The 121,896-nt window shown below is 39.8% G+C and overlaps 2 protein-coding genes across 2 annotated transcripts; one reads left to right on the top strand and one right to left on the bottom strand.

The window, feature by feature from the left end:
- Positions 1-658: 658 nt before the first annotated feature.
- LOC140247595 (cadherin-6) lies at positions 659-104,756 on the bottom strand. Its single transcript, XM_072327251.1, has 12 exons — positions 104,575-104,756; positions 51,001-51,356; positions 28,111-28,405; positions 26,379-26,498; positions 24,459-24,626; positions 22,780-22,967; positions 21,058-21,311; positions 14,596-14,732; positions 9,642-9,763; positions 8,712-8,829; positions 8,373-8,624; positions 659-4,536 (listed from the first exon to the last, which is right to left on the bottom strand). The coding sequence occupies exons 2-12, from the start codon at positions 51,226-51,228 to the stop codon at positions 4,046-4,048; spliced, it is 2,373 nt and encodes a 790-aa protein (XP_072183352.1). The 5' UTR covers positions 51,229-51,356; positions 104,575-104,756; the 3' UTR covers positions 659-4,045.
- Positions 85,499-89,386, top strand: LOC140249148 (uncharacterized). Its single transcript, XM_072330483.1, has 2 exons — positions 85,499-87,856; positions 88,619-89,386. The coding sequence occupies exons 1-2, from the start codon at positions 85,942-85,944 to the stop codon at positions 88,675-88,677; spliced, it is 1,974 nt and encodes a 657-aa protein (XP_072186584.1). The 5' UTR covers positions 85,499-85,941; the 3' UTR covers positions 88,678-89,386.
- Positions 104,757-121,896: the final 17,140 nt, after the last annotated feature.

The raw sequence follows: 121,896 nt of genomic DNA, 5'->3' as shown, positions 1-121,896 counted from the left end.
AGCTCACGGCAAGTTTCTGTCTTGGCTCTCCTCCATAGGCTGGTCTACTAAGGGAGATGTCCTGGCACAACTGTTTGGCAGCATATCTAGATGCATCTGGTTTGCTGTATCTCCCCATACCGTTGCTGCTGTGGGATAGACTGATTCTTAACCTGAAACAATCATTATTCTAAGTAAAAATCCATTTTATGAACAGTAGCTGATTTGGGAGTTGGGGTGGAATAGCTTATACTAGAAACCATAGTCTATTTCAAGCTTAGAGATGTTATTGTTCTGCGACAGCAAGGCTGGAAACATCCCCCACGTAAGCAGGCATCTATTTTATGTTAACTCCACTGAGTTCCTTGGTAGCTTTCAATAGCTCCCCTGTTGTTAAAACAGACACTTTTCCAAGTGAAAAGCCAACTTCATTTCTCATCTCTGCCTGGCTTAACTAAATTTGCTTGTGATGTTTATTCTCTTCAAATGGGTGTGGTTCTAAGAAAAGCAGGCTTAAAACAGCCTTGAAACTCATTTCATAGCCCCTGATCTAACACTTGCTGATCTATAAATGACAACTCTAGCACCGTGTGAAAGTACTGTTAAATACTGATTTTTATCATCTAGCACACCAACATGCAACAAGGTGCAAAGAAACACTACTGCAAAGTTTTGTATTCACTGCAATATGGCACTTTCAATATTTAATATGCAGTACTGATTTTATAAATTGCACTTCGTGGTACTGCCAAGCAGGAGGAAAAGACAGAATTGAATTCTTCTTGTTGAGAGAGATGCTAAGTCTGTCTAAGTCACAGGGAAAAAAAATAGACTTTAAGACCTAAATGCATAATAAAGAATTTGGATGTGAGTTTGCCTTGAGTTTTTCTAGGAGAATCCATTTGCTATCGAGACAGCAATACTGTGGTGACATTACATAATTTTATATATTATACATTTACACAACAGGCATGAGCAGCCTCTCTATTATATATTGGGATGCTCATTGGGCAGGATAGAGCCAGCTTTCAACAGGAAAAGGGAAAAGAGCAAAAAAGGGAGGAGAGGGAAAAAGAAAACAACAAAACTTGAGATTGAACTGTCACTAACAATCACCAGATCAGAACAAGTCACAAGACTTGGTGGAGGTGCATGGTCCTTCTATCGTGTTAGCTCCCTCAAGAACTGACACAGGTCCCACTCCCATCCCAGCTGCAGGCTGGCTGCTTACTTCTTGGGCTGCCTTCAGCCATCTGACAGCAGCCCCTTCTAAACAGTGAGTAGAGGCTGGTTAGTGGGACCAAATACCTATGAACCCACAGGCCACATGGCTTGGCAGCCATCTTTGCTGTCCCCAATGGTCTGAGGAGGGTCAGGATTCACTGACAGCTCTCAGCATCAAACTCTACTCTGAGCTTATGTGATTTGCTGCAGGCAGCCCCATGCAGAGATGGGCAAGGAGCAGGTATGTGGCAAAAAGGTCCCGTGAAGGATACAGCATCTGCAGCAACTGTATGAGGAGAGTGGCTCACACTGAGGAACCTGTGGCAGGTGCTGCTGAGATCCTGCTTCTCCTCCCATGTCTGAAGGGAACCAGGCGGTTCCTCTCCTGTGCCAGAACCAGATTTTGGATAGGTTGCCTATTGGATGCTCTGATTTCCAGGAGGCCACAAAGGGATAGGCTTTCAAAGGCATTTATAATCTTGAATTGTGGAGGAGAACTAAGAACATGAGAAGGGCCTACCTATGTTACTGCCATCGTGTGGGCACACCAGGCTCAGCCCCACCGTGTGCTGGAGCTGGCACCTAACCCACAACAGACTGGGAGCTCAGCTCCTCCTGAAATCTTGGACTTGTCTGCTCTTGAAAACTCATCTGAGATACAATGCTGGGCACCTACAAAGCATCAGTTGCCTTTCCCTAAACCTGCAGACATGTAGTGCTTCTCACTGCGGAAGTGTCCTTTCCCAGCACTACTGGACACTGCAGAGCAACTCGCTCCTTCTCTGAGCTGTTGTGGGCCCACAAAACCAGAATTTCTGTCATCATGCTTGGATGTGTCTAAAACTCTGGAATCTTACCACTCTCTTTATTTTTTTCTCTGAAAGTAATGAATTCCAGGGATTAATTTTTAATCCCTTTTAATTTTCTGTCTATTAACTTTTTTCCCTTGTCTATTTATTTTTAGAGTAAATTGGAGCTGTTTAAGTTTTCAAATTGATTCACTAAAGATTTTAGGGGGGAGGAGGAAGGAAATAGATCCATGCCTGTAATTCTAGTGTTAAATACTGTTTCAAAATTAAGTACATGAGATCAGTTATTTATGAGGTATATTAAAAAATAAATAAATAAAAAAAATTCCTTCTTCCCTCAGCGCTCTGCTTTAGGCCATGTCCCTGTTTTGGGACCCAGGGGGGCTTTCAGCTCCTGGAACTGGATATGTCTGATGGCTACCCCTTTGGGTTATTTTTCCATCTAACCTCCTAGATGACTGGATTTAAAGAACAGCCACAGTACAGGCTTGACAAACCAACAGAAAGAGTGAATAGTGCACAAGCTGTAGAGGAAATTGTTCTGGCTTGAGACTATGACATCTCCCCGCGCTCCCACCGCTGGACAAAAAATTACTTAGCTTGGCAAAGCAGATAAGCACACCCACTGAGAGACCTGTGATTAAAATGTCACCTTCTGGTGAAGTCTTTAACAACACTGGCTGAGTAGTTTATTAAAAGAAAAAAACAAACAAACACCAAAGTTATATACCCTGCTTTTTTTTCAGGCCACTAGAATGACAATTGATTTTTGCTTACTTGTGCATTCAGGGCTTGAATCAGAAGGGGGAAGGAAAAAATAAAAATAAAAAATAATAAAAAAAGAAAAAGAGCATAGGAAATTACTTCCTCTGTCAGAATGCCAGCATTTTCCATCTGTAAAGCATTTTCCAAGTGACTTATCTAATTCTTGCAACATCCTGATGAGGTAGGCGTTATTTCCCTACTTTACAGACAGCAAAACTGGGCAGTCAGTGAGAAGCCACCCTGGGCAGCCACCAGGGGAGCTCAGGATGTAGAAGTTCTCCTTCCTCCTTCGCAGTTTCTTGTTTTGACTCGGTGGTGATGACCCTGGGGCTACAACAGCCCTCCTACACTTGGGAACAGGCAGAAGTAGAAAAGCCTGAGTCCTGCCTCCCCAGCACAGTCACCTTCACCACTGATGTTCATGTGGAAGCTACTGAAAGTACAAAGAAAAGCACAGTTACTTTCTGTTCCTTCCTCCAAGTCATGGTCTAATAAGGAGTCTAGGTTCCTAGAAGCCATCTAAGAACAAGATACCGGGGCTACTGACCGCACACACATGCATGCACTCACATCTCTCCAGCAATGCTAGGTCAGAAGAATATATACATAGCAGTCAATGAACTATATATATGTGTGTTAATACAATTCAGTGCATTGGGGGCAATGGCAAGTTCTGAAAAAACACTTAGATTTAAGTGACCATGAGGCCTCTCTAACCTCCTCATGAGCAAAATGTGTTGGATGTTTTTTTCTCATCTGACTCTACTTTGTATAATAAACCTTCATTCCATCACCACTACTTTTTGACTATAATACATAGGTTAAACTAGGGTACCTCATTACATTGGGATGTGCAATACACAATCAACAGAGCAGTCGTTTGAGCTGAATAATCTGAATACAAGTAAAAAGAGCAAGTGAGCTTAAACAGTAATATACTCCGATTTACAATATAAGCAGAACAAGTAAAAATATTGCTCCCCGTCTGTTCTTTTTTTTTCCCCCTCCACCACTACTGTGCCTGTAAGGTTGGCTTGATAAACTTGGATGCCCTAAAAAATAAGAACTTTGCCTCTTGGAAGCTCATAAAATGATACTAGAAAAAAGTTTTCTGACAGCTGATCCACACAGACTGCAGTCATTAGACAACTGGAACCGTTCGAACAGAGAACCCTTTCACAGAGCTGTGGAGAAATAGAAAGAAATAGCCACTTCACGTATCTCAATGCTGTTTCTGAAAATGAGGGAGGGAAAAAAAAGGCAACATATTAAGAGTCTTTGTCACTGTCCATTGAGCCATACATATCCGCCAACTTTTTAAACCGCGGCCCCCAGTCACTGAGGTAATCATAGTCCTGGTCTCCGTCTGTAGTCACCGACTCCAAGGAGCTGAGGGACTCTGCCACAGAACCATTACCTTCGTATGCGTAGGTTGCTAACGAGTCATACGGGGGGGCTGCTGGGTCTGTATCATTCTCCTTTAACCTTTGGTTAATGAAATCTCTGACATCCGTATTATCTCTGGTTGTTGCAGTCCGCCGTGGCATAAAAAGCGTTTCTGGAACAATGTCTCTGCGTAATTTATTATCATCTATGGCTTCGGGATTCCTCAGCGTGCCGATATCAAATGCCTGGGTGTCTTCCTCTCCACCACCTTCATCATTATAACTGACAATGTTGTCTCTGATGTCTTCTTTGGAAATAATCAGAGGCTCTTTTTTCCTTTGCCGTCTCAGTGCTGCAAACAACACCACTGTAACTGGAAAGAAAAACAAGGGAGAGGAAGAAAAAAGTTAATCCCCCAACTCCATTAAAACCCAGATGAAGTGCTGAGCTAGGGCTTAAATTCTAAGTTTGAAAAGATGTTTTGCAAAACTGCAAATGTGCATGTCAGGTTTTGAGACTATGCTTCTTCTGCTTGTGAGCGCTGTGAGAGATGTTGTGGCATGAGTGTGCAGCAGACAAAGGAGATGTCAAGCTGGTAAGAAGCTGAGTGGCGTCTTCTTGTCAGCAGGCCTATTTTTACCCAGAATTATATAGCAACTCTGTTGCTTGGAGAACAGAGGTAGTTCCACGAGAGCTGGGAAGGGAGAAACACCTGCACCAAAACATGTTATATATATGTTATATACCTTGAACATCTGCAATAAGACGAAACTTGTGCGAAGGACAAGACTAGTGTCTGCTGGGCTTTACAAAAGGTTAGTAAAGCTGTACTTCAAGTCCTTCCTTCTCTGGAATAGTTTAGGATATGGCATGGATTCTCAACTCACTCCAAGTCCAAGTTTATTTTATTTTATGGCATGCTTTTACAATGGATACCGTGTTTTAAAGTATATAGCTTGCCTTATAAAGTATATAACTTAAAGCCTGTGACATGTAAGATACTGCCATATGGCAATGGCTTTATTAAATCTGCCAGAGGATTATGTTTCTCAAAAGGTATTTTATACTTCTCATTCTAATGTGGGTGTATAGATATAATTTATTCAGAAGGCAGGAATTCCTTCAAAGGCCCTGGTCCAAACCTAAATAATTTTACTCAGAAATGATCCCTGGAGAAGTATGCATGGAGGGTAGGAGCTGATGTGTTCAACATTTTCTTTCTTTTAGAAGCTAATTTCAGATTTCTTAGCTGGATTCTACTTTGAGATGGTAAATGACCAAATATTTACAAATGAACAGCAGCAAGGAGCAGGGATGTATTATGCTTGGTAGTCTGAAGTCCACAGTGCCCAATATTTCATCTCTGCTGTGCAAACTTGGAGAAAAAAAAAGACAGATCTTGCTGCCTTATAGTTCTTTCAGAGCAAAGCAAAACAAATCAGAAAATGCCTAAGCTCATTGATATGAGACGATAAGGCAGATCAAAGTTATCTTTCATGTCAGCTGCATTTCTAAAACTGTATTTCTAAAATGGTGTGTGAGTCAAAGCACAGTAACAGACTTCTTACTTTTTATTTTTTTCCCAGTCCCTTCCTTGATTGTAACCCTGTTAAGAGCAATGGCAAGGACTGAGGACATCCTCAGAAAAAAAATGTTAGTCTATTGAACATTAGAGTCTCTTGACAGACAAAAATCTGCTTTTTTGTTGTCCTTGTTTGTTTGTGGGTTGTTGTTGTTGCTTGGTTTTGTTTTTTTTTTATTTGTTTTTATTGATGGGCTTCCATGGAGAAGGGCTTGTAGCTAGATGCTATCTGTGTGTGTCCTGAAGCATTACTTTTTCTCTCTTTTTGATTGCAGAGAGATTACAACACACTAGTTTGAAGTAGGGAAATATGGGAAATATGCTAATTCTTACTGTATATTTACCATAGGAACAGTGTGAGTAAGAAAGAGTATCTGTTAATAGGAATCAAATAAGTAAGGTGGAGAAACTGAAAGAGGAAGAATGGCTCAGATGGCAAAAACTTTGGGTTCATGTCCTAGTGATGATTTATTTCTGGTGTCACATAAATACCCTAGTTTGAGCGACGCTTACTTATGTGGCCGTGCTATAAGGGAGAACTCTTGTCCTTATGAACATAAGGTGATGTGTGATACTATAAAAGAGGGCTAGGAAAAGGAAACAGAGATAGCTGGAGCAAATTTTGGAGAACTTGAGAAATAGAGTCAATTTTGAATGTGCTTCTGCTATAAGCTGGTCAAAATTATCTGACAAAGCACAGGACTGATAGTTTTTACATGGAAGAGTTTCTAAAGTATTTCATTAACAACAAAAAATGTGTTATACAGAATATTCTAGCATGATACTTAATAATTATGTCACATCTCTGATACTTGGATTTTCTTACTTTGCACTGAATGTGTAGACAAAAACATCCCACCGAATGAAAATAATAAAACAAAGAGAAAGCAACTCATCATTAGATGTTATACGCTAAACAACACCTTTACATACATGTCTGTTTTTAGCAATATCTGTGGGCTCCTGATAAGCCACTAGACCTACTCAATCTGAAAATAAACCTAACACTCTACAGGCACTTTTTGTTGCTACTAAACTTTAAGATGTGGTTCAGGTCTGCCCAGAGTATTGTTTTTCACTCAGTAGTGATTGCACATGCAAACCTTGCAACCAGCCTGAAAATAGAAAATTATATAGCTGAGTTAATTGAAAATCTGCTTATGGTGCATGGTGGCGTGAGCAGTAATTGACATAAAGTGCTGCTTAGCACACAGAATCAATTATTTTCGATTGACATAAAACAGGAAATCGTTTAATGTCAGATTGATATTAATGAGCACAGTTGTATTAACTAGTGCAAGACTATCTGCAGCATTAGATTGATTTCTTTTTCTGGAAAGGAACTTGATACAAAGTGAGCTCAACACTTAAAGGCCATGATATCATGTTTTGAAAAATAAATTTAATGGCAAAATGAGGTTCAGATTGTTTTTGTAGGAATCTTTTTCTGAAGAGATGATAGCACTTATATGGGCAAGCCATGATTATATTGTTGAAGTCTGAGTGTCACTATCTGGTCTTTGAGTCATCACTGAAGGGAGAAATCGTTTGTCAACAGTAATGCTCATGGTGATGAGCATATGGTGATGAGCATGTCTGAGGAAGATACATGCGTAGTGAAAACAAGTGGAATCACTAGGGAATATCTTCTCCCCTGCTTGACCCTAGTGATATGACATTGGTCTGATTCCCTTCTTTTCTGGTCAAATGCTAATCATCCCCCTGAGGACTGACTGTGGTGTGTTGTACAGTTCTCCACAGATTAACAGATTATATCTAATGGTTGATGGACACATCTCAATTTTGCTGAACAAAAGGAGTGGAATCTCCCTGAGAGGAATGTGAGAGATGTTGCAAATTTGCCTTATTTTTCAAATAATAATAATAATAATAACAAAATCTGACCACCTGTAAATGCTGTAGCCAGAGATCTGCATGTCCTTGAGATGTTAGAATGCTTTACTAGCCACCTCATTTCAGCATCCTTTTCCAGTGGAACAGAAGCATAAGTGTGACTTGTTTGCCCCTAGGTTGGACATGGGAACATAATTGTTTAAAACTAAGTTATCTGGACCCCTTCTGAGATCAACAGGAAGAGACAGACTCGCTATGCAGAATCTGGATAGTCTCATCTACCTCAAATACCAGTAAGGGGATGGGGGATGGGATGGTCAGCTTTCTGGAGGTGCCTGTTTCTTTCCGTTGTGCAAAGGGTGTAGCCCTGCTGTCTCATCTTGCTTGGATGTGTCTAGCTTTTAGACAGCTGAGATTAGGTAGGATGTATTCCGTACACCGTATCACCAGCATCCCTCAGAGAAGGAAATACAATAATATAAATGTCAGATAAGACATGGATGCTTCTACTTTGTTCTTTTTCTAGCCTTGGTATAACCACTTGCAGCAATAGAAAATACGCCACTGACATCTGATACCGACCACTTTGATCTGAGAGTTTTACCCCCTTGTACCATTTCTTTTGAGGTGAGCCTTTTGAATTTCTTAATTGTTCTGAAAGTATTAAGGAGAGATACTTTCCATTTTTTTTGGTGTTTTTGTGTGTGTGTGTGTTTGAAATGCTCAAAACCAATTCAACCATCTAAAGAACAAAATATCTCCGAGCCACTTACCAAGTAATATAATGATACAGAGAAGAATGGCAATAAGAGCCCCAGTGCTAAGACCAGTAGGATGAATCAAGGCTTCCGCATTACAGGACAGCATCTTTCCTCGATGGTCGCAAGCACATACCCGAATAGTCACCGTTTCAGTGCTGCTCTGGATAGGGTAGTCATTGTCTGATATTACCACTGGCAAAAGGTAGGTACTCATTTCATGCCGGTTATATCTGGTTTTTCGAGTGAAAATCCCCGCTGTGTTGTCTGGAATCATAAAGCACACATTTTATCTTCACCTGAGGACTGAAAGCAAGAGTGAGATAAATAAGAAAAGTCCTTCTAGAAATTCACCTCTGTTGTCCTGGAGTGTAAAGTTTGAGCTGCTGGCTGCCTCTGGAGCTATGGAGAATGAAAACTGGTGTCCACTGTAAGAGTCATCTTTATCAACAGCGCTCAACGTTTGTATCAGCTGAAACAATAAGAACAACATTATCTTCAGTGTAAGTGGACCTTATGCTTATTTATGATTTTACTGTTCTTTTTTGTTGTTGTTTTTTTTTTTTGTTTGTTTCTTTTTGTTTTTTTCTCCTGCTTTAATGTAGCTGATGCTGCAATTGTAAGCATAACAAAAGCAATGCATGTGCTACTGATGCTGCTTTAGATCACCATGCTATTGTACTATTAGCCATATTGTACCATTAGTCAATAACATAGTGAATTTGAAAGTTGGCAGGAAAATCACATAGACTTTGAGAGCAGATTTGGGTTGATGCCACTCCAGCTGGGCAGAAAGCTTTGCATGTGACAGGCAGCAGAAATGAAAGATGAGGCAGTCCAGTCTGGCTATATATTCATCTAACCAAATCCCACGTCACTAGAATTGTTTGGCTCACTTTACCAAATTATGTGCTACTTTGAACCACTTAGTAATAGCACTGATAGAGTGAGAGTTATCTGGCAGAAAATAATTATCACACAGACAGGAACTGTAATAGTTTTTGAAGGAGACTGTGGAGGTGCCTGAATATAACAGAAAACCACAGAGGGAAAATGCATCAGAGATAACAAGGCACAGTACAGAAAACAAGTGTAAAACATAGTATCGTATTAGCTGCAAGAATACTAAGTTGTAATCAGATGCTGTGCAGCCACTGTTTAGTTTAATTTTGCCAAACTAACACTCTGATGCAATGCAAGGTGTACCTCTTGATGAGGTGGTGCAAGAGAAGTAGCAAACTCAATTCATTTTGAATATTTTCTTATTACAAGCACACAACACACCTGTTCTGCTTTTGCATTTTCACAGACAAAGGTCTCATAAAACATGGCAAACTCTGGAGCGTTGTCGTTTACATCCAAAACCTTAATGAACACTGGGACACGGCTGCTTTGTTTTGGGTTGTCTGAAATGATAAAACCAGAAAAAACAGAGATTTTATTTAGCCCAGCTACTGACCCATTGTAGAAGAAAAGGACAGATTTAGGGGCTCAGTGCCTTCTTTCCTTTCTTGAACATTATTTTCTGCTAATTCCTGGGGAAATACATTATGAGATTAATTCAGTAAAACTGGGCTGTATTATCATACTCTGATTCTGTGTTAACATTACAGCTAATATTGGGTAGGAGTTCAAGATTTGCCAGTTCCTTTGGACATTCCGAACATGATTACATATGCATGTATAATATCTGTAAAAACATAATTCCAGAATTAAATGAAATCTATTTATTATCCTTCTTGATGGGAACTATGTTCCCAGAACATACTCCTTTCCTTAACTCCGAAACAGGAAGGCTGCATATTCATGAAGAGAGATAGGGTTGCGGGTTTTTTCCTCTCCACCTATAAGAGGCAATATTCCTTTCCCTGCAAATCTCTCAGAGTTCCTTAAGCTACCATGATTACCATTACTATACATAAGTAATAACCACTGCTGTGATCACAGGCATTTTCTAATCTTCTGTGGATTGATTTGGCTAATATTCTAGAGTTGATTTTAAAATGTATCAGCTGAAGAACACCAGCACTATATAAAATCCGCAGATTCCTGTATGTAATCTTTTCTTTGGACTTAGTAGGATCAAGAGATTGAATTTGAAGAGGATATTACTGGGCATAAAGTACTGATAAAAACGTTGTTATCCTCATAGACGAAAGTGAAAATGATTGGAAGTGCAGCACATTGTGCAGACCATTCCTTTTCCTGTCGGACTACAAAGGAGACAGATCTTCATCAAAAAGATACTCAAAGTACGAAAGGAAGGAACAGGTAGCAACCTTGTCTGAGAGGCATGAAGGAAGAAACAGGTAAGACTATCAGTCAAAAGGACACATCATAGTTACCATCAGCTCCTAAATGGTACAAGACCCACCCCCGAACAAATCTATCATCACTAATCAAGAGTAAACCAAGAGACATTTCCAGAATTGATCAGTATCCCATGTCCTCCATATGATACAAAAAATGATCCAGGACAGCTCACCTAGACATACCCACTGTAGTAACTGGGAGAGTGTGGGAGTGCGAGAATGAAATCTATGAGGGAATGAGTGGGACTGAAACGACATTTATTTAAAATAAACACCCACCTCCTCCCATTCATGAGGACTCGCACTGAGTCTTGCTACATTCATTTCCAACCCATATAAATATAGTTTATTAATGCATTTTAGTCTATGATCCTAGTTTAAAAAAACAACAACAAAAAAACAACACACACAAAAAAACAAAAACAAAAACAAAAAAACAAAACAAAACAAAACCCAAAACCCACAGTGGAATAAAATATAGATCTATGAGTTTGCGTGCTTCTACAAACATTCATTATAGTAGCTTGTTGAGTTAAGCTTTAATAAAAGCCCTATTGCTGTATTTATCAAACTTTTATAAATTTGAAAACGCATTCTCCAAAATTGGCACCGTATATTCGTATTACAGAGCTCAGTCATTTGGACAAAATACTGCACTTTAAAGCTCTGCAGTCCCATTGAAGTTAATATGATTCCATTAGGCATAAAACACTTTCTAATATAAACCACAGGGCTAAATTCATTCAATGTATAAAATATCTATGTACAATATAGACTAGGCTGAATTTTATGCTAAAATACATCAATACAAAGGTTGAATTTTTATAATAGGCAGAAATCAAATTACTCATTTGACTTTGCAAGGCTACTTGCAAGACTGTTTATAAGGGCATACCTTTCTAAAAAATGCATTCAAATATATTGTCAAATGTGTTTCCATTCCTCCCCAAAATTACAGTTGTTTTCTTTCCTGCTTTTTTGATCTATTAACTACATATTTTCATTTTATTTCAAGATGCTTAAGGCCCTTACAATTTCAAATGAGAGCAGAAGGAATAGAAGCTATATAGAAACCAACATATTCAATGGACAGGGGCCTTTTCTTTGATTTCGTGGAAATACGAGTTGAAATATGTTTATACACCATAAAAACCTTTTTGTCTTCTTTCAAATTATTTTTTGCAAAGGAATTGGAGTAATTTGTGTGTGTGCGTGTGTTATCCTTTAATTACTACTGAGCTCCTTCTCCAAAGAAAAGGTTCCACCATATGAAACACACAGCTCTGCTTAAAATCTCTCTCTATAGTAGTATGTTTCATGTTTACCTGTCAGCTGCTAAACATGTATTTTTCTGATTGCTGCTCCAATGTCCTACCAACATTGATTTACCTTTAAGTGTTAAGTAAAGGATATTTATTTTAAAACACCCTCAGAACTGTCTCTGGTGAGCTGTGATTCTGCAGCTGTGAGACAGGAGTGCTGTGTACTGAGCTTCATTATCAGTTTGCTTCAGACTGTGGCAGTTGTAGCGATCCTGTGTTTCATGAGGTAATTGTTTGCAACATTCAGAGCATAATTCTCAGGACTGCTGAGCAACTCCAGCTCACACAAATACAAACAGGAGAACGTTAAAAAAATGCAGCTATCTACACTTGCTGATGATTTTAGAAAATTCAAGGCAAAACAACTGTATTTCCATTTGTTTTTTACCATAAACAAACTTGTTATGACTTAAGTCATAAACACCCTGAGAGGTGTTTATGACTTAAGTACTACTTCTCGGAAAGGGTAGTCAGGCACTGGAATGCACTGCCCAGGGAGGTGGTGGAGTCACCGACCATGGGGGTGTTCAAGAAACATTTGGATGTTGTGTTGAGGGATATGATTTAGCTGAGTATTGGTGATGGTTGGACATATTTTAGGTCTTTTCCAACCTTGATAATTCTGTGATTCTGTGATTCTGTGACTTTACCACTTTTTTACATCCATCTCTTTGTGTGTGTCACACCTGTAACTTTCATGGACACTTCCTTTAGATTACTTCTTTAGTAATCTAAATTAGTGATGTTGTGTTACTGAGAGTAACAGAATGTTAATGTTAGCAGAATGGGATTTAGCAAGCCTTGCTAGAAATGTCTAGTTTTAACCAGGACCATTAAGCAGTGGTGTTTTCCAGTTCAGTCTCTTGAGTCTAAAATTAGTGTGGTAGCCTGGATCAGACCAAGGCTTGTTTGTTGAGTAGCTGCTTTTCTGCCAAGAAAATTGCCTTTGGAAGGAATCTACCCTAGGTATGCCAAATTTGGTCTAGGCTCAGAGATGCAGCCTGCAACATTTCAGACTAAAGAGGAATTGTAATTAAGACAGAAACTTGTTTTAGACTCAAAAGGTTTAGCTGAGAGCATTTGGCCCAGTAGAGGCTCTCCCCTAAGAGAAGGAGGCAAGGACTGATATGAGTATTTCATGTAGACACTAACTTGGTTTTCAGATACTATAAAGTCTGCTGTAGTGCATGTTATTTCAGCTCCAATGGGATCAAAGTAAGTGTGCTTCTTGGCATTCTTTCCTTTTTAAATGTTTATATTTTCCCTCCTCTCCTACCCGGGAGCACAGTCTCTAGTGTACAGCTCTTGACCCTAGACCACTCCTTCAAAGACTTAAAAGAAACACAAACATCTGGCTAACAGTCAGCTAGAAGTCAGTATTTGGATTGCAGAAACCAAATACCTGGCATAAAAAGTTGCAAGCTTTCAAGAGAGAAATCTGTTTACAAAACCATCATTCCTGTAGGCCCTAGTGCACTGGTCTTATGTGCACAAGGCCATCTATTTGCCTCACTAGTATCACATACAACAGATTTCAGCTTCAAAAAACCAAACCAAACCAAACAAAAACCCCTACAGAATAAGGAAAACTGGAGTCAAGTACCTGTTAGTTGCGTTCTTCTCAGCATTCAGCAGCTGAGTGAGCCATACACACACATACTCAAAATGAGAAAGTAGAACTTGTATTTCTCTCAGATCACGTTTTTTTGGTTTTGTTTTGGTTTGGTTTGTTTTTTGTTTTTTGTTTTTTTTTTGTTTTGGTTTGGGGTTTTTTTTGTTTGTTTGTTTGTTTTGTTTTGTTTTGTTTTGTTTGAAATGCCATTTAGCCTCTGGGACAGTTTTAGAACTGATACTACTAGAACTATCTACCATTCTGTCATGCTTCACTGTCATAGGCACTGGGAGTCTGCAAAGGTGAATGGAAATGTATCCTGTAATATATCTTATGTTTATAGGTGGTGCATTAAAACAAAGAAGCTTACTTATTAAAGTTACCTAGCATGCATGGCTTTATCTAGATCCCTAGCATGTCAGTTCATAAAATAAACATGACTACTGTTACCACAAAATTACTTTTTCTGACCAGTCCTGAAGTAAGCAACAGACAGTTTTGTAACTAGGGGTTCTGAATTTAAAACAAAACAAAGACAAAACCCTACAGAAGTTAGAAATTTAAATAATAAAAAGCTTATTAAGACTTGGGCACCTAGCTCAGCCCAGCCACCTCATCCCTACTTGAAAATATCCTGTCATTCAGTCTGGATCAGAACAAAGTCCTTCAAGGAATGCCTTGAATGTTCAACTTTAAGCCAGTTTATTAGCTGCATACTACTGTTTGGAGCTCATTGAGTAATTGCGGTAATTACTGATCAGAAAACACAGAATTCTTGCTTTCTTCCCTTCTCAGCTGTTACCTCTTCATGCACTGCATCCCCAGTAGACATAAAACTGCAGACCATTTTTTTCATAGTTTCTGTTTCTTCATTAGTATTGAGCAGCCTATCCATATAACCTGACATCTGTCCAGCCGTGCTTTCCACACTCTCAGTTAGAAGGCTAAGTTCATTACATCAGGGACAGCAGTGGTATTTAGGTTTGACTTACTGATCTCTGCTGCTATTACTGTAATGTTGTGCCATAGCAATGTTTCCCGGTCAAGAGTTTTTGAAGTAAATATCGAACCATTTCCTGAGTTGATGTTGAATACTCTGTCCATATCAGTGTGTCGATCTACAGAATACCTGCAAATGCAGAGAGAGAGGTTAGAAGATTGTTTTCTGTTTATTTTCTATGTACTTAAACCATTTGCTATGACTAGACATCAAACACCCATTAAATGGGGTTGCCTTTTGTTTTCAGTGCAGGCTTCGGTGTCTTTATATATTCATACAAAGAGCTGGTTCTGAGCTTTTAGATAATGACACATTGGAGGTTTGATTTAGAAGGTCGGGCATTGTCATTGAATGAATGGATTACTGTGGAATTTACATACCTCTGAGAATCATCAAAGCTTTGTTTTTAGTGAGAAATGTGAAGTCTGTGTCCTGAAAGATATGATTTTTATTTATTTATTTATTTATTTATTTATTTTAGGCTGATTTGGTTTTCCCATTATCAAACCCTTTTTTAATGGCTTTATATGCCAACTGTTCCAAATAATCCCTGATAGGAAGTTTGACAGCCAGGACGCATTTCAGCCTTTCACTTCCCAGGGTTAAAAAAGACTGCCCTCAAAATAACAAGTTGGTGTAGAACAGAGATTCATTATTCCATAATGTATATCATGTAGAGGTTTCCTGTAATTCATTAGAACTAACATGCTCAGCCCTACTTGATGGTATCCAAATGTGAAAACAAATGCTAACAAGCTCTGGAGCTCATAGTCTAAATACCGGAGCAATTTTTCAATCTGATCTCTTTCTTTTCCTGCTGACCTGAATCCAACTGTAAAAGCAGAACTCTCCAGTTCATAGGAGAGTGTTCAACTGTCCTAATCCAAATGTTGCCACCTCCTTTTATCTTTTGTGAAGAAAAAAAAATCATGTAAATGATGGAGATTTTGACAGAAATGTGTTTCTAACGTTTCTAAAACAAGTATGAAATTGTATTATTCTGCTCCTGTTGCAAGTTGAATGTGTGCCGGTGTACAATCCAGAACAGAACGTTTTAAAGCCCATTGTCCTTGCTTTGTCTCCACATCAGTGGAGTGAAGGAAGCTACTGCTATGTTTAAGCAAAGATAAAACTGAGATACAGCTGAACTAGAATGCAATCAGATGAAAACTGGGCCAGGAGAATGACTGGCAGAGTTCATTTTCACTATAGAATTGAGGGGAATGCAGAGGCTGAAGAAAAAATTTCACTCCCTTCTCTGCTCTAGGAACAGCTCCGTGATATGTCCTTTATTCTGCAGATTTTGCAGGGCCTGTGCAGTTTCTTAACTTCTGAGAATGATCTCACACACAGATAGGAACAGATAGAAGAGCTCAGCTGAAAAGTGATTCTAAGAAAGGTTTAAATTGAAAACACTAACCTACTAATTATTTTGTAACTTCATGGTTTCTCTTTTCAAGTGAAAAAAATGGGATATGATATCCACAGCAAGTTAAAGTAGTCTTATTCTAAAATGAGAATTTAGTGAAAAGTACCTTCCCAAAATTGTAGAAAGCATTAATTATTTTGAATACATTACTTTTCTTTTTACATGTGCAATTTCTATGGAAACAACCAAATGAAATTCAAAGGTACTCAGAGAGCAAAATAGTTTGGTAGTATTTGCATAGGCGTGCTCTACTATGCCTGTCAGTTGATTTAGTCCTTGTTCCTCACTGTCAGTTGACTAACAATACAAAAATTTTAGCTGTGCGAAGTCAACTTTGGTGTCACTAGCCTAGTTTCTCAGTGCACCATTATAACATTACTGACAGCTTGAACAAAGTATGTGCGAAGGTATGGAATAGGCAGCACTGAGTGACGGGACAGCTCCAGCAAGCCATGTATTTTTGTCCAAATGTAAATATTACACGTGAATTTCTTGACTTAGCTGAAATGTTTGATGGAAACAAGTTTATACCGAGCAGTTTGACTCTTGTATATTTTGACAAAGTAAGTATTTGATATGGTAAACATTTCATTTTAACTTTCATTCATTCTGGCTTTTATATGATATTATGTTGGTATTTTGTGAATTCAGTCATTTTTCAGACATTCTGCAGCTCATTTCCATATCTTTCAGCTGAAATACTTCAGTATTTCCACTTCACAGTGCATCTAGATTTTTCATTCTTGTTTCAAATGAAAATACCAGGAATTTCTGTAGATTAGCTATTCTGGCCAACTCTAATAGTATGTTTCAGGCTCTTATTCAGCAAGATATTTAAGAAAGCATCTAGCTTTAGGCATGAGTTGTTCTTTTTTTCTTCAATTATGCCTTCACACATGCTTCATATTCTGAATGGACTTAACATATCTTACAACCTTAGCATATTTTAATGCCTTGACATATTGTAATCACTATCATTACTTTCTAAGATTGCCCAGATTCAATCGCATCTGTGATACAGTATCTGAGTGAAATGAAAGAAAATGTTCTGGAGCTTTATACATTGAAGACTTCTTTGAAACATTAAGAATTTAAAAATGCAAATCCGAGTAAAACTGAGTGTATGTTCAGTTGTTTGTGCAGAGAAAAGTTAAGCCCAGGAAAAATAAATAAATAAATAAATAAGCAGAGAACAGCTTCTTAATGAAATGTTAATTTTATTTCTTCATATTCAAGGGAAAATACAAACAAGGTCAATGCAGTTAAAGCATATTCTAATTATATCATTAACCCTGGACTAGAAAGATGATTTTAATAAGCCAGACTGTCAGTTCTGTTTCTCAGTTTGTATAATCCAGTCTCTTTTGGTCGAGAACTGTTAATTATGCGGAACTAGTGGTGATTCTGACTTATGGATCATAACACAGTAAGAATTGAGCAGACAACATCAAACTCATTTCTACATTTATTTAATGAAATTATTGGTGCGTATTTGTCATATTTCATGACCTCATCACTTTCAAACCTTGAGGAATTGACAAGCTAGGAAGTTAAAAGGTATCTATATATATTCCATCCTCTCCTTGTACATAACAGGAAGAAGGGGCGAGTGAAAGAGTGAATCTAGCACATGCAAATATGCTGTCATTAAAATATACAAACAAAATTAAGCCTCGCATTTGTTTGTAGATCTAGGAAACTTTTGTAAATCAAATCACAGCAGGGAGACAGCTCCAGTGACTGATGAACTTCATTATGACTGTAAGGAGTTAGTATAGAAAAAAAGCCTCGACTAGCAATTTACAGAGATCTGATGTACAATACAGAAATGCCAGTTGCAGCTCTTTTTTCTTATTTGTTTTGGTTTTTTTCAGTATGCAGTGGTTCATAACATCGTTTCTCTTTAGAACAAGGAAAAACAGAATGCAGAACCTTTCATGGCACAGACAGACAGTGGAATATTAATCAGGAGTGTATGAACAATGCTATGCGTGGATGGTTATTTAAACATATAGCCAAACATTTATTGGTGTATTTTTATATTTCCTTAATGTTACATAGCAGAAAAGCTAATTTATAAGAGCAGGACTGATGCTTTACTGATACACAGGTCATAGGCAACGATGTACTCTTATAACCGGGGCAGATATCCGCTTCGTATTTGGATATTGCTTCATTGTCTCCTGACGCCCAGCAGCTTGCTGTGTAATGCAACCGCAAGTCAGGAAGATTTGTGGGTCAGGAAGGGATGTGTGTGTGAATTTTTCATAATGCATTTTCATAATGATATTGTGAAGGTTTCCTTTAATGGAAGATCAAAGGGGCTTTCATCTAACAGAGTTAGGACTCAGTTTGTTTAAAAAGAGAAATCTTCACTAAAGTAGAGGAGAAAATGAAAGGTTTTCATTGTAATATCAAGTATCTAAAGATTTTATTTTTAACTGTCAAGGAGAATTGACAAGCAAGTGACAAGCCATATATATACAGTCTAATTGCATCTTCCCTGAAGCTCAGAGAGAAAATCAAATTTAGAATCTCGATTGCATGATGGAAAAAAATCACCCTGTCAAAACAACACAGACTCAACCTCTGACCCTAAATTCTAGGAAATATCCAAGGCATTAGCACCATAAAATTACGACAGTTGCTCCAAAAGTAATGCCGCCTATTTTATTATGTTGGCCCACAGCATCAGATGTGAATGTGGTATGTCAGTAGAGGCTGAACCTTCCCATCAGGATTCTTTTATATTTTGTTGCCATGTGACAGATGGCAGCAGAGGGGCTATCTGACACAAAAGTGCATATGAAACAAAGGTGTGTTTTTGAATTCCTCCATGAGGAAAAGATTGCAGTCATTGACATTCATCAGTATTTGCTGAATATTTATGGAGGCCAAACAGTAAGCACAGTGAGGCAGTGGGTGGTGCATTTCAGCAATGGAGACAGCAACAGTGAGTCATCTCCACTGGTGCGGATTTTTATGAATGCAGCATGCAGGCTTTTGTTCATTGCTGGTGAAAATGCGTAGATGATCGTGGTCACTGTGTGGAAAAATAGTGTTTTGTAGCTGAGAATGTGCTCTATCAAATAGTGTTATTATGCTCTTTTTATCTGTTCTATTTTCCAAATAAATAAGAAGCATTACTTTCAGAGCAACCTACATGCATTTATTGTAAGATAACATCTCACAGGCTGCTGCTCTCTCCTTTCCCTCCTACTGATTTTCCTGTTTATTGTTTCTGTGTTTACTTCTGTTACTCTAAACTTCCTTATTTTTATTTTTCTTCTCTTTTCTCTCTTACTGTTTCAAATTATTACTGCATAGAGATCGTACATAGAGATGCTGTTAAGCATCACTTTTGACATTTATACTCAAATTTGTTCAGTAATTATACTTTCATATGTAGAGTACCTGTACAGTACTTAGTAACTGCCCTTTGGATGATAAATAAATTTTAGCACACACATTCAATTAATAGAAAAGAGCCAATAGGCAACACGCAACATAAGCGTAACCCCTATTCACTGTAAATCACTTAAAAATTAAGAGGTGGTGGTAGTGTGAAATTCAAGTGGTTATAGTTATCACAACAGGGGAGCAGAGGGAATCAGAGAAGCATTCCCCTCATTCTCTAGTGCCATTAGACATGAAAAAGTATGTTTATATGAGGATGGGAAGGGTTTTGCCTGGGTCTCACCTCAAGCAATTTTTCATCTTCATGTTAGCGTACCCATGAAGACATGCTATAGATGGTATTCATTCTTTCCCTGAAATTCACCACAGCAATCAAAACATCATGTTGCCCTTCAAGTCACTATGCTTTCTCTTCTAATCCAGGACTTCCTATGATTGTTGCATGCCAATGATATAAATAAAAGCAAACCTTAATTAAAATAAAAAGGCTTAGTCTTGAACAAGAATTCATGTCCAGGGCGAGGCATTCAAATAGATTGGGTTTGTGACAGAAAGTTTCTTCTAGGAAATGAAGATAGTAGTATTTACCTATCTCACTGGATGAGCTGAGAGCTTAAAACTTACTCATGCTTCGTAAGCACTCTAAGACATCTTGATGAAAGATAGCTGTCTGCAGATGTACAAAGTATTGACGGATTGGATTTTTATTAAACCTGTATTGTTCTATCTTTGATCTAAATACACTATTGCATTTCCAACATGCCTAACCCAGAGACATGCTAAAAATTGACCTGGATTTAATATTGCTGTATTTTTCATTTCCTCCTCTTACTGCCTTGTCAGCAGCAATGAACTCTAATTAAAACACATGGATATTTAGAAGTTCCTTCATATTCTATCTAATATGATCTATGTACTTCAGTACTCCAGTTTTCAGATGTACTGAAACAGTTGACCTTTTAATTTACAAAAACAACAACATCAAAAAAGAAGGCTTAGGTTTAGCTACACCAACCTTAGCATTTACTCTATTTCCTCTAAGACTTATTAACTGAGTCATAGCAACTGTAATTTATGAAGTCTATGAGCCTGAATTTTTATTACTAAACTTATGCTGATGTAAGTGAGAACAGTCTGTGTGTGAAGCAAGTGCTTTTAAGGTATTTCTAATTGTGGTATTTAGAAGGTAAATGTGACCTCTGTTAAGCAAATTTGAATGGATGGGAGAAGAGTGAGCTGCTGAATCACTACCCTTTCATATCGCCAAAAGGATGCACAACACTGCACTGGAAAACGTTGGAGGTGGAAGCACTACTAGCATCATCATAGTATTCTTTCCCAGTAAACTATTCCATGGTAAAACTAACAACAACCATTGTTTACTAGAAAGGCTATGATATAATTCAAGATGCAAAGGCCATGCAAACACCATCACATATACGTAGATAAGCTCAAGTAAGAGATCGTTTACCATCTATGCTACTCCATATATAAGCATACCGAAACTATTTCATTCTCAAAAGGGATTTCTTTGTATGTACTCACATGAAAAAAAAGCAAAATCAAAGCCTTAAAAGAATACAGAGTGAGCTGAAAGTCTGTGCTTACTTGACAGGGTTCTTGGCAGCGTCTGGATCCTGCGCTGTTACTGTTCCTATTACACTGTTTATTGGAACATCTTCTTTCACTTCAATTATATATGCTGGTCTGCTGAACACAGGGGGTTCGTCTACATCTTCTACTTGAATTCTGATAGTGGCTGAATCCTTGAATGGCCCCAAGTAGAGGAATCGAGGATCCACGTGAGTATTGGTGGCTTCCACCTTCAGAATATACAAGTTTTTATTTTCAAAATCCAGTGCCTGGGAAGAGAAACAAACGAACAAACAAACAGACAAAAAACCTTGAGAAGTCTGTGGGGATAGCTATGGTGAGCAGCCTGAGTATCTAAATGAACTGGGGGATGGAAACCTGTGCTAGGTTACAGGAGCCTGAACTGGAATTAACATGCCAGAAGAGGGAAGAAAGTTGGGGCTCTTTGCCACTGATGGGAAGTTCTAGGAAAAAAAAAAACAACACAACAACAACAAAAATACTTTTGCAGGGAATTCTGTGCCAAAAACTTCTAAACTCAAATTAATGGTACCTTCTCAGATAGCATCAACTCTTTTTATCCTGTTGGTTTTGAAATTTTGTTGTCTTCCAGGCTCTCCATCTCTTGACCTTAAGTACCATACACTAAAGGGGGATTCTCTAGGAGCTCCTTTCTAACATGTTGACATTCCATTACTCAAATGAATCACTGTCTTATTTGGTGTCAGAAGACATTCAGGATCACCCATGGAAAACATTACTTTATGATAGGCTATGACCATATCACACATTGATAAAATGTGAAGAAGGTTTTAGGAACCATTTCTTACATTCCTTAGAATAATGTGAGGAGAGACTACTTATCCCACTTCTCCATTAGGCTGTAGAAGATTCACAGCTTCAGCCACCAAGAGACAGAAATGCAAACAGAGCTAGACTGATATCATAATCAGCCCCTTAAAGGCATCTCTTAAAAAACAAGTAATGACAGGTGTCGTACTGATATCAAAAGCAAGTGCACGTTCAGAAAATCTACTCAATGTCTATTCAGTGATGACTGAACTTGAACTGATGGAGGATGATATCTGTAACCTTATCAAGCTTTCCTGATAGCCCACTCTAAACAATATTTCTCAAACCTTTTCTGACAGCCAACGTGCAGCCTAGAAGATGATGTCCATTGTGATCCAACACAGCACTATTTTGTTTTGTTTTGTTTCTGAAGGAAAAGCATGCTGATGGGTTTTTAATTACGTCTTTATAGCATGGGAAAAAATAAATTTGTCTTTGTATTTTGATATATTATAGCTATACGACCCAATACCTTTTGATAGTGCAGAGTAGGCTGTGTGACACTGTATATTTCTGTGGTGCTAACACAGCACATTTCTAAGAAGTGAACAACTCCTGTATGCATGACAGAGACAAAGTCACAGTTGGGTAGCACCTTCAATTGTCCTGTAGAAACATTCAGACAGAATTTTCTCACTTTTATCCTACTCCACAGGTTATGTAATCTCTCAGATCTCTCAAATCACGTGTGTTATTTTTGTAAAGGAGAAAGCATCCTAATTGTATTAAAAAAAAATTATGTAGGTAATGTTGTAGACAGTCCTATTAGGTGGCATCCAATTTAATAAGCAATATGTTGCACTAAAAATGGAAAACAAATGTGGTAGATACAATTTTTTTTTCTGGTATTCCTGACGTTAGTATGAAGTGTGTTAGTATGTGTACCTTCTTGACAGTTAGAATTCCTTCCTGTGTGTCCTTGTCTGTGGTAATTCCAAACATGTCATATCCATCCCCCTCAGTGATGCTGTATTCAATCTCTGCATTTTCATCCACATCTGCATCATTAGCTTTAATCCTGCCAATTGGTGAGTCAGGTGGCGTAGACTCAGGAGCTCTGAATTGGTAGGTGCCTACAGCAGACAGAAGAGGAAGCTTTTGTCAGTCAGACTCATGGTATTTTGGATGCTAACTCTAAGCCTGCTGTCCTGTTCGTCATGAACAGAGCGTTACTGGGTGACTTTGTCTTCATACTTTCCTGGTGCAAAAGCATTCAGACTCTGCCTTACTTTCATAGGGATAAAAGTAACTTCTTCTACCTTTTTTTTTTCTAGTGTGAAGGGATATTTTTCCCTGCATATATGCAGCTTTAGCAACATACTTTCCTAGATACTACCAGTCTGTATTAACAGTGTCAAAACATCATATGAAAAATGTTTTGGGGTCAAAAGACAAATAAAATATTAAGACCTGCCAGAGGCCAATGCAGTTTAGTATCACTAAAAGCCCACTAAAAGCAAATCCAGCTCAAATGCCTATTACTAATATGCTGCACTGAATTTCTCCCCTGAGAAAAAACTACTTGGGGAATGTTGCTATTATGAGTCTGTATCTTTGGCTTTTATATTGAAGACACTCATGTCCGGAGATGTATAATTAACTCATTGGAGGAAGAGTGCTATATTTCCTCTTAACTTGTTTTAATTTAAATGGAAACGTTTTGCCCACAGCTAAGAACAGACTCTGAACTTAAATGACAAGTTGCTTCCAATAACATTCCCAGTGACTTAACCGCCAAAGCTTGCTGATTTGTCTGATAGTATCTGCAATTATTTTCTTGAACAGCTGCTCTTGACTTTGACACACACTGACACTCTGATACACACATGCACACAGAGCCGTGGTAAGATGAAGCAAAAATAAAGGAAAAGGAGAGAGAAAGAAACGTGAATGAAAGCTGGATCACGTTGAATCACTTATGGCAATGAACAATCATTAATACAAATGGCTTTCTAAGAGATCTGACTCAACTGTTTTCTTTAAATACTACACAGCTATCTAAATTATCTGAGGCAAGAGGAGGAGAATAGGTTGAATATCTGGTATATTTCTATATGTGTCTTTGTTTCTGTTTGCAATGAATATAGGATAACCCATTGAGGTAAATGGTTCATAGGTAAAAACACTCATTTTGGTAGAGTTGCTCTGCGGATCATTTTACATTCTTAAATAAATACTTCAAAAGTTAAACATGTTAAACTAGAACAGACTCCTTAAAATGTAGTTGACCACAAGGTCTATTATAAAAACAATATTGATCAGAAAATACAGATTGTATCAGTCAAAGCTATTTAATGGGTGGCAAAAAATAGAAACTGCTTCTCTTTGTTAATTCACTTCTCAGAGTATCTATTACAGCTGTAGTAAAAATATTAAAGGTAAGATTCCCAATGATTGTAATTAACCTTAGCATGTTGCTACTTCTTACTTGTGTATTTCCTTTTTCTTTAAGTGAAGTCATACTCTGTAAATTCATGACAGCAGAAGCTTGACTACGAAAACAAACAAAAAACTTAAATCTTGTTCACTGTATTGTAAAGACATAGAATATAAACATTCCATACTCTGGGGGAACCGAGGAGGATTGTCATTTACGTCGGTCAGTGTGATGTTCACAGTGGTGGTTCCTGATAATCCGCCCATCTGGCCTCCCATGTCTTTAGCCTGGATGACCACTTGATATTGCTCCCTGTTTTCACGGTCCATGTTTAACAAAGCAGTTTTAATAATACCTAAAATGTGAAAATTAAAGAAGTAAAATTCACAAGGAATGTACTGACTTTGATGAAAATCCTCATTTAAAAAAAAACCCACAGCCTAAAGAACAAAGCAATCTCTGTGTAATGAGTAAACTTTGCCCAGTACAAATATTTACTGTTATGAGATGGCACATTAAATTACAGACCTGTCATATCATATCTCATGCTGCTGCCTATATGACAGACACAATAGTAGTGGCATCCCCAGAAAGATGTTCTATCTGTGAGCAGTGTTATTTTACATAACTATTTACACCCTTTCAGTTCCATGCTAAAGTCTCTTGCTGAACTAAATTCAGCAGTACAACATTAAAGAGGCAGTGTGGCAACATTAAAATGGGAGAAGTTAATTAAAAAAATTGTAAGCATACAAGCATGCCCAAGTATATATATTTCTATTTCTACATTGATTGAAATAATTTTGTTAGACTGTTCCTTCTTAAAAGGTACAAAGTCATTTTTAAGCTCAACTCCTATTGAATTTCAGTCATTTAGATTTACCATGAAGCAAAATGTTTGTGTTCTGACTGGGTGTCTTGAGGCTAAGAACTGACTCCTTTGTAGACAAAAGGGATGAAATCCAAGCACTGAAATCCATGGGAAAATTCATAACAGCTTCAACAATGACTTATTTGACTCTTGGAGTTTTGCAATTGATTTCCATGGCAGCATGATCAAGTCTGTGGTTTACCTTGCTTCCCTTCCATTCCTCATACAACCCTCTTGCTAAAAGGGTATTACTGCTGAACTCCTGGGTGCATTATCCATATTATAGCTCTGAGAACAAATATATCTCATCTCTATCTTGAACAAGTCTCTAAATTTAGATAAGAAACAGTTCTAAACCCTCACTAATTGTCTGGAATACCATTCTTTTCTGTAAGGATGTTGAGGAGAACTCTATCTTCCAGCAACCTATCACAATGGATATTCCTATTTAAGGAGCTTCTTCAAATCTTGTAGAAGTTTGACGTTAAGTCCTGAGAGTATCTGTATAATGGGTTAGTGTAGTGGTACAGCAGATCTGGTCAGTCAGAATTCACACGTTTTACACACACAGGCTCCAAAGCAGTCTGTTATTCAGCCCATAAAAAATTCTAGTCACTGTATATAATTTAAATATATTCCAAGAAGAGAACTCAGAACTTTGAGATTCTATTTGTGATCTGCCAGTGTAGCTCAACAGCCAATTTTACCTCTTCTATCATTATTCTTAATTAAGATTTCTTTCATAAAATTAGCATTAAAGTGATATGTTGCAGATGTACAGAAATTATAATTACTTTAAACAAGTTTTGAAGAAGCAGAAGGAGGAAAAGAAAAAGAAAAAAAAAAAGCAAACCCTCAGTCTTAATTTAGCCATTATGAAGATATATGAGGATTAAGCACTTCTTTTGCACACCCACCTGTTTCTTGTTTTCTTCTAAAAGCCAACCTATTTGGTTTAATTTAAGCATCTATGGCAGTCTCTGTAGCACTGCTTGTTAAAAGTGATTGAAAACGGGTTCGCATTCAGTACTAATTGTATTTATTAGATTTTGCTTGTGAGATTAAAATAATGTAGGTGTCATGTTTACAGATGTATCGCTCTATTAAGTTTGTCAGATTTTGCACTGAATAAGATATAATCTCTTTGAAATTTTTGTCTAATATGTCCTAGCTTGGCTTAACATGTCATTTTAAATTGCAGACATTGTCACAGAATGACAGACAAGGTCTTCTGACCTGTCTCAGATTCTACGGAGAAATATGGTTGTCCCTGGAGAATGCTGTAGACAACTTTAGCGCTGTTTCCATATGTAGGATCATCAGCATCAGTTGCAGTGACTTGCACAACAAAGGTACCTGCAATAATAAATTACAGAAAGTAAAAAAATACCATTTTTTTTTTCTTCCTTCCTTTCTATCTTTCTTTCTTTCTTTCTTTTTTTTTTTTCTTTTTTCTTTTTTTTTTTTTCTTTTTTTCCTTGCTTCTGAGACAACTTACAATGTAGAAAAGCACAGCTGAGGTTCAAGTCAAACATGTAGCAAAAGGTAAAGTCTTATTTGGTAGGAGTTATTCTGCTTATAAAAGACAGTGTTTCTAAACCAATATAATGACTGGCTTTTTCTCAGTTCACTAAACTGCAGTTATCAAGTAGATACATAAATCCTTTATCACAGGTCTTAGGAACAAATCAGAAACCCAACTTTCATTAGATATCGAAGGTGTTTAGAGTTTAAATCTAGATCAAGGATATACTTTCACAAATTTACTCATGCTTGCAAAAGGGTAAACTAAAATTTACAGACAGAACAATGTTAGACTTTAAAGTGTTTGACATCAGAATGTAAATCTGTTTTTTTATATATCTTTTAGAGAAAGAAATGTCTTTGAATCCTAGTCAAAGTGTTAACAAACATGATAAGTGAGCTTAAGTTTTAGGATTTAAAGCAGATTTGTGAATAAAGTGTTCGCTTCACATACTAAAATGTGAATATTAGTTTCTGTCTTCAACAGTTGAGGTTACATCTGTGTGACAAGTCCCATGAATGAGAAGAGAGAGTATGCCCTAAAGTCTTTATTTTCACATTGCTTGAGCTTTATTTTAATCTCATTCTTGACTGTGATTAATTAATGTTTCTGTCTCCGGGTATTTTTTCAGCTTATAACTGTGCTTCTTGCCATTCAGCCATCCATTTTTCTCTGATAAAAAAATCAAAATGACATCCCTAAGAATCAGAGAGAAAAATTCAAAACCTATGAACTTCTCTGAAAAAGATCCAACCATAAGTCATATTTCAAGGAATTGTCTCTCTCCTCATTTATTTATTTATTTATTATTCATTCTGATGGCTTGACATCTTTGAAACAAATGGAAAGATTTAAATGGACATCAGTGGACTTTGTAGCTCAGTTTTGTTGCCTAGAAAAAGCAACAAAATTAATAGGAAAGTAATGACATATCTAAGAATTAAGGATGAGTTGACTTGGCTCACAGTTTTCTTTCCTGAAATGTGTACACTCACTTCTGCATCTCCCCTTTTTCCCTTTTTTTTAACCTTCTTGAACTAAACAACATTAGCTGGATAGCTGGTGCTGACCAACGTAGGTGACCATATCTTAACATACTATTACACTGCAACTAAATTACGTTACCAATGTATGTTTAACTCTCAGAAGGTGTCCTGTAACAGAGGTCAGCTCACCTTACTTTCACTGTGAGCTAAACAAGAATGCATTAACTTGCTTTTTCTGTGGCACAACAGAGGAAGAGTATTTTACTCATCTGATACTTACATTTTCAGCAAACCATTGTCACTAATTTCACTGGAGACAGATTTTTTTAATGGCTGAGTTACTTCTACTCATCGCAAACAGCAGATGTCTGCATTCATTACCTTTCAGTTTTGGTCCCTTAATAAAATCCACAGAAAGAATTCACATTAGATACAGAAATTAACTGTTAGCACTTACCAACATCTGACATTTCTGGAATGCTGGCATTGTAAACATCCTTTGTAAACATTGGCTCATTGTCATTGATATCATGGATCTTGATGATGAACTCAGATTCTGGTTCCACTGGTCTTCCAGTTCTTCGATTTATAGCCTGGGCACGAAGTATGTATACAGGCTTTTCTTCTCTGTCTAGTCTCTTCGTGGCTTGGATGTCACCAGTGTTTTCATTGATAATGAAGAGGTCTCCTGCTCCATCTCCAGAAAGGATGTACTTAAGTGATCCATCTCCTTTATCCTGGTCTGAATGAAGCTGGTGATGAAATGAGAATAATCAAGAAGGGGGGGAAACAAATAACTGGGACACAATTCTACATATTTCATCTCATTATCATGATGCAGACTTTACTATTGTTAATACCTAGCTATATCTTCTTTATATCTATATAGCTGTACCTAGCTATAATCTTCTTTTAGGAAATCAGATGATACCTCAGTAGGAGTCTTGAATGGATGGAGTGTTATCTTGAAGTTGGATTTGAAGTTGTTTTCAGTATTATTAAAAACAATTCTGGGGAGACCTAGGAACTGAAGTTGCAGATGACTTTGCAAAGCTGAGCATATATCAATGAAATCTAAATACTAGAGGTTTAAGTATTATTCTGTGAATATATAGGAGAGTAATCTCCAACAGTTGGAAAATCTGCAGAATCATGATTTGTAGTAGTGAAAGAATGAAAAAGTAGCCAGGGCAGTCACTTCACGAGTTCAAATTCTGTGCACTGTTCTATCATGACTCTGGGCTATATACAAATAAGAGTGAAAATACACAAATACACAAATGTAGCAAATAAGAAGCAGAGGCTGCTCATGTACAAGGCCATTCCAGCAGTGGTAATGAAGATATCAGTCACCTTATCCAAAGGGACATTGACCAAACTAAAACAAAGTGAGTGCAGGGGAAAGTAGAGAAAGATAGTAGTTAGCATACAGCACATGAACTTTCCCAGGAGACTTCCCTGGCAATTGAAAGTCTGCTTAATGCACATACAAGGTACAACAGATTAAATTCTACTCTGATTGCTGCTCCTTTGGTAAGGACATATTTAAATGACTTCTATGTTTGGGGAATCAGTGACAAAATTCATAGAAGAAAAGTAGCAGATTCCTGCAAATTTTTGATTTCATAGCAAAGACATGTTTATGAGCTGGAAGAGATGAATTTTCTCAACCTACTCTGCTTCTCTTTCTGCATGCAAATATAAAATATATATGTTGCTGAATGTGCGGTGAAGTACTTAGCATTGCTGGATAGAATGCTTTGTAGAAGAGAAAGATTTGCATGCTGAAAGAGTATAGAGTACTATGATCTTCACAGGCTTTACCAGTGCTTGCTTGTTTCCCAGGCACACTGGAAGGGCAGCCTCCAGTTTGACTGTATGGTCAGTGTTTTGGGTTTCCTCCAACCTTCTATCCAGACCAGGGCAATGCTGGAAGCCTAATGACAGCAACCTGGTGGCATGGTACTCCCCCATGAGACCCCCATGCCTGTGGTCCCTACAGAAAGCATGATCATTGCAACAAGTGCATCTCATAAGGGTAAAACTCTTTGTTTTTATATAAAAAAAACATGTTTTTATATAATGTTTTTAATAAATGTTTTTTGTATATAAATGTTTTTAATATAAAGTATAAAATTAAAAAAATATATATTAAATAGAACAAAACATATGAACTATAGTACAGGAAATCATTACCAGACATGCCAAGGTGCAATTCCTTAAGGGAGAAAATGGGCCTTCAAAGTAATTTTGCACAAAGCCTTCCTCTTGAAAATAAGAATATTAATAGCTAGCTTGTATGCAATGTTTTTATCAGGAGATTTCAAAACACTTCACAAAAGCATTACATTACATTTGCTTTATTTTTTTGAATAGCAAAGTGAAAAAACTTGGAGTTCCCAAGAAGGCGGTCTTGGAACCTGGAATACAGTTCAGATCTCCTGAGTCCCAGTGAATTGGCCATCAAACCTACAGAAATGATATGATTTACCAGATATAGCCTAAGCCTCTGAAGAATATCTGTTAGATCTCCTTGTTAAGAAGTCAGACTAGAAGTCTATTGTGGAAAGTAATTGTAATTGGATATTTGAGTACAATTTTCTCAAAGGCAACTTGAAAAAAAAAAAAAAAAAAAAAAAAGCATAAAAATAATTCTTATTTAAAAATATGTATTTTATTATTATTATTTTTTTTTTTTTAATGAGTGTTTCACATCCAGATATTCAATTTTTGTTTGCCTTGGAAGCCTCTTTAATTTTGTCTGTATCATGGTGGGAGAAAAACAGCCCTTGGTAACAGACTATCATTAATTCACATGAATCATGGAACAGTGCTGTTGTGAGACTTGCTATAGGCTGAACTCCCAAACTCATTTTTATCACCATTTTAATTAAAACTGGTTTCAAGAAATAAGGTAGCAAAAAAGGTCAAGCTACAAAGAGTGTTGGAACCGCTGGGAATTGTCTTCCCTAGTATTCTTTAAAGAGTACAGAATACCTAAAGAGCTAAAAAGGAAAACTTGTGTGATTTTTCAGTCAGTTTTTTATGAAATTTCCACGTTTCCCCCACAGATGACCTATCAGTGTAAGACAGACTGTGATTCTTGTATATCAAGACAATGTATATCTCAGTGTACTGACTCACTAGTGTTGAAAATGAAGTGATTTTCATCAAAGGTTCAATCTCTAGCTTTTCAGCAAAAGCAGTAACTCCTGAAAATAAACACTTCCTATCACAATGTTCTTTCCAGACCTAATATTCTAATACCTTCAGCTTAATCACTTTCCTAAGACATTATAGAACAGACTGAGTGTTCAGCTGGCCAGAAAATAAATGGCTTCTCTATTTAAGAGTCAGATCTGGGGGAGGTTATGTCCCATGTATGTTATGTAGAGCTAAGGCTGTCTGAGTGTCTACTCAATCAGTCCCAACAGTGACCTTCCAGTGTGCCACCATGTGTGGACTCAAGAACATATTTCATAAAAATTCTTCATAAAAGTATGATTATAATACTTGATTTAAGTAAATAAAGATATTTAGTTAACCACTGGGCATCAGGGTTGTTTTGTTTTGTTTTCTTTTTTATCGTGTGTGTGTTTCTGTGGGACAGGACAAAATCATAGCACCAGCATGAACTGCTTAATAGCTAGTCCAAAGTAATTTGAGTTTTGTTCCTTTCTTTTTCATAATAATAATAACAATAATGCATTGTGTGAGCTATGTGAAGTGAGAGATTGCTACTCTAACTATGTTGGGGAAAAAGAAAAAAAAAAAAAAAAAAAAAAAAGGAATAAAATCTAAAGGAGGAAAAAATGGTGCAAGTTTAGACCAAAAGAAGGGCCTGGAGGAGAGACGCACTTAAAAATGCAGCTGATCCTTTGTATATAGAACTTAATACAACTGTTATGAAGATAAAATAGGTAGTGGAAACAATCCCACTTTCCTTTGAAGATGACAGAATTTTCACTACCCAAACCCTTCATTTCACAGGAAGTTTGCTGTAATGAAATATGCATAGAAAGTATATTGCAAGTGCTTTCAGCAGGACAGATACAAGACATCATAGCTTCAATCTTTGTATTAACTCATGTTGCAAAAGTGTGTCCATTATCCCTGCATAAAGTTGTTCATGGGCCAGATAAATGGACCATGGCAGGTAGTCATGAGATAGAATAAAATATCGTGGGATGCAATATTCATGTCAGCTGAGTTGTATTACATTACTGCTCCTCAATACAAATTTACTGTGGCCAAACATTTTAAGACTCTACTTAAAGTTAGACTTTTATTTCTGGAGGAACTCGGTTTTACTCAAAAGCATTCATCTAATTTGGTGACTGAACTGAGCAATACCCCAAAGGTAAGCAAAATTGAGAAATAGTAAGTTGCAATAAAAAGCAAATGCTTCTGCAATTGAACTACATTAATATTATAGTAAATTGATTCACTCAGAATCTTCTCTGGACACTTTTGTGAAATCACCTATCAATCACTGGCTAAAGCTGAAGATGAATGACAAATTAAAGATTTTATTATGCCCAAGGCACACTTTCACTCATTTTATTTTAATGCCACTGTTACATGAACCATCTTCTTTGCTTTTAATGATTTACAGTAAGATAAAAACCATCCAGTCTTTTTCTCTCTTCTCCCCTCGGGAATATTCTGGCTCAAGACATTCAGACATGGTTGCCTGAAAGTAGGTAGGGCCTAATTGCTCTGATAAGAAATATACAGCTGTTTAAAAAGACTGCAGGACTGCAGCGTTAGCTACCTGTATATGACATTGTACTCATTGTCACCTACATAATTCATTTAAAAGGAGAACTTTTTATTTATTAAAAGGAGCCACAATCTGAAGCAGCCCTGCTCTCCCCAGTGTCACTGACAGAAGCCCCCCAGAAGCATCAAGGGCAGCGACAGAGGTGTCTTCTCAGCTTGGAGAGGTATGTGAAAGCTGTGCTCAAAGTGTTTGTGCTGTGAACATCTTTTTTCTTCTTGTTCATCTCCAACACAAGGTATTGCTTAACTTTAAAGGAGCTCCAGAAAAAATTTACCAGGGTTTCAAAAGTTGAATGAGGCCTACGCTACATAAATAGGAATTATTTCAGTGAAATGAGGGGAAAAAATTAAGGGTGACTTTCATGTAATTTTGTAAAAAGATTATAAATTGAAATGGCATGAAAGCGGCAGATCAAACCGACATTAAGTAGTATAATTCATTAGTGTTTGGTATTCTATGCTAAGAGAGCTGTACTCTAAAATGTCGGAGTATGCACGAAAGAAGTAGTGTTGGCGTGTTTCAGTGCTGGTGAGGGCCAGGGGCTCCCTGTTTGGGCCAGGAGGCACCAGGTAGGCAGGGCCCCACCAAGATCAGGGCAACAGGGGCACCAAGCATCTCCCTGGGGCCGAGGCTGTGCTGTGGACCTGCTGGTGGTATCTCTAGGCAGGGGCCATGGCCTGTCAGGGCAGAGTTGTGAGAGAACGGAGCCCAGCTGTGCTGCAGTCTTGCTGCAGTTGGTGTGTGAACCTGGGCAGGGGTGGGTGGAGCTGGAAGGGCCCATTACAAACCATGTTTAATTTACCTTGATATGAAACTGTATGAAACTGCAGTACTAAAACTTTATAATGAAAATGAGACCTCCTGTATTATAATAGGTTAAAATTAAGCTCTGATTTTTTATTTTATTTTTTTTTATTGTGTGTGTGTGTGTTATAATGGAATACATTAGACAGAGGCAGCTTTCCAGCACACATATTTGTAATGAGGTTTTACTGAGAATGTACTTTTATAGCTGCGGTAATTAAATTCCAGAAAAAAATTAAAAAATAAAATAAAATTTAAATTACAGGCCATGGATACTCTCCAGAATGAAATAACATTCCTCCTCTACCTCGCTCTGTAAAACTGATTTAAACAGCATAGTTAATCTCATTCATGAAATGGCTTTAGGTTGTGTAAGACAGCTGTAAATTGCAGTTTAGCTCCCACTAATGTCGTATTGCTGGTTATGATAACTGGAAATTCGGTGGGTAAGGTGGTTTCCATCCATCCTACAAATCAAGTTCCCATTCCTGCTGTGAATACAACCCCCTGCTCCCTCAATCTGAAAGCAGTCCCTGAACCTCTACAATGACACAAGCCAATTGACCTTGGGATATACATACTAAACCATCAACCTATAATTATCCAGAAATAAGCTGCCTCGTGTCTTATTGTTTGCTTGTATTTATAAAAGGAACTTGCTATTCTGGGACTGCTGTAGCCACGTTTTTGTTTCCTAGCACCATAATGAAATAGAGACCAATTACTGAAGTGGCAAGTGGGCAGTTGGTATGTAGTTAACATAAAGAATCAGTGTCTTACACTTGGCAGTATTCATAGCAATGATTTCACTCCAAATTGAATAGATCGAAGCAGCGAAGCTCTGTCAAGTAATGAACAAATTCAATCATGTGTATTGCTTGAGGTCACACAGTGTGATGGTACAGTAAAACACTAAAAATACTATGAAGTTATAATATTGCACAATTTCTCTTTCAGAGTAATAACTTTCTTGTACTCTTTCTTATCTATCCCTATAAAATAAACACTCTTGATTGATTAACACAATATCATCAAATAATCATCTCTAAAGCTTTTGGTGAACTTAATGACTCAGAGTTAAAAGGAAAAAGACATTTTTTGGTCATTAGGTAATAAGTACTTATATATATATTGCTGAAACTTAAGTAGAGACTTTATTTGCTTCTTAAAATACTCCCCAAACACTATTTGTACTTCATATACCTATATACTCTGTCATGTATTACTGGGGCAAATACTTACAGAAATAATTTATTTCAAGCCATTAAAGAGCCCTTCTTCTACCCCACAAGATCCACTAGAAGATCCAGTATCACCAGAAATGACAAATTTACTATGGATGTATATGCCATGTTCTTATGGCCTCAATTATGGAAAGCACCATCTCCTTCCCTGGTCCACATAACCTCTCTATCTGACTCACCCCTAATGCAAAATTACCACTGCATGGTATTTTATAGTGCTCTATCAATGTCTTCAAAAGCTCTTGACTGGAAAATGCTAAGCTCCTTCTCATGTCCCCTAAATCCTGGCTGGAAAAGAGACAGAATGTGCTGAGGTCAGTGGTGGCTTGGTTTATATGCATATTTGTAGCACAGCCAGCTGAACAGTCATGGCAAAATGTAGGTTTCTTTACCTTATGCAGCTGCTATTCTTCCAAACTGTAATGAAATGAGTGTTTTCAACACCTTTATTCCTCTATAAAATTTAATTAGAAGTGGTTAATGGACTTAAAAATCAATTAGAGAAGGCCAGCAGACAGGGTACAGAGCATTGAGCCTAGTTATCTGCTCAGATCACATACTTGGAAGGTTAATGTAAGATATAGGTACCTACACTTCCTCTGGTTTGTTACTTCAAAAATTTAACTCAAATTTCTGGTAAAAATGGGAGGACTCTAAAAAAGCATTCAGAAGAGAATGGGAAAAAGGTGCTACAGTACTTCCAAATTTTCTTAGTGTTTAGACAAACTAGAATTGATTCCTTTCTATTCTTATGTAAAGCAATTTGAAAATCATATGAAGATTTATACTCAAAAATTTAAGTCTCAAAATAGGAGTTTGTTGTTTCCATAGAAAGTAAACAAACAGCAACAACAAAAAGTATAGACAAGATGAAAAGAAAAATGCAAAGAGACGCTACTAAAGCACAGCGCCATAATTCCAAACGTACAGCTGCCAGAAACAGCAATTCCACACAGGGGCTTTTATTCTAACCATTATGACAGGTGCTTATAAATTAGATACCCTCTTTTTTACATCTCCCCACTAAGCAAAAATCTGCTTATCTAAGCAATCAGCAATCTTCATTGTTCATCACTTTCTTGACCTTACACGTTATAGTTTGCAGAGTACTTGAATTTGTTTACTTTGGTGATTAGTTTACTGTAGTTACTGTAGTTAATAGTGTAAATGTAAATATGGTTCAGTATGACTGATTCCCGAGTATTTGAATTTAAGACAGTTTTAATTTCTCACACCGAGATTGTTTTTCTATTTCAAGAACCTCCTCCCACTTGCTTATATTTTTCCTCTTCCAACATCTATGGATGATAATTATATATACTCTCAGTGTTTTTCTTTGCAAGGCTGCCAGCCTACACGCACTCTTCCGGTGTGAAATGGTTACTTTTCAATCCTCAAATAGAACCCCATTTAAAATGCTAGTCTCCTGGTTTTAGTTAGTAGATTGAAAGTGCTTGAGTTTAGTAGATTCCAAAAGGAGCCAATGAAGAAAAGGCCAGATGTGATGTTCCTAGTAGTTCCTAGTAGTTTTTCTGTGATTGGTCCATTTCAGTTGGCCTTCCTTCTGTATGAATACATGCAGGTCTTGAACAGCAATGTTAATATTTTCCTATATCTTTTAGAAATAAGTAGATGCATTTGTCACTTCTGTTGCCATGTTTAAGGAGCTTCCTGACATCCGAGGATTGACATTAATGCTTTTCTCCTTTTCTTACTGTTTCTAACATATGACCATTCATTGTGTATGGATTTTCTGTTTGTTTGTTTTGTTACTCCTATTTTATTCCTATCCTTTTTCTTTTCCATCTTTCCTCCTGAAAGATATTCTGGAAACGGTTGTAGCAGAAATGCTAAGTCATGGTTTGAAACAGTGATTGAGCACCTGGTAGGAAGGCAGGGCCAACCCAGGGGAGCTCAGGCGCAAGCAATGTGCCTGAGTGACCAGAAGGAGTGGAGCCAGGATGCACCCCTTCCCAGACCTCATTGAAGGATTGGTTGTGGAGGTGAGGGTATTTCATTGTAGATCCCTGTCTACATAGGGTATTTAAGGGTAAGCAGGTTTTTGTTTGTTTGTGTTTGTTTGTTTCTCTCTTGTTTCTGTGTTCATGGATGCTGTATTTGAGCAAATCTTCACTTGTTGTTACCTTAGCTACTCTGCTGTCATTATTGCATTTTCCATTGCATAACAATAGTAAGGGATATGATAGAGTACTGAAATGAAGCATATAAATATTGAAGTTGTAATATCTTAATGACACAGAGAATTGAACAGTTACTAAGGATAAATGAAATTTATGTGAATGTTTGTTTGTTTAGAGTTATTGGGATTTTTCTTTTATCTGCAAGGGGTTCCAGGAAATAGAGTGGAAAGGGCTCTGAAATAAGAATTTAACATTTGACCAGGGTCAGGAGAGAAAGCGTTCTTGTATTTGACATCTCTAGGCTCATGTTCTCCATGTAGGCTGGAAGGCTCTTTTTATTCTTTTGTGAGGGTTACAGGTGAGGCTGCATGGCCTTAAGTAGACTTTGACAATAACTTGTCTGATATTGTGATCCTGGGGATGAGGGACAGGTTGCCCAAAGAGTAGCCAGGAACCTGCTGTCCTATTTAAAATGCTTAAATCTAAGAATAAACACCCGTACTCTAGTGACTCACACCTTTGTTACACACCTTTCAAAATCACAAATGGTTTTCTATCCTGAAGTGCAAATATGCAGCCACAGCTAATCAGCTTTGCAAAAAATCAATTGAGAAGTGTCAATCCTTTCAATGTTGCCAAGGGCCTATCAACTCTTATCCCTCTTGGGTTCCACAACTGCTGTTGCTCTTCAATTTGATTAAATAGGGACAATGACACAAGAGCTTTTTGTCCTGAACTGTAGTACATCAAGCTGGAAAGGTCCCTTATTTTGTTGCTCCCTTTCTCTAGGGGTAACTTGCTATCAGATCTTAAGGATTATTGAGCAAAACTGCAAGCTAGGTAAAGGTGTCTCCAAGTTCTCTTGGGCTGAAAGGTGCTCAGCCCTTCTTTGATAATGTAGTCTTATTTGTCCCTTTTGCTATTATCTCTAAGCACAATTATAACAGGAATTTACTAAGTTACAACAGACAAATAGGTCCTTAATTTATAAAACACAATAGATTTCTATGTCGTGTCTGATCATCTCTATGCTTAACGGGTGCTTGACTTGCACTTTCTTTTATCAAAATTCTTGTTTTTTGTTTGAACTACTACATAACCACAAGAAAGAGACCCAGTCTCACTTTGCAGGTATTAAAGAACTGAAAGCCATTATACCTCTGAGCACTGATTTCTCTCACTTAAAAAGAACATGCATATGTTGTAAAATGATTTCTACAGCTTTACTTACCATTTGGTACATCAAGCTATTCCCTGAAAGATTATGGAGACCTATTCAGCTAGACTGTGGTGGTCATAACAAAATAGCATTGGACTGACTTATAGAATTATCCTCACAAAAGTTTGGAGATTTGTTTTTTTTTAATTCATTTCAAAATTCTTTATGAACAGACAAAGCTGTTTAAACAATTTGCTGTTCAGTTCATCTATTTCAGCAGCTGGCATTTCTCTGTCATAGTGACCACCGCTCTTTTTTTCTTTGTTTTTAAACTGTTTGTTAGAAGCAGTACCTGGGAGACAGGAGGACTAGTTTATTGAAGTCACTGACTGAAAGGCGTAATGGACTTAGCCAAACTAGACTTGTCATAACATAGCTGAGGTACTAAGAATACTCTCTTGCATGTAAATCTGAGCCGAAGATTAGGAGAGATTAAAAATTGTTTTATTAACTGATGCGTACACTTCAGTGGTCAGGAATGAAAATTCAATCCGTTGAAGCTTTGAAAGCCATAAAGAGGTGTACAAGTCATCTTATTTCAGGATACAGATTATCATTACTCCATGTTTCCTACCATAACTGGATTGTCAGTCATTGGTTTCAAATATGAGTCTTAAAGACTAAATGAAAAGATGAGTTTGACGCATAACTAATGACTTCCTTGGTATAAAAAAAAAACACCATACAAATGACTGAAGCTCATTTAAGTGCACCTCTTTGAAAAAGCACAAGATATGCAATGGAAATGCATGCTTGTATTTGGAAATGCAGGACTTACTGGTTTGAATATTGTCTCTCTCAAAGTCTTACTGGCTTATCTTATATCAGTATTTGATGCTTCTACATTCTTCTTGCAGTAAAATGCGGGTCATTAACTATGTTCGATTCAGTATATAATTATAATAATGTGATTTGAATCTTAGGTGTAACTTGTTCTGTGCTAGCTTGTGGAAATACCAAAGATTAAGTCTAATAAAGAAAGGAAAATGCTGTAATGCTAGAAAATATCATTGCTCTCAGGTGTTTATTTTCTACCTGCTGAAGGTTTCTGTCACCATATTAACTAAAGAATGGGATAGATGCACTCTGGGCTGATTATATTAGCTCAGTAACACCTGGAGTTATTCTAAACTTATGGCTTTTTACTGAAATAAATATGTGTTTCTATCAGGTAAGCTGTGGAGTTACGGAAAGTTAAATGCCTAACTTGTAATGACTTTCAGCAGGAGTGCAATGAGTCCCTAAAGAAAAGCATGCTTCCCTGGAAATCTTTTCCCTAAGTCCTCATTTTTCAATGGGAATTGTGAAAACTATTCAAGAGCACCTACTTTCCTCAGAGTTTTTTTGAAAGTCAGAACAAAATTGTTCCCTTATCCCATACGTCCTTGTATATCTCAGATAGTTATGTGCACAGGAACAGACAACACAGCTAGTGTGCCTTTTTAAGTTTATTTAACATACTAACTGTGTTCCATTTTGCAAGAAAAGATGTTTACTGAGTCAAGAAGCTAGTACAGATGTATTGTTTTAAAAATTACATGGGAAAAAGGTATTATATTAGTTTGTACGTACATGCAGCCACTTAATGGCAGAATACTTTCATAGGGCCATCTACATATCTTTGAGGGTTTCCAATTGACTTTAATGGGACTTCTATCATGTACTGCATTACTCAGTCAAAAAAAAGGAACTCAAATAATAGTAGTTGACAGCAGATACTTGCTGAGATTAGGAGTTTTTTGGTTGTTCTTGTTTTGTTGTTTTCCTTTCCCCCCCCCAGAAAAACAACCACATGCACTTTTGTAACTAATAGATCGTCTTAGCATACATTCCTTAATCTTCAATTTGCCTGATTAGTATAGTTAATGAAATCAATCTGTGTTATATATCCAGCTTTAATTGCCTTCATTATCTTAGGAAATTTACCCAGGGTCAGTTGCTTCTCTAGCAGAGATCCAAATTTTCCATTTCACTGAAAAGCTTTTTTCTTGGACTTATAAACTTTAAATAAATAAAAAATAAATAAATCTCCTAAATCATTGCTGAACACAGCAACTTAAATTTAATATTACATCAGTGTTGTTCTTTCTCTATAGATATAATGCAGATTCAGAAAGTTAAATGAAGAAATGCATTTTAATTCTGTAAAAACCTCTATTCCTTGAGTGGGAGGAGGGGTGGAGAAGATATTACTTAATGGTGAACTAGGAGGAAAAAAAAATTGCTTGGCCTAATATCCAGAAATGTTTTTACTGGGATACGGTTGAATAAAACATCAGGCTTCTTCAGTAAGTAACAGCTTTTTTCTGTTCCCTGATGGATGTGCTTGAAAGCAAATGCTCATCCTTTGCTTACTGACAAAGGTGATCCCTTGATATTCTGAGCTGCACTTGATGCTGACAATCAAATCCAGAGGTATGTGTATGAATTTTATATGCTATATAAAAGTGTGTGGTAGGGTGGAAAGTAGGGATTGGAGAAGTGAGGCTATAGAGAAACATTCAAACAAATGAGGAGCCTTATTCTGATTTAAATCAATGTTTAACAAGAATGAAAGAAATCCATACCCACAGGTTTAGTCAAGTCTTTAATCTGTTTGCATACCTGGCTCATCTAGTACTGTAACTCAGAAAGTGAGGAAAGGAAAAATATCCCTGCACTGTCATCTTTAGCAACTTTATTTCTAAAAGTTTGTGTTTCATAAAGAGATAACTAGAGAACTGTGTGAGGCAATAGTTACAATTGAAAAGGCCGCATGTATTAAGTCTTAACCGTGTTCTCCCTGGACGGCTGCTCAGCTAGAAATTTCTTTCTAAGAAAACTTGGCCAAGGCTGCCGTTTTTCATTCAGAAGAGCCCAAAATATCAGCCTGGATATGAAGGGATGGCTCACATGGCTCAAATGGTGAGATAAACAGAACTTCAGGAAAGCAGGGAGGTGGATTAGCAGAAGATCAACTCAGGGAGATGGAGCTTTGCTTTGGGACAGGTGACAAATCAGTCAAGAGCTTGCAGATAAAGAACAGATCAACATGAGTGATACTGTGGTAGGTATTCACTACAGACTGCCTGCTCAAGGAAATGAAGTACTTGAAGCCTTTGTTAGATGGAGGAAGGAAGCTGTACATTTGAAGGCTATGGTACTCGTGAAGGACATCAGTCATTCTGATGTCTGCTGGAAGAGCAATATGGCTGTATGCAAGCAACCCAGGTTTCTACAATGTGTCACAAGAAAATTTCACACAAGTGATTGATGAGTTGACCAAAGGGTGTATTATGTTGGATGGATGTGAATGTAAAATTTACCCTCAGGTCTCAAAGGTCCCTGAGCCTAGCAGCAAATTCTAGTGAAGTGAAGCATTATTCACAGCAGACAAAACAAACAAGCAAACAAAAGCACTATAAAAATGTAGGTTTTTTTTGTTTGTTTAACGATTTGGATGAACTCAGGTACATACTCAGAGTGGGATGCATGTAAAAAATAAAAATAAGAAATGGCGAGGAAATGCTTTCTTGCTATGGTATTTGGCAAGTGACCGAGGAAGGTTCCTAATTTCTGAGAATAGGAAAAGCTGCAGGCATTTTAAAGAAGGACAAGAAGGATCTGGGAACTAGAGACTGGCCTCAGTCCCAAGGTGTGGAGCAAATCCACTTGGAAGGTAAATCTAGGCACACAAAGAAAGCCAAGGTGATGGAAGCAAATAATATGGATGGCAAATTGCTTAACCAACCTGACTGCCTTGATATAAAATCTGAATAGACAAATTGGTGAGATATGAACTACAAAAATGGATGATAAAATGTGGGGAAATTCCATGGATGGACAAACTCAATGAGTTATGATCTGTGGTTAGAAACTGCACTGGTGGTTGATTACTTGTCATGTCCCTCAGGAGATGATAATGGGTGTTAATACTGCTTAATATCTTTATTAATTATTTTAATGATGGAATGCACTCTCAACAATGTTTTTAAGTCATTAAAAAAAAAAAGGGGGGGGGGGGGTGGTTTGCATAGAGGGCTTTCATTATTGGGAAGGTAGATGTCAGCAGCTTGGAGAAATGGACTCATGATGTTCAGCACTCACAAATATAAGTTCCCACATCTGTGCTGGAATACAGCCTAGATAAAGAAATAGTTTTGCACTGAAAGATCTGGATGTTTCATTTCAATAAGCTGAAAATGTCCTTGCTGAGAAAAAAGCCAACTGAACTAAACTTCTTTTAGCAATAGTGGCTTACTGTCAGAGGGCATAGATCATTCTCCTCTATTCAAAGCCTGTGAGAATGGAAGTGGAGCAGTGCATTTAGTTTTGTCCCTCCTCTGTAAAAGAAAGAAGTTGACATACAGCAGTGAGTCTACTAAAGGGTCACCAGAAGGACTAGGGGGCTGGAACATATGATGAATGCAGAGAGGAGAAAAATGTTTTTGTTTAGGTTTCAGAAGAGAAGGTCTTGTTGTTGTTTACAGCTACCTAATGACAAAGAGTAGATAAAGACAGATAAGACTGTGAAAAGATGAAAGGTAATAGTTAGAAATTGCAACAGGGGTAATTCTGGTTAGATATTTGAAGGAAAAAAAAAAAAATAATCAAAGGAGAGGTGGTTAAGCACTGAGCGAGCTGCCCAAGAAGGTGTGGAGTTTCTGTACTTGGAGACAGACAAAACTTGATTGAGGCCTGAGCAATGTGCTCTTAAATGGACCTGCTTTGAGCAGAGGGGTCAACCAGATGCCTCTGAGAATTTCTTCCATCCTAAATTATTCTGTGGTTCTATCTGTCAGAAGTAATATTCAGTGCAGGACAGTTCAAGATTCAACACTGCCTGTCTAGGACTGAGGGTTAATTTTGACTGAAGAGGCTGGAAATATTTTGGTGTGAATGCTTTTTGTCATTATTCTCCAAATGTTTATCTAGTGTTTGTGGAATACTATATATATATTTCTTGAGAACGTATGATGGTTATGGTCAACTCAGTATAAATAATCAAAAAGGAGTTTTCCAGAAAATACTTTCTGGAGGTAAAATCATAAATATTTGCATGTTGTGGGTCAGTCATGGTGAATTGTGTAGATCCTGACAGGCTGTGTTACCTGAAAGTAGCACAAGGCTCACACTTGTATTAATTCTCTGGCTGAAACCCCCTTGGAGGTTGTTATTCCCTGTGTCTACTGGAAATTCTCTGAGGAATTTTAGCAGTTATAAGTTGTATTAACTCTCCTTTAAGCAACTGACCTGAAATGTGTAAAACCACAGAAAGAGCATGGGGCTGGAAAGAATCTATGAATGCTCTGACACCTCTGTTTGCATGGCCTTTAAATCTAGTGCCTGAGTCAGCTTGATTGTAGGGTCTGCTATGTAGAAGCATGTCATGGATCCGTAGATACAGTTATACTCTTCGGTTGTCTTTTAGGGAGAATTTGACCTCTTGTTCATGATAATATAGTACAAACATGTAATTTACATGTTACATGACTTTCGTTGATGTGGCCTGCTGACATGAAGATGCAGTATGCACAAAGCTAACAAACACACTAGGAAAAAAAATAAAATAGAATGATAGTAATGAAGCAGCACAGAGCAGTAAAACCTTCATTGCTGCAGATGATTAACAGTGAAACAATGTTTCACAAAGAAGAAATAGTGCTGGGTGAACAGCATATCTATACAAAAAGGCCACTCCAGCTACTTTTGTATAGTCCTGCTCCATTCAACATGGCAGACTTCAGCTGGGGATAGAAGGGCTGCAGTTGAGTGATGTATCTCCCAACTTTGAAAAGAAAACACTAGGAATGATAGTTTCAGAATAAACTTTTAGAGAAGGGGAAAAACATATCAGCAGTGTACAGTTTAGCTCCCAGTTCACCTAGCATTTTATTTCTCTACAAATTTTGTTCTCTCTCTATATATGTGTATATATATAGTGATATTAGAAAAAGTAATAAAGAAATTATATTTTTTTCCTTTCTCTCTTCCTTCCAGAGGGCAGTTCTTACCTTTCCTTCATCTGCTACCTCAGGCTTTCACGATGAGTACAAGCTTCACTGAACCCTGAAGCATTTGCAAGTGCATGCTAAGGTTTGCTTCACCCCATTAATGGTGAAAGCAAGCCACAGTCTGCATTAGCACATACAGATCAGTGGTAGCTATTCGCATCACAACACATTTTCAGTTTGTGTTTTGAAATGCTGTGCTGACTGGCCACAGCTCTCAATCTGCTGCTGCCCCACTGTGAACCTACATTCACCAGTGAGAGAAACAGCAGCAAAAGCAAGGGGAGTCACAGAGGATAAGTTTCATTTAATAAAAAGATTTCTGTAAGCTTTACAGATTAATATTTTTGATAAGCCAACTGTAAATAGCAAATGTTGGAATAACAATGGTTCTTTGTCCTGAGCCTGATAGTGGGATTTTTTTTCTGGCTGTTGCGAGCCTGCAAGTTCTATATTTGCAACACTGCAGCTTTATAGGGAAGGTTTGTCTTTGCTGTACAAACAAATAGGAAAATGGTAATCACAGCTCCAAATTTAAGTAACCCCAAATAAACCATGAACTTCACCTGTAGTTTTTCCCTGGGAATAAAAATAAGTGTGTTAAGCTATTTTTGTATAGCTATAAGTCTAAGGGCACACAGTCCAAGTAGACAGGCAGATTGCTGACAAAGGGAGAACAAGATGATCTGTGGAAAGATGTGGCCCAAAATGTAAGCACTGGTATGAGTGGGCTGATAGTATATAGCAATAAAAACTGTGTAGTTCAGGGCACAAAAGAAAAAAAAAAAAAAAAAAGAAAGAAAAAAAAAGAAAAAAGAAAAGCAAGAATTTTTCATTTCATTTCTCAAGCCAGAGGGATTTACTGTCTTGGGACTTTCAGAATTTTCTTGCCTTGACTTTTCTAGGTAGAATGGGATGAAGAAGAGGAGGAGGTTATGTTCCATTGCATTGTAAGTATCCATCATGTACCATAAAGGAGGAGATGTGGAATGTTAGAGACAGGCGGTTGTAAGGCTCTAATATTGTGTAATATATTTGGGTGCAAGGATGATGCCAAGTAGATTCACAGTTATGAGAATCATAAACATTAAACATGCTTTGTTTCCAGCCTTTCATTTTCTGAATGTCATTCTTGCCCATCCCACCCATTTCTCATTATCTCCTTTTTTAGCCTCCATATGATGATTTAAAATCTGCAGCCTGTTTCTGGATTTGTGTCCTGGGCCTTTAACCTCTCAGCGGTCCCTTGTTTCAGTTATCTCTATTCCACAGAGACCAACAGTATAGAGGGTTTCTATCAGCGTCAGTAAATCTTTCAAAGAGGAATATAAGACAAGTGTGTATATGTGTGTGCAATTCAGTATAAGAATGAAGGGCAGTTGGGAAAGTCAAGTGGTAGAACATAAAATATGAATGATGGATGAGGAATAAAGGCAGTGCACACATGCCATGGCATTTGTTCTACTTTTTAGAAGAATGACATACATTCAGCCTATTGAAGCAATAGGCAGGTGGAAGCTAAGAACTGAGCTTTTAATTTTTTTTTTCCATTATTATTTTATTTAATTGTGGTTTAGAAAGTTCTGATTTTTAGCTCTGATCATGCCATTTAACCTCCCCATACATCAATTTTCTCTTCTATAAAAGGCTTCTGCTAAAGCTTCTATTACCAACATGTTAAACGTATCGTTGCAATTAACTAATGTTGGTACTCATAAAGGACCCTATGACTTCCTTGCCAGTAGCAAGGGCAGGAGTGTCACAAACAGTCCAGAAAAGCTCTATTCTCTGCTAAGAGAAAAGTGGCACTATAGCATATTGCTGATAGCTTTCCAAGGACTCTGGCACTCTCACACAGGTGGAGGGAGTCTGCATCTGGAAAGGTACAAGGCTTCACTTTTCCTCCGTCTGTATGGAGATGGGTCTGGTGTCATCTGAGGGGTACATCATGGAGTCACGTTTTTTGTGCACACTTGGCTATGAAAGAAGAATGCTGAGGAATTGCCAGGGATACGGGTCCAGCCCAGAGGCCTGTGTATACTGTGGGTAGTGCTACAGTTAGTTTGACTGAAGCTACTGAAAAATGACCGATGGTGCTCCTCAGTTTTGCTGTGAGCCACTCCAGGACCAGAAATTGCTCAGGACAAAGTCATTGCAAGACATAACATCTGGGTCTTGAGTTGCATTTCTCTTGGAAAATCAGAAAGTAGACTCTATTCCTAAACAAATGGTATTCTTAATGTCAAAAGAAATTGAAAGCTATTTTGAGTAGATTCATTGAAGAAGTCACAGATGTAACTTTTACTTTCAGGCTTCATGAAGATAGCAAATGGTCACTGTGTTTTGAATAGAAAACTGAAGGCATCATGCAGCTATCACAGCAATAGTTACAAGGCGAAGAAAACAAACAATATTTGCCAGTAGAACTGTATAAGGAATGCTAAAAGTCCAGATGCAAGCAGTTATTTCAGTTTGACTTTACACTTCTTGACTTTTTTGGAAAACAAAAGTTTTGGTGATAAGTACAGAGTACTAGAGTATGAAAGATCTGAGAGAAAGGGAAAGTTTTTCTGGCACTGTCATCCAATTAAGATGTCATAACTTTTTGCATTAGAGTATGCAACCCATTGCTGATCAAAATGTTGAAAATCTGTGGACTATATTACAGGACAGCAGTCTTCCTTTTTTTAATGGCCCCTCATGTCACAGCTGTACATTTCTCTCTCACAATGTGACTTGGTCCCACTTCTTGCAATGGTTTTGAGATATTCTGCATTTTTGATTTTATTCTGGTGATGCTTGCCTTCAAAACAGTTGTAGCCATAAGTAAAGTCAGGGAAAAGGAAGCAAACTATTACTGGAAACATATTGCAGTACCATTCAGTTTATCTTCTCCCTAAAAGCAGGATTGATGGTACCTAAACCATTCCTTACAGAGGGTGAGGAATGTTTTTGTTTTTTAACACAAAGCGGAAGGAGCCTAGCCTTTGCCTAGGTGCAGTATCCTTTCTGCTTTGCCAAGACACATAGCAGCAGAACTTTGACTTTTATCTTCCTTGAAAAACTGAGTTGTCAGCAGAGGATGATTGTTTATGATGGGTGGTACAGGTAGAAACATCAGATAGCTTCCAGGCAAGCATACAGCTTGAATTATTTGAACATCAGTAAGACACATAAAAAATAGGGAGTATGTCTGGAAGTTTCCTTTCAGTCAGACAGACAGCGTGACAAAACCATTCTGCCTATTGTTATCAGGAAAGCAAGTTGCTCCTTTCTACTGCAGGCTGCCAGAAGCTGTTTCCAGGTTAATGAGTGAGATTTAAAGAACTTTCTTTAGTGTAAATGAAAGAGGCATCCTATCCCTTTATATAACAGTGACTTGTAGGTTTGTGCTCTGACAAGACCGCTCAGTGATGGATGCTAGTACATGGATTTCATGCAGCCAATGGGATAGCTGTGTAAAGACATCAGATGCATACAAATGGTAACTGCACCTTTGAGTCTACTATTGTAATGACAGCTTTTTTTTCACTCCATAGCTCAGAAATATCTCAAGACCTCTGAGAAATACAGCATATATTTCTATATACAGCTGCAGTACCACTTCATTTTTTACCAGTGACTTAGAGAAGCATTCACCCCAACCTTTTAAAATTTTACTAAACAACCATTGGTACAAGTAGATATTTTCTTAAAAAACCTAATTCAAATGTTGCAGATTTTTCTGGATAGTAGTATTGGGAACTTCTCTATTTTGATACTCTTGTAATCCTTTTATTTTATTTTGGGGTTGAGTCTCTGCCAAGTACCATAATTTCTGAACCAGAAGAAAAGATATCTTCAGGTTAAAATGTCACTGTGCCCATCAATCACACTTCAGTGAATCACTATAGCTCACAAGTTATTCAGCAATGCAATGAATAATTCCAGTCTAGAACTTTTATACCAGTTCTTTATATTACTGAATCTAACCAAGACTAGAGGGCATGCATTCCTATTCTTTTTCAAAGGATTTATTTTGTGAATATACAGGAATGAAACTCAGGAATAGAATAAGATGATAAAATGTTGGATCTGATGTCAGTGCCACAGTGTAGAATCAACTTGTGTTGATAACACTGAGAGATTCGTGGCAGATTCTTGTCCAAGACACAGTAAAATATTTGACTTGATAGTAAAAGCTGTAGTAAACAAAACTGAAGGACCTGTTCCTAATAGTTCATGGTGCCTATGGCTACCAGAAAAGGACTACTTTGTTTTATATGTGTTCAGGTGTGCTTAGACAATTATCTCCTAAAGGATGGAAGCACTTGGGTTTGCTGGAGATAAAGTACACAGAGCGTATAGTATTGTAGTGCTCTGGCCCATGACTCATGATGCTTCACTGTTGCCTTCAGTACTGCCCTGAGCTCTACTGCTGTTTGATATCTTCAGAGAGATTACCTTTTTTTATTATTATTATTATCTCAAACCTGAATATGTTCTTCTTTGCTTTTTCTCCTCTTCTTGACAAAGCTATTATGATACAAATGTGATTTCTGTAGCATAAACAGCTACAGGTTTTTATGACTGTAATACGGGCAGTTATAAAAACAATGCTGTTAGAATACTTTACAGCCAACTTGTGATGGCTAATCTTTTGATACAGGTGTTTGAATTAAACATGTTAACAGTGAACAGAAAAGACACAAGCAAAAGCAGGCTAAAATATTTTTTCTTTTTCTGAAGTTTTTTTTTTTTTTTATGATTATAGTGTTAATGCCCACCAGCTTCAACTACTAAACACAAAAAGCAAAAAAGCTAGATACGACTGCCTCTGCAGTAAAAGGAAAGCACAATTCCCCTTTATGTGCATATATTGCTTTTGTTTTCAAAGATTTTCCTATGCACGTCTCCTTATGATATAAGGGAATAAAAAGAAGATAACAAAAAACTCTTATTGTTTTCAGTTTATATTTAAGGTTAACATTTTGTCCTCTGAGACAAAATATGCTTCATAAACATGTTCATTATCCTCATTTGCCCACTCCAATCAAGTTTAATTGCTCAGCTAAATTGCCTGGTTACCTCAATTTGGAGACATTCAGCTGTTTCTATCATTTATCCTCACACCAATATTCAACTTTCTCTAATAATAAATGGCTGCTGTTCCATGCCTTTTGGCTAATTGTTAAATTACAAGGGTGTGAGCAGTTCTGGCATTTGAAAGACGTGTGAAAGGCCACTTGTGAACAGCCCAGGGACACAGAATCAATGACATTTATACATGATGTGTCATTTCTGTGCTTTGTAACAGTAAATGTATTAAAGTACAAATAGACAGGAGAATAACTTAAAAATAACAACCGCGTTGTGTGTTTTATTTTTCTTTCTGTGACTTCACTTCGAACTTTCTTGGTTTATTTTTTTGGTTCTTTTTTTGGTCCAACTACATCATTTTTAACTGTCTCACTGCAAACACATCCTGAAGGAATGTTTGCTCCCCTAACAATCCCTCTATAGTCAATAGCTTCTACTTGAATTCTGCAGTGTGGAGAATGGGAGACTTGGGACTGAGAAGGTTTAATGTCAGAATCTGCAGTGAAAATGACAGGCTGCAGAAATAGCTCCTTACCTCGACCCACACAAGTATTCTGTAAAACAACAGAGTGTGTGGAGATCTGCTGTCTTCCAATTTGTGTTCTTTCTTTTTCCATACTTCTTGTCTGTTTGATTTGTTTGGATTTTGTTTGGTTTGATTTTCTTTCACTCTCTCATCTTCTGTTTTTACCATGTTCTCTTTAGGTAACCTTATTTTCCTGAATTCTTTTCCCTACCCCTGTTTGATTTCTGTTTCCCTTTCTCGATCTTGATTCCTCTTTGTAAAGTTTCCTGTCCACCCACCTCTGTCTTTCTAGTTCTCCTCTCTTACTATTCTCTGGCTTTTTTTCTTACCCTCTTATCTTCCCTTCTGCTTCTCTCTGAGGACTCTCTGCCTTTGGCATTTTCCTGTAGATTGGGTTCGGTGGTACTCTTCATGAATGCTGATTATCTTGGTTGGAGCTCTATGAGTATTACACCAGCTGAGTAGCTCTTCATTTGAATCATGCCTTGAAGCCATTTAGTAGGAAAGGAGTGTCACATCCAACTTTGAGTGACAGCTGATTGGCAGGCAAGAAAAGCAGTCACCATCTCTCATGGGAATGCTCAGAAGCTTGTAGAGGGAGATAAAATGTCAAACCACTGTGATCTGCAGCCTCTGCTGAGAGGCCTGGAAGATCAAGCTAGATCAGACGCAATTCCATTTGAGTTTGGAAAATTAAGCTATATTGGTTTTATTTTGAATGCCATCATCAGTAGCGTAACTTCTGCATTCTGCAAGAGAGACTCCTATAGATTATGACACCTTGGGCAGTGTAGGCTACCTCTAAATAAACCACAAATACTCTTCAGTTTACCTGAGGATTGCTACCTACATAGGCCTGATGCTCAGGGAGGTGAATGTTCTCAGAATTGAGGCGTAATTTTTATTTTTTTACGGACCCTTTTCTAACTGTTGGCATGCTTTGAGTTTAGAACTTTTAACCTGATAGTTACTTAGCACATAAGCAGAATGTTCTTCAACTCTTTGTAATAGTATGGCTTGTGTATTACGGTCATGTCACAGAGTCTTAGTGATGCCACAAAACCTCATCATAAAATGGCTGCAGCCATTTGTGCAGTGGAGAATAAGCAATGAAATGGTTGCCTTCTGTGGGATAAAGAGAATCCTCACAAAAACATAAGCACTGTGAATCCTAGGTACCTTGGACTAAACCCTCTTCAAGTATATATAGTTTGACTCTATACAGTTAAAGAATGTGAAGGAAAACACAAATTTCAAAGATAAAAACTGGGCTAAACTATAATTGAGCTGCATCATATCCATTAAATAATTTTAAAAACCAGAAGCTTTTAAAGATTTGGGCATGACTGACCACGGGACTTGCAAGTTAAACTAGGAACTCCTTGTAGTTGATTACAATTTGAATCTGAAATATACTGACTTTTCTACTGAATTACTCCTCAGCTGAAGCAGGGCAGACAGGAATGAGAACTGAGAACTGTAGTAGGCATCATTCTTACCTACTTGCTTTTGCTGGCTATTTAACTCTTCTAAAATCCAAACATAGCTAAAGGAATCTTACCTTTCCAACATATTGATAGTCAGTTCCTGTATATTCCTCCAACAAAAAGAACTGATTCCACATCCAACTTCTTTTGGAACGACTGAGGTCTCTCCTGTTGTTTCCAGACAATACCAAAACCTTTTCCTTCTCTGGAAAGCCACTAGTCCTTTTGGACAGCAAAGTTAAGAAACTTTGGTGGGGCTGGCCAGCCCAAAACAGCAACCAGAAACAATGGTAAGTTCTCATCACGGCAACAAGAGAAGATCTAAATAGCAACTGTTTTTCTTGTTTTCAAGCTAACCTATTTTACTGCGTCAAATCCAATCTCATGCCGTCTTCACTCTTTAAGTAGTCTTTGCAGTCTCAGAGGATCTCTGAAAAGAAAAGTAGTAGTGTCGTAAGTATTTTCAAAGCTATTAACAATCATCATTACAGCAAGTAGTAAATCCAAAAATTAGAAGAGCAATAAAACATTAGAAGAGATTGTTGAAGAACTGTTCCTGGTTCAAAACATTGCAAGCGGTCCTTTAAATAACTGGAGTGAATCTATATTGAGTAGAAGGAGGTAGTCCTGGTGTGTTTTGATGTTGTTGGTGTCTTTTTTCCTTCACCTCCATTTACTTTCATTCATGAACTAAAGCAAAAAAAATGTATTTACACTTTTACAGCCTAGGCTTTGCTGTGTAGCTGATTAATTTCTGACTGGGGATCTTGATGTGGTTACTTTATTATGCTGAAGAAGGATTAGCAAGAGTGCATACTGTCACCTCAAGGACATTCAGTTGCTATTGTTCTGGGCTACCGAGCCTGAAATTTCCAGGATTTTACCTTCAAATTTACCTTCAAGGAATGTTCCAGTTAACTTCATTTAGGAAGTATCAAGTAAAAGGTTAGTGAAATAAATATATGTATTTGCCAGTATCTCCCGTGTTCTTGACCTCTTTGATACTGTGAACCTAAGTGGAAGTGCTTGCTTTCTTTGCTCCCTGCTACCTGAGTGATGTGCTGAGTTTTGAAACTTTAAATGAATAGTTACGTATGTAAATATTTTTATTAATTAATTTAAAAGTATAGCAGTCATCTAGTTAATCTCTGCCTCTGGGCTCCTACTAGCTACTGCTTCCTATTTTTAATACCAACTATCTGTACACCTGCAAAGTAATTATGAAAATGATCCCTATATATCTGAAGATTGCATGATTTTCATCATGGAAAACACCATGCATTCAGTACTACAGCTTGGTGTTGTCAGTTCTTCTGTTTTAAAGAAACTGAAAGCTTTTATTAAGTAAGAAGAAATGATATGAGGAACCAAATGCCTAGTGAACAGCGTTGGAACAGTTTGTTATCTCTAGGAATTAGAATTAGTTGACAGAAAAAATTCCACATATATATTCCTATATATAGGAATATTTTTCATAAACGTTTTGTTCATTATTTTCTTAGTTCAAACAGATCCACTCTTTATTTGCTTGATTTTCATTTTGTTTTGCACAGATGCTCTTTGGAGAAGTTATTTTTCTCTTCAATATTCTTATCAGAAGCTATAAATCATTCTGAACCAGCTCAGAATTCAACAAGGCAGCTCTCAGTGTTTGTAAATAAAATTGTTGAATGGTAACCTGACTTTATACTAAATCCAAAAGAGATTTTATTTTATTTTCTAGACATTTCATGCATCACTATTTGGATTGTACTGTACATCAAAGATAATTTTTCCCCCCTATAATTTATGTTGGTTTTTTTTAAGGTGTAGATCAGACAGAATTTAACCTCAGAGGTACACTGATGCAGTTAGAACATTTCCGATGCCTCCTGTTAGCCACTCTTCTGGTTGTCACTGTTCTTAGTAATAAATTGTATAAAATAACCTCAAGTCTCTTGTAGTTCCTCTTAGTAAATCATTTTCCATTAAAAAAAAAAAAAAAGAAAAAAAAGAAAAAAAAAAAAAAAAACACTTTTAGATGGATGGTAGGTAATGGAAAAGGGCTGTTCAAGCTATTTTGTTTTACAGCTTCACTAGGTAAAGTACCATAAAAAGGTAGCTTCTGGGTGAGGAGGAGCCAGTTTTTTAACATTAAGAGGAAGAGTGGAAAAGGTACGATTAATTCTGAAGTGGTGTTGTTTCCTCTGGAGAAAAGGGAAAGTTCCTAGTTAGATCTCATTAACACCAGTAATCCTTCGGTAGGCAAAAACACCTCCATCTTGCAAGGAGTTGTGGGAGATGTGCCCACATAAATATTTGAGCATTGCGAGGCAGAATCAGAACCACAGGTTTACACCCATCTGAAAATACGCACGTTCAGGAGTCACAGTAAGAACAGACCCGCTGCCCACAGCAAGATGGCCTTTACAGGAGACGGGAGGGGGGAAAGTGTGAGAGGAACAGAAAAAGCTAAATGTGAATAGACTTGAAGTATCTGGCAGATTCAGGCACCAGGCAAGAGAGAGCTGAGGTGGCTTTGGCTTTCTTCATTTTTTGATGGCATGGTATCTTCTTCCTATGCCCTTCTGACTTGCTCAGGCTCTTGTTTAAGGCTCTGCCAACATCCCTCCTTGTAACCCCTCAGCTCTGAGTTTCTGCACTCTGATAAGATACAAAATGGGAAATGATGTCACACACAGGTACTTCTGACTCCCACACTATTGCCCATCTCCTCCATAGGGAGGCTGCTGGCTGCCTGGGTGAGTTAATGAGTGCTGTGGGCAGCTCCAGCCCTAGCAAGCTGCATACCTATTGTAAAGCTAGCTTGGAGTGAAGATGGGAAAAGACGGGAGAATTAATTTCTGGCTGTGTGCATGTGGCTCACCTTGCTGGGAGGAAGAGTCTGAGATGGGGAGTACAGTGTATGAGTAAACCTATTATTTTACTCTTAGTGAAGTCTGTATGGCATAAGGGAGTGAAAATCATCACTCCGCAGGCTCCACCAGCGCTCATCTCATTGCCCCCACAGCCAGATCCCACAGTGAGCTTGTGTACCTCTGCTCCTATGCTTAATGTTTCCTGAGCAGTGCTGCCTGGAGCAGAACTACCTGACAGGATTTGTGCCAGCCTCTTAAAGGATCAGTCCTTCAAATGCCAATTGCCAGGAAACAATTATTCCTACAGGGGAATTTTCTGCACTCGAAGTCAGCTATATTTCACAGCTCTGATGTCATGGGAGAGATTTTATAGTGGCTCATGCTGAAATATAGCTCATGAGAATGATATCATAGCTGTGAAATATAGCCTTTTATTCTTCTTTGTAGAGAAGTGTCCAAAAAGCTGAAATAGGGGCATGATCCCATAATGTCCCTCTTGACTGGGTGGTCTCCATGCAGAAGCTGAACAGCTAAGCCCTAGCAAATCCTGTGTGCATGGCAGGAGAGCAGACGAGTTTTAACAGACCTTGGCTTGAGTGTGCAGTCGAGAATTGTACCAACCAAAGCCCAGGGTGTCTTTGCCCTGTAGGTGCTGGTAACTGTATGGGTCATAATAATAAATTCAGTGAAGTGAATAAAAAGAATGGGAGCAATATACTCTGAGGTGAGTCTTTTTAGTAAAGAGTTAGCTCCTTGTCTCTTAAATGACATTTTATGCTTTTGTTTCAATGTCTCACACTGCAGAGAGATCCCTGCAATATAGCAGCTCCTCTCTTACAATTGTTGTGCTTACTCCTTTCTTTAATTTGAAAATAAGTCCTCCACCAGGGATGCTTTTTCCTGTAATTGGAAGAGTGCAAATATAATTGACAGGTTGTTTCCCTTTGTCCCCCACCAAGGGATGGGGGCTAAAATTTGTGTTTTCTTCACATCATACAAAGACAGGCATTAAGACAGAAAGAGTACTTTAAACATTTCACTTTTCTCAACCCTCAGCTGGTCAGCTGGTTGGGGAACGCACTGTGTTAATCAACTGAAATGTCAAGAGTGAAAAACGATTTCACTGTACAACATTCTCAGACAACTGGCTTAGCTCTGTCAGCTCAAATACACATCAAATCTGGGATTTTTATGGGAGAGGAAGGAATCTGCACACCCAAGCTTAAAAAATAATAAAAATTCCAGTCTAACTTTAGGTATGATGATAGTTAACATAAAAGCAGTGTCACTTGCAGTGAAATAACTGTCTTCAGTGTGACAAGCTGCAGATTTAAAGTTTATGTTCACGCCTCTTTGAAGGATCAAACCTCAGACAACTGCTTAATCACTATAAATATCAACTTACTTAAAAATTATTTCCCCTAGGTGATGATGTTCATAGTCAACTTTTCTGTTCACCCTTTCCCCCAGTATCTCGTTAATGTAGATGTCTTCATGTCACTGATGTGAGAATTCAGTGCAATTTTGCACTCTTCCTGAGAAATACTTCATTACTTCAACTATAAATCAATGAGAAAACGTATCCATTGGGGTTTCTTTGATGCATCAGGGAGCACTGTCCTGGAGATGGCTTTCCAGCACAGTGACAACCACCAGGTGCAGGTTCTTGACACAAGGAAAACTAGAGGTATCCATCTCCACTCTCACTCAGTGTAGTAGGTTGTGTTGCTCTTTGTAGGTGGTAGTTCAATACCAGACCAGCAAAGAGCCTTCCCTTCAGAGGCATCAGTAAGGAGAAAGAAAACATTTTTTCATTCCCTTCCATTCATTCCCATAGTATCTCCCCCTCAATAAACTCTCAAAGGAATATGATTAGTAAATTGTCATTGAACCAAGACTTGAAAATTACTTCTTTTCAGATTCCATGCATTCAGTTACGTGTCATACACACACACACACATATATATATATGTCAGGCATTGTGGGCTGCTGATGATTAGATGTTAAGTATCCTTTTAATGTGTCAATAATCACGAGTATATAAAATTTCTGACATAGCCATTATTCAGACAAGTGCTAGTGCAATAGATCTTTTATTTCTTATTCACCTAAGTATAGTTTCATTGTTTGAGGGTTAGGTACAAAGCTTCAGACATTAGGAATAAGGTCCATTAGTCCATATGATTTAACACTGATTGTAGTCAAGAACTAATAATTTACTGCTGTTCTCGCACGAAGGGTGAGTGAGGAGTTCTAAGTTAATAGGTGATGTGACACAGTGACTGAGGGAACTGAGTATGGAGAACGATACAGATATGCTCTGCAAGAGTTAATTGCCGATGTGAATATTCAGACAAGATTTATTTATTTATTCATTCAGTTCTTTATGGTGTGTGTGGTTGCGGGGTGCTGAGGAGAAGCTGTATCTGTCCTCATTGATATTCAGTTACTGGGGGGAAAATAAACACAAAGGCAGAAAATAGACCTGCTGTTTAATTCAAGTAGTATTACACAATGAGCACTCTGGCATATGTGCCTCTACTGGCACAAAATCAAACTTGTTTTATGGTTGCGGTGAAAAAGTGTAGACTAATCCTCTGGCTTCATCAACAACTGTGTCGTGTCTACCAGTGATATGAAGCGTCTAACAGTACTCTGATGCTGACATCAGGTACAAGTGTTTAATTTGTCAGAGTTTCCAGAGAGAGGAGAAGGAATCAACGTTTCATTGTCAAAGCCTGAGGAATGAAGGGCGGGGAAAACATTAATGGAGGGGAAGAAGAATGGACAGATATTGATTCCTCCTAGTTTTGCTGTGTAAGCTGCTCTTTGGAAGGAGGCATGCTAGGTGAGGATCTGGTGATTATTTATTTAGATTTTACCTTGTTGCAAAGCCATGTCAAAGAAGCAATGTCCCATTCCATAAAACAATCTGAACAACCCAGAAGAGCCAGGACCTCAAAATGTCCTTGGGGCTGTCCTCACAATGACAAAGTATACAGTTCTGCTACCCCGCAGGAAAGATTGCCACAAGAGGATTAAGGCTGTAAGGAAAATCTGCAAAAAATTACTTTCTCATCATGGGGGGAAAGGTTAAAGTAGCAATCACTACACAAAGAAAAGACAGTATTCCATCTAACCTAAAAAAAAATAAAGACTTCCAAATTTATCATATTCATTTATTTTCAATGTCGTATTCATATATTCAAATATATTGATACATTTTCATATATAGTAAAGAATTCCTTGCTGGATATTTTCAGTAATAGCTAAATTTCATGTACTCAAAAGCTGTAATGCTGAAGATTTGTTCATAATTGACTTGGACTTAAAAAGAAGTTGAGTTTGAGCTTATTTTACAATTATGTTTCTCTTATGACCAGTAAGATCTGAAAGTCTCAAGTGTAAATTAGCTTTTACTGCTCTGAAATACAAGTTCCCTTTTCCCTTCATTCTCCATGAGGCATTCCTTTGCAAATATCACTCATAAACAGAAAAAAAGGCTTTTTTTTTCTTTTCTTTTTTTTTTTTCCAGACTAAAGATAGCCGATGAAATTTAATCTTCTGACGTTCACTTTTTCTTTTTAATATCTTTGTTATATAAACATCATCTCTAGTGATCACTTCTAAATACACCTCTGAAATTCCAAACAGAACAGAGCCAAGAGAGAATTCAAACTGAAAGATGCATGGTTTTAAACCTTAGGTTCTTTCTGAAGACATGGAGTACACGATGTAATTGCAGCCAGCAGTGGTTGATTATAGTGTCTTTGAAAGCTATTTTTTATTCAGTTCTCTCAGCAGGAAAAAAGCTCCAGAACTATAAAAATAACAGAAAGCAGCAGAAATGTTAAGATAACTACTACCTGAATCCTGTACTGGGATCTATTAACATGGCACTTTGGCATAATGTGATTGCTTTAATCCCAGTGAACCAGAATGCACGCAAATATCAGCCTTCACAAGAGCACAAACCTACAAAACAGACAAAATGAGAGGTAAATCTCTCGTTAGTGCCTCAGTGGTGGTGGCTACAGGTGACTGTATGTCTTTATAAGATTATCCAGTAGCTGGTGAGTGGACTGATAATGTGGTTTGTCTGCTTTCAGATAGTTTGATTTTTTTTACCTGCCCTTTGAAAAGAGCCTCAGTTTCATCTTGTTTCAGAAATGCCAAATCTATGTTATTTAGAAATACTGGAAGCATACCTTTCATCCAATGTGCATAAACAAACAAAAAACAAGACAAGAATGTCACAGAAATCTTACTTCTTCCATTGTATGGATGCAATAAGCGACTAATCTGTGATCACTCAAGAATATAAAAGTCCTGCAGCTGAGTCGGGGTAATTACTAATATCAGTACAGACTAAAGATCAATTCACTGAGAAGCCCTGCAGAGATAGACCAAGGGGTTACTGGTGGATGAAATATCAGACCTGAACTGGCAACGAGCGCTTTCAGCTCAGAGAGTCAATTGTCCCATGGGCTGAATAAAAAGGAGCTTTCCTATCAAGGTGAGGGAGGTGATTTTCTCCCTGTGCATTGCCCTCATGAGGCACCACGTGGAGAACTGTGCCCAGGTTGTTGGAGTGGGTTCAGAGAAGAACATAAAAATGATCAGAGGGCTGGAGCATCTCACCTGTGAAGACAGTCTAAGGGAGCTGGGGTTGTTCAGCATAAAGAAGATAAAGCTCAGGGGACACCTCATCGGGGCCTTTCAATATGTAATCGTAAGCCTGATTTTCCCTATTTTTTTTTTATTTATTTTTTTTTCCTCAGGATAGGGAATTAGCAGATTCTTTAAAGCAGGAGTTCTATAAAAGATAATGCCACTCTACCTCGTGTACTGAAATATGATTCCTGAAAAGGAGCACAGTTCTCCTACCCAGAGAGGAAAGCTATTGGGTGCCTAAGTTGTAGTGTTCTGTCTCTTCATTGAAAAGAAAAGCGGTATCATTTGAATACCTCTCCTGTTTCTTCCTAGATTCTGGTAGTTGAAAGTCTCATAGACAAGTTCTGAGATGATGACTATGAAGGCATTTCTTAATGAAATGCTAAAGCTATTTAAAACAAGACTCTATTCTTATAAGATTATGGGATGCTATCACCAAACAATCGTTATGAAAGGAACTGTTTGGAACTTTCAGAGTGCATTAAAGAAATCTTGGTCAGCTTCTCCCTGAAAATCACAATTTCCTTAATGTAGATGAGATGTGCTGTTTTGCTTTTTCCATCTCTATTCAAACTACCATTAGGCACCTACCCCCTGGCCACCAGAGGCATCTGATGTCATGTATATGCATAAACAATGCAGAAGAATAGATTCTTTCTGTGCTGATCAGCAACTCCTCAAAGCAGCAAGTCTGACGTACTCTCCAAATACAAGAAAAAAGCCTGGGTTTGCAGCTTTTTTTTTTTGTAGCACTGCAGTTCTCCCTGAAGTATTGCAGTGTGACAATGAAGGCAGAAGCTGTACTGCCATACGCCTAGCCAGGAGTAGAAGAAAGCTGGAGATAGCACATTTTCAGCAGGCACCAGCATATCATTCTATCAAAGACTCACTGTTTTGGCAGTAGTAATTAGACAGTTCCAAGACAGACATAAATGGAAGAAAATTCTTTGAAAAGAATATTTTGGTTGTGCTTTGGGCAGTGTAAATCATTGTAAAACACAGTCTTAATCCCTGAAGTCTTATTTGTTTCCTACAGAGGAGGTTGATAGACAGATATCAAAATTATTATAGTAAATAGTATAATTAAGGGCAAACAGGTAAACAAGATTTCACCTGATTCTAATCTAGGCATAATAGAGTTTGCATTTGTGAAAAAAAAGATTATTATTCTTTATTTTAAATATGCAGCCATATGTAAAGTTATATCTCTAGGAAAGCCACAATCCCACATTTGACTCCTGCTGCCTTTTTTTTCAGTGACCCTAATCTCTTCTGCTTGCTATTTGCAGTTCTCTCTTACAAGGACTTTTCTCACCACCCCCACTGCTAGCATGCCCCATTACATCTGTGGGAGAACAAAGCACTTGTCTTTTCTAAGGAGTTTTCCATCCACCAGCTGCTATTTCCTTCTTTCTATCTGCTAGAGGCTGGATGTTTTCTATGTTTTTCTGTACATTTTGACAGTAACATATGGTAACTTCCCACTCTGAACTTAGGTGAAAACAATTAGTAGATGAGACATAATGTACTGAACCTGGGAAGGGTAGAAATAGCTAAACTTTACTTAGTATTTGATAATCAAGAGTTTTCTTATTTCTCATGGAGTTTCATGGCTATTTACCACTAAGAAATGATGCAGACTGCTACCAATCAGAAATCTCTGTAATGCTCAGCATGTTGTGGGCAAGCGAGCTCCATTTATGCAAATACACTCCAACGGGAGCAATTAAGAGGGAAATAGAGGAATGCCCATTAAGACTCATTTCATTACAAATGTGCTATTAAAAGAACTGTAGATTAGTAGGTCATGTCTCTTTTTTGATGAAAGAGTATTTTATTTCTTTGATCATGATAGTAACAGGCTGCACTAAAAGGCAATGCTTCTTTAAAAGCCTCTTAATGTTGCCCCTATTAACTGCACAGCTTAAGAAGCTGTAGCAAAAGCCAGGAGAACTAATGCAGGTTTGCAGACTTTCCTTCTCTCACATCTCTTAATCCTGGTTGGGATCTTACTAAGGAGCTAGAAGATCTCAAGGAGAGCTAGATGAGATGACAGAAAGTGGAAATACCCACTGAAAGTCCCCCTGAGCTCTCCTCACGGTCAACAAAAAGAAGCTGCAGCACGTAGGAACACTAAGCTATTTCTGAGTGACTTCAGAGATATTAGGACTCAGTAATCACTGCTAAATGGGAATGAGGTACACTTGCTGTTCGTACAGGGTAAATAAATACCATACTAGTAAAGCAAGCATACTCTAGTAGTCTTGCCACTAAGACTCAGTTATCTAAACAAGTTGATCTTTTCTCCTAGAACAGATTCAAGCCAGAACCATCTACCCTCTACAGCCAACATGTATGGAAATCTGCCTATGACTTCAGGTGAGGATAACTTCACAGCTTCAGTAAGTGTTTCCAACCATGGTGACTCATTACTTAACTGAGGTTTTGTGAATACTGAGTGATGGTTCTGAAACTCTTGAAGTTTCATGAATAGGAAACATGCATACTTGCTTTTCAAATCACTAATCTGAGAGGTGGCTTTCTTCTCTGAAAGGAACCTTTTAATAAGTTTTTGCTAGTAATGTTATGTTTCTTAGAATATGAAAATGTATAAAAGAATAACATTACTTGTGACTGAATAGCTTCTGAAGTATTTAATAATGCCACTTCTGTCACTAGTTCTTTGAAAAACCTTAATGAGTTGTTTAATTGGGAATATGCAAGAAATTTGAATCGTTTCTATTTTTTTTTCCCCTCCTGGTGCATACAGCTGTGTGTATGTACATCATTAACAAATACTATGCAGGTGATTTACTCCTTTTCTTGTATTGTTGAGATATTCTTCTCTGGGTGTAGAACCCAGTGAGGAAGTTCCTTTCAGTGATATGATAAGATTCTCCTTAGTGCATTGTTTCTTAAAAGTGATGAAATCTAAGAAAGATTCTGATCTGCCTTGAAATAATCAGTGTTTGCAGTACTGTTGAATTCCTTCCAATTGTATATAGAATCTCTTTGGAGAAGAAGCAGAGTACATATTTTTGGAAGCAAGGTTTCTAATGCAATTACTGAGGGCATCCCCGTGCGCAATGGAGGCTTCAATGTGGTGCTTCATTTCTGATTCCCTTCCAGCCAGGCTCCTTGTTACTGTTTTCCAGAGAGGGAAGTTGGGAGTCATGCTGTAGCTCTTAAGTACATTGTTAATACTAAACAACTACATGATCACATATGCAGTGAACCATGGATTAGAAACTTCTAGAACAGCTCTTATGTGTTAGACAACTGAAGGAGCTACTTCTATATATATAAATATAAATATAGTGATACAGGTATTGGTTTTGGTCTGAGACTTGGAGGAATATTACTCTGTGTAAACTACTGAGGAGTCTGACTTTGGCTATAGTTGCTCAGTGAAGCTTTGTTTTAGATTCTGAAGTAATCCCATGGAGTAGCCAGGATTGGTGATAATGATGATAAGGAAAGCAAGCAGTTTGGGAGGAGCAGAATTAAGTGAATCCATTTCTGCATAACTTATATTTTCATGCTTGTAAACAGATGTCTCTGCTTAAAAAAACAAAGAGATACTTACCTGGATAAGAGAGACTACCTTCTTATTGTGAAATTTCTTTTAATCTTAAAGGTATTCCCTTGGGTAGAGAGTGCTGAGGATAAGCAATTCCAGTAAGAAATGAAAGCTGACCAACTGAGGCGTCAGTACAGCCTCTCTGACACTACTCTTTTTATGAGAGAGGAGCAAGTCTGTTGTTTATCTACTAATGGAAAGACTACTCTTATGTGTTTAAAATATTTTCTTGAGACAAAACTAAACTTCTCTGAAACTCTTATAGAAAACAGTATACAGAAACAACCAGCTTTGGTCTTGTTGAAACTGATGAGAAGTTTGTGTTATTAGAGCTAGTGTGTCTCCTTTCTTTTTTTTCTTTTCCTTAAATGTTTCTTAGTTCTACAGTTATTTCTTTCAACAGCTTTTATTCTCACTTTTTTTTTATTAGAATTAAATAATATCCTACCCCAAAATCTTAAATATTGCATGTACTTTAGTGCAACATGACTGTTGTCAACTGTGGCTGCTTCTTTCTGGAGAGATGAAAGCCTCCTTCCTGTCAAGGTCGCTTAGCTTTGATCCTAAAGTTCTCCCACTTTCTGCTTCCCTGTTTCCTTCTCACCTTTAATTATAGGCAAACTGATGTAAGCTGAAAATTGTCAAACTGCCCTGGAGGCGAACATGAGTGTTTATTCACCTATTTGAGATACTTGCATAATCTCAATTACCAAGGAGTTCGATCACTTAGGAATCTTTATTGCGTTTATCCTCAGAGTCATTTTGTGAGAACTGCAAAGCTATCATTTCTGAATATGGAAACAGAATAAATGTAAAGACCAGACCTTCAAAGGCGTTTAGAAGCCTGACTCTTACTGCAACCAGGTCAATGGAACGTAAGCCTCTTATCGTATGACATTTTAGCACTTCTTTAAAAGCATAAGTTATTATGGCTACCGTAAAATCTGGGTGATCATCAGCAACTGAACATGAATAAGCTCAAGAATGCACATATTATCTTTCTCATTTTTCTGTAAGGTTTCACATATTTCTGCTCAAGTCTTGGCAAAGTAGTTTTTAGTATTTTTTTCACACATATAAGCCACAAGGCACTTACTCCTTATTATATTTCTTATTTGCTGGATGAATACAGTTTCAAAACAAAATCAAAATTACACCAGCAGTTTATTACCTCCATCTACATATTATCTGTTGAATTGATTGTCTTGTGATGAGATGATGTCTTTTCAGTTACATAAGCAATCCACAGAGTATCGGTTTTAAAGCAGAAATTAGATTCTCTCTCCCACTTTAAGCCCTTGCAACTTAGCAACAATGCAGGTGTGAGGCACACACAGGCAATACAGGGGAAGATTACCCTGGAGTTATCTGCCTCTGTTCCCTCTCCATAATCAGTACCCCTTTCTTCTGATTTACTGCAGGTTATTTTGCACTGCAGGTTCTAAGAGGACTTATTTTGAGTGTGGGCACTTACAAAGCAGTGGGGATTATTCAAGGTTCAGTCTTATGAAAAAATATGGTATTTCATTAAGTGGGCAATCTGAGATTTATGATTTTAGATTTCTATTCCTTTCTGCTTATTAATGCCCAAAGTTTGTTGAAAGTGTGATATACTGTCATTTAGTATCATCTTCCAAGTGTTGAACTTACGTGTGTATATATATACAGTACACAGCACACAAATGCAGATGTATATCTAAACTGGTAAAGGCTTTAGTTACCTGTGGGGAATTAACTTTGATTCCAGTGCTGAATAGCTAAAGCATTTCTGTGGTGTTTGGATCCAGAATAGGATGGAGACTTAAAACCATAAGCTTCTGTTCCTTGAAATCAAGCATGGCTCTGTCAGATGTGAAGGAAGCTGAGCAATGTCAGCTTGAAGGAAAAGCTCTGGTGCTTTGAGAAATAAAATCCAACACTTTGATGGCAGTTAATTCGACTGTAACTGGGGAAAAGATCAGCTAAGTAGAGTTTTACTGACAAAAGCATTTACGGAACAGGTAATTGCTATGTATGCCTGTTTGGAAGAAAGTGCATATGCACCAGCGGTGCCAATGTGAACACAGCTTCTGCAGCCCTGTGTCTCAGGAAACACGATGCTGCCATTTCTACCTGCAAACTGCAGATTTTGGCTTAATTTAACAGAGGCTGCTTCAGGTCTGAAGCACATTATGGCTTGCTTTAACTGAACCTGCAGTAAATCAACAGGTAAGTAATGTCACCTTCCTGCGTTAGCTTAACCCTGTGAGACTGAATGGTTTTACCTTAAAGAAATTACTGTAAGTGAGCTTGTGGACCAATTAAAAATTAGCAATAGACTGTCAGAAAACCTCAAGCAGACCTAAGAAATTCTCACTGCCAACAGTATGCTCCTAAAGGAGAAAACTTAGGACATAACTTGCTTGTACTACTTGGAAGAAATGTGAGGATAACAAGACAGAAAGGTGTAAGTACCAGGAAGCTGGTGACGAGCCAACTTTTGTATTATTAATGAGAATTAGTAATTAAGTAATACGGACAAAAAAAGTCAGTATAAATGTAACAGGACTATGAATAAGTGTTTATTTCATTTTGATTTTACTATTGAAACATTAATCAGGCTAACAATGAATTCTAATTGTTGGCTCTGCAGATAAGGTGTGTTCCCTTGTGCCCATAATGAGACTTTGAATACAACACTGTTTGTCAGATGGGCATTTTTGTGCAGCAGAAGTGTGGAGAAAGGGAGAATAATGAGAAGTAACAGTGAGAAAGAAAAAGAGCAGCAGCAGAGAGGTTCCTTGCTTGGCAGTGCTTCAGAGCTGGGATACAGCTGCTTATCCATCTGTGAGCCTGGGCTGCAGCCAGGCAAAGGGGGCTCAGGACACTCCCATGTGCTCATTTTCTCCCCATTGGTATTGAGCCCATGCTGGTGGCACTTGAACATGTTGACCAGCATCTCCGAGGTCAGGTGTTATCTTAGATTCCAGGCCACCAAGGAATTTGAATGGGTGTCCTTCTCCCTGCTGTCCCTAGGGACACTGCTATCATGGCCTTGTTCACAGCACCGATTTTCTTCTTAAGCAGTCCCCTGTTCTGAGAAGTTTCACACCACCAGAATGAGTTCCATGCCAGAGTCGACAGTGTCAATTCATTAGTCAAGGCTGACTGAAGTTTGGTGTCGCATCTCTTAAATGCAACCTGTCATTTAAAGACCTGAGGGAAATGTAAAGGGTGACTTTCAGCAGCCTTCTTTTCTGATGTTCTGGAGGCCTGAAGTTGCTCCTCATATAGATTAAGCAGTCATGAGTATCCCTAAGTCCCTACACTGCCTGCTCCTTGCTGCTTGGCTTCCACATCCCAAAATGTCTGCAGCATTGCACTCCTTGTGCTTGTAGATACCTGAGCAGTTGCTGGGGCTCACTTTCTTTGCTAGTGATGAAGTCTGGGGGAAGAATGTCTTTCCTGTCTGTGCCTGGAGCCTTTAAGGCTTCTTTAATGACTCCTTAAACAGACGCTTTAGTAAACATAAGGGGTCTGGAAAAGTGATGGATGGCTCCCTTTTTGTGTCCAATTTCAGCATACAACATGACACAGAATCACAAATTGGTTTTCTCAGTTGTGGAGAAGGAGGAAGAAAAACCAAGAAAACCCTCCAGACAAGATGTACCCATCTGCTGCTTAAAACTAAAGAGGGGCAGACTGTCCTGAGCACTTCATTGCAGTGGTACTACACACCTGTTAAACTGGGTACCCATCAAAGTTCCCAGTAGAAAGCATGTGGGCCATATATCCTGAATCAGCACATAAGGTAAACAAGTTGTCTCTGAGGACAAATGGTTGTGTCTGGCCTGCCTCGCCTTTTCTCCCCAGCCCTTCTCAAATGGAAGAGTGAGATATATCACCCTGCCTCAACTCTGCATATTGAGTTAAGCCTAACATTTGGATTTATTAATAGAACACTTTCCCTCCTTCATTTCCCCCAGGATAAGAATTCAATCTTTTTCCCAGGAGCTGCACCTTTATGCATACGTTATGGGCAGGCAAGGTTCACAGAAGGTGACGCTCTACAAAAAGACTGTGTCTTCTCAGTGCCAATTTGTTTCTGCTGGAAGGACCTGTAGTAATCTGCATGAGTACTTGCAGGAAACTGAGAACAAGAAATGATGACTTAGAAAGAATAGGCATGAAACACGGGAGGGAAGGAATCCCCATTCTGGTTAATATTAGCGAAGTCATTACAAAATTCAGAGATTTCCCTTTGTGCTCCAAATTAATTTATTGGGATTGCTGCTGCTGCTGCTTGGTGAGTGAGATGCAAAAAAAAAACCTGATAAGCAATGAATGTATTATTTTTCTGGTGTGAGGGGATGTAAGCTCAGCTTGCATTTAGGGGAGAAGGAAGAAAATCAGAAGTGGAATGGATTGCTGTGTTGTTACTCAGTATTCCACAGCCTGGGAGGGGTAGGAGAGGAGGGGCAAGAAACTTGGGGTTGGTCAAATACAGTCTTCTCTGGGGCTTAAAAGGAAGAGTGCGCTTCTACTACATCCCTTTCAGCCACTGTGGAGGGACACTACCCTGAGCACCCTTTGAATATATAACCCTATTCCTCATACTTCTGTTGGGGTAACACTGTCTTTCTGGCCGTGGGTCCTTGTTCTACCTTTTGTCTACAGCTGCAGCTGTTTTAGTCATTATTAGTTGTTGTTGTTGTTTTTCTAAATTGCATTTGATTGCACTTCAGAACTTTTGTATCTTACTTTCTTTGCATTCTCATAGTGAAGAATATTGTGAGGTGGCAGCAGGGCAAAATCCATAAATTCTAGTTTAAACAAGGAAAAAAAACTCGGAACAATTTTTAAAGCCTTTTTTTTTTTTTCTTGCTTGCAGTTATTTATAGACTTGATCTCCAACCCTACACCCCTGCTCACCTCTGTACCACACCACATTAAGTCTTAATGAGAAGATCTTTAGGGTGAGATAATAACAAATAAATAGCTGTTTACTCACGAGTCCTTTCTGTTGTTTCTCTTTCCTGTGTGTGTGCGCTGTAGCATTCCTGTGGCTGATAGGATCAAAGTCATCTGGCTTTTGTATTCCCATAGCTGGTCGCAAGCTATATGAACATATTTCAAATTCACCCTTCCACCCAGGACATGTACTAGCTCTCAAGGAGGCATAAAGGAAACATCCCAATCCAATGACTGCTGCAGATGTGTTCAATAAAAGAGGAGCTGTAACTACACAAATTACCTTTGCTAAGCTGCAGGGTGCTGCAGAACTCCTGGAATGAGTTTCTCCCTGCTACACTTTTCATTCTCTCTGCTGGTTCTGAATGAATACAAATTAAGAAGAAATCGCTGAAAGAGGTTATAGGCCTATACAAATATCTTACAAGAGAATTGGACTGCTCGTACAGCTTATTTCTTTACACTGCTGATAGTTTTAGGAAGAAAGGGATGTTACCTCTTTTAGAAACCTGTATCTGTAGGGGAGGAAACAGAGACATTTAGCACAGTTTACTGGCAATCTCATTACAAGTCTTGCAATAATTGATATTTTAATTAAAGCCCCAGCTCCTGGAGACAGGTAATTGTGTGCAGATCTCTATTTTCATTTAGGAAAACATGCTTCTATTCAGATGTTTGCCAAATAATACTGGAAAATATAACCTGCGTCCCAGACACCTCAAAGCTAGAATGCAATGAAAGCCAATCTGCGCTTAGGACGTTTTTCTCATTGTTTGAGATGCAGTGCCTCCTGAGCTGAAAGCCCCACTCGTTATGTTGGGGCCAGGCCCCAAGCTTTCAATTTTGGAGTGGTTAATTCTGGGCATTTAAATTGAAGATCTGAAACGTATTGGGAGCAGTGGTAGGAAGACGCTGTGGCCACCTGCAGTGGGAAGGGAGTGAAAGGAACAAGATTGTAGCATGCTGCATCCCCAGAGAGAGTAAAGGGATGCCCTTTCTCAAAGAATGAGAAACTAGCTAAGAAAAATTGCAGCATTACCTTCTATTGAGGAGAACAGCTTCTTAGAGATTGATTTACTTCATCCTTTGGTTCAAAACACCATTTAGCAGTGTATTCAAAACTGTTGGTAAAAAATGAGTCCTCATTTCTGCCCATACACAACCAGACTCTCTGCCGTCTCTCAGCCCTAATCTTTCACAAACAACACCCTCAGCTCTGTAGTGTTTTAAGGAACCTGCCTGCTTCTCCTTCCCAGGAGGAGGTACAGAGGAGCTGGTTGTAGTTTGTAGGTGCGGAGGCAGGATTTAAACTGGCCTTCCACATGTACTCCTTAGCAACTACTTTGTGGGGTCCCATTAGCAGCTGCAGAACCCTGGGACACGAGGCCAGGAGTTTTCCCACACCACAGCTTTTTGCTGTTTGTGAATTTGCTATGCACAGCTAATTTTAGACTTCTATAAAAAGAGCCAACATGAAAGAAATCCAAAACCTGTAGCAGAGTGTTGCCTTTTAAAATAACAGATTTTTGGCTCCAGGCCAACCAAGCTGAGAACAAATGGAAGAGAAATTCTCTTAAATATTTTAACATTACACACAGGATTATACTGGATTACAAATAATCAAACATATCTGTTTATTTATTTATTTATTTATTTTTTAGAGGCGAATTCCACATGTAGTTTGTTAGCTTTCATGTTTATTTGTTGATACCCAATGATAGTAAGAGCCTCTTTTGGGCTAGAAAATGATATTTTGCTACTGGTCGATGATTTTTCTTCTTTTTTTCCCCCTTACATTTAAAGGATTCTTACATGGTCTTCCATAAGAGCAGGGTGGGATCCATTCCCAATTAGCAAATGCTGCTTTCTTTTTCCTCCCCTACTTCATTAAGAATACCCTGCTGCACATACAGCCATGGAATTGCTCATTTTGTTGTACATAGTCATTGGTGTAAATGCATACAGTTTAATTGATAGCCTGCTCAGGCATTAGCTGGCAGAATAGGTAATTTGAAGTTTTTTCCCAAATGCGGCGAATAAGTCTGTACTTGCGTAACTGGTAGAGTCTGAGGAACAAGCTTTATTTAAGAAGCTGTTAAAAAAAAAAAAAAGCATACACCAGAAAGGGAGAGCAAAAGGAACACAGTATGAATAGTTATGATTTGGGATCTTTAGTAGATTAATGACGTTTGAGAGACAAAGAGAACCACAAAAACTTTCAAATTATAGAAGTCATATTTGTCCAACCACTGAAATAAGATGGTGAATAGTATCAGTTCAGAAAGTCTGTACAGGAGAACCTGGGCTTCGACGCTCAGGGTTTAGAGTCTCTAAACCTTTTCTCAGCTGCCAGTTCACCCTAGTGGTGCCAGAATTCCCCAGGCATTCATGATTTAGCCATCAGAGCCCTCCAGGTGCATGCAATTCTGCTACTGAGAAATGGTAAAATTATGCAAATCTGATGCAGGCAGGCAATGTGGCAGCTAATGCTTGGCATAATTCACATGCTAGACCCTCCTTCTCCCACTTCCCCTCAGGAACCTCAGCTGGGATATCAAAACACGTCTACCACATTGGCAGAGCTTTCCAGCCTGTTTCCTACCTCCAGCCCTTATGCTCTGATGGGGCTCTCCAAGCTTGATCCTGTTCAATCTGTTGTACTGAGGTTGTGTATCGTTCCATAATACTCACAACATAGATTAGCACCCAGACCACTCTATCCACTACACATAAGCCTCCTTTCCAGTATTCCTTTGGCTCAGTAACAAAGGGAAAGTTTTGGCTCATGTTCTTTCTCCTGTCTGATTACTTCCATCTTGTTCTTGCCTAAATGGATACAGCATGAACTGCAGCACAGCTCTACCTTACATATCCCAATGGGCTCAGACGGGGGAGTGAGGTCTTGTCCATGTTTTCTCTCATCTGCAGCTGTGTTGGCTTAAGAGCTTGTTTGTCACCAGACGCTCATCTGTACATCCTGCCAGGAGAGTAGTTTGATAGCTGCACAGTTCCTTAACTTGTTTCAGTCAGAATAAGCTCATTGTAGATCTTGAATGAACCCATATAATCTTGACCAGAAGGAGGTGGGCAGAGCTCTCAAGAGGGGTCTAGCTGAAGAGCTCTGGGAAGGTGGCTACAGCTAGAGGAGGATACAGGAACAGGACCGCAGCCACACTGTAAAATGGAGGCTGATGCAGCTTTTGTGAAGGATATATGGAGAGACTGAATTGTGACTGAACCTTTGCGCTTGCTTTCATTTCATAGCCTGGTCTGCAAGATGCCAATTTAGCTATTAAGGTCTAATAGCAAAATGGAAAGCTCAATTATAAAAGATGAAATGTTGCATTAGAGGTTAATAGAATGGTCTGATAAACAAATCAGTTGTTGCATTTCATCACCCTGTTACCAAATTAGTGGTTTGTCAGTTGTATGCTTCCACCCTTTTTCCCTGTAATGCAGTTGATTTGTATATTATCTGTCTTCTCTTTGAAGATTAAAAAAAAAAAAAAAAAAAAAGGATAGCTCAGACTTAGCTATGTTGCTTTAGCTAAAATATTTCTTGTTCTCTTATCCCTCAAACCACATCTCCTGCTTCAGTCATGCAGAAATGGATGAAATGGGAATCAGCTTGGGGAATTTAATCACGGTGCCAAAAGGCACAGAGAGCCCTGGGGATTCAGCACCCTCTTCTAGCCATACAACATTGACACCAGGGAAATATGAGATGAATGTATTTGATAGAATAGAGCCTGTACATCATCTCCATTAAGATTTGCACTTTTTCCTGTTTCACTGTATTCTCCATACTTACACACTCCTGCCAGAGGACTTGAAAAGCACTTTATAGGCACTGAGCGCAGCCTCAAAACACTTTTTTATGCTAAGCGTTAACTCCATCTAAAAGATTGAAGGGGAAGGAGGAGAATAAAGCCAAGAGGGATTAGTGCCAAAAGGGACTTACAAAAATATTTGCATGAGTTCAGTTAATGGGAATTAGGTACCCTTCTGACTTGAGCGCATCCCATGAAGGCATCTAGCTTCCATGGATGAGCCCCCTCACGGGATTTTGCAGGTCTCCTGAACTAACATTATATCTTTGTAAGTCACATACAGAAGATTCTGTCAAGCCTGGGCCAACTGTGATTATTACTGAACATTTCTACTTCTCATTGAAGTAAATGGGATTTTAGGGCTATACAAGGGGTCAGCCTGTACATCTCTGATGGTATGACATTGAACCTGAATAATCCAGAAGCTTGACAGCCCCATGTACCATCTGGCTGAGTGTGCTCTGAATTGAGAGGTAATGCGCGTGCATCCAGGGTTGTTACTGACATGGTTCTGAGTGGCTCTGGATAGCCCCCAAAAGATTAACATCTCTGTAGGGACTTGCATGTGCCAATACACAGTGGAGCAGGGATAAAATCTAGCTCATTTCACACCTTCTGTGGAGATGGTGCATCTTCTTAGCACTGTTAGTGCAGGGAAGTAGCTGGGGTGGTAAAAGCTATGGGGATGCAGCCTGCTCCCCATGAAGTATTGAGATATTTGATATTCGGTTGTGGAAGAGGTTTCAGAAATGCCCAGTATTTGCAATGTACTGTCTTGTATTTTCCCAATCCATTGATCTTTACGATTACGTAAACCTTTTCAATTAGATGGTATGCTTTAAAACCTCACTGTCTTTTTGAAAAGAAAACATCTCCCTTGCTGTAATGTCTCAGTAAGACGCTTGAAAAGTATGTGGACAACACAAAATAACACAGAAATCCAATGATACGTAGCCTGCTGCATCCCCTGAGCACAGCTGTAATGTTAAGTTTGTTGTAGATGAGACACTGTCAGAGGTTTTGAAACCTCTTCATACATTTTACAGTGTGCTGCAGAAACAGCAGGCTTGGCCCTGGTGCTTCTCTGATCATGAAGCAAAGAGAAAAGCAACAGCAGAAACGAGAACAATATCTGCTAATACAGTGAGTGCTATATAACCTGCTGGAGCACTGCTGATATGGGGCTGCATGTAAAAGTGTGTGTTTGTTCAGGTGTGAATATATGCATTGCCTCCCTTTGTTTACATGGATGCTTTTGTTTCCTGTGTTTATACAAGCTTGTTCTAAAAGCTGGCACATCTCATCTTTGAAGCTGCGAATCCTTCAAATTCCATCCAAATTCACTGCCAGCAAGCCACAGCTGTACACAGTGAGAGCAAGCAAATAAAACAAGTGTAACTGGAAGGAGGGCAATGCTGCTTTGCTCTTGTGTGAGCTTTCACTTTAGTCTTGTGAAGGACCCAATTTAGCAGAGCACTTTACTTTCAAGCTGTATATACTTTTACTGAAAACTGCTAGCAGACCTGAAGATAAAGATGTACTTGAATGCTTGCTGAATCGCGGCCTAAGCAGCAGAGCATAACAGAGAAAATGTTGATCATTATCTAAGAAATGATGGGCTGGCATCACGCTGATAGAAGTACTTTTTCAATGTACATAAAAACAGTAGGGATTACAGGTGAGGAATGGATTTCTGCATCTTATCTCTCACTCATTGAAATAAATGGTTTTATATTTCTAGCAAGTTTACTTAACTTGTTCTTCCAAACAAATTTTTTGTACTTGAACCGAGTAGAGAAAAAGGTGAAGCAACTCTTAAAACTGTTCCACACTGTCAGTGTGGTGGAAGGCTCCATGTAGGAAGATCTTCCCATTGAGACTTGGCAAATGGGAAGGAATGTTTTGCTTTACAGTGGTCTGACAGACCAGGCGTGAAGTGGCTCTGTTTATCAGCTGTGCAGGAGATCCCTGCACCTTGCCATTCCTAAAGTACCACAGCCTTTCTGAAACTGGGAAAAGCAAACAAAGCCTATTAGCATAAATGTCTTCCCTGAGTTAACAATTTCCCTTGCAGGGAAAGAGAAGGGAGAATTTGAATTTGAATGTGCCCCCTGCTCTGTGCGTGCACACACAGACACCTCCTGCCAAAAGATGCATCTGGTTCTATAAAAATCCCGGATCCTCTCGCATGAATGCAATCTGAAGTCATAGGTTTGCATAAGAACCAAATCCTCAGCCAGAGGGCTGTGAAGTATCTGTCAACTTGTCAGCTGGATGCATACAGAGCGAGCTATTTAGAGCTGATGTTGCTACTTGGAAGACAGGGACTTGGTTACCTTTTTACTTCTGTGCACCTGTGGCCTATCTCAACTATGTTATAATACTTGTTGTTTTTCCCACACCTTTTTTGAGCTAAGAGCAACCTCAAAGCAAGTAGTTAACATTCAAATGCCCTAACCCTTGTGTGAGACAAACAGTTCCCTAGGAGCACTGAGGCAACCTAGAGCCAAGGTGCTGTCCTATGAGCAGGGCAGGGAGGGACCTGTGTGGGGAAGAAGAGTCCAACCAGAGCTGGGAGAGGCCCTCTGGTACTCAGCAGAGCTGTTGTACAACTGTCCTGTCAGATCTGCAGGAAGGTGGCTTGGGAAAGGTCTGCTTCTATGAAGGAAGCATCTGCAGCAAGACAGCCAGACTAGAGTCACATGAAACAGCATGAGGTAAGAGTCACCAGTACATCCCACCCTTGTGTCAGGGGATATATGCTCTGCTTTAATTTCTGGTTCAATCAACTATGCTCTTTGAGCCCAAACTATGCATGATAAACAAACAGGCTTTCAGAAAATCAGGGTAAACTTGACCACGTCAAGTTGACCATATCATATGATTCTGCACGTAACTGCCTTCATAACCGAAGGCACTACCCTTAAAAAATAAATAAGTAAATAAAGGAAGAAAATAAACCATGCTTTTGGTGCCACTGTCTTTAGATCAGCTATTAGCGTCTGCAGACTTTTGGGATGCTACTCAAGGGATGTGCTGCATTCCTGTAATGCTGGTGAGCGATGTCAGGATCTCTTCCTAGATGCAGGTGTTGGCCAGCAAACCTGAAATTAAATCCCACTGTGATATTCTTTATCTTATTCCACTGAAACAAATGGGATAGTGGTTCACTGCTGACTCCCTCTCATATTGTGGTCTGTGACAGTGATCTTGGAAACAACTCCGCAAGGCGAGCTCTCCCATTCCTGCTCTGAAGTGCTCTAGCAGATTAAAAACAGTGGGATGGAGAAGGAGAGGTTGCTGAGCAGTTAATGGCACTAGAACGGGGAGACTGCATGTTGTGATGAACATTGCCATAGCTTGTGACCTTGCCTGGTACATGTGGTGCTGATTATACGAAAGGATCCAGCAGATGTGAAGGAAAATCGAGTTTCATCTCCTCCCAGCTATCACAGGCTCTCTTTGGTAAATGGGGGATTATGATACTTTAGGAAAATAATGTATATATCTGCGTGTGGCTGCAATAATGATGGATTTTCCCCCCAACCAAAGTAACTGTGATTGATGCAGCTGGTGCAACCTATAACAAATGCTAAGGTTAATTGGAGCCAAGGGCACAGCAGTCCTTAAGTAACAGTATTATGTGGTGCACTCGTGTGCTGTCATTAATTTTCCTATTTGTTTGACTTTACAAAAACACATAGAACAAATCTGAAAAGAACAGAAAAAGGATCTCAATTATACCTCTTAGTACTGAGGATGAGGAGGAGCTGAATCACCAAAGTGCTTGATGACATTCTGCTTTTGTAGCTCACAACGCCTCCAGGTAACTGGAGAGCATACTGTGCAGTGGCATTTGCTACATCTGTGCTCTTCTATCTCTTCTAGCAGGTGCATTAAAAGATTGGGCATCATAACACTTCCAGGCCACAGGTATTTTATCACAACACGGTTCAACCTGAGTCAGATTTTGAACTCCTGAGACAAGCGCTGAAACAAGTATATGGAACAGAGGTTTAAAGCCACTTTGCTGCATGAGAACAATGTAGGAGGTGTAGTCTGGAATCACTTTGAAGGTGGCTGGCTTTGGGTGCTGTAGAGGGGTAGTCAATGTTCCAAATAGGCTGAAATGGGGATAATCTGCCTTCCACGTGATCCTCTACAGGTAGCAACTGCTTTGAGCGCTGAAAATCTGAGGTATTTATAATCTTTCTTTCTTGGAACAATCTCATTCATAACCGTTTCTGTCTGTACACATCTCCAGTTCCCTTTTGGACATTACTGAAGCTGAGCTTAGCAGGATTATGCGTTGCCGTGTCTCCTGCAGTACAACAGCTTCATGTTGCATGAAAAAAAAACACTTCCTTTTCTTTGTGTTTATTTATGCTGGGGCTGGACCACAAAGCCTTGTGTTGTGGGATGTACTAAAAAGCAACCATAGCAGAGAGCAGAAGGCAGCAGGAATTACAACTATGACGTGAATGAGAACTGATAAATCACCTGACAAATGATGTTTGTCGCTTCTGATCCCACAGTGTAGCACAAATACCCCAGACAAGTCCATAATACACGTGAAACATTGTACACTTGTCAGAATAATCCAAACAAAAGCCCACCATCCTACTCCCTCCCCTCCCAACAAACAATGCAGTATAGGATCTTTTGCTCTATCACAGAAGCCAACGAGTCAGAAATGATTCATATTCTCGCATAAAATAGATTTTTATACGATTTTGTTTGAATGAATGATGACTGTCAGAATACGGTTATGTTAGGGTACGAACAAAGAGAGCTTTCAGTGTAATATAACCAAGCATGTAAACTAAATTCATATCACAGATAAAATTAGATCCCCGCTATCTATCTGAAGTGATTTCTTCCAACACCTTTGTACGATTTCAGGGCAAACAATAGCATGGCAAGTGCAAAACCTTCTCCCAGGTTCATTCTGTGATAACAGACTAATAATGACATTTGGCCACCAAAAAGAAGACGCGTGCCAGGAATTATGACAGGTGTGTCTGTGCTGCCTATATGTAACTCTGTGTGCATGCTTGTTTGCACTTGCACCCTTGCGGCATGCTGCATGAGAGAGAAGAGGAGGTGGGAGCAGGGGCAGGATTTTTGCATGTTACAGATACCAATACAAAGGTTGTTTTTTTTTGTCTCTCTCTAAAGACCTTCTGGCGGCTATATTACCTACATGAGAGGTCTTAAAGATCCTTCCCTTGCTATCACTTACCCTAACAGCTATGTGCACCCTGATGAGACTGTTTTCCTGGACATACTGGTGCACTTAAACATGTATTCTGATGTGCTTTTGCGTGTGTTGTTTTTTTTTTGTCCTTTGGCTCAGCTGCAGCACAGAACTGTGGATATACTGGGAAATGAGGACATAGAGTTTTCCAGGCTGCTGAAAACAACTCAGCTTGTGAAGAAAAGCAATTATTATTGCTTTTGGATTACTCTTTTCTTGGGAAACATAGTGCCCTGCCACTGTATCCAGTATTGCACAGAAATCTATTGGGTGAGCGGTAACCTGTAATTGTCAATCTAATATCTAACACACAAGCAATTGAAAAACTATGGGGGGGAGGGAAAGGGGGGGGAAGGGGGGGGCAAGTAAAACTCGTGCTCCTGAAAATAGTTCATGAATATATTTCACATTCAAGTTATTAATTATTCATTGTAAATATCCAGACTGACTGACAGGATCGCAGTTCTTTTTAGTGGTTCCTAAAACGCAGTCAGGATATTAACTCTGCCCATGGTGGTTTTTCTTTTTTAAATGGAAATGTAATTAGAAAGTAGGCAAAAAACACTGGTCCAATTTGAGACAATGTTCTTTAGCTGCTGTTTTAACGCAGCAGAAAGATGGTACTGCAGTGCTGTAAAAACTTGTATTTTATAGGGGGATATGTTGATGGGACATATGACTTGGAGCAGTATGTTTCTACAATGAGCAAGACCTTGCTTTTGGCCACTCTTTTATGATGCATCTCTCAGATCCTCAATATGATGTTGCACGATCCTGCAGAAACCATATGGTACAAACTCCTCCACACTGGCAAAGCATTTACGCTTTAACATGATTGCCATGCATTTTTTTTTTTGCCAGTGCTTTGTACTTCTAAAAATGACTGCAAAGTTGATGTTGTACAAAGGGAGCACAGTGTAGTTTGATTCGTTCTTAGAGGTGGCTTAAGAGCAGCTTGGGGTGCAAAGGTGAGGTGAAGGGTGACTTTAAGCCATGCTCACACACCACTACTCCTCACATAGTCTCTGCCAGATTGTGCCCTTGATCTCTTCCTTTCCCTTACTGCCATGTTTTGTCATTTTTAAGCTGCTTCTGCGTGTTGTACTCCAGGTCTCAGGTGGGCCACAGGACACAGGGAAGTGTGAAGTGCACAATGCACTCCTGCAAAGTAGGTGTCTGTTACGGGGAGACTTGTTATTATGGGAGAAATGGATTCAGTGCCCCAAATGATTTCTCCTAGTGCTACATTCCCAGGAAACTCAGCAATATTTAGAGTAGCCTGAAGGCTATTTTAAGGTATGCCAGCTGCTAAACACAGCAGGGATTCATCAGGGTAATAAAGGACATTTTAGACCAAGTCCTGACTTATACTCTCTGCAGAGAGTGTGATAAAAAGAAATTGCTGGGAAAGCTTTGCTCAATCTGAGAATGCACCTGTTTGGGGATAAGTCTTTCAGGGCTGAGTTTAGGCTGAGGACAGATTTACACTGGAGGAATGGTGACAATCAGCACTAATGCAAATAGACTGTGTACAGGGAATTACAATAGCAGAAATACTTAAGGTTAAAGATTGATATTTGCAACCTGGCTGTCTAGAGGCTGGGCCTTATGGCATTTGATATTTTATTTATTTTATTTTATTTTATTTTATTTTATTTTATTTTATTTTATTTTTCCCCATTGATTAAACCAATAACTCACTTGCAGTCCCCATTAAGGCAACTCAGCTGTGTGTTCTTTACCAAGTGGTGAAAGGAACCTCCTTACAGAGGCAGATGGGTGAAATGGTGTCTGTATGACTGTGCCGTGAGGCTGATCACAGTATAATGTACTGAGTGTCATACCCTGCTCCTTCACCTCTCCCACTGGGGTGAGTAAAAAGTAAAGAGAGGACTGAATGTTAGAGGGAAAATCACTCAGCTCTGTGCTTTCACGTGTGATTCTGAATCCGGGGGTTTTGAAATGGCATTAACTGGGTATAAATTGAAGCTGCAGGAGGCGGCAGATAAAAGCGCACTGCCTTGCTGTATGTACTGAAAGAAGAATGCAGAGAAACCTGGAGAAAGGCGATGCTATCGGCCCCTGTGACTTGCACTGGCTGGGTCGGTGCAGCGCGCAGTCAGAAAGCTATTCAACCTGTGTGGCCTGCACGCTGCCGGTACACGCACCCCTCCTTCACGGGGCTGTCCCTCTGCTCTCAAGAGACGTGACACGGCCCTACGACCGCCGGGAGGGACAGCCGTGTCCCCTTAGGGCCGCGACGCAGCCCTCGGTGCCCGCTGGTAGCGGAGGGCTGCCGCGTGGGGGCGCTGCAGGCTCGGCGGAGTCGGGCGGCACCGCGGCCGCGGTGGGCCGGGGGCAATGGGGGGTTCTGCTACTGCTGGGCTCCGCTTTGGGAGCGCGTGTTTAAACGTGCCAACCCCATCCCTCCAAAAAATAACAATAATTAAAAAAAAAAAAAAAAAGTTATTATTTTATTATTATTTTATTCTTGAGCACTTTGTAACAAGCTCAGCTGGAAACAGAGAAATTAGCAAGAAGTGAAATATTGACGAGAGCTTAATGCAGTTTGAGGTAGTTATTTTCGCGGTGGTAAGGCAGCAAGTCCAATTAACTGTTTCTTATTAAGTGGCCTAAAACCAAATAATGTGGTTATGACCTGACTGCGGGATGAAGAGACACACTGACCCTGCATGCGGACGTAAATAATTTAATAATTTTTCTGATGGCAAAACGTAATGCTGCTACAGCACAGAGGCAACAACTGGGTGAAGGGATAAGAAGGGGAAATCCTGTTGAGGATCGGCATTATGAAACGCTGCTCTTTTCAAATGCTGTTTGTTAATCGTGAGGGCTTTGTTGGCTTGAATGCGGATTGTATCACCTCATGTCCTCCCTTTACACAGCCCAGTGGGATGAATTCCCTTCTGCCCATCTGCAAACTCCAAAGACCAGTCACTTTCAAGGAAATTCATATACAGAACCAAACAACATTATCTTGGAGAGAACTGTATCTAGTTTTGTCTCTGACTGATTCAAATGCAACTAATCTGCCATCTCACAAGGCTGCAGTTTCGTTTTATTACTCTATTTTTTATATATTTTTAATTGCATTTTATAATGCTTAATCTCTTTGGCATCTAAGCAATTGGAACAAGAGCTAGAGTTTGCATCCCACTCAATGGATGGAGAAGGGGTGTTAAGTTTCTCTGAGACAGATGAGGTGGTATTTGCAGATGCTCTCAGAGCAATGCTTGCACTGTGGTTTGCACTGCAGGGCCTGGTTAGCACACTCGACTGCCATGGAGACCTGCTTGAAGCCCAGCAATAGGAACAATGGTCCAGCAACCAAGAGAGACAGAAGTCTGGTTCGAGATTACAGCATACTTCCTAACAAGGTGAAATTTTTGGATGAAATCCTGCAATCCCAAAGGTTGCATTTATTTTTCACATGGATGATTTATGACCACAATTTTCTCCCACTCTGTAATGACACTGCAGGTAAACTGTCTGGCTCGCCAAGCAGAGCGTGGCTGTAATGGGGAGGACAAGTGCACTGCAGTCTCACAGGCAGAGCCTGACAAAAATTTTAAGATGTTCTGATGCTTTTGGGTGCTGAAAAAACATGCTCAGAGTGGCTTTCCAAATGATAAATGTTTTCCTGGGAGCCCAGGATGAATCTATACACCGGTGGATATTTTTCAACTGCCACTTTTCACAGGCCAGTCAGCTTTGAGTTATTTGTTTTTGAACAGTATCTTAAAGAGACCTAAGAAGGTGTTGTTTTCAACGTACGTTGCAACGGTCTTCCTTATGATCATGTAATGATGCCATCTTCCTTAAACCTTTCTGAATGATGAGTAACCTTCCAAGCGTGGCTACACGTATAAGTGCTTGAGGCTGCTCATGTCCTTAAAAATACACCCATGCTCAAGTATTTACAAGACTGGGCTCATCTCTGCTAATTCGAGTTCACCGGAGTCATTTTTAATTTAGCTTTCTTTTCTCTTTTTGCACTCATAGCTATTCTTTGTCACGTACCCTGATAGCTTCCTCTTGCCTTAAAAACAAACAGACAAACCAACCAAAAATGCAGGAAGTTTAGTTGTAATACGATGTGGATATTTTTCCCAACTCCCTAGAAGACTTGCCTTGAACTAGCACTTGCACCTGATTGTGCAAGAGACAGTTCTCAAGCGCTCCTCCAGCTGTGGTCTGAGCCTGGTGCAAAGCAGCGCTCAGTGCTTGCTGCCTGCCTCGAGCGGAACCAAGCTTAGTCTGCAGCACCCATCAGCGCATGGCTGCAGGGCTGAGCAACACGCTGTCATGCAGAGAGCCTCCAACCCTCCCTGCTGAGGCCCTGACACCGCGCTGCACCAGCAGCTTGCCTAATTCATCCTGCTGATGGGCAGCATTCACCAGCCTGCAGGTGGCATGGGGCTGGTACAGCTTTGGCTGCTCTGATGGGACCCAGTACTACCCAGGTATCAGCAAGTGCTGGGGTCTGCAGAGTGGCATCAGCCCACCCTGTAAGGATTTTCTCATCACCTCAAAAGGGAAATCAGCAGCACTGCTATCAAACACTGCCTGGGAGAGACATCTGCTCTTTAAATGGGTTGTATCAGATGAACGGAATTGAAGCACAGAAATCCAGCAACACCCTTTTTTTCCTAATATAATCAGTGTTTTTAGGCAATTTGTCCGTTTATTAACAGGAAGGTTTTAAAACATTTTGCTTGAGCTGACGTTCTTTAATTATTATATTCACACTGCTGAATCTGCAGTCACACCAGCAAAAGCTTCATTGTGAAAAAATACCCAGATTCAATCTGTTTCTTTCTGTATATTTTTTCTAGCTTCGTCATGGGGTTTTTTTATCCTCATTCATAATTATTTTCTGTTGGCTTCTCATATTTCTTCTTAAATGTGTTTTGTTTTTTTTTCTCCTTGCACTGTTGTTCCACTTGAAAACACCAGGATTAGCATGCAGATGTTTTTTTTTTGATCAGTTTTTTTTTTAATCATTCCCATTTTCCACAGCTTATTTTGATAGCGAGGGATTTTTCTTTGTTTGCTTGTTTCCAACCTTGTCTTATTGCTTTTTTTCTTTTCCTTTTTCTTTTTTTTTTTTTTCCTGATAAATACTTTACTCGTGTCTTCTGAGTGTAAACACCTTCTGTTTGCTATCATCTCCTTAAGACAGCATTTCAGAATAATATTTCTCCTAGTTAAATACATTACGGGCTGTGCTAACTATGCCAACAGTCTTCTGTCTTCCACATTTTTAGTGCTTCACTAACCATGAAAGCTTAGGTCAGATATATGGTTTCAGGAAGGTTTTGCCAAAAGAAAACAAAACAAAAACAAGGTTTTAAGCGTGTCAATCTGTTGTAAAATCGTATTGCAGTACCTCTAAAATGGCTTCTGGAATTCTGCAAAATTACAAGGTTTGCTAACAGTAGAGCAGGTACTAGAAAACAAGAATAATCCCCTCCCTCTTCAAATAGGCACCAATGGGAATTTTGGCTGCCTTGTAATCTTCAGTTAAGTCTGATGATGGTTGAATTACAGTTGAGATGAGAGAAGAAAAGATGCTCACAGATTAGCCTGGGAAAACTGCCATCAAATGCCATGTATGTGATGACCAACAGGGTGAACAGAGAACCCATGGAAGTGGCAACATCTGCCATCGCTTACTTTATAATATAAACATGGAAGAGGTTCAGCAGCGTCCTCTTCTCTTGCATTAGAACAAACAATCAGTGGGTGTTACAGAGCTGCTATTTCACTATGCATTTTTAATGTCAGGAAGCTAAAGTTGGGGTGGGTGTTGCTCTATAACCCTGAACGTTGTCAGAAACGAGGATTTCCACCACTGCCGTTTAACAGCTACATATTTGTTCACAAACTTCTGTGCCTGAAGGTGGAGAGGGAAGCTGGTTTGTACCTCATTCCTTACAAGGAAAAGCAGCTTAAGATCACTTCAGCCAAAAAATTACCTTCAATGATGTGTGCTGGGCAAGCTCAGAAATGCCATGAACTTCAGTTGTATGGGAGCCTGGCCAAACCAACAGAATGTGCTGCTCATTTTCAAAGTTCATTTAATGTCTAAAACTTTGTTCGTTAATAGCTCCTTCTCTCATCCTGAGTGACCCTGCCTTTGCCTGGTGGGCAGTGCTGTTTCACAGAGAACAGTCACTGCATCCTGGCAGCAGCTCTGTGACAGTACCACAGAGTGCAGGGAGAGCTCAGTTCAGAGGGCACAAGCACTACCTACACAATTAATTTGCCTGTTAGGGAGATTTTGCCACCACCACTCACTGTACTTGATTCCAGGAAAAGGGGTATTGGCTAAAGTTAATAAGCAATGAGATGCTGAAATGTGAGTTATCCCTAGAAGTTTGTTTTTTTTTTCCTACAAATAAGTAAATGGAAAAGTCCAGAGATTATGCTTTTGCCTTTTCTTTATTGCTAGAGGTTTCATAAAAAATGGATTCTCTTTGAGTAATTTTTTGAGACAAAGTATCTTTTCCCCTACAAGCGAAAGCAGGAGATTATCTCTTACCTGTAGCTATAATCAGGATAATATTACAAATCTGTTTTTCCCCTACAATCCTATTTCTTTCTGCTAAAGTAATTAATTTCTTGTGGCATCACATACTTCAAGAAGAAAACACAAAATGATGGTGCTACAGCAGAGCAGCAAAGAGGGGATTTTTTTTCTTTTCTTTCTTGTTCTGCAATATTCATCTGAAAATGCTCTAGGGCTTAGTCATCTTTCTTTAAACCCGTGGCAGTTAATAAGTGCCTTGCCAACCCTCTGTGTCTGGTCATGAACAGACAAAGGCAGAAGGTCCTGTAGCCCTGCAGCCCCTTTGTACCGTTACAGCTGAAGCAAAGGCAATATGGTTAAGGTGTAAACCTCTTCCAAAAAAAAACAACAACAAAACAAACCAGTTGATGTTCATGCAGAAGTCTAGATGTGTGCTGTCTCCACTTGGATGTGTGAAGATGTGCCTCCGGTGGCACAGTGGTATAAGCTGCTGCTTGCGGCACTGGAGGGCCCAGGTTCAAATCCCCCCTGTGGTGCAGGGGGTAGAAGTGCCGCTTCGCTACACAGGGGGCTCAAAACCCGGGAGTTGGACTCGATGATCTCTAAGGTCCCTTCCAACTCGCACGATGCTATGATACTATGATACTAAGTTACAGAGGGATTATCTTACAGCTACCTCCTCCTAGTGAGAAATGCAGAGATTTCCCAACACACCACAGCCTTTTATTACAGTAAGAACACAACTTAGCATCTCTCTGAACTGTTATTACCATGAATATTTTAATTAGTTCCCACTTTTAAAGCACTTGAGCATAAAGGAACAGTGAAAATGCTAAGTGTTACAGCCATTATCATTCACCTTTAGCTGGTATAGATGTTTGATTTAGCTGTTTGTGACCAAGAAGTCAATGTGTCTTTGGCCAGATGTACTCAGATGAGCCAGTGGAGACCTCATGAACAGAGAGGTGGGGTCCTGAAGCCATCCTTGCTCCATAAAGCTGAGAGGAAAGTTTGCTTGTAGTGTAATAAGTTACAAGTTGATAACAAAGTAATAAATTATTGCAGTTAAATTAAACTTATTGCCAGTTCCATGTCTAAATAAATCATGAGTTGGACTGCCTTGAAAATAACAAAGGTGACTATTCCTTTATTTTTTCCTCCTTGTTACAGCTAATGTTTTCAAGTCTTCCTTTATATCCAAAAGCTAGAAACTTCACCACATTCTTTTTAGTGAAAATTAAAATCCCTGACTAATAACATATTGCTCTTAACAAGCCAGAGATTTAAAGAGAATGAAAGCTAGGAATGGACAACAGGAATACAGGGGATTCAGAAATGAAACAAACACCATCAAAAATTAAAACATAAGGGTCTGATTCATTGCTACCATTCTTACATCAGCTGAGAAAAAAATCATTAAAACATACAGGTAAGATATCAACCTCCCAAACTCATGTAGTCCATTCAAAATTCTGCCAGGGTCCTCGGTGGAAAGGGAAGAGCAACAATCCTACGCAAATAAGAGCAAACGTAAGCTCTGTCATTTGACCAGACTGAAAACTAGATCACGTCCCCAGCTGCTATAAATGTCATGGTTTTGCTTTGCTTTGTTTTTTTTTTGTCCCTTGAAGAAACACTGATTTGGCTGTCGGATGAAATGAAACTTCAAGGCTGAATTTCAGGTCTAACTTAAGACTTCATTGGAAAAACCAGATGTCCGCATGATCTGAACAGTTATATTCATTTTAGATGCATAAATATCTATTCATAAGGGGGTAAAATCCATTTACTTTATTCTATTTATGGATATGTGTCTGTTTGCAAGCTCATGCTTTTAATAAGGTGCCTGAATACTTAGAAAATTTGCAGACCCCAATGCGTGGCTCTGCAAGATCCTAAATAAGATATCATTGGCTTCATGATGTAACTTCTCCACTGTAGCAGAGCAAATGATCTGCTCCAGGATGAAGAGACCATAAAAGCTAGTGATACAATACATGTAATTACAAAAAAGAATAAAAATAAAATTGAACTCAGCACAGGTAAGAATTATTTATGAAAGGAAGGGTACTGATACTCAAAGCTTAAATCAACCATGGGTAGTTGTAGAAATGAGGGTACCTTTGGTTCCCCCTTCATGGTAGGTGATATCACAAATCAATGTTTTAATTTTCAACACATGGCTTGAATACATTATGTATACCGCTGTAGATTTTTCACTGAACAACTAGAGTGTGAGAAAAGTTAATTCCATCCTCAGATAAGAGACTGCCCTGTCTGTATTTCTCTGCAGATATGAGAAAACAAAGGCTATGACCTTTCTGAGTAACTCAGTATATTGTACAAAGATTCAGAGGTTCACATATCCTTACCTTGCTTCCTTCCATTGCAAGTCAAGTACTCTGGGACAAACGTTTCATTTTTTTCAGTTCCTTTACTGATGCCGTCCTTCTGCAGTGTAGACATTTGACAGCTGTGGAAGCCAAAGACCTTTATGTCTCCACAGAACAAACAGCAGCAGTGAAAATTTCCCTATCCTGAGTTTTGTGAGTTTTGCAGGGACTGTGCCAGTGTGCAGCACTGTGCTCCGTACCACTTCTGCTAATGGTTCGTGAGTGCCACAGTGCCACTGAAAGTCTTAAGAGATGATGCAATTACTACAACCCGTACTATTTATTTTTTTTTCTATGAAAGGGAATGAAAATACTTGTTTTGCTTACGGTCCTCTGAAGAGCCATTAGGTGATACTGATGGTGCTTTTGGCTGCTGGCATGAGGCTTGAGTAAGAGGCCTTGAAGGTAAAAGGTTTTCAAAACCTGTCTGCTTGCCAGTCCCCTGAGGTATCTGTTGTATTAGGCATCAGCGAGATCTCGTGCTGTAACGCGATAGGTCTTCCCATGCTCAGTAATGCATATGTATTAGATGAAATAGGAGCCCTATATAAGGGACTCACGAGGTTAATTAAACGCCATTTTACCACCCACCACATTGGTGTAAGCAGTGCGTAACTTGGCCACGGGGCCGTCGGAAGCACATTACAAAGGACGTGATTCTTTAAGGTTACTTGATTAAGGTAACATTTGGTGCCCTCTCTGAGGCACGTCCTGGGGGTAGTGTGCGACGGCTAACTGCGTGGCGGACGCAAGTCCTACGGTTAGATCCCGTAGAAGCGCCTCGGTGGGCGGAAATTGAAGCAGCTGCTACCTGCGGTTCGGTCGTAAGAAAACGAGGACCGTGGAAGACTGCGGGACTACAGGTCTCGAGTATATACAAAGGGTGCAAGGACGTACGGTGTCGCGCACCAGAAAAAACAATGGATTCCGTCATTAAGGTAGTATCACGAGTTTGTAAAACTCACTGCGTTAGAAATGTTCCTTCTAAGAAGGATATAGCTGCCGTCATCTCCTGTTTGGAGGTGGCGCAGATTTTACCCTCCCCTAGTAATCTGCTCGATTCGGAGCGGTGGGATTCTTTCACCGCTGCCATGCTCCATAGAGCAATGCACGAGTATAAAGCGGAGGAGTTAAAAACCTGGGGTTTGGTCCTGGGTGCTCTTAAAGCCGCTAAGGAGGAGAAACAAGTCCAGGCCATCGCGACTGGGGTTTTTGGTCTGGATACTGGGACGTCCGGGGTCCCGGGGGGTGCGGAGGAATCGCTTTCTGGCGGCGACTCTGCACCCAAAATGGCGCCGGCCACGCCGGCCGTTTTCACAATGGCCATGGCCGCGCCCGAAACAACTCCGGAAGAGAAGGCGGAAGTTGTGTCATCTGGGGAGGCGCCACCATATTATCCCCGCCTATACCCCTCTTTGCAAAGCTTTTACTCGCCTGAGGGGGATGGAATTTGTCCGAGGGAGGGAGAGTCGTGTGGGGAGGCGCGCCGTGGAGGCGTTGAGCCACCCCCAGACCCACCTCCGGAGGAGGGATCTCGTCCCGAGAAGGGTGAGAAAAAAGCGGAGGAAAGAAAATTGCCTATCCCCACCCCGTTTGTCTTATCTCCCGAGGAGGGGGAGGAGAGAGGGGTGGAGAGAAAGGAATTGCCTGCCCCCACCCTGCCGGTCCCGTTTCCCCAGAAGGGGGAGGAGAGAGGGACGGAAAGAAAGGAAATGCCTACCCCTGCCCTGTCGGTCCCGCCTCCCCAGAAGGGGGAGGAAAAAGAGGAGGAACGAAAGGTTCCGCCTACCCCCACCCAATTGGTCGCGTCTCCCCGGAGGAGGGAGGAGCGAGAGGATTCTCGCAAGCCCACCGATTGGTCGGTTATCCGTGAATCAATGAGAGGGTTGGGGCTTAAGGAACGGGACTGGGCGGTGTTTCCGATAGTCGTCCAGAAGAAAGGACCAGTTTGGGTGCCTTTGGAAGCGAAAGCAGTGACTCGGTTTATAGAGGCAATTGAGAAAAAGGGCTTGAGGTCCCCGATGACTATGAGTACCTTTGAGGCTCTTATGGCCCCGGGTCCCCTACTGCCATATGATATTGAAAGCCTTATGAGAGTTGTCCTTGAACCAGTACAGTTTACTGTGTGGAAGGAGGAGTGGACGGTACAACTTAAGGCTGTTGTAGCACAGACTGCTTGTGATCCGAACCACCCAGCGAATGGGAAGGAGGGAGATCCGAAAACTAGTTTAATGAGGCTTTTAGGAACGGATGCAGATCTGGCTGGATCTGCAGAGAAGCAGCTTAGGCTCCTCCGTCCGGGAGAATTACTTGCCTCCACGGGGGCGGCTTCTACTGCTTTTAGAAACTTTGTGATGGGAACCCGCCAGCCGCAACCGCGAAGTGATTCTTCAGGAAAGAAGAAAGGAACAGATAAAGAACCACTGCTTGTACCTACGAGAAGGACATTTGTTGTATCACTTGTTGTGTGTTTTTATGTATTTGTGTTTGTTACAGGGGGAGAGGGTGCTCATCTCATGTCACAACCAGAAAATATTTGGGTCACATGGTCTAATCGAACTGGGCAGAAAGATTTCTGCCTGAGTTTACAGTCAGCCTCATCACCGTTTAGTACATGCCTTATTGGTGTACCCAGGTGGGACCCAGAGGAGTTTAACGGATATGTGCGAAAGAACAAATGCGAGAAAGATGCAGTGAGCACAGTTTTCTTTATGAAGGCGTTTGAGTCTAACTTCACTCATTGGGCCAGAATGTCTGCATGCCTTATTAGATCTTTGAATACCTCCCTACCATGGGATCCACCAGAGTTGCAGCTGCTTGGATCCCAATCAGTCGGTAATGTAACATGGGAATAGGACACCATTACAGAGAAGAATTGGATCCGAAACTTTCACTTTAGTTAACCCCATTCGATATGACACATATAGGTTGTCAGGGGCATATTGTGGTTTTTCTGCTGAAAGGGTGGAGGGATTCTCTCGTCCTTGTTCCGGGGATGGCTCCGAGAATGCATTTGCAGACCATTGCATAAAGGAGGGTGGGAATTGGCTCTCTTACAATCAGAAGCATGTGGTACGTCATCCTAACGGGTCCAACTATAATATCTCATGCTATTGGGGTCCTGACAATCTAGCATGCTCTGGTTGTTGTGCTCGGAAGGAACCTTTGACTGGGGAAGGATTATGGAGCAATGGTACAGCCAAAGCTCTTCCTAAGGGTATATTCTTGATATGTGGGGATAGAGCTTGGCAAGGGATACCAAAGAATCCAGTTGGGGGTCCGTGTTATTTGGGAAAATTGACACTGTTGGCTCCCAATCATTCTGCGGTGATTAATGTTATGAAAAGCATGGTTCGAGTGCAACGCCAGAAACGATCAATAAAAAATCTGGATCGGGATTGTGGGGATGAGGTTCAGTTGTGGGGTCCCACAGCCAGAATCTTTGCGTCAATCTTAGCCCCAGGAGTAGCTGCAGCCCAGGCGCTGAGAGAAATTGAGAGATTGGCTTGTTGGTCTGCGAAAGAAGCTAATGTCACCACAATGGTCTTGTCGGAACTCCTGATGGACATTAATAACATCAGACATGCTGTTCTCCAGAACAGAGCTGCGATAGACTTTCTGCTACTGGCCCAAGGGCACGGATGCAAGGACTTTGAAGGGATGTGCTGCTTCAATCTGAGCGACCACAGTGATTCAATTCATAAGAAGTTGGAGTGGATGCAAGAGCATACCAAGAAAATTGCAATTGATGATGCATTCGGCAGCTGGCTGGATGGACTATTTGGTAATATTGGCCCATGGCTTAAACAGTTTCTTAAAGTATTAATTATAGGGATTTTAGTTTTCTTAGCTTTAATGATTTGCCTACCTTGTGTGTTTCAATGTATCCAGGGTTGTTTACAGCGTATGATAGAAAGAATATTTAATGACAAAATGGAGTGCCAACGGATATATGATAAGCTTTAAGAAGAAGAAGGAACTGTATAAACCCAAGATGCCTTGGATATAATAATTAGAAAACCACTAATATTATTAGACATTGCACTACCTACCTCTGCATGAATTGTAGCTTGTCTACCTCACTTTTTAGATAACTTATATATTTTAGATTTATATGGAGACTAACATTTTTATATATTAGGTTTAGGACTAGCGTTCGCGTTGTAACGGGACATGACTTTATTGAGCATGGGGAGGGGGAAATGTTGTATTAGGCATCAGCGAGATCTCGTGCTGTAACGCGATAGGTCTTCCCATGCTCAGTAATGCATATGTATTAGATGAAATAGGAGCCCTATATAAGGGACTCACGAGGTTAATTAAACGCCATTTTACCACCCACCACATTGGTGTAAGCAGTGCGTAACTTGGCCACGGGGCCGTCGGAAGCACATTACAAAGGACGTGATTCTTTAAGGTTACTTGATTAAGGTAACAGGTATCCTATCTATGCTGGTATTAACATATTGAAAGATGTATGATGCCAGCCAGCCAGGTGCAGAGTGATAGTTTACTGAATGAGACAAGCACATGAGCATGAAGTAAAGATGCAGAATTTCTCTTGCAAGGCCCTATAAACACTCTTACTGAATTATGTTTTTGAAATAATGTTCATGAAAAGCTTTTGGAGAGTGTTCATTGCTGTTCCCTCATAGCCCTCCTCCAGAGGCATTTAGCAATCCACAGCATTGCGGAGAAAAGATAAATGCTGTATGTCTTTCTTCTTGGAAGAAAGAAAAAAGAAAAAAAGACAGAACTTTAAAGGCTGTTAAAAGGAGATATAATAATATCATGTGTAATTCTACTTAATGTAGTTTCTTCCACAAGTGTTATTCTACATTTCTTCCTTTGACAGTATTTCTTTTAAGTGCCGGTGGCCTGCATGGCACTACGAATGAGACCGTTACACGCAACCTATCCTGAGCAAAAGTCAGGTTAGAATGCCAACTCTGGTATTTTGTTGCTTTTTGTTGTTGTTGTTGTTTGCATGTCTGATAATGGAAAAAATCCCACAATCAAAATGTCCCTTCTGGTGGGAGCTGCTCCCACATCCTTTTCCTTCTTCACTCGGGGCTTTTAAAGAATTCATTTTTATGGGACTTAAGAGTTCAGCCTCCTATTTTTGGCACATCATCCAGACTTCTGACTTTGCAAGGAAAGGGTTTGAGCTTATAAAGAGTATTGATATTAGAGGTTATGTGAGTTGTGCCCAGATCCAATACTCAGGAGTGCTGAAGGCTTGCAATTTCTAGGTATACATCCTGTTCTCCGTAGCAAGCAACAACCAGAAGGCTGTCCCTGTGAAAATGTTCTCCCTAACCTTGGCACCCTGGGCAGAAGCCATGCATAGTCCAAGTGCTCCAAAGTATCTACTGTCACAGATGCTATTTCATCAGTTGGTAAAGTTGATGGCACCTCTTTAAAGTTACTCAAGATACAGATTTATTTACTCCAATTAAGGTCTTGGCTCAGATTCTGTTTGTTTTGTTTGTTTGTTTGTTTTAATGCATTAGCAAGTGGCAAATATACACTGGACGTGGCCAAACTACTGGTTTTTGAGGGCAATGACTGCATGCTATGCTAATTTGAGGTTTTATGTTTATGCAAGCTAACCTGGAGGGACACATTTCAGAGTTGGGTAGAGCAGCAGAAAGACTCAAGCAGCAAAGTGCAGAGCTGGATATCAGTAACCCATTTAAAGCTGGGGTGTGGATGCAGGGGTGGGTGTGTGCTCATTCTGAAGAAATTCAGAAAACAACGTAGGAGGAGATGCTGAGAGATCTCCTACTTCATACATTTCACTCATTCATTCATGTCAAGATGAAGTCACTAGAACAGTGTAATCTCAGTTCGGTATCCAAACGCATTCACTGTGTGAAGGTATTTGACTTCACGGATTGTATTCTGGCCAGATGACATTCCACCATGGGCTGATATTCACATATTCTGCTGGAAATTATGTCTCCATGATAAATTTTAAGTGCACCAGTGTGAAGTGGAACTTGATTAGTAATCACCATCTAATGGTGGAGGTTTAGATATTTGTATGAAACAAATGTCCACGGGATATTCAAACTCTCTGTATCTGCAAGCTGTGCTTTGTTATTGCAGTGATGTAGAACAAAGTCCACATTTCCCACAAAACTTTGTTACTGCAGAAAGTAACACAGAATAGCCATAAAGTTCCTATTGACTGAAGTCGGGCGGTTTACTGTCTAATTCAGACTATGCAGCAACAGAATAGAAATAAAATACAGTTTTGAACATCTTGAAGAATTACAATTAAGCCCTTTGCTGCTATATATATATATGTATATATATTCTTTAATGTTAACAGTTCAATCTAGGAATACAGTGGAAAGATACATGGGAAAACTGAGTGCAGTATTTATCCTAAAGACCACAAAGACACATACAACAGCCTCCACTGACCTCTAGTACTATCTAGTGAAAACGTTGTATGACACTGTTTATTTTGTAGTTCTTTCTCTCAACCAAGAATTGTAATATCCTTATGTTGTACCTGATTCCATGTTGTTTTTCAAGACAGATAATATATTCATGTGCATTACTTATCTTGCTTTTTTTTTCATTTATGGTTCATTTAAGTGAACCAAGAAGCCATATTTGTGAGTGAAAATCACACCGACCTCACCTGAAAATTCTGTACACAGAAGACTTTAAAAGTCATTCTAGTTATTACAGATTGAATCATAATATACCAGCTGTTCAGCTATTTTTTTAAATAAGTATGCTTTAATTGAAGAAAAGCATATTTGATGTGTTTAATTTACACATCTATTACAGGGCAGAGCTTATTTAGCCACTCTGTTCTAGTATAATTTTCTGCAAAGCTATCCACATTTTGGCCACATAGTCTTACAACCAAGACTGACTTCCCTGAACATATTAGCCAGCTGGGACTCAATTTGGTTGGAGCAATGCTTTATGCAATTAGGGCCTGTGGGCACTAATGTAAAACCAATAAATAATAATATGTTGTAGAATAGTTTGGATAAATAATTAATTCCACAGATTAAGTATGAACTATTTGCTCATGCTGTTGTGTCATTGGCCACAGAAGTCCCATGATATTCTGCTCTCTGGCTTATAGCTGAGGATTTTTCAGTGGGAGAGAGGAGGCAAGCTGACTGCTTTCAGTTTGTGGGCATGTCTGCTGTTGATAATAATATTCATGCATTTTCTTCTGATTTCTTGGACTAGTTTTTCAGCTCATGCTTATCATAATAGCTCACTGGAAGTCAAAGGAATAAGATATGTTTTCCTCTTTTGACTGAGAATATGACCAGCTAAAATCTCAACCAGAACTGAAAAATAAGATAGAAGCCTTGAGTATTGCTAATCCTGAATCTAAGGGACTTACTCCTCGCAGATACCGCTTAGTCCCTGATTCAGCACAATTTTTGAGCTTTTGCTTAAATCCCACTGACAGTAATGGCCCACAAGCACACACCGAATGTTGAGTGCCATGGGAAAACATTATGATTGAAGTACTCAGAATTCTTCTAACAGTAGTAGCTTGAAATATGAATACAGCCCTACAACTGAAATTTAGTATGTCATGTTCTGAAAAGCCTTGCACCTGAGAAATCTTCCTCTGATTGTGCTGATGCTTATTTTTTGCTCTGAAGAACCAGCAGTTTTCAGATGATGGCTCTAGTATCTTAAAACTTAAAGCCCTTGAGTCCAAGACAAAAACTAAGCTATTGATTAAAAGAAAAGCCATGGAGATGTTGAGAGTTCAGATAAAGAAATGAAAATGCTTCAATATCAGTATTTCTTTTCAGGCTTTTAATGTCTTACTGATGAAGGAAGCTCAAGAGGACAAAAATCCCATCCTCCTTGCTGCAAACCAGTGGAGCTCACAGCCCATAGCTGACAATCTTTTCCCTTAGCTCCACAGGCTATAACCACTCAATCCAAGCCTTGGCGAAATGAGTGTTAAATCCACTGAAATATACCAGAAATGAAAATAAACAGAGAGGAAAAAACAAAAAATAAAAAAGAGATATGCCACACAATTTCCTGAAGCAGCTGAACTTGGAGAAGAGAAAGTCAAGGGGAACATTAGGTCAATTTGAAAATAGAAAGATAACAGAACATATCATTGTTGTTATTTTCTATTTGAAAATAGCCTTGCCTGCAGAGGAATAAGTTCTACTCTTCTCCACTAAGGTGTATGTATTTGTCTTGCTTTTGTAGTAATGCAAGTGAGCAAAGTTTGGCTGGCAATGTTAACGGTATCTATTCACCTCTCCTTCTACCTGCTAGCATCCTAGCAAAAAGCAGCAACTTCTGCTCCCTTGCTTCCCAGCGTATAGCATCAGAATCACCAGGATCAGTCTTCCCTCCTAGCAGGGGATGTCCAGCAATGACCTAAGAAGCAGGACAGGGAGGCTCATTGAAAGCTATCACTGAGACAGATGTGACTAGTTGCACAAAGTAAATGTCAAGAAAGAAATTCTTGCGTGTCAGGCAAGCCTCTGGCATTTGTATCTGGATTTCACCCTCTAAAATAACATTAGCTGGACAACATTTAGCTCCTACGTTTGCAGATCTCAGCCTGACTCTGCCAAGTGCTGATTCCAATCCATCCCAGTGGACTTCAGGGGCACTAAAAAGCAACTGAGCACAGCAAGAGACAATATCCATCATTTTGCAGGATCAGACCCATCACATGATACAAGAGGCCAGCTTTTCCTCTGACATACACAAGCGGACAAAGTACTCAAAGATCAATACAACAAACCGGTGCCAGCAATGTTCACATAAGCAATTTTTCTGAAGCAACAACAGTAATAATAAAAATAATCAACAATGAAAATGTAAACCTGAATATGGTTTCTCTTAGATGCAAATTAAGATTTAAATATAAAAATGATAGGCTTGTGCTAATCCTTCTTAGGAAGTCATAAATTGTTAATCAGACCTTAGGCAGTGTTGTTTAATACCAACTTTAATAAAATAGCTGCCTGAAGCGGAAAGACAGTTGGGATCCTGACTCCAAAACTTTGGTAGCCTCATCCACATCTTTGTTGCCTGAGGCTCTTGCACTACTATTGATACCAACTCCTTTGAAATATGCTCATTTTTTAGGCTGCTCAATTATTAAACACCTTATTAGTAGAAAGATTAGATGGAAGAAAAGTCATCTCTGTATGATGGAAAATGGATTGGAAGAGGAAGAAAAAGTTGAGGGAATATTTACATAAAAGATACAGCTCTGTTGTTGATATACAGAGGTAATCCATAATCCATAATTCATTTAAGAAATGAACCCATCAAATTACATCACAATGCATGACAAATTGCTACCGTTGAGCTATCCTATGATAAATTACATAAAATCATTCTTGTCAGAGTAAAACTTGTTTGCGAAAGCAATGTCACTAAAAGGTTATTTTCCCTGTTGTTCCATTGGATCTGTCTATCACGCACAATGTTTTGCATTCCCATTACACACCTTCATGGGGAGGGGTTGTGAAAGTTCCCTTGTACAGGGTAACTACAACGTTTACCATATTAAAACTATTCTGAAAATTGCAAGAAAGAGGAAAGGCAGAAGAGGGAGAAATGTTCCTTCTTTATCCCTTATTGATACATGTCAGTAAGATGAGCAGATATTTTGACAAAAATAAAAGCAAAAATCAGTCATTTCCTTAAGAGAAATGCCTTTTCCTTGTATGTCCAGAGCTGCTTGTTAGCATGCTAATTGTTTAGTTTAATATGCAATACAGAGCAGAGTTGCTACTTTGAAGTGCTTCTTCATGATGTCATGGATATTAGTGTATATTTCTTAATTACACAACAGGACAATCTTTCCCCCCACCAACCTACCCCTTCTGTTGCTCTGATTGGTTTCTTTAACTAGCCAGAATAATCATTTTGCCACACAGAAGAAGATAACGAAAAAAAAATTGTAAACAATTTTAAAAGCCATTTTAATTTAATAACAAATTGGGAGCTGTACTTTGTGTTAAATTAGCACTGCAAGCCTCATATCAATTCAAGGCAAGTTTCCTTGTTCGTTACTGCTTAATTAATCAGTCCTGTTTCCATCTAAATGAAAAGTTTTCTCTCTCTCCCTATCATCTCTAATATCTCATTTCAGGCAGCACGTCAAGCTAATCTTGCTTACATTAGCAACTTATTTCTAATGGCTCAGCTCAGTTATTTACAATAACTCATCCTATCCCAGCTGAATGAATCCTGCTTGGTCTCAGCTCCATTCAGTCAGTCCATGCTACACCAGCAGGTGCAGAGCAAGCTCATCCACTCCCGTGACACAACATGTGAGGACAGAAACCTATTTCTAACACAATGATGTCTACTGAACTTTTGGCTTCTTGATGTGTCTTGTCTTCCCAGAGGCAACGTGCAAAGAGCTGAGCAGAGGATCATTTTGTTATAAAACAACAGATGAGCATGAAACAGTCCAATAGAAAAAGAAATATATAAGGGACAGAGAAAATACAAAGTTAGGTGGTGCCTGAAAACACATCCCCATCACCCTTACACAGCACTTCCTATAAACAAAGCTGGAATCAACACAAGTCCTGAACTATCACCAGTGGTGTATATGAAACATAGCAAACCTTTCACCATGCCATCTTCAAAGGAAATGAAGGACTTTAAGCATCGGCTGGCTGAGTATCTCCTCTGTGTGCTCACCTCACCATTCACAGAGCTGAAAACCTCTTGCCACAGCCATAATATCCTACATTCTGTCACTGCCATAGCCAAGTACACAAAGCCTGGGACTTAACAAAATACCCCCATTATTTGGAACTGCACTGACCTGGCCCAAGACAACCACCTACTGAAGCTGTGATCTCCGGTAGCCATCCAGTCTATGTGCCTACCATTCCAGGTTTGGCTTCCAAAAGGAAGATTTCCATATTCCTGCCCAGGTCAGGAGGGCTGCTGGAATCTCCCTCCCTTGTGAGGAAGCATCATTGCCACAGCAGCTCTGTTCCCTGTGACCCAGACCGCAGAGAAGTAACAGATACTGGCCGGGGCAAGGGCTCGAAACTGAATCTGCATCTGAAGGCCTGCACCACGTGAAGGCAGATTTTCATGCCAGTTTGGCCAAAGATAAATACCTCTGTAATAAACACAAAATATGCTTAATTAAACAAGCCATTTCAAGTGGACAAAAGCTGTCCCCAAGTAACCCCAGTATTTACTTTCGCTCCTCCAAGATTCAGGATGGTATTTCAAGTAGGAAGGAAGAACGTGCAGTATATCTTAACCTAGATTTGTGACAACCAGCTTCTGACCTCACATTTACCAGCCTGGTTGAAATTACAACCTGTTGCTAAGGAAAACTCTATCATACCTTAAAGTAACTGTGATATCAAATAGCTCTGAGATATCTGACAAACGGATTGCAGGAGATTAATGAGGAACAGTTTTAGAAATCCTGTAAAAGACAGCTTAAAATGCTAAAATATGATAATACATTTCATTTAATAACAATATAAATTCTGTGTTAAGAAAAGAAGGAGCCTCTTTTTTTTATTTTTTTAAAGAGGAAGACGAATCCTTTCTACAGATCAGAGTGCACAGTTCTGCTTCTGATGGGAAGCACCGCTCTGAAAAGCACTGAATTTCAAAAGCTTCTTGAGATTAGATTGTCTGCGGAATTGCGCTGATGGCTGTAAATATTAATAAATAAGATACGGTGGGCCAGCACTTTCCCCTCAGATTAGCATGCACTGCTTTTAGAATATGCCTTGAGAACAGACCTGAAGACGCAAGCACCTGAAGGAATAGTCTGAGTTAAGAGTTGCCCTTAGAGGTGCAGCACTCCTGCAATGTTCTGGCATCCCTGTGCTGCATTCCTGCAGCTGCTCCCAGGCACTGGTGGAAGCAGAGGCACAGAAGAGGAATGCAACTCCATGCTCTGCAAATGAGCCAGGACTCCATTATACTAAAGAAGATTCAAAAGGAAATGATGACCACTCCTTACTTGGTTGTTTCCATCCCTACTTTTCCTAGTTTACTGACTGGAAACACCAAATGTACAAATTTTTGAAGGTCACTGTTGGGCCAGCTCTGAATTTGCTGTAAACACTGCATTACAAGATCCTGACATCCTCATCCTGATCCAGGAAAGCACTTAAGTATCAAAACAGTCTTGTGGACTTTGGTGCAGTGTATCACTCTGTTTAAAAGTAAACGTCTTTAACAACTTTCTTCTCTGGGACCAGGTATGATTAAGCACAGAGAGAGGAGACCGCTGCTTTGTTTATAGCAGAAATAACTTGGCAATTATCAGCAGTGAGAAGGGAAATACAGTAGCAGAACATTCATATTGTTTAGACTTAAATGGAGTTTAGATGAAATACAGAGTTTTATAAAACTGGTTGGCACAGCATGGATTGCTTAAAGGGATGTGGCTGGTGGACTTAAAAGTTGCTTCTGCATCTTTTTCCCTTTCAGCAGTGACAGCTAAATTGAGCACCAATTTCACAAAAGGAATTTGCTCCCTGAAAGGGATTCTAGCTCTCTCTGTATTCCTACTCTGTGATCTCCCAGAGCACTTTTCATACTGTGAAAATGAGGAAATAGGCTCTCTTGCATCCTTACTATAGTCGCTCAGTTTGTGAGGCCAGCTCTAAAAACATTAGAGCACAGTGGTTTGGACTTAGACCTAACCCCACCATATAATTTGCAAATTCAATGCAATGTTGTTGTTTTTTTTCTTAACGTTTTCCTAATTCTCTCTCTTGCTTTACACCAGGATTGATATCCATGACAGGAGTATGGTATATGGCATGTCCTTACTCAACAAACTTTTCTTTGGCTCACCTCTGTAGCTATATACTAGGAATGCTACTTCTTAGATGTCTACAAAGCAGGGCTGCTTTGAAATGGATTCCTATAGGGATGGAGGTGAACAAGAGTGGGAAGAGTGACCTCTGGTTGCCCCAAGCCACGGGCAGCAGCATGCAGAAGTAGCAACCTTTTTCGAGACTTCTTTATCCCCTTTCCTCCTGCAGGCATAAGTAGGTGGAAATGGACAAGGCAGGGAACTGTGAAGAATCTCCATGGCTGCTTCAACGAGGCCAACACTGAGAGGAAGGTCATCTCCACCTTGCTTAGGGACATCTCAGATTACTGCCCCCTGAGAATGAAATATTCAGTCTTATCCTGGACTGCTCTGGATTTACCCAGCCTCTCCCCTCCCCTCCACACTGAACAAACAGGCAAAAGACATCCAGAATGCCCTTTGGGGAGAGTGTCAAAGCAGCTGCAAGGAGTCCTTGGAAAAAATAATTGTCTTTCTTCTGGATGGAAAAAAAAAAAAAAAAAGAAAAGAGACCTACATCTGATTTTTTTCTATCCATTCTTTCATCAGTTCCAACAACTGGAGCAAGCAGCAGAGAGGCAGGAGGCTTGGCTTGGCTGCAAGCAGTCCTCGCTGTAGGTCCCAGTTCAGCATCCCTGCTGTGCTGCTGACTCCTTGTGTGACCTTGGGCAAGTCACACATCTCCACTGTGATCTGCTTCCTGCCCTCTGCAAAACGAGGCAAAATACAGAGGCCAGCTTCACTGGGGTCTGTGTGGTGAAGAAATATTTTAGAAATGGTGGAATACTTAACAGATTTTGAGTGAATGCCCAATGCAAATCAATGACGCCTTGTCTCTTATGTGAAGCAAGACCACCAAATGTCCACACAGCATCTCACGATGATTGATATTTTTGTGACATGATACTAGCAGCTATTTCACTTTCTTTTTGTCTGTGAAGATGCTTTTGTCAAATAATGATTGCCAGACTAATGACACCCTAAAGTTACAAACCACAAGGCACTCAAAGATAATTAATTCAGCAAGGAAACTGTTTTCACCTGAATGCTTAGGGCAAAACGTAAAGCAACTGTGCTTTTAATTGTTATTTTTGTTAATGCAGTAGAACTAGGAGGGAGGAGGACATGTGGATTTTCTTTTAAGTAAAAAGACTATCCCTTGGCAAGAGCATCAATGCCAAGACCAGCCTTCATGTTCCTTGTTGCCAGCACCCAGCAGGGACACATGGACTCATGTGGCACTCCCACCACCAGACCAGCCCATGTGCAAACAGACTTGGAGTCCTGCCGGCTTCAAGACTGCAACACAGGGTTGCCATCAGAGGTGAACATTTCTTTGAGTTCAGTGCCACTAAAGCAGAGCTAGATGCTAACAACTGTGTTGAGAAAGCAGTCTTTGTGCCTACTGGAACGACTGGATGACAATGGAGATGCAGCAGTTAGGGAGAAAGTGTCTCTGCCTCACACCCAGGTTAGCATGCACCTGCAGTATCTGGAGAAATTTAACTCACATTTAATTTCAGTGCTAATTTCCAATTCCTGCTGACCCTTCTCCTGGGTGTTCCTCCTCCAGTTCTGCAATTAGATGCAGAAGCGGGAATGCTGGAAAGAAACACTACCTATTATCTCTCAGGCAACTGTAAACATTACAGCAAGATAATAGAATTAGTTTAACTGAGAGGAATTAAGGTACCCATATAGCACAGGACTGATGCCATTCATAAAGCGATCTCTGTGTACTGTGGTATGTCATTAGAGAAGAGCTGTGGGGATACGATGGATATTTATGCTGCAAATCAAATCTAATAGTAATATTCTGACTATAACAAAGCACTTTTTGAATATATAGATATATGCATATCCTGGCAAGGCAGGCTAATCAATCCATAAAATATCTGCCCACAATGCCAGAATGAAGCCATGATTGAGCAGGTTACTTAAAACACAGCAAGGCTGGCACTGTTCCTGAATGCGACCAGATGGAAATGTATATGCTCTTTGTGTTGCGTGCTTGGCAAAAGGGACAGCGTGAGCAGAGAGTCCTGGGGCTGGGTGTGAAGAAAGATGGAGCACTACCAGTGTGAGGGTGGATGTTTCAGCACAGTTTCAGGTGCTTTGGCACTATCACAGTGAAGCAATCACTGCATCGCTTCCAGCTTCTTTTTAGAGCTCCAGCCCCGTAAACCAGGAAGGACACCACTCAAAAGAGTCCTGAACTACAACTATCCTAATTTCTTCAGGGAATCTTCCTGCTAACAAACAAAAGCATAAATACAAATCTCCGCAATATTTGTTTGGGCCTTTCAATGCCAAGTAGACAGCCAGGAAAATAAATAAAGCCAGAGAAAGATGTTGGCAGTCAGCCACACCTGGATTAAGTACAGCGGTTGGTTATGGGTGTAAGGTGAGATAGCGTTGCCTGTTCTGAGGAGGGGAAGCTACTGACAAGTAATCAAGATCAGGACACACAGCAGTGCCTGTAGAAGCTCAGGAACTCAATGCTAGATAGACCCCTGGCAGATATTGGACAGTCCTTGGGAGAGGCTGAGAGAAACTCTTGGGGTGGGATGTGCCACAAGAAGAGCCCAAATGGATGTGAAGAGGAGCACTCAAAAAAAAACCCCAAATTTAGAAAAAGCTTTCATGCAGCACTTCCTCCATCTAGCTCTCCTGCAGAGTCACTCACAATACAAACAGAGAGGATGACTTTTTCAGTCACTTCCCTGCTTAGTGTAAGACTGCTGGTGTTTTGCATTTATTATGTATTCTTCAAGGGTGTCTTTAAACCTCAAACAGGGACTAATAATCTGCCCTGTACCTTTTGTTAAGCAAATAAAGGCAGATAGCAGCTGAGTTTAATTACACAAAACATCCCTTCTATGTCTCCTCTTTCTTCATCCCGAATGAAGCAAGCTGAGATGCCATAAGATCTTTCTCCTCAGAGTGCCTAATTTCTCCAGACCCCTTGGAAGGGCTGCCATGACTAAGCAAGCAGCAGAGCAAACCAGATGCTGCTGGGTTTTTGTTTGTTTGTTTGTTTTTGTTTTTAATCTCTTCTGGTGCACATTTAGGCATTTATACTGCAACTTGAGCCCTGCACTGAATCTGCAGAAGAGACTGGATTCAGCAGCATATGGAACTTCATGCACAGGATGGGGGGCTTGCTTCAGAGGTTTCTGTTGGAAAGGACTTGAATTTGTCCCCAGTGGCAGTGAGGATAATGACATTTGTCTGCCTTGTTTCTAAGCATTGGGAACCAAAGTAATTATTTAGGGAAGAAAAAAGGAAAAAGAAGCAACCCCCCCAATGACTCAAAGCCTTTGAAGAAAGCAGCACAGTGTATGCAGCTTGCAGTATCTTTAAAGGGTTAATTAAGAAGTCTCCCTGACATTCAGCTCCCAGCACAGGGCCCCTCTGCGGCACTTCCCGCATGGGCACGATAATCAAAAGATACTGAAAACCAATTCTGCTTTATTCTGGTGTAATTGCAACAGAGCCACCAGAGGAATTGCAACCATTACACGGGATGAGGCACCATCGCGGTGGGGCCTGCTGCTTCCAGCAGATTCTACCCACTCATTTTTATAGATTTCAGCTACCTTTCATTTTAGTAATTAGCCAGCATTTCCAAGGAGATCCATAAGCAATTTCCTCCTCATCTTGAGCCATAATGCTACAAGATCGCACTAGCAACTAAACATAGCTTAAAAGTAGTCAACAAAGAGCAGAAGGCTCTGTAAAAAGTTAAGCAAGAGACGGATCCCACCATATCACCCTGGATAAACGTCAGTGCCTTCTACACCTGCCTGAGTACTGCAGAGAGCGCAGGCATCCACTGGAAAACCCAACAGTGATTCCTTCCAAGCCCCCAAGTACTGCAGGGATCTGCTAACATCAAGCAGATTGGTATGCTGCAATCCTGAAATTTCTGGAGTAGATGTGAGCGGAGAGTGCACTCAGGGAGGGTCCTGCCCAGGAGCTCAGCATGCCTTGGGCAGCGCACTGAGCACAGCAGTGCAAGCAGGACTGCAGCTGGGGAGCACAGCCAGAACTTCTATCAAGTTTACAGCAGCTTAAAGATCTTCAGCAGAAAGGAGGAAAAAACCACAATGTTATTTTTTTTTTTAATGCGTGTGTTTTGCTTTCAAGGAAGTCTCTCAACTAAATATTTTTGAAACAGCAGATGGCAAAACGCAAACTTTCTGAAAGGAGAAACTGCCTTGAGCGGCAGGTTACCGCCTGCATGGGAATGCTGTGCAAGGGAGGGAGAGAGAAAAGAGCCAGAAGTTATAATACATATTTCTAGCTGAACAACTTGGCTGGAAAATGACGACCACATCTACGTATCGCTGGCATGGTGATATGTAGGAGCTCTGAATTGGTGTGAAAGCTAAAATACCTAGAGAGCCTAATAAGTCCCCATGGGGACCCCAGTTTGCTAGGTCTTTAGATGGCTGCAAAGGATAATTGCAGACAACTACAACAGGAGTGAATCAATGCCACTTTCCCTGGGAAAAATAAATAAATAAATCAGCATTGCTGCCTCTGATTATGCTGCTCTGAAAAGACCGGCTGCCTCCTCCACCTCCCCCACCACAAAAGTCAACTGCAAGCCACTAGAAATATGTCCAGAAAGATTATAGTGCAGCTGAAAGCCAGAAGCACATGAGATTATATATTTACCGGTGCTGCGTCGGATAACATCTGGAAAGAGAAGAGTGCAGAGGAAAAAGGGATTCAGCCCTGCAGTCTTTATTAGCATGTTTGGGCTGTTCAGAGGAGCTATCCAATTGTGCCGTTGCTGCCAGGCCTCTAAAACTGTATATATCCATGGTAAAGGAATCTACTTGATCTTGACCAGAAGCCTCCAAGCTCAACCCGACTCTCTTGTGACATAAAAACTTATTGCCTTCAAACAAGAATTAGAAAGAAAACGAATAGGGATGCACCATTACCCATAGCATTATATTGCTCAGGAACAGATGTTAATCAATTTTATGGAATGCTTTAGGTAATATGCAAGCACTTTTGCAAAGAACTGACTGCATAATAGAGATTTCAGCCCAGCAAATACATGAGATAAGCCTTTATCTTGACGGGGAGAGTTATGTCTATTTTGATTAAAACCAAAGAGGTCTGCGCACTCAAGCAGTTTTATTCCCTTGGAATTGCGTTATTTCCAGGGCGCTATTACACATGGGTACAATGACAAAAGGAAATGAAAATAACCTTGCTCTCATTGTACTGCCCTCCTTGCGCATGTGTCTATGCACACAGCCCATGAAGTACACATGTGGATGCATGTACTACTACCCTTGCCAAGTTGTGGGCTAACAGTAACAGCCATCCAATCCTCTCTATTCCAGCTGTGCTTGAAGAACTGTTTGGAGAAAGGGCTGATCTTATACTAGGTGAGTAAATTCTGCTACACAATCTCCCCATGCAGTGCTATCAGAACTTTAAAATCTCACGTTGTGCAGAAGTGCAAGGAAAAAGATGCCCCATCCTCTCAATTTGTACTAAAGTAGCCTCCGTGCCAGGAGTAATTTTGGCCATTAAACTTCTTGATCCTTGAATGTCATCAGGAGTTATTTAGGTGACCATCCACTTGCACTTACAAAGTACTGCATTTAACTCCATAAAATATGGATTTTATTGCAGCAGTGACAAGACTTCTCTCCCTGGCTACTGACCTCTACCACTACTGCTTATCTCTTGACTCAACCTTCTGTATAAGAATACATATATAGTCTATATCCCATGTTTTGGTTTACGTGCATGTGCATGTAGGTGTTTTATACATGTGAATATATAAATAGTTCAATCTATCTGACATACAAAGTATGCTACCAGCTCCTTAGAAACACTGACAACAACCAAATTCAACACTTTTTTTTCCTGCAATTATCCAACTTTTCTTCTACAAAATGCCTGCACGCCTACCCCCTTTTCTTCCCCCACCTCCACCACTCCCCAACCTCTTCCTTCCCTAGATGAAGCCTTTCACATTTGCCAATCCCCGCATCATCCCCAGCCCCCTCCCCCCCCACCCTCTTTGACCCTTCTTTGCGCCGGGGGAGCTCTCATCTCAGCGCTGCTCTGCATCCAGCTCCGCACTTCGCCTTTTGCTTGTGATCTGAAGGGCTCTGCCTGTATCCATTTCACCGAGACTACGTAGCGCCAAGAAGCCAACACAGTTGTTTTTTGTTTTTTTTTTTTAATTTATTTTACCAAAAAAAAAAAAAAAAAAAGAAAGAAAGAAAAAAAAAAGAAAACAACCTTGGCTCTTATCATGCTTCTCCTTTTCCATCATCACCATTATTCTCATTCTTATTAACAGTTTTCTGATCGCACGCGACCCCTCCGCCCGCCTTCACCTCCTCCCTGGCCCCAGCGCTTTGCTGCCCATCACAGCCCTCAGCCCAGCGCCGCATCCCTTTCCCCGACTCAGCGCACGCGAGCGCGGCTCCCGCAGCCCCCGGGGGACGGAACCCGGCTCAGCCGCGGAGCCCCCACCAGACAACCTCCAACTTTGCGAAAGAAGTGACGGACAAACCCCCTCCCCCCACCGACACACACACGCAGTAACATTCTGAATGAGAGCATTACAAATTATAATAATACATTAATTAAAAGAAAAAAATAAAAGAAGAAAGGGAAGGCGGCCGACTGGTGACGGCCGAAGCTCAATGCCCGGGGCGCGCAGCCCTGCTCTTACCGGCTTGCAGGGCTGAGCTGGGATGGGTGGCGGCAGCTCCCGGCCCCCGCTGCCCGCTCTCAGCCTCCCCGCCGCTCACTGGGGCTGCCGCTCGACCGGCAGCACTTTTTAACTCCCGCATGCAGGCAGCCCGAGCCGAGGGGGCTCTCTATCTGATTGGTTTCCATTCAGTGCTCCTGATTAATAAAAAAAAAAAAAAAAAAGAGAGAGAGAGAGAGAGAGTGGGGGGGGGGGGGGGGGGGTAGAAAAGGAGGGGGAGGGAAAGAAAAAGCCAAACTCCTCCCTTACTGCCTGCCTCCCCGGCAGGCGTACACTCACACACGCTCACACCCACCCGCGCACACGCACTCCGGGCGATGCGGCTGTGGAACTGCCGGAGCTGCAGCACCGGGGCCGGGAGGTGCGCAGCGGGCGGGCAGCGGCTTGCGAGCGATGCAGCGGGGCTGTGCCGCCGAATCCCCCATCCCCCCGCGGGCTGTTCCGTGCTTGAGGTGGTGGCTTCGTAGTGAGAGTGAAAAGCAGAATGGAATGGGGGCAGGGGGGTAAGAAAGAGAGAGCACCGCTCTTCGCTTGTTCCTGCCGTGCGGTTTCTCATCCCGGGAGCCGTTCGTGTAAGTCCTTCTGCAGGCAGCGGAGATGCCCGCCTGCTCTTTTCCCACTCTTGCTGGGAACTTCCCGGACTTGATGAATCAAGGATGGCAGTGAATTATTAATGGAGACGCACCTCGCGGGGGTGATCGCACGTGGCGGTCTCTACGTGAATGGGAAGCACGGGGGGACGGCTGCCCGGTGCCTCCTTCGCTCGGGGCCCCCATCCCGAGCTGCACGCGTTCTTGCAGAAAGCGGAGATCTCGGCTTCCCCGAGGGTCTGTGCAGCCCTTCTGCACACACGCACGCTGCACCCCCAGCCCTCGGCAAGGCTTTAGGTGTTTTAATCTGAAGATAAAATGGCAAAGAGGAAATCGCCTGCCAGTTCTAGTATTTACCTGAGAAGAGTCCGCTGCAGCTGAGCTGCACAGCGTCCCCTTAAGATTCGTGGCCAGTGTTGCAGGAAGCGCAGCTTGCTGCTGTTTTCCTCTCACCATTTCTCCACAGCCTTAGGTTTGACCTTTATGATGTGCTTTTTCCTCGCTAGTCAATCGTAAGCTTTCATTTCCCCCTTTTCTTTTTCCCACCCCCTTACCCAGCTCTCACAATTGCTGCTTGCTGAATGTCTTAAGGATGGCTCCTTGCTGGCTCTCAGCCACCTTTGTGTCCCCTCATTCCTGGACCATCTCAAGGCTTTCAATGTAATTTAAATACTCTAAGCACCAGAAGTTCAGGTAATTGTCTTGCTGCTTGCCCTGTAATTCTTGCGGTGCTGCAGCACCTTCTCCACCGCATAGCTGTTATCCCTGACACTGCGACCCATCTCCTTAAAGCAGCCTCCAAGCTATTCCCTACAGTTGCTCTGTTGACAGAGTCCTTCCTCAGCACAAAATCAGACTTGTAAGGGCTCTGTATGATGCCTACAAAAGCCAAAGCTGTGGAAAGAGTCTGGATTCTGCCTTCTGGATTCTTAGGAACTCTACTTACGCCACTTAGGTAGCACTGCACTTCTCCAGATGTTTCAGTCATTCCGCACAGCTGGTTTATTTCAGCACACAGATCATTCTGATTGCTCTTCTTTGAACTTCCTCTAGTTCCCTTATTATGATCTTTTTTATTTATTTATTTTATTTTTTTGGCACTGATGGCTCAGGAGCTCGGTGAACATTTGCAGAGTATTCCCAGGAGTCCCTTCTGGACACAGTCCTTCTCTCCCTCATGACAGAACACATTTGCAAGCTCCCTTTTTCCCTGCCGTATTGCACTGTCAACGTTTGATTCACTGTCCACTCTGACTCCGAGGTCTTCTCAGGCATTATTCAATCCTGGATGTGTTTCATTATAGTTAGCCTTAATAAGGCTGCTTTAGGCTTTTATTTTCTTTTTGTTCTTTTATCTATTTATTTATTTATTTTCCTCTCTCAGAACATGGCTGTTTATATCCTATTTGGACTCCTATATTTTTTTCAAGAAGGAAAGATTAATACAGGATCTGTTCTCCATAGCATGTGCTGGTTTTGTTGTTGTTATTTTTTATTTTAATGTATCTACTCATTAATGGCATGAACTTGTGGGTGACCATTTTAAGCCTCTAGCTTTGTGAAGAAGACTTGTTTTCATTTTTGAGAGACATTGTCAAGGTGATGCCCTCCTTCAACCCTCCACTGTTGGCAGCTATAATGATATTAGAATTCCCAGACCAGATCAGACCATTAGCCCATGAAGTGTCCAGTAGCTGACACGTTAGCTGAGAGCAATGCTCAGCTTGGCTTCTGAAAATTAATCGAAATCAGCAGTGATTGAAATCTACTGTCCTGTCATGAGGTAGAGAATTTAAGAGGATTGAAAGGAGGACTGAATGTTTATGAGTATAATGAAGAGTGGTTAGGGTTATTACACTTAATACATATGAATAAAACTCTGGAAGCTAGATAAAACATTTGTTTTCAGCTCCTGAACCAACCTAATAATTGAAAATCAGAGTACATACTCAGTGTAAAACATGTAATCTCAAACCTATCTTGTTTATGGCTGTTTGTTTAGCAACTATTCTTGCCCATGGATAGACACAACATTGAGTTAGCCAGAATGAAGATTTGAAGTGGCAACTTCTGCCTCTACAGTCTCTGTGGAGTGACCAAACATTACAGGCTGAAGCCAAAATGTCCACAGATCTCAGCCATCAGCACAAAAAATCAAAATGCAGCATGAGCTGGGAACGTGTGATGTTTTTGTCTAGGCTATTCCAGAGAAATCTTGTTTCCAAAAAGAGGAAGATTTCTTTGTAGGGTTAAAGGACTAGGAAGAAACTTCCTGAAGCTGATGAAAAGCCACCTACAGTTCATGAGCGACTGCAGTACATATGAAACAATCTGATTGTCTCACTTTGTCAATTCTCACATGAATCAGACACTTCAGAATTTTCACAGCCCTTTTTATTTTCAAAAAATGTGTAGGGATCTTTTTCTGACTGCAAAGGAGAAACCTCCATCTAGCAGAACTTCTCACTCTTTGCAGGTGTTTGGTTGTTGGTTCTAGGAGAAAAAAAAAGTCCCCCCAAGAGTAGAGCTACGATATCATTTCAATGCAAGACGGGGAGAAAATTGTGTTCACTTGGTAAACAATCAGCTGATGTTAAAAATTTGATGTAGAATAAACTGTTAACTTGGTGTCACCATCATTACTGGTCCTAGACATGGTCACCATGAAAATCTTTATAAATCTACATTTTAACGCTTCCGACCTTCTGTGTTAATGAGTTCCACATGTGAACCACATGGTGCATAGAGCTGTCTTTTTCTGTTTGTTCATTTTGCATTTATATCTTTTTAATTTCAGAGTCATATGCTAAGGATCAAGAAAATAATGAGCTCCTATGTAGTTTAAACCATGTATTTTTCTCATTTGTTTTTAGTACTAGATTTTTTCCCACTCAGGGTTGAATGCTACATGTTCTCTAGATCTCTAAGTCCAGTTCTGTACATCCACATACAACAATCAAAGATTAGCCAGACCACTGTAAGAAGCCAAGATAAGATGTTGTCATTTACTGTTCCTGAATCTGAACATGCTTCTCACAGCACTGAATCTGATTCTGTCTGTGTTTCTATTCCTAATCCACTGCATATCCAAAGGAAACAGATAAACTTCAGCCTCTTTTCTATCCTCTCCTATTCATATGTGTGGTCTGCTGGACCACTGGTGAAGTGATAATGGTTTGCAGGATATATCCCCATGATGGTTCACAACTCCCTGTTGCATATTTGCTTTCCTTATCTGAATAGTTTCATTCTTAGTTGACATTCTTCGTGTAATCAAGCTCACAAAACAGAAGAATGAGGTTATTCCAGCAACTCTAAATTCTTTGTTCTAATTTGAGTTTGTTACATTTTTTCTTCCCCTTCAAGAAGTATTGAAGTAGATGATTACTTTATCTGTGGCTTGTGAGGAAGTAATCCTTCCTATGCCAATGATATTTTATGGTGAAAGGGCTTCAAACTGGAAGGCACAGAAGAACAAAGAAGCCACATTTTCATCAACTCTTGCTGTTTTCATGGAAGTATTATGAAATCTGCCTGGTTCCTCATAGCTTGCTCTCTGAACCTCTCAGATGCTTCCCAAATAATACATTCAAAACCCCGAGTTCTTTTGGTTCCCAAAGTGTCATGGCTTCTTGAGCACCTGCCTTTTCTAATTTCAGTAGAGAAAGTCAGGAAATAACAGTATTTAGGAAATTAATAACATTTTTGGTTTCTCTTTGCAAAGAGTTACTTCTTTGGTTTCTTCTCTTAACAACCTGGAACATCTGGTTGAAGTTTTAATTGAAGATGAGAATTAATTTTAAACTGCGTTCTGGAAATTCAGTTTTCTACCATGTAAGCTATTTCTTTGCTGCTCTGTGCATCTCTGAACTGTTCAAACTACCACATTTTTTTCTTGAAGGAATGATTTGTTCCAAACTGAATAATCCTGGCCATCATGGACCTCCCTTAGTTTTCTTTTTCTTTTTTTTTATCTGGCATTTAGTCTACTACTCTTTTGTTTATGGATGGTAAAAACAAACTCTGTTTCAGTGAAACTCATACTGAAATAGACATTTTCAAAGCTGTCACACACCTCTGAATTTCTTACCTCTCCTAATTCCAGTGGTACTGAAATATCACAAGAACAGCTGTTGTTAAGTTTCTTGGAACTGGTAATTACAGAATTGTGTTGTGAAAGTTATGAGATAAAGAATGAAAGATATATTTCATATACATCTAAATTAAGTATGTTCAGCTGCACCAGACCTTTGATCTTCAGGGCTCAGCCCTCACTGCAAGAACTACAAAGGGTCTCCGCTGTTAAGTATGACAGTAAGGAGTCCTTCACCTCTGCATTACCAACCTGACTGATCATTCCTGACAGATGCATAAAGATGTGAGCATAGACAAATAAGATGTGTAAATAGCAGCTAATGCCTTGGGAGCTTCATTGCCTCAACAGGTTATAACTTCTGTAATCATCACTCCCACAAGGAGTTAGCATTTCTACTTGCCATAGAAGAGACCTGAAAGGGCAGAAACGTCTTCTGTTCAGAAGGTGATGGCAATAAACACATCACAACCACTATGGTCATTGAAACCAAAATTTCTCATGATGAGGGTAAGTGAGGAACCCACACACTTCTGTGAGCATGAGCCAGTGGTGAATGGAAAATCAAGAGTACATTCCTTCAGCTGAGCAGTCATTACACAGCGAGATCAGTTCATGACCAGATTTCACTGTAGGTCATTTGGGCACACCCCGGATGTTGATGTCTTCCCTGTAACTGATGAAAAATGTTATCAGTGGTCCTCTGATGCTGCTGCTGTAGGAGGTGTTAATAATAGGCACTAGTCAGAATTTGTTGTTGTTACTTCTTTCCACATGTGATGACACTGCAGTAAAATTAGAAGCCAGTGCTGTTTTGTCAGCTCTGTCAAAATTTTGGGTGCTTGGGAGTATTTTACAAGATGCACGTAAGTATTTTTAAAGAAATGCTTCATTTTCTGAAAACAAACAAACAACAAAAAACACAAACCCTTCCCTGTAATCTGTAGTGGAACACACAGATCTCTTCTGCAGGACAGCTATCAGTGCGCTCCACTTGGGATATGTATGCTATTATTTGTGTGAAGCTCACTTTCTTGGCAGTCCCTTGTCTGTTTACGTCCATCAATTCACTCCTCTGGTAGGGGTCAAACCTTCTGTGTAAGTTACCATGATTTAACCAGTTTCTCCTCACTGCCAGAGCTGCAGTAATGCTGTGTGTAATCTCAGATGGTACAGAACACCAAGTAATGTGATTTTGTCATTCCTGCTCACTCTGGACTAGGCTAAAAAGAATTATCTTCCATTTTGCTCCTGACTGTGCCTATATGAACAGAGACTATGCTTCAGCTGGTGTAGGCTAGTTGCTGTGCAGTAATAACTTGCATGTGAGTCTGACATGAACATACTTTATATTTTAATAACCTCTGGAGAATTCACTGTATTTGCAATCTGTTCTTGCACAGCACCTGGCACGATGGGATAAAAAGCACTAAAAATGGGATGCAAATAATTAATACATCAAAATCCTGGTGCATTCACTCTCAGACTTTCTGGCCCGAAGGTTTTGTCACCTAAAGAGAGCTGAAAGGCAAATGCTGAAAAGGAAAACGAAGAGGTGAAGGGAGTTAAGCTTCAGGCAGCAGGTCAGTTTAGATCTGGGGATGAAATCCAAAGCTCATTCCTGTTCCACTCCAGCTCACACCAGTGTCTTATCCTCTTATTCACAGTGTCTTGCCACATCTGGCTCTGACCAAAGGTTTCAGTGCAGGCATATCTTTCTCACTTCTCAGATAAATAATGCTGAGAACCACAGGTCACCCCTTCTCCCTAGCACATCAATTCCTTTTTCTCAGGAGTATGACTTATTCCAAATCTTCATCTCTCCTGATAACACTGTTGATTCATATACGTGTGTATGAGGTTAATTCATCCACACAAGCAATACCAGAGCAGTTTGGAGTAGTTTTCTAAAGATTTTCATTCCCCCATTTGCTCTACTTTTTGATTCATACAGCCTTGCATGGTTGCAGTGATCTTAGAGGTTACACTGAGACTGAGTTCTGCATTATACACCTTACGTTAAAGTTTTACATCCACATTACATTTTTTTCTTCATGAAATAGTTTATGTCATTTTTCTCTCTTCTACCTGGCATCTAATTACTCCTACCTCTGCCCCAGTTCATGTATCTCCAGACTTCTGTCACTAAAACCACCCATGGGATGTACTGTATTATCAGTCACTGAGACTGAGGTCATTGGAAACCTAACTTTGGCTATGGTCATTTTTTATTTAGATCATTTGAGAACTCTGTTACAGTGGAAAATTCTGAGAGAATCGTGAATGTATGTACAGGTACATGTGTATACATATATATGTACATACATGTGTGGGAGATAAGAGGTTGGAGAACCTCTTAAATGATTATGTCATTGTAAAAAACATAACATCAAATAACACATTAAATGATACATTCACTTTTTTGGAAAAAATGTATAGCAACATAGTAATGAAAATGATTAAAAGACCCCAGGACATTTGTGAAAGATATTTCTCTAGAATAGCTAGTTATATATAGAATTTACAAAATAAGCCTGAGCTCTGTAGTAGCATTTACTTGAGCTAATCAGCAGATGTACTGCTGCCCTCCCTACTTGCCAAGTGATACTGTCATCCCAGAGAAAACAAACACCCTTTACACTGCAGTTTCCTGGGTCTTGTGTGTGACATTTTATATAAGTGATATAACTTGGTGTTCCCAATCTTTGGCTGAAGGCAAAGAGCTAATGATGAAATGTTTGTGGGCTATCTTATTATTCTCCACAAAACATATTTCTTCTGCTTCCTTCTTTTTTGAAATTCGTCTTATCTGCTTGCTTACAAAAGCCTTCATCTGAAGAGTGGAAATTGGAGCTCCTTGTGCCTGGCTCATGGCTGCTAAGTGGGCTAGACATTGGAGACCTCTTTGCAGTCCCTGTTTTTGAATTCCAGTGATAGAATACTTTAATACATTTCTCGTCTGTACCTCTTCTAAGTACAAAAGTTGCTTCTGTGAGATGGGGATGCTAATCTGAGTCTCAATCTTAAGAAGACAGAAGTATTTTGAATTTAAGTGGATGCCTGCATTTCAGATGAAGGAGAGATTGCAGCAGAAAGGCTAGAAATGCCCATGTAGTGTTTTTAAATACATATGCTTTCCCTAGGAAGTGGCAACCTTTTGAAAACTTCCAGCTTACTTGTTCTCTTGCTTGTTGCCTGCACCCCACCTTCCTAACCCTTCTTCAGTGCTGCACACACAGTTGCCCACTCATCCTTAGTCCTCTTTCGCCCAAGCACTGCACCTTTCAGAGAACTGGTAGGAACCAGGACCCAAACTCTTGGCAGAATATTTTATGATTCCTTTCATTAACTGTTGCACAACTAAACCTATGGGCAGTATTTGGAGTACAGCCCCTAAGGGCATTGGCAGCTCACTGACAGTTGCCATGAAGTCCAACAAAAGTATTGAAACTGCACAATACAGCTGGCTTCCCAGCCTGGTATTAGTATAATTTGGGGTCTTTCCTCCTTAGAAGAAGGAGCTCTGCTCTAAAGGATTTGCAGTTGGAAGGGGAAATGGCAAGCTTTTATTCTGCATTTAATGAGGATAGCCCCCACTAGAGAAGAGCATATTGTCAGGACCTTTTTTATTTACTTTCTCAATTAGTAGCAAACTGTGATAGTAATTCACAGGAGAGTTAACTCTCTGCTTTCTGCATTTCACTGTCTCTTCTGCCTGTAGCTATTTTAGGAATTCCAATGCTGCATGATATACCTCGTTCCTGTTAATAGGTACTGTACCGAAAGGAGAGGGCTAAACATCCTCAAGCTGATCCTCTTCCTAATCTCTTATTCAGTGGACCTTCTAGCAGCGTGGGAAACATTTTAGCAGGAATTAGAGCGATGCGAGTGGGTTTTTGTAAGAACAGGACACATATAGTTGAGTGAAAATAAGTAGACTAACAAGCACCCATGGTAAAGCAGCCGCTCTTGGATTCCTGGCGAGGATGAGCTGTTCACACTCAGGGGATGATAAGTTTATCTGTGACTAAAATGTTGGTTTATTGACTGGGGTTGTAGCTCTGCAAGTTAATTAGAAACAGGCTGAACTCTGGGCACTTGAGTAGTCCCCCAAGGCTGGGATGACTGTTTGCATCTTTGAATTGGGTGTTGAGATGCTTTGCAGTAAGCCCCCTGTGAACTGTGGAGGGTTAAAAAATCCTGTTTACATGTTCTCCTTGAATCGGGTGAAGAAATATTTCCTGAACCCACAGGCTTTTTTTTCACACTTGAAATACTGTATAGCCCATTTGAATATTTTTGTAGTGCTTAACATTAGCATCTCTCACACAGTTTACATTACTTTGACTTATGGAGGTCCCACTGTGGAGGATTTGGAAAAACTGAAGTTCTGTATTATTAAGCCCATGACAGAAAAAGAGGCAATTATCTTTTAGTTTAAAAGCTCCAAAGTGTAATTCTTGCAATTAATTCCTACAAGGTTCAGAGCGTCTTGGCTGGATTTGGTTTGCAGTAGGTATTTATATTCTCCTTGGAGCAGCTATATATTTATATATAAGAATACTGATTTCAATAACAGTCTTCTACTTAAACTTGCAGGTTGCTAAACTAGATAGACCCTACAGGGCATGTGAACTGTTGCTGACGCTCTAGCTGAGTATCTGATGCTATGGTTTAAAATATGTTTCTTGGCATGTCTTTGACTGATTAAAAAAAATAAAATAAAATAGGAAGAAAAAGCTTATAAAGCTATTTTCTGTTTTCTCCCAAATGACCAGTCTGTATTAGCTGAACTACGCAATAGGGAAAATATCCAACATCTATTCGGAGATATAAAAACAACCTAGTACAGCACATGCTCAAGAGAAACTTCATCATCAGGAACTTCTAGGATGGGGCATTAAGAGGGAGCTATAATTTATAATTGGCCACTGTTCATCTGACTGAAAAAAGAAAAAGAAAAAAAAAAAAAGAAGGAAATAAAAAAAAGAAAGAGAAATTCTGAGTTTAAAAGGGACTTCAAAATGTAAACCTGTCAGAGCTTCTGCATTGTGTTTGCTTTGGGTAGTGCATTAGCATCTCTAGCAAAGCTTATGCTATTTTGAGTGATGGAGGTCCTACTGTGTAGGACTGAAGAAAAAAACCATAAAATTCTGTATTAGAGAGCATGTGACTGGAGAAAAAGGCAATTATCTCTTTCTTTAAGAGCTACAAAGTACAGTGGTGTTGGCTTCTGACAAGAGTAAACTAGATGTGCAGAGCTTAAAGGCAAACTGAGGATGTGCAGATGAAAAGTTCAACCCTCTCTTCCTTCCCCCCTCCTTCCCTTACTCACCCTTATGATCTCTTTGCTATAGTTTGAGAGAAAATCTGGGACACTTGTTTCTTTTATTTCTTCCAGATTGTTATTTTATCTTCATTTTTGGTAGAGCGGTAATGATATCCAGTGGCTGCTTAGATGAATCACTGATATATATTCCTCAGGGATACTCCAGAAAAATGCATCCTGGCCAGGACTTATTTCCCAAGTCACAGCATGAATCTGAAACCTACACAGTCTGCCAACAGTAATCAGCTCCTGTCACTGGTCAGGTTTCCATTATTTCTTTCCTGATGCTCTCCTTCAGCCTTTCTATTTTCTCCAACCCTAGCAGCAATTAAAGACTGCAGTGACTTTCTTATGTGTGTTAGGAGGAGCGATTGTGCGCAGGTGCCTTCTCTTACCTTTGCATTTTGTCTCCAGAATGTTACTGCTTTTTTCTGCCTTTGTACTCACTAGTTTATGCTTCTTTGGTTCAGGATTTAGGAATTTCTTCTGTCTCTTTTCTCAGGAGCTTCACAAAAAAGATAACTGACCATGCATTTCTCTTCTTTGAAACCTGTGAGGAACAGAGAAATAATCAATAGAAAAAGAGAGGCTCAGGAATATTGTAGTGAGGAGACAGGTGAGCTCTCTTCAGAGATCCAAAACCTTGAAATGAAAAATGATGCATACAAAGACTTTACATCAACTAAGGAGGTGAATGCTGGTGCCGCGTTCAGTAGTTGCTTCTCAAAGTGCAAAGGAATCTCTCTGAAGTGCAGGCTGTGTCATGAACTGAGCTAAGAGCTAAAAGGGGCTGCCCTGACGCTTCTGAGACACCCGGCAGAATTTGGCCCCTGCTGGTAGCCACCAGCACTGCGCTGCAACTGGGAACAAACCCTAGCAGATGCCGTGCCGGGCACGTCACAAAATCTTCCTGCAAAATCTGCAAGCTGCAGCGTTCCCTTTTATGGGAAAGTCGCTCTCCTGGCACTGCTTTTAGGATGGCAGAGAACATCAACTCTCCCTCCCCAAGAAGCCTTTTCTAGTTGACATCTACCAGTCGCAACAGCTGCCTATTAGAAGCAGCCAGTTGCCACTTTCACTTTCTGGGCAAATTGTTAAAGAAAAGCACAATTAGAGTCAGCCAAAAATCCTTTCACCAACTTGCATGACAATTTACCCATTACTGTAGAGATACCAAGAACTCCTGCAGATTGGTTTGTGTGACATGGAGCGCGTGCTGATGGTTTTCCCCATGAATCCTGTATGCAGAGCAGGGCACTGCACTGACCCCACCATCACGTCTCCAGCTCTCTGGCAACTCCTCCCTGTCGGAGTTGATAAATATGGTGTATATTTGCAGCATCGCTCCCAGAGGTATAAGCATCTTCGGAACAGTGCTCTGTCACAGTGGCATTTCTCACCACACAGTCTCCTTAAAATAGGCTGAGCAGCATAAGAGATGTTTGTTTACATTAAAACAAAAGCTCTAGATGGAGCAAATTAGTCTTGTGGTATTTAATTTGTGATTCATGCTCATCTATGACTCTTCCGGCTTTTCTGCAATTAAAACAGCCTGTGACAGCACATAAACATTTAGCCTAGTTAGATTTGGGTGCCAAACTTCTCTTGCTTTTCAGTGGTATTTGGGCGTTAAACTGCTCTTTCATCCTTTAAAAAGAACCCCAGGATTCCATTTTTTTTTTCTTTGTGCCTGATTTTTGTGTTGTGGGATTCCAGTAAATATCGCACAATTCTCCCACTAGTACTGCAATTACAACTCTGTGTGATCTTGGCACTGCGTAGCAGGAAAACCACACTCACAAATGTAAAAATTTTAGCAGATCCTAGCTAACTAGCATATTTGCAGGGTACCATGTCATGATCAAAAGCTGGTGTTATCATCTCTGTAGGAAAGTCCCAGTGAGGTCACATTGCATTTCCCCCGCTGAGGATTTTCTCTCTCATGTCTTCTGCTTGGGGCTACAAAGACTGGAAGCTGGGTGTTCAGTGTCCCAAAGAATTAGCCATAACACCAGGCTAAAAAGTAGTTATTTCTGCTTATTCTAATAAATTTTTACCAGTTTTGTTTCAGCAAAGGAATTGTTTCTCCTATTTTTCTTATTAGATCTCAAATTAGTATCTTCCAGCAGTGACACAGAAACTAGCTGGAATAATAAAGGTACCCATTAGCTGATGTACATAGATTGTTTTTAAACTAATGCCTTCTATTTATTCCCATGGAAACTACAACAGATACAAAGAGCACAATAACACTATTTGATTGAGCAAGTTCTCAGCTACAAAACAGTATTTTTTTCAACACAGCCACCACCACTAGCTATATACTTTTGCCAGCGAAGAACAAGATCCTGCATGCTGCACTCACAAAAATCTGCACCAGTGGAGATGACCCACTGTTTCACAGCTGCTATTACAATGTCAGTGATAGGAAAATGTTGCCCGTGCAGTTCATCTTTCATCAGCCCAAACATTGGAAGGCAGAAGGTGCCAAATCTGGACAATATAGTGAATGTGTTAGGACAGTCCAGCCAAGATTGACAATATGCTCTAAGGCCTTCAAACTGGTGTGGGGCCTGGTGTTACTGTGTTGCATGAGAAAGGTTGTTTTCTCTGGCCTCACTCTGGAAGTTGGATCCTTCAGCTTAGTCAGCATCATGATGTAGCAGTCAGAATTGCTTCTTTGTTCAGGTTCCGGGAAATACAGAAGGATCAAGCCTTTCCTATCCCAAAAGACAGTGCACATCACTTTATGCACAGAGAGCTGTGTCTTGACCTTTTGCTTCAGTGAGGAATTCCCATGTTGCCACTCTGTGAACTGCCATTTTGACTCTGGCTCATAGTGATGTCAGCACTTCTCATCTCTGGTAATGATGTGATCTGGGAAATTGTCACTTTCAGCCTCATATTGTTCAATAGTTCCTGACAAACTTGCATATGGTGTTCTTTTTGTTGCTGTGTGAGAATTCATGGGATCCACCTGGAGCAAACTTAGTGATATTCCAATGTTGCCACAATTGTTTACAATGCGTTGAAGCTGATATTTAGCTCCATAGAGACCCCAGGTTGTAATTTGCCAGTTCATGTGTGAGCTGATCAAGACATTCTTCATTTCATAGTGTGACAGCTCTGCATTCTGTCACAGATTTTATCACACCACAGTTTGCATACTACACCTATGAATAGTATTTAATATATATATATATTTTCTTAATGGGACATGCACTACTATGATAATGGGACATGCACTACTATGATGCTTTTTTTTTTTTTTTTTTTTTTTTTTTTTTTTTTTTTTTCTAATCTGATTGTAGTGAAGTGGTATCTCATGTTATATCTTCCTCAGTCATTCTAGGCCTTCACTGTTGATGAGCAGTAGGCAGAGGAGGTAAGGTCACTCTTCTTTTCCTCTCTCACTGTCATTTGCAGTAACTGATGCAGTTGCATCAAAAACAATACTATTCTTGTTTGTTCTCTCCTCTGAGACCACATAGAAGCTCTTATGAAATTTAACAAAAAGCTCAAAGTGAGAGTCTGGTATATGCAGAAGGGCCTCTGTCATACTATTTTCCCCTTAATACTGAAAGTCACTGCTGGAATCATAGACTCAGCATGGTGGCAGTCATCTTGAACAGTGACTATGTTTATTTTGTTTATGTACAGCTTTGAAGTAAGATCCTTATTGTTTTTTAATCAGAACAAACTCATCAACTTTCTACACTTCACCTTCAAACACTGAGTTATCCACTGTGTTGAATCAAAGACACTGTGTGGAGCGAACAAAAGCTGAAACAAAATGTGATGTTTGCTAATGGGGTGTTTGGTTGACTAGAAAGTTGAGAAGTAGACAAAGACCTTTATTTCCTCCTGAGCAATTTGTCCCCTGGTACTGTGCAGGTTGTAGAAACACTGCTAACCACCCATGCTCTTGAAACATCACGATCAACTAGAAAGTTCTTGGGCTGCAAGACACACTTGTGTCATTTTCTTGTTAATCACCATAATATATATATTATATATATATATATATTCATGACTACTTTGTAGCAGATAAAAAATAGTTTTCTCTCGGTCCAATACTATCTTACAATGATATTTTTTCAGAAATATGTACTTTCTCTGGAACAGACTCACTAGTAAAGAGCAAATCCATCTTACTATTTTATATCTTCGAGTTCCTACTGATATTGTATAGATGCTCTCAAATCTGAAAAAACACACCAACTCAGCCCTCCATTCCCTCCATATTTCTGCCTTTATTCACAGTTTCTATTATGGTTTGAATGGCTGTAACTTATACCAGCTGTTACCAATTCTGTTTTCAAAGAAAGCCAGGACTCAGCCTTCTTAATACACTAAGAGGAAACTGCCTTCATCTATAAATTAAAGACAAGTTAAACTGTACCAACTTATTTTTCTAATATGGTATTAATGAGTGGAATTGTTCATTCTCCTAAAAGGCCTACACGTTTACTATGCATTGCTCTGAAAGTAATGCCTCCTATTTATTTCTGTGGAAACTTCAATAGATACAAAGAGCACAATCACACTATTTGATAAAGAAAATTCTCAACTACAGAACACTTTTTTTTTTTTAACATAGAGTTACCACCATTATTAGCTGGGCATTTTTGCCAGCGATGAACAAGAGCCTGCATGCTGTGCTCGAAAAAATCTGCAAGGCTATCCAAAATATTACTTGTCTTTTATGTCACTGTCACCACTGCTGAAATGCACCACCCGCTCCCTCGCTGTGTTCACACCCACTGCTTGGTTTTTGTAAATGTGCAGCAAGCATCAATGAATGAATGAATGTCAACCAGTGCCTTCTTTTTTTGAGTGGAGGAGTTCAATTACACGCCCTTTGCTTCATACACACTTCCATGTCAGATGCCGTTCTGTCAGACTGCCCCTCTGCTGACATGTATCAGACGGCAACACAGTGTAACAGAATATTAGTGGGAAGGTTCAGCCTCTACTGCCATACCACTGTCTGCCTCTGACATTGTGGGCCAACCTAATAAAATAAGAAGCGTTATTTTCAGAGCAGCTCTTGTATATAACAAGACATAAACAACCTGTAATTTTGTAAATTAGTGTTTTTCCAAAATACCGAGACCAAAAGACCCTCACCTAAGGAGCACTTCTGTCATGTGATCAGAACAGTGCTGTCTTCACTTCTTTTCCACCACCATGAGTGTGATGCATACAAAGGGCACTTCAATGCCGTGACAGACTTTTAATGACTGTCAAGGCTTTTCCACTTCCATGGAGTGTTCACCTGTTCAGTCCAACACCAGCAATAGAGGCGTAGGAAAGGAGGATAAAGTTGCAATTAAAACAGCAGATCTTGTTCCTTTGAAGATGCAACTCCACATACTTCTTCAGTGCAGTGGTATGGTTGTATGGACCTTTCCCTACATCCGGTGCAGCAAGGACGTCTGCTTCATGGTGGGAAGAGGAGCAAGCAATGCCTCCTCCATGGCAGGAGAAGCACCTGCTTAAAGCATGCTATTCTGCAGTTACCATTCTCTTCTGTCTGTCATCTATTCATGGGAAGAGTAGAAATGTTCCCCCTGCTCCCTTGTTCTGGGGACTCTGAGGAGTCAGGCCCTAAGCTGCCAGTCGGATTGCAGCATCGAATAAGTTGAACAAAGCAAAATCTATTTATACAGCTCTGACATCTCCAACAATAAATTTAAGTGGAGAGGTTAAGGATAGGAGACTGCTAAAAGAGGTGATTTGAACATTATCAAGTGAAATAAAAGGAAGTGTGTGCTAAGCAGGAATCTCAATTGCAAAAAAGAAAATTAATATATCTGTTGAATTATTCACACAGGTAATATCACTGTGATATCCCAGCACTTTACAGGTACTATGAATTTTCTCCATTCACTGTAGCTTCATCACAAAAAGTTCATGTTCTGTTTTATGGTGGGATCAGCATCAAGCTCACTAGAGGTGCACAACCGTTCTGCCCCTGAACTACTGAATTTTTCTATTTGTGGGAGCTGACTGTTGCCCCAGTATTATTAGATGACAGCCTCATCTGTGTAGAGAACAGGGGAAATAAAAGAAAAAGAAAATAATCTGCCAGCATTTACAATGCTTCTCATTTCTCTTCATAGCCATCACTGCAACAGTTCCTCAGAGCCTTTATGCCCACAAGGATCAGCACGGGGGTGACAAAAGCTGGGTTGTGGAATGTTTCCTTTGTGTTATGTATGTCTACGGGAAGGGACTTACGAGGATAGAGAAAGCCCTTTGCAGGGTGAACTGGAGCTTGCTTCTTTCCTGTGAACAACTGAGACTACATGGGAAGAGAAGATTGAAGGGTGGGCTGGGTGCAAAGGGCTGGGATGTCCCTGAAAAGGACCAGGTGTGGCTGAAAAATAAAAAGGGGGATGTTCCCCAGAGGACACGGTCTGCATGATTGAACAGGAAGCAAGTCTAGAGTGACAGACCTCCTTCTAAGGGTGCAGCAAATGGGATGGAAATTTGATTACAGACCCCTTTTATTTCTCTTCTGCCTAGGTGATTGCACTTGACAAGTTCAAATTTATACCAAGTTTTCTGTATCTTACAAAATGGTTTGGCTTAGCTTATTCAAAAGTAAGTTTAAAGGCATTTTGATTTTTGAGAGAGTCAGTGGAGCACCCTCACATCTCTCACTGATATAGGTTCCCCTCTATTTTTACAAACTGGAGCTGTTTAAAAGAATTTTTTACATAAACTAAAGTAGCGTGGATAAAAATAGCAGGAAGAGAAAGAATTTCTATGGAAATTGCATAGGTGTGTTACAAGTTTGTGAATACTGTTCTAAAGAAAACATCCACTTCCAGATAAATGCTTCTGTGCAAACTGAGATAGTTCTGTACACATCTGTCAGTTTGTAGTGATTCACAAACTGCAGGACTTCCAGCCAGGAAGCAATTTCATTTCTGTTTGTGTGCTTTTTTTTCCCCACATTATTTGTTCAAGTACTTTGAATCAAGCAAATCCTAGGTGCCAAAATATTATGCATCAGAAATGAGGGAAGGTGAAAAATGTTTGCACAGCACTTGGATTCTCACTGCTCCCAGGGGTTTCAAATGAAAAAATAACAAAAAGGAGCGGAAGGGAGATGGAAGAGGCATCAGTGACAGAGGTGGGAAGGTGCATCAGAGCCACTAGAGGTTAGAAGCCACTCCCAGTAGTTCTATAGCACCCTGCAGCGATGTAGATTGTGAGTGCATGCAGATGTGTTTAATACGGACTGTTGACACATGAGCCAA

Source organism: Excalfactoria chinensis, chromosome 2 (genome assembly GCF_039878825.1).
Source record: "Excalfactoria chinensis isolate bCotChi1 chromosome 2, bCotChi1.hap2, whole genome shotgun sequence".
Lineage (NCBI taxonomy): Eukaryota > Metazoa > Chordata > Aves > Galliformes > Phasianidae > Excalfactoria > Excalfactoria chinensis.
This window is presented reverse-complemented; position numbering and strand designations above follow the sequence as displayed.

Bases quoted from the DNA above. Each gene is read 5' to 3' on its own strand.
- LOC140247595 (XM_072327251.1), bottom strand. From the start codon at position 51,228: ATGAGAACTTACCATTGTTTCTGGTTGCTGTTTTGGGCTGGCCAGCCC. The intron at 21,312-22,779 runs GTACACATACTA...TTCTCTTCCCAG, and splicing joins GAATTCTAACTGTCAAGAAG to GCACTGGATTTTGAAAATAA. The intron at 4,537-8,372 runs GTAAGTGGCTCG...TTTTCTTTCCAG, and splicing joins CTGTATCATTATATTACTTG to TTACAGTGGTGTTGTTTGCA.
- LOC140249148 (XM_072330483.1), top strand. From the start codon at position 85,942: ATGGATTCCGTCATTAAGGTAGTATCACGAGTTTGTAAAACTCACTGC. The intron at 87,857-88,618 runs GTAATGTAACAT...GCTGTTCTCCAG, and splicing joins GCTTGGATCCCAATCAGTCG to AACAGAGCTGCGATAGACTT.